Source organism: Indicator indicator, chromosome 1 (assembly GCF_027791375.1).
Source record: "Indicator indicator isolate 239-I01 chromosome 1, UM_Iind_1.1, whole genome shotgun sequence".
NCBI lineage: Eukaryota > Metazoa > Chordata > Aves > Piciformes > Indicatoridae > Indicator > Indicator indicator.
In genome coordinates, this window is record NC_072010.1 from 50,549,189 (window position 1) to 50,693,367 (window position 144,179).

A 144,179-nucleotide genomic window follows, 5' to 3' on the forward strand; every position below is an offset into this window, starting at 1 on the left:
CTGGGTTGAGGCAATTCTCAGTATAGGTTAGGGAATATATGAGTTGACATAAACCCTGCAGAGAAGTACGTGGAGGTATGGGTGTATGAAAACCAATGTGTGCTCACAGCCTATAAAGTAAATCCCATCCTGGATTGCATCAAATGAAGTGTGACTAGCAAGTCAAAGGAGGTGATATTCCCTCTCTACTCTGCTCTGGAGATCAGACCCTGCCTGCAGTTCTGCAGTTCAAGGCTGCCAGTGCAAGAAAATCATGGACTTGCTAAAGTATATCCAGAGGGCTTTTTAAAGTATATCTACATGTAGGTATGGTCAGAGGGCTGAAAATCCTCTCCTGTGAAGACAGGCTGAGAAAGTTGGAGTTGTTAAGCCTGGAGAAGTATCCTAGGAGAATTGGCAGTGGCCTTTCTTAAAGGGGACATATAAGAAAGAGAAAGACTTCTCATCACTGTCTGTGGTAACAGGACAAGGGGTGATGGTTTGAAACTGAAAGAGGATAAATTCAGATTGGACATAAGGAAGATTTTTTCTTTTTTTACAGTGGAGGAGAGAGAACAGAATCAGCTTTCCTAGTGAAGCTGTAGGTGTCCCATCCCTGGAAGTGTTTAAGGACAGATTGTAATGGGGCTTTGAGTAATGTGGCCTAGTAGTATATATCCCTGCTCATGGTAGGGAGCTAAACAATCTTTAAAGATCCCTTCCAACCCAAAATATTCTTTGATTACATAGCCATACATAGATATTCAGACATTTAGATAATTTATTTATTTGGAGAGGTTTAAAATTTATTTTTAATATGCATCTCTCTCCAACCTCCACAAATCACTTAATGTTTGCTTTCAAGTATTCTGAGGGATAGTATTTTGTGAAATAATGCCACTTTTTTTCTAAAATTGGCTCCTTGAAATGTTACTAAAAGTGAACTCCATTTACTACAAGTTTGTAAATTACACATTACATTTTTATGCCTACCTTACCTGCAGAAGAGTTTTGCATTGAATGAAAAGCATGTCTTTATATTTAGAAAACTAAGAAATCTTGTTAGATGTCTTTGATGTGAATCAGATCATCTAGAATATGCATCTTTCATGACTTTTGTGGGTGTGAATGAAATTTCTACTATGTGAGATTAATATCAATCATAATCCATAAATGGATTTGATTTTCATGTCTTTTCAGTGGTGCTATTGACAGACTTCTCTTTTATGGTTTATCACAAGTGAAATATCTTAAGAGTGATCTCACGTCTCTCATAACTTTACTAGAATCTCAAGTATCATTGCATTACTTTGTATTCCTTTAGACGTGAATCTAACAGTAGGAATATGCTGTATGGGTTGATGAATTAGTTTGGAAGGAAGAAGTCACACATTTCCTTACATCAACTTCATCTTTAGCCTTAGCGAATCTTTTTAACAAGTGTCTAGATATCTCCAGCCACCTCTTATCTGCCACTCTAACCCAAATAACCAAAGAAGAAACAAAACTAAATCAAATAAAATCAAACTGGATCAAATCAAACAAAACCAATATTTAATTCTGTAGAGTAGAATATCCCAAATTTAATCCAACCTCTTTGTTATTTTTCATGTTTAGGTTTTAGTACCTGTATCCTGAGTTTTGTTGCTATCTGAGTTTGAAAAATTAAGTGATTACAACGCAAATGACATGCAAATGTGACAGAATTTATTTCAGTCTGTGATTTCCATAGTAGTTTTTATCTACTTTGCAATGCAGAAATACCAGAGCTAGACTTAAATGACTTAACTCAGATTCTGGAAGATATTTAATCCTATTAATGTATAGGTCCATATAGATTCTCATACCTTACTGAGAAGTGGATCCATTTCAAGCTTCATTTATGACTTAGAAAAGTCACAGACGTATCGGATTAGTATATATATTTTCATTATGTTATACAAGTTACATAATATTATAGAGGAAACACAAGCACCGAGATTTGAAGCAAATAATTTGTCAAAAGAACATTTCTTCATGAGTTTTAGGAAAATCAAGGATCAATAAAACCAATCACTGATGTTTATCAGTTTACATCTTTTACATGTTTATCAGGACATCTTTCCTGAACTAGGAGAAAAACTACTATGAACCTAATATTATAAAGGAGTAAGTAATGCACATTGATTACTCATTGTCTGTGATTTCATTTGGATTCTGAGGTATTTAAACTGATACACATACTGTGAAACAGTGCACATTATACTGTGAAGTAACAGTAAGATATCTTGCAAAAACTAGTCTTTAACTAGCATAAAGCATACTTCTCTACAGAAAACTTAAGTTCTTAATTTAGTAACAAGTAGCAGGTAACAGCACATGTAAAGTTATACTAGGATAAATAACCCCAGTGAAACTGAAGTATAATAATAGTACAGTCCTATTGGTACTGGAAAGCTACATGCTGCCCATAGAGGTAGTGGATGCCCAATTCCTGGAGACGTTTAAAGTCAGGTTTGATGGGCCTCTAAGCAACCTGAACTGGTTGGGGGTGTCCCTGCTTACTGCAGAGAGAATGGATTGGATGAACTCTAGAGATCACTTCCAATCCGGTGCATTCTATGATTCTATGATTCTGTGATTCTATGATTCTATGATTCTGTGTTCTAGGATGAATGTTGAAAAACCACAATAAGCAACCGTGAGTAGAAGCTGTGTTAATGGAGAACTCTCCCAAGCTCATAACCATGGGACATAAAAACCTTTCTAAATACAGTGTACAGAATTTAAACTTTATTCCCGTCTATTTCTGACAGTGAAAAAATTTGCCTATTTTTTACTTAAATTATAACTCTGAGATATGCACTACTCTTCAGCAGTTCTTACAATGTATTAAAAATCACAAAATGCTATGTTTCCATTTGAAATTATTTACCTTCCAAAATTATAGCTTTACAATTAAAAAAAAAAATTGAAGTCCCACAACAATACACAGAGATAAATATATGTTCCAAAAGCTGAGCATTTAAAAATAAGTATCGTATTACAAAACTAAAAACAGTCAGTGTAAATTTTAGACATCTAGTACAGTATCCAGGGGAAAAATTATCTCTTACAAAATGTAGCAAGCTTACGGGTAATAGGATATTCTTTTTTTATTTTTTATACATATATATATATATATTTCATAATTATGGATATATTATATAATTATGGATACAAAGACCATTTATGATAAAGTAGCTTGATCTAAAGCTAGCTATCCAAGATGATTTAGTGTATTGAATAAGAATTACAGATAGACAGCAGTGAGAATTCTATGAATTTCTCACCGGTTTACAGCACAGGCTATTGGTTGAACTTAAATTCAAGTTCTAAATATTTTTGATTTTTACATTAAGCAACCTAGTATATTTGAACAAGCACATACATAGTATCAAATGCTCTGCTTTTTTAGATCAAAGAAGCTTTTGAATTTCAATGGAAGTATCTCAGTGTATCATAAATTGACTGATTCTTTCTTTATTATTTGATAGCACATTAATAGGCCTTAGGAGACATCCTACTACTGACATAGGGAAAGAGTTAAATTATTTGATTAATCTGTATGATGAATTGTAATTATCTAAAAAGGTAACACCTTCCCTGAAAAGAAAAAATGTATGACAGTTTAAATTCAGAGTGCCATCTAGTGCTGAATAAAAATGAAAATATGTCACTACATCTAACTGGAACATATCCATCTTTTTACCCAATGTACGTCATCAAGATCATAAAGCCTACAAAAATAAAAACTTAGTGTGTGGACTCCTAACATAGTATGTTATAGGAAATCATCTTTAAACCCAAGATGCACTGGCTTTTCAAATGCTGATTCTTTTTTTCTTGAAAACCTCCAATATACCACTGCTTACACTTCAAAATATCTGACAGCACAACATATGGAATTCAAATATTTCTTTGCCAGTATGCAGAAACCACTTCATATGAAACCATTATAGTCTCATATTCTGTTTTCCTCCAGTGATTGCTTATACCAAAGAATAATTACATGTTTATTTGTTTTACAATTGCTGTTAAACAGCTTTAAGTTGTTTTGTTTATCTGACTGTTTTTTTTCCCCGTATTAGTAAAAAATATTGAATTTATCCATTTGTGTCGGTGTGAGGTGAAATTCCCCCCCACCAACAATAACCAGGCTAGCTCAGTCTGGAAGCAAATGAAAAGCTGTATTTACAAGCAGAGTCTAAAATCTACAATGAAATGCAATGAATATGTACAAATATACAAAATTCACAACATTCACAAATATATACAATCAACAGAAAAACACAACCGATCTCCCTTTGCTTCCCCCCCAAGGGGACCCTCCCAAAGGGGCCTCCCTCCCAGGAGCTTCCCCCGACCCCCTGGACAGGAAGCAGAGTGTTAGCAGTCCCTTTGCTTCCCCCCAAGGGACCCTCCCAAAGGGCCTCCCTCTCCCAGGAGCTTCCCCCCAGACCCCCCTGGACAGAGAAGCAGAGTTAGTTAAGCAGAAAATTGTTAACTTAGCTGCCAAGGTCAGTGTGTTATCTTCAGCCAGAAGAGAAGAAGAAACAGCAGCCAGACAGCCCAGCAACTGCCCCCACTGCAGAACGCAGAATGTGCAGAATGCCTACTTTGTTTTGGGTAATAGTTCTTAAACATTTCTATCTATCCAATGGAAGTGTTTAGAACAATTGTTATTTTGCTTTCTTACACCCAATAGTGACTTATTTACATTCTTTCACTTTCTCTATTTTGAACTTTGCAAGGAAAAATTAAAAAGACAGTTTCAAACCATCACACCATTTCTCTTACTTTTGTATGTTTCATAGTATTCCTTGGTCAATAAAGTCTATTTCTCAGGAAATCCTTATCCAATGTTTATTAAAAAAATAAGAAATCCTCAGGTCATTGGCTTAAATATATGTAAATATAAGATTGTTAACCTTTTTTTTTCTTTTTTTGTCAAAAATTGTAGCAGAACCTGGATTCAGAGGGTTAGTCATAAGATCCAAAAAATATGTAGGCCAAATAAGCAGTCTTTCTCTTGTATCAGAAAAGACCCAAACTAAAGGAATAAAGTGATTGGAAAATATGCTCTAAATATATCAGTAATTTTTCGATTGTCGTTCATGTCCTCTGAAAACACCAAATATTTTCCAAGCAAAACAACCATCATTCTTGTAACTCCACCACACAAAAAAGGACAAACAAACAAAGAAACCCACCAAAAAAACCCCTAACCAAACAAAAAAAAAAAACACACCAAAAAAAAAAAAACCAAACTAAAACCTAAATGAAGAGTTAGACCTTATATATGCAACTTCCTGCTTTACACAGCTGCAGTTAAATGCTATGATGAAGGGATCATGTCCAGGCAGGTTTTGAAAGTCACGAGAGAATAAGGCTCCATAAACTCTCAGGGCAGCCTATTTCAGTGCTGTGTCACTCTCACAGTAAAGAAGTTTTTCATTATGTTCAAATAGAATTTCCTGTGTTCAGATTTGTGCCCATTGACCCTTGTCCTGTTGGAAGGCACTGCTGGAAAGAGACTAGCCCCATACTCTCTTCTAGCCCCCTGAGCTGGAAGATACAGATGGGGAGCAGGACAAAGCCCCCTTAATCCACAAGGAGATGGTTAGTGGCCTGCTGCATCACTTAAATATACACAGATTCAAGGGGCTGGATGGCATAGAGCCAAGGATACTGAGGGAGCTGGCAAAAGCCATTTCTGATGATTTTTCAGCAGTCTGGGCTTACTGAGAAGGACCCAGTTGACTGGAAATTGGTAAACGTGATGCCCATTTACAAGAAGCATCCTGGTCTGTGTCAGTAACAGTGGGACAAGCAGGCCCAGGGAAGTGATTGCTCATCTATACTCAGTACTGGTGAGAGCACACCTTATTCAGTTTTGGGTCCCTCAATAAAAGAAGGATGTTAAAGTGCCGGAGTGTGTCCAGAGAATGGAAGTGAAGCTGGTGAAGGATCAGGAGAACAGTCATAAAAGGACCAGCTGAGGAAACTGGGGTTATTTGGTCTGGAGAAAAGGATGCTCAGGGAATATCTTCTCACTCTCTACAACTACCTGAAAGGAGGTTGTAGCAATGTGGTTGTAGGTCTCTTCTCCCTAGTACCAAGTGATAAGAGATGAGAAAATGTCCTCAAGTTGTACCAGGGGAGGTTTGGATTGGATATGAGAAGAAACATCTTCACTGAAATGTTTCTCAAGCACTGGAATAGCCTTCCCAGGGAGGTAGTTGAATCACGATCCCTGGAGGTGTTTAAAAGAGACATAAATGTGGTACTAAGGTACAGAGTTTAGCACCAGACTACATAGAGTTAGCTAACGGTCGGACTCAAAGATCTTAAAGGTCTTTTCCAACCAAAGCAGTTCAAAGGAACCTGAAGATATACAAGTCCAAAGGGTCTGATGAAATGCATCCCGGAGTCTTGAGAGAATTGGCTGATGTGGTTGCCAGTCACAGAGAAGTCCTGGCAGTCAGGTGAGGTCCCTGGGGACTGGAAGAAAGGAAACATCACACTCATTTTTAGAAAGGGTAGAAAGGAGGATCCTGGGAACTACCAACCTCTCAGCCTCATCTCCGTGCCTGGGAAGATCATGGAACAGATCCTCCTAGATGCCATGCTGAGGCACATGGAGGACCGGGAGGTGATTCAGGACAGGCGGTATGGCTTTACTAGGGGCATGTCCTGCCTGACTAAACTTGTGGCTTTCTATGGCAAAGGGACTATGCCGTAGATAAGGGACGACCTATGGATGTGATCTATCTGGACTTAAAAAGGCCTTTGACACAGTCCCCCACAACATCCTGCTCAACAATTTGGAGAGATATGGATTTGATGGGTGAACTGCTCAGTGGATAAGGAATTGGCTGGATGGTCACATCCACAGGATGATGCTCAGTGGCTGAAAGTCCAGAAGGAGAGCACTGACAAGTGTTGCCCCTCGGGGTCTGTGTTGGGACCTGTACTGTTTAATATTTTTATCAATGACTAGACAATGAGATTGAATGCACCCTCAGCAAGTTTGCAGATGACACCAAGCTGTATGGTGTTGTTGATACACTAGAGGGACAGGATGTCATCCAGAGGGACCTGGAGAAGCTGCAGATATGGGCCCAGGTGAACGTCACGAAGTTCAATAAGAGCAAGTGCAAGGAACCTGAGCTGGAACGATCCTCACTATCAATACAGACTGGGGGATGAGTTGGTAGAAAGCAGCCCTGTGACAAAGGATTTGGGGTTGCTGATGGATGAGAAGATGGATATAAGCAGGCTTCAAGCAGTGTGAGCTTGCAGCCCAGGGGGCCAATCACATCCTGGGATGCATCAAAAGATGCATTGCCAGCAGATCCAGAGAGGTGATTCTGCCACTTTGCTCCGGTGAGACCTCACCTGGAGTACTGTGTGCAGGTCTGGAGCTCTTAACTTAGGAAGGATATGGACCTGATGGAGAGGGTCCAGAGGAGGGCCACAAAAATGATCAGGGGGTTGGAGCACCTCTGCTACAAGGACAGGCTGAGGGAGCTGAGGGTGTTCAGCCTGGAGAAGAAAAGGCTCTGGGAAGACCTAATAGCAGCCTTCCAGTACCTGAAGGGGGCCTACAGGAAGGAGACTGTTTACAAAGTAATGGTGACAGGACAAGGGACAACGGCTTCACACTAGAGAAGGGCAGATTCAGGCTGGATGTTAGGAAGAAGTTCTTCACTATGAGGGTGATGGAACACTGGAACAGGTTGCCCAGGAAGGTGGTTGAGGCCCCTTCCCTGGAGATAATCAAGGTGAGGCTCGGTGAGGCCCTGGGCAGCCTGATCTAGTTGGGGATGTCCCAACTAGATGATGACTGTGGGGAGGTTGGACTAGATGACCTTTGGAGGTCCTTTCTGGCCTGAACCCTTCTATGATACTGTGATTCTATGATTCTATGGTTCTATGACATCTGCCCTTTAAATATTTATAAGTGTGAAGGTCCCTCTTTAGTCTTATGTTCTTCTAGACCAAAAAGTCCCAGCCTTTCCTCATAAGAGAGATGCTCCAGTGCTCTAATCATCTTCATAGCCTTTCACTGAACTCTCTTCAGTAGCTGCCTGTCCATCTTGATCTGGGGAGACTTAAACTAGACACAATGGTGCAGATGTGGCCTCAATAGGACAGAACAGAGGGGAAGGACAACCTCTTTAAGCCTACTGGCCATACTCTACTTCATACACCCCAAGATACCATTGGCTTTCTTGGCCATGAGGGCACATTCCTGGCTCATGATTAATTTATCTACCAGGATTTTCAGGTCCTTTTCTGCAAAGCTGCTTCCCAGCACATCAGCCTCTGCTCTATATTAGTTCATGGGATTATTCCCTCCCAGGTGCAGGACCCTACTCTTGCCCTTACTGAACTTCATTAGGTTCTCCTCCAAACTCTCCATCATGTCCAGCCTTAAATTAAAATGAAATACAAAATAATTATGAGTACGTTCTTAATATTTTCTAAATTTAACCCAATCATTTACTGTACTAAAATAAATCATGTATATTTTTCAAGGAAGATTAAGGGTTTTTTTACTCAAAGGATACCTGAGGTGACCAAATGTGTAAATGTTCTGACAGAATTCCTCTTTATTTTACAGTAATGAACAATATGCTAAGTTTAGAACAGCATATATTTTTCTGGAATTTCCTATGGAAGAAATGCACTTAACCAGTTCTGCCTTGCTCGTATGTATCTCAGACTTAATCACATGGCACATTTTACATCCCATAAGAAGTGTATGGTTAAGGAAGGCTGCAAACTAAGTGCTGTAGATCAGATGACAAAATTCAAAGAAAGACAATTACAACGCATCACTGAATCTGTTTCATAACATTTTTTCTACAGTTTTCCTTCCCATACTTGTGAACAGTTTATCCCAGTGGAAAATCCTGTCTCCAGGCAGAGTGCCTGTTAAGGCTCAATAGGTAGTTAAGTATTTTTTATCTCCAGTATGACAACAAGTGATCCTTAGGTTAAGTAAATAAAGAAAAAACATCTCCAATGAAGACTTTCTTCCATATGTTTGAAACTGATTGTAAGGGAATTGAAACACTCCCATATGATTATCTTCAGCATCAGGAGCAAATTGTGCAGATGGGCTCTACAGATAAAGCAGCTGATCATTTCAACTCTTTGGCTTCTATTTCTCCTGTTACTTGAGAAAGATAAATTGCTTCCAAACTGAATCCAATTAAGTTTCAATGATAAAAATGGTACTTAGTTTCATCATTTCTAAATGGAAAACACCCTCTCAAAAATAGCAAGGGGATTCATTCCTACAAATCACCTTTTTGTTCATGACTTGTCATTGCTTATCTAAACAAAAAAACAGCGACCTATTTATCAACAGTGGTGTAGAAAATACTCATTTACTGAAAATAAAAAAAAGTTTAAATGTAACAGAAAAATTGATACATAGTGGTATTTCCAGAAGTGTGGAGGAGTAAAAGCTTCTAGCATAAATTAAACATTATCTAGTCTGATATTCTAACTTCCTTTTATTGCCAACAGAGAATTATACAATTCCAGGGTGCAATTCAATACTGAATCTACCATAGACATTGACTTTAGAAGACTAAAGCTAGTGAATTTAATTTTCCTTTAGATATCTTGGTGCTTACTCCTAATAGTGTAAATACCTCATTTTAGAAGACTTCAAAAGTTTCTGTCAGGCACTCCAAAGCAGAAATCTGAGTGGTTGTGGAGTCTCCATCTCTGGAGATGTTGAGAAGCCACCTGGACCAGATCCTGAGGAATCAGCTCTAGGTGATCCTGCCTGAGCAGAGGAGTTGGATGAAATGACTTTCAGAGATCCATTCCAACCTCAATCATTCTCTTTGATTCTGTGAAGTCACTACTCTATGTTGGACAATCATTTTGTGATAGGATGATTCAACCTGTGAAAATTCTTCTCTCTCCCTTCTGATAGAGAAGAATGTTAGACGACCAGTAAAGCACAGAAATCCAGTTTTATCTAGGCTAAAATTAAGTAAAATGATTCACACGATGTGTGTATATTACTATAATCAATATTGAAAAAGCCATCATTATATAATTATCTGCATACAATGAATCTAACATAGATAATAAATAATTATCTGTTTAACTAACAGTGCATTCTGAAACCATAGACATTGAGACTACTTTAACAAAGACTGAAAAACATGAAGTACATGTTGCATTCCTGATTCTCCAAACCATATCTATTAGAGTGCACAGTGGGCACTTCCTCTAAGGAAGAATATGGTATGTGTGAAAGCCAGAGATGTACGTCATCATACATATAGGCAGCTTGAAAGCACTTAAGGTTTGAAAAGTCCACATGCAGCCAAAGTTTATCTACAAACATCATACACATCCCCTAAATTCTGTACTTGTTTTGGGTAAGGTACTTCATAGAGGCTTATGTGTACAATGTTTAAGATCTGTGACCAACCCAGCCTTGACAACACAGTAATTTTTCAGCTGTTTCTGAGCAGTGGTTATACAGTCTTAGCCTTTTGTCTTTTCTGCTTTTTAGTCTGACCCACTGTCACCCTTTTGATTCTTTTCCCTGTTCCACTGCAGGAGAGGGGGTGTATGGGGCTGAGTTACTGATTGAGATTTAACCACAACTTGCAGATATGTATTGTTAATACTGAGTACATACAAATGTATACAGGGAATCTGACACAGCAACAAAATCTGTTCTGCTCACTGCCCATTATTTTACTTCTGAACTAATCATGCTTTTTGGTCTTGGAACAAGAATACAGTTGGTTTGTTTGCTTTAAAAAGGGAGATAAAACAGAAATAAGAAAGAATTAAAAAAACCCCTGTTTTTCCTACAGAACTGATTCCAAAATATGAGACCTGAGAATATGCACAGTGTGAGTTAACTGAGCTATCCTAAACTCAGAAACTTGAAAATGCAAAGTTTGTCTCAAAAATGCACCTATCTTATTCTTGGTGCAAAGAAAATATGGCAAAAGTCAATGACATATCTGGAGTTGGTTTGCAAGGTTGCTGCCTTATTGTACAAATACATTGAGGCTTCAGAATTTTTTGAATACAACTTTTTTTTATAAATCTGAAAGCTGAGTGTTTAGATTTTTTTTCCAGTCTTTGACATATATTGCATCTTTGCTATTCCTATCTGTATAAGATATTAGAGCAAATGTATTTATTTACTTTAATAAGAGAATAAAACAGGGGGCAAAAACATCAGTCCAATCACACTGACATTACTAGGAAGAGGAAATATCTCAATTTCCCTGCTTTTGATGTTAATATTGCTTGGCAGTTCGTTTCTATTCCTCACTGTTATCTTGAAATGCAGACATAAGAAATACAAGATTTTTTTTTAATTTCTGCATGTGTACATATACATTCACACATATATGCTGATGTATTAGCATACATATAAATATATGAACTTATATTACAAATTACTGAAATAATTGCATTTTGAATAGAAGGATTCCTCTTTATTAACTTAAAAGTTGCTTGGTGGTACTAATATGAGCCCAAGAGAAATAATATGTTCCAATTAATTCTTCTTAGGGCATCGTTATTTTTTCCAACCTTTTAAGCAATAACACTACTCAGGTTAAGTAATAACTAATAAACTACTGTTTCTTTCCCTGTCTACTTAATAGCTGACATCTGCCTCAAGGTAGTAACTAACAAGCTGGTAATTAAAAGTCCAAATTCAACGAAAACATCAGTTTCAAAGTCTGAACAGAATTGTATTTCAGGACTGCCAAAAGGCTCCAGTCTATATGGTTACTTTTTTAATACATTTTAAAAAAATTTTTAAAAAGTCAATTTATTACTTTCTCAACAGGAATTAATGAGCTCTGCAATTACTGCAAACTTAGACATCTTGTGAAAGAAAATCATGTAATAATCTAGGGACTTTATTTTTTTAAGTCACATAGGATAATTCATTTAACAATTTTTTTCCTGGCATCTATGATTTTTCCATTAAAATGATTCATATATTATAAAATTAATATTGCATGATATTTTCAAAACACAAAAATGACTTAATAGTTTACATTGTATTATCAAAAGAAATTAAAGTCTTCTGTAACTTTCACCTACTTAGACATATATTTAGATAATTTTAATGTCTCAAAGTTACTAATCTAAGACAGGGTCTAACTCACCTGTGGTGATTATGTTTCATAAGATTAATCTGTTGGAAGTGTCTGACTTCTCTCTTTCTTTTTCTCCTAAGGACAGATTTCAATTTAGAATACCTAGGCTGTTGGGAGATAAACATCCTTCTGAGCTATCTGCTTAACATCACTAGCAGATTTTTTCACTATTGATTCCCTTCGGTGTTGATAAAGAATAATAAATTGTATTGAATGTATTAGCTGCTTTTAATCTGAGTTTGATTTTTAAAAAATTAAAAAGTGGTTTTTTAGCATTCAAATAGTCCTTCAGAGAGGCACTAATTTTTATTTTTACCTCTCATTGTTAATTGATGGAGAGAGTTGACCTATTATTTTGTTTGTTTGCTTGTTTGCTTTTAATTTCAGCTTCCTAGTTTATGGTCCTCTTAATCAGTTTTAAATATTAGAATTAAAATGGTTGATCTTGCCATTTGCATTAGACATCCAGTTCTAGTAGAAGGACAATTTTGACCTAACATTAGCCTAATAAAAGCCTAGATTTTAGACTTCGAGATTTCCTGTACAGTTGATTAAATCCTTCTTGAGAACAAAGAATCTACCTAACAGAAGGAGTGGATTGTTCCTTATAAATGACTGTATTTGAAAACTTGCTTCCTGGTAAATACATTCTGTGGCACATCCTAGAGAAATGATGACATAAGTGAAATCCTACTGGAATCTAGTGCAGCTACCATCAGGCTGAGGGAGCCTGCTTTTCTTTCCATGGAAATGAAAGATGAAGGAATGATACATAGGCAAGGCCATTCTGCTGTTAATCTGGAATACAGACATTATATACATATGCAGGTGTTTCAGGAGGCACACAGCTCTCCAAAGTCCCAATATATAGGCATTGTCTATACAGCATATACCTGCATACTGCATCTGAGCTACTCGTCTCATTCTCCCTTTAGAGCTGATGAAGTAAAATAAAATTTTTCATTACTCAATTAATTTTAAAAGCTAAATGGCCTAACAATAACTATCTGTACACATTGAAGTATAAATGAAGCTTGGATGTAGATATCTGCATTTAGTCAAATCTTGCTTATAATATGTAGACTTAAGAGTTTTCATGTTATGAGTCCCACCTTTACATTTCCTGAGTAATCAATAGGGAATGAACCTCTTACATAAGTTACCGTTTTCAAAATCTTTCAAATTTTTATGGCTTATTGGTTTTCAGGTCTATCAAGATTTTCTAATAACTACTAATTGACAATGGCCTAGAATTTGTTATTCACAAATTGAATCATCCTGCTATTGAGTAATGGCAAAAAAATTTTTAATTTAAAAAATTAAGTCATCTTACTATAGCCTCTGGCATTCTACAGCATGAATCACTCTACTTAGCATTACAAACCTACACACTGTGGCACATCCCCATACTTGAAAATGTAATTTTTACATCAATAAAAATGGAGGTTTTCTGTAACTTTTCTGTAATTTCTTCTAAGATTCCTGCATCCAACATCTCAATAAATCTCTAATCAATTGAACATGCTTAATTTTTGTACACATTTAAAGCCTTTTCATTTCTTGCAGTAGTTTTCTGTCTTATTTGAAAAATATTAAAATTGATATTCCATCCTGTATTCCAAACATGATGTGATATGTTTTAAAACATCTATTTAATTAATTTTCTATTTTTCATTGAATATCAAAAAATCCCTATACCACTTAGACACTATCCTCGCCATAGAATGATGTTGGATTGATACTGATTTTTCTGTGTTCATAAATTCCTAGCATTTAAAATTTAATGGAATTTTTATATAACTTGAGCATTTTTTTTAATTTAATGCAGACTGAGATATTTTTAATTTTTTAACATCTCTTCATAGTCACCTACATTCCTAAACTCAGAACACAAATGCATGCCTTTCTAAAAATCTTTTCTGAGTTTGTTCCTTTTTATTGCTAACTAAAATAGCTCTTTCTCCACTATAGGAAGAGACTATTTTTTTGTGTTTTTAAGTTAGGACATGGGGGCAAGGAATAGAGGAAGAGATGTTATTACTATCTTTGAATAGAAGATCTGTGGAATCATTCTTTTTAGTGGAATATCTTTAACTATTTCCATATTTTATTACTGCTTTTTATCTTATATAACAACCTGGGCCTGTTTTATTGAGATGTGGTAGTTAGGAACGTCTTTATAATGGTGTCCTGTTGTTGGACAGAACTTAATTCCATGAACATTTTACATTTTAGAAAATAAAACAAACTTTTTTTTGTTGGCTTTGTTTATTTATTTGTTTGGGGAGTTGGTTGGTTTGGGTTGGTTTTTTTTTCCATTTTTCACAAAGGTCAACATAGCTACACATTACTAGAAGTGCAAGTTTTGGCTTATTTTGGTTTTGCATTTTCTAATTTTATTGGAAAACTCTCAATTCTTGTAACAGAAAACTTAATAAACTATCATTCACCAAAGCATGGCCCCCAGCACAGAAAATGGTTTCACTGGCCAGAGTGAATCCCTAAGCACCTGAATAAATAGATGACCCAGGGACCAAGTCATGTTAGGTGTGGACTGTCAGGAATGACATAGAGTTAGGGCCAGAGACAGGTCATGTGTATGTCCAAAGGGCCAATATAGGAGAAAAATTCACCATGACACTGGGCCTAGTCCTGGTCAGAGATGAGACTAGGGAATGGCACCCTTGCAGCATGGTTGTGGCCAGTCTGGAGATAATTGATCCTGACACCTTTCTTTGAGCAGAGAAAAACAGTCTGAAAACAAAATGCAAATATAATAAATTTTCTATTTTAGTAGAAAATATAGTAGATTAAAAGCTGCTCTGCAATTTAAGATAGCAATTATGTTTAAATAGAGCAATCTTCATGAAAAATATAACTATACTGCTTTAAACTATCATCATCATTATTATTATCATTATTATTATTGTTGTTATTATTATTATCTTAAAAAATGCCAGCATTGTTCTTCATCAATGCTGTTTTTTTTATCCTGTTTTAACAAGAGGGGTTTGCATTAACTCACAGCATTAAGTGGAATTCAGATATTAATCTCATTTTGCATATATATATAATTTCTAAAACTTGGAGGAAAATATTCACCATTTTCTTCCAGTCCTGAATAAAATCTGAATTCTTACAGAGGGAGTACCTATTTTACGTTATTTTGGTTTTTTATCCAATAACAAAGAAGTTATTAGAGAATGCTTGATATGTCATATGTTAAAAAAGATGGAGGAATATATATTTGATTTCACATATCAGTCCATATAACCATAAGTTATATTTGAATTTTATCTCATGTAAAACAAATTTGCTATGGGCAAAATATAAAAAGGCAAAGGATCATATTCTGTGAGGGCTTGACCTTTCCTGTTTCTCAGGTGTTCACTGAGCCTCTCTATTGCTCCCTCTCCTCAACAAGACAGGGTGAAAAACTATCTTGAAAAGCTTGGGGGTCAAGACAAACACAGAGGGATCACTTACCAAATACTGTGACGAAGGTGAAGCTGACTGATCTGTAATTTCCTGAGTTCTCATGGCCCTTTTTCAAAAATGGAGTGCCATTGGCTTTACTCCAGTCCTCATGCAGCTCTCCTGTTTTCCATGACCTTTCAAATATGATGGAGAGAGGCTTAGCGAAAACATCAGCCAGCTCCCTCATGGCTCACAGATCTATGAGTGCTCAGCTTGCCTAGATGATCTCTTACCTTGTCCTCCTCAAGCAAGGGAGAGTCTTCCTTCCTCCAGACATTCTTACCTCCAGGGACTGGGATTCCTGAGGGTCAGTCTTAGCAGTAAAGATTGAAGGAAAAAAAATGCACTCTGCCTTCTCTGTATGTTCCATTACCAGGGTATTCTCCTCATTCAACAGCGGGCCCACATTTTCCCTGGTGTTCCTTTTACCAGACTTAAAGAAGCCTTTCTTGTTATCTTTCAATTCCTTTGCTAGATTTCATTCCAGGTGGGTCTTATCCTTCCTCATTTTATCTCTATACACTCTTGACAACTTTCTTATATTTCTTTTTCTCCACATACTAAAAATTTCCTTCTTCCATTTTAGTTTTTTTCAGAAGCTCCTTGTTCATCACTGCAAGTATCCTGTCTCTTTTGATTGATTTCTTACTCATGCACTGTTCTTGACCTCAGATGAAGTGGTGTTTGAATGTTAATCAGCTTTCTTGAGTGCCCCTACCTTCTAGAATAGGGATTCGTCCAAACAGGTCTTTGAGGAGGTCAGATTTAGATCTCCTGAAGCCTAGTGTTGCAGTCATACTTATTGCCCTGCTTTTGCCTCAAAATCTCCAACATCTCATGCACTCCAACATCTCATGGTCATAGCACCCAAGGGTGCCTCCAGCCATCTCATCACCAACTGGACCTTCTTTGTTTATTAGTACAAGGTCCAGAAGCACAACTCACCTCATTGTTTCCTTCTCTGTGTCAGAAAGCTATCTTCAATGCTCTGCAGGAATCTCCTGGAATGTGCATGCCTAGCTGTGTTTCCTTTCCAGCAAATACCAGGGGACCTGAAGACCCACCATGACATTTTGATTGTGAGGCTACTTTCAGCTGTTTGTAGGTCTCATCGATTTCCTCTTCTTGATCAAGTGGCCTGTAGTAAACATCCACACCAATGTCACCCAATATTAGCCTGCCATTTAACTGTTACTCATAAGCATTAGACACATTCTTCTTCACCCTCTAGCAGACCTCAGTGTACTCTAGGTGCTCTCTCACGTAAAGGGCAACTCCACCACCTTGGCTTGCTGGTATGTCTTCCCTAAAAGGTATCTAGCCTTCCATGATAGCATTCCAGTCACGCAAGCCATTTCATCGTGTCTCTGTAACTGCAATGAAATCTTGGCCTTGTGTTGGCACCCAGATCTCTAATTGCTTCTATTTATTCCCATTGTTGTGAGTGTTGGTGAATAGATATTAGTGAGAGGTAATCAAACCAGAATGTCAGTTTGTCTCCTGGGTGAACAGATATTAGTGAGAGGTAATCAAACAAGAATGTCAGTTTGTCTCCAGTGTGAGTCCTTCCCACAGGATTCTTCAAAAAATGACCCAGCATGGGTCTGCTTTCCAAGGGATGCAAGTATGGACTGATCCAGAGTGAGTCCCTCAAGGGTGTTCCGACCCTGCTGGAAATCCTGTTCCTCCTCTTCCATGGCCATAGCTTTTGCCAAAAGTTTGCTCTGAAATTCTCTCTCCATGGACTGCAGCTTCTTTCAGGTCATGTCCAGTATGAGATCCTCCATGGGTTGCCAGTGGACATCTGCTCCACTGTGGTTTTCATGGGCTGCAGGGGAACATCCTATGGCTTCATAGTCTTCACCATGGGCTGCAGGGGAATCTCTGCTCTGGTACCTGGAGTACCTCCTCCTCCTGCTTCTTCAATGACCTTTGCGTCCACAAAGCTGTTTCGCTCACATTGTGCTCACTCATCATTCTCACAGCTGCTGCACAGTGGTTTTTTTTACACTTAATATTCTATCTCAGATGCATCCCCAGTGTTGCAGCAACACCTGACTGTCTCATTATTGGCCATTAGCCATTTATTTTGGAGACAGATGAAAGTGTCTGTGTAGAATATGGGGACAGCTCCTGATGAATTCTCACAAAGCCACCACTGAAGCCCATCAAAGATGTATTTTTAAAATATACCTATCTTGTCTATATATATTTTTCCTGTCTGTAATATGTTTTAAGTGTAATGTGATGTTCTACATAAAATAGCTATAATGTATAATACTATAGAGACTATGGAAATAAGTTTTATATATATGCATATTTAGAAATGCATCTATAGGTAGAAATCTTTAATACTAGATCCAAATTAGATCCTGAGTGTAAACCAGACACCATAGTGATCTGTTTAGAAGGCATTCAGCTTCTTACATGTAAGTGCCTAACATGTTCTGTGATGCTCTAGACTACACAATACACCTTCATGGGAATAAGCAGTAGCACATAAATGAAATCTGCACCCTTTGAAGTTTGGAGGTCAATATATTCCACAGTACCTCAAATGACAGTAGAAACATATTTTTTTCATTTCAGTTGCACTTTGTCTTGCTGTCAACAATAATGAAGATCTGATAGGCTATCTCAGATAACATATGCAACTCTCAGAACTTCAGAACTCGTCTATACTAAGATAGACTTAAGTACAGTGTGCAGTTCTGGGCTTCAGAATACAACAAGGGTATGAAAATATTAGATTCTGTGGAAGGTATAGAGGGCATGATTTATAAGGAACAGCTGAAGATACTACATTTGTTCAGCTTAGAGAAGAGGAAACTCAGAGGAGTCATTGCTATCTACCATTTCCACATGAGGGAAAGTGCAGAGGGAAATGTTAATTGCTTCTCTCTGATGTCCAGTGTGAGCATGTTAGGGAATGGTTTAAGGCTGAGTCAAGGCCCACCATTGAGGGGTGATCAAGCTCTGGAACAAGCTTCTAACAGAAGTATTTATGGTGTCAAGCTCTTTGGTGGTCTTTAGGTTTTGAGTCATTGACCTAAATATATGTGCTTAGTACGATTTAAGATGCCCTGGGTTATTTAAGATATTTTCACAGATCACTGTCAGATATGACACAGAATTTACAGAAGACATTGCAGGGGAAAATAAAATTGAATTTTTTTTGAGAATCTTAACTGTCACTGTCTTTAAATAGCTGAATTTATCTGTTAAATTCTCAAAGAGCATGTGTTTGCAGCAACCTTTTTGAAAAAGGGAGATAAGAGTACTTTATTCCCTATAAGACTTTTAAGAATGAAAACATTAAAGATAATGATTTGTTCCAATACTATGTAAATGAAGCACTTAAGAGTGCCTAAACTACTACATTGTGTAGGTATCTGTTGCAGTATTCAATGCTGACTAGAAAGACTGGCATAAAAATTAACACAAAGTGCCAACATAGCAATAGAAGCCTATGATTAACAAAGTCAAATGTAAAGCCTACAAGGACTGAATTTGTTCATTCTCTCAAGGACTAAATGTGTTCTAAATAAGTAGATGGCCTAGCCAATTTTACTGATACTATTATAAAGGGTAAGTTTCTTTAAAAAAAAAAAGTATTAAAAGATCATTAATCCATACTAGATGTATAAAATAATAAAATGCAACTTTAAATATCTGAGAAAATCCATGACATACTTTTCCATAAACTAAGCAAACAGGGAAAGTCCTACTTGGCAGTGTGCTCTAGGAAAGATTTTATAATTAAAAGACTATAGAATGGACAGTTATGTTATTGGCTGTCAAAGAATTAAGTATTTTAGATAACCACAGGACTTACTTCTCATTATTTACTTGTTTGCTTCATTTATATCACAAAATTTCTAGTGAATCTTTCTAGTCAATAAAAGATACTAGCCATTGTTAACATACATGTATAATAACTATGCAATGAGAAAGGAAACATAGTAATAAAAAGGACAAAATATGAAATGAAGAAAAAAGAACGAAGCATAAATAATTCAGTTAACAGAACATCATTAATTATTGTGGTTCAGATTAATCTTTCCTAGCATTAGACAAGCCTCAAAACTCTTTGAATACATACAAATTGAACTACTTGTTTTCTTGAAAAGTTAAATACACATATATATTTATTAATATACGTATACATATTTATTTATTTATTTAATAGACACTTTAGTGATTTTTTTTAAATTAAAACCACATCGCGTTTGTATTTCTAAAGCATTTCTATTCTGGCAAAGGGAGAACTTAGATCAAGATAAAGACTTAATTCCATATTTGTTGAGGAAATATATCAGCTTTATTTAAGGAATGTAACTGCCTTTATCATAGAATAGAAGTCACCTACACCCCCTACACCCCTACACCAAAAGGGTCTAGCTTGGTCTCTTCAGCTTTTCTCCCCTGCACTGCCCATAGGAGAGTCAAGCAGCATAGGATGGCCCAGGACAGCTCAGCACAGTGTTCTGTGGAACAAGGAGTTCAGTCTTGGAAACAGCACATTCCAGGTTGTCCAGCTCTACCCAAGGGAGAGTGTTTTGCCTTCTGGGTTGTGTTGCTACAAAAGGACAGGGAGGGATTCTGCTGCTCAAGTTTTGGAAAGGACCACATCACAATCCTCCAGGGGGTCCCTGCAAAGTCCTACTTTATTGCAAAGCTATACTACTCATTTCTGTCAACCTGCTGTGCTGAGAAAGGGCCAAAGCAGTACCATAGTTGCTATAACTAAGAGTTCACTTTTATGTGTTCTGGGAACAACTCTTTTTGTGTTGTGCTTTCCAAAGAAAAGTGGACAAAGTCATTGTTGCTCCTGCCTCTATAGTTTCATCAGTGCTTTCTGACTGTAGCTGTAGATTACATCTTCAAGATCTTTTCTACTTTCCAGTCACAAGAGCAAAAATAAACAAACAAGTCTCACCTACAGGTGTACCAAATGACTGCCTCATGAATTGTTCTAGTTCACACCTTCATTCTCACAGAACACTGAAATAAAAGATAATGAGATCTGGTGAAAATCATCTGAGGAATGGTTTAATTGTTTATATAACAATACAGTTAATCAGTCTTTTTTATTATTGTTGGTGTTGGTCAGAAATGGATGCTAGTTGTTCAGTGATGATAGTGTCTCTGTGACAACGTATTTAAGAAACTGTAAAAAACCTCTGCTCATCAGGAGTTAAAAATCAGTATGTCAGGGCACTACTCAGTCTTTTCTCTCTTCTGCTTGCTATACTTCTGAAAATAAGAGGATGTTACAAGTGAAGCATCTAACAAGCCATGAGCCCACGATGCAAAAATTCCCCTAAAATGGATTACTTCCAAGAGACAGGACTTTCTCCTAAGAAAAGCAGTATAGGCATAGTCTCAGAAATTCTATCCTTCTGTTAAATTTTGCAGCCACCAATGACTGAATAAATTGCTAGAGGAAAACAGTAAGCCAGACATGCAACACAGACAGGCAGTTCCATTAGTTTCATGAAGAGAAATAATTTTCTAAATACATTTCAATCTACAAAATAATGGCTGTGATGTTAACCATTGTAAGAAAAAATTGAGAAAAATTGAATTAGAGAGAATTCTTGGTTTCTTTTTTTATTTTGTTTGTTTGATTTGTTTGTTGTCTTTGTTTTCTTTAATTGAATTTAATTGAATTGAATTTCTTTAATTGAATTGAATTTCAATTTAAAATTGTTATAAACCTTAACACTGCCACTTCCTCCACTAAACCATGTCTCCAGGTGCCACCTCTATATATCTTTTAAATACCTCCACGGATAGTAGCTCTGCTACTTCCCTGAGCAGCCTGTTCCAATATTTGTTAAACCTTTCTGTGGTTAAACCTTTTCTAATCTCCAAAGTAAACCTGCCCTGCCACACCTTGAAGCCATTCTTTTTTGTCCTACCACTTGTTATTTGGGAGAACAGACTAACATCCACCTTACTACAAATTCCTTTCAGGTAGTTGTAGGGAGAGATAAGGTCTCACCCTCATTTTCTCCAGGCTAAGCAATCCCAGTTCCCTCAGCTGCTCCTTGTAAGACCTGATCTGTCACTGGATTCAATGAATACAAGACCAAATATATGAACACGATTCAATATTGTGGTTCTACATTAAATTTTTGAGAAATCATTCATGATTTCTGCATTTATTGCATCAATGGGTTTTGTGGTTTGTTTTTTTTTTTTTTGGTGGCATGTTTTGGGATTTTTTTGTTTGTATGTTTGTTTTGTTTGTTTGTTTGGTTTTGTTTATTTTATTTTCATTTGTGGATGAGGGTCAAAGTTGTCAGCATTCGGCCTGCAGTTTGTTCTGGATAATTTGTCATCTTCTGGGGTAGTGGGTGATAAATTGCAGCATATACAGGCATTTCTTCTCTTAAGCAGGTATTTGAAGACTGAAGCAAATGCATTTCTACAGAGGAACTTTAATGTCAACAGAAAACTATGGAGTAAACACAATAAAACCATAATTTTATGACTTTAATCAGACATCCTGTGTTTCCAACTCTGTGTTTGCAGGCCTTCATGTTAAACAAAGTTTTAAAAGTCTTTATTAGATTTAAATTTGTCATTATAAATTGTATAACTGTTCGATAGTTATTTGTAAGGGAATGCTTTCTCCCTTCATTTTTGTATTTTTTTTCCACTACAGTGGTTGGGAGCATAGTGGGCTGGCATATAAAGTATTTGTTATTCTGGGCTACTTACCCACCTAGGAACTTGCAAATAGACACCTTAAAATTATAAATATGTTTCACGCCTCAGATGTGCACCTGCCAATGACTGAGCCAAATTGCGGTACATGGGCCGCATTCTTTCTTCACGTTCGTTATGAATTAAAAGTAAAATCAGTGTACAATTAAGACTAGACAGCAGATGGCATTCAATGGTACAAGCATACTGCACCATATGTCTGCAAAACACTTTTGCAAAGTACTTGGCACATTTCAACATTATAAAATAGAATTAAATATATATATATATAAACACACACACACACACATACATATATACATATAATTCAGATTTCATTTAATTAAAAATATTTTCATTAGTCCATTGAAATTTAGTCCAATTCATATTTGGTGTGCTAAGAATTAAAATAACAAAAGATGTTTAAAAACATAAATCTCTTTCACATTGAAAAAGTCATATTTTCATTTCTTCAGTTTCTAAACTCGTGTTGAAAGCTCATGAAGAAAATGAACTACTATTAGTACTAGCAAAATTTTTGTAATTTTGTTTAGCTGTCAGATTTCTGTACTAATTCTGCTTACGTTTAGTGCTAGTTCTGCTTACATTTATATTTTCTTGTCCATATGCTACAAAATTTACAGTAATATTTCATAGTGTCATGACACGTGTAAGGATTACAATTTTTTTTTCCCTAGGTAAGTAGCAATTTAAATTCTTAAAAGCAGGTGAGGCTGAAATATTTTTCTGGGTTTATATTAAATCCAATCTATCATAAAGTCTAGATGATTTTTTCATGCTATAAAAGAAGCATGTAATAACAAAAATATACAAATCATGTTAAAGGATATAAATCCATGGGTAAATTTCAGAGTTAGAGTGCAGAGAACTAGTGAGGAAGGCTGGTTATCAGAGGATCAAGTGTAATCTGCAAAACTCAAGTTAAAAAAGATGCTTTTGGAAGATGGAGTGAAATACAAAAAGAAAGAATTTTTCGTCTGGATTGTGTAAGTAGTATGGAAGACATCCTCAGAGAAAATAAAACATTGCTTCATTGGTACAGACATTTAAAAATATCTATTAGTTACTGCATCCTTAATAATTCATAGGTGGAATTGGCATACAGTCATACAGACACTAGATGGATAAAATAGGACAAAAATTCTAAACAGCTTAAAGTTTAGGGTATTATTGTGGGAACTGTAGTGAATTAATACCCCATAAAATCAAAGAGTATCTTACAAAATTTCTCAGCAAAATAAACATAGACCTTTAATATGCATAAACCAATGTCTTCTCGTGTTAACGATAATAAAACTGTATGCACAGAAAAGTTTATTTATAGATAGTACTTTGCTCAAAGACAAATCTCATATCAAAACACTTTTTGTTACGTGCTTTGTACACAAAGGTCTGGTCTAAAGAAACATGAGTGTTTTTATGAATAAATATGGGTAGATAAAGGTATGTGCATATTCTTACACTTTTAAATAAACAATGTATTTAGAAAAATGTAGTTTGGAATGCTTTTTGAAGTATAAAGCCAAATGTAAATTGATAAAGTCAACTTTATATCACTGCTGAAGCAGAAATGAGCAAAATGCATGGGTTAGAAAGTGAAATTGAAAAGGCAAATTCCATGCAATTTTGACTTAGAAAGACATACATTTGTAAGAAATTTCTGTGATTTAATTAAGCAACTTCAAAAATTTCAAATGTCTCCTTTAAGGTGAATGGAAATTTTTAGACATTGTGCATTCTATATTTTCTCAATGGTCCAGAGGAGTTCCTTAGTATTAGTAATGTACATTTATTAATGAATTTATATAGCTTTTCAAGCAATTCAAGCACATGAAGGAATGCATTCCATCTGACATGTTTGAGCTGCTGCAGAGACAGATTGATTTACATCTTCAGTTCTCACAAGATATGACAGGCTGTGAATGCTTAAACTGACAGCAAGCTGTGAGTAATAGCTAAGCTCTATATAACTTACCTCTTACAGTCCTATTGTCTGTCTAGGAAATCATAGACTGTCAAAGTCAAAGAGTAAACAAATGATGACATTTGCACAAACTGTCCTGTAAGGCATATACCAAATTTTTCTTATCACAAATAATGAGTACCTGGGACAGACACAAATAGTCGACATGGTCCTCAATCTTGTCATTGTCACACTTCCAATGGAGAAAAAGAGTTCTAAGTGTTGCACAAAGTCTTTTGGTTGTCTGCTGTCAGTACTACACTGTATAAAATAGAAATTCCCTTTTCCTGAAGTATTTCAGAAAATATATTGCATCTCAAAGAAACTCACTCTAACAGTAGAGAATCAAGTTTGGGTTTTTTTTTTGCACAATATTCCAATGTTATTTCTTGCCACTCATGCCAGGAAATGGGAAAATCACTTTAGCCTAACTTTGTCTTCCTGGAATTGGCTTCCAAAAAGGGGTCCTTCAGTTCTTAAAAAAAACAAAAAAAAACCAAAAAAAACCCCACAACCAAACAAAACAAAGAAACAAAACCCCAAAACCCCACACAACACATAACAACAACAACAACAACCAAAAAAACCTAACCAAGCTTGATTTTTCATAGAACCATAGAATCATAGAATCAATCAGGTTGGAAGAGACCTCCGAGATCATCCAGTCCAACTGATCACCCAGCCCTAACCAATCAACTAGACCATGGCACTAAGTGCCTTATCCAGTCTTCTCTTGAACATCTCCAGTGATGGTGACTCCACCACTTCCCTGGACAGCCCATTCTAATGGGCAATCACTCTCTCACTGAAGAACTTCCTCCTAATATCCAGCCTATACCTCCCCTGGCACAACTTGAGACTGTGTCCTCTCATTCTGCTGCTGGCTGCCTGGGAGAAGAGACTAACCCTCACCTGGCTACAACCTCCCTTCAGGTAGTTGTGGACCACAATGAAATCATCCCTGAGCCTCCTCTTCTCCAGGCTAAACAACCCCAGCTCCCTCAGCCAAGTTGTTTTGACCAATAAAACCTGCTTTCTTGATGATAGACATTTTAGGCTTGACATCGTTACATGGGAAATTCTTGGTTAGCTGACATATTATCTTGTGACTGGTGCATAAAATGGATAACTCTGTATTATTCTGGATCAGCAAACAGAATAGCACTCAATAACTGTAATTGTCTATTTCTAGATGACTAAATTATATTCCATGAAGTCAGGAGAGCTGTTCAAATTGCATTCAAGTAGTATGAAATACTAAATTTGTTCTGCTAAATAGCTCTCTAGATTTTTCGCTGACTGTCTTGAGAACATGTAGGATTCAGTTGCCTAACCATAGGTATCTAATACCATTTGACACACTGTGGACTATGTATTTTACCTTCCATGTCTCTCTTGGACATAAAATGTCATACATGCCAAAGCTGTACAGATACCTTGGTAAAACTCAGAGCATCTCAGGTAACACTGCATACCTATATTTTGGCAACCAAATCCCCCATATTTCCACTGTCTTGCAGTTTAGACACTGAGGTCAGCTGGGGACACCTATGCTATATACCAGTGTATAAATGTTTGAAAGTCCAGTCTCATTCCAAATAATATAAACTGTTCCTATACAAAAGTTTCTCTCTAAAAATATTTTCTACTGATAACTTGAAGTAGAATTCTTTAAAGTTGCATGAAATTGTTCAAGTAATTTCAAGACCTGCATCAATTTCTTTAATCTCAAAATTTCATTCAATATATCAAAGACATTGTCACATAAGGAATATAGTTACTCAGCTAAGAGTACCCACAGAAATATGAAAAATGTGTCAGGCAGTATTTCATAAAAAGTGCTCTGTGTCATTTCTTAAAGGTAACAAAATGTTAGTGGATTTTCTAGAAAACATAGATTTTTCTGTCTCAAATCTGAAGTTTATTGTCAATCATAAAAATGTCTAAAAGAATGATACTAGCCTTGTCTTAACTGACAATGTGAAGATAGTTTTCACTCTACAATCATTTACAATTTTCTGTTTTGTTATTCTACCCACTACCTCCTCTTCAAACAAGTCAGTGCTACCTATGCGTTTGGGTCAGTATTAAACTTTCAGAAATTTTTGATGCTATGTGTAATCATTTAAAAAAAATTTGTACCATTCCTGCCATAATCTTCCCTTCTTGACTTCTGCAAATCCTATCAAACTGGAAATTTTAACGTTGATAAATGTAAAGCTGTCACTGTACTTCCTTACTTTTGAGTTTCTAAAACCTGCCTTGATTCATTAAATAATAGCATCTGTTTAATATCTTTAGCAATGATCTGGACAAAGGGATTGAGTGCACCCTCAGTAACTTTGCAGAAAACACAGGGCAGGAATGTTGATCTACTTCAGGGTAGGAGGGCTGGGACCTGGCCAGGGGGACCTGTATGGGCTGAATCAGTGGACTAAGGCCAGTTGTATAAGGTTTAACAAGGACAAGTGCCAGGTCCTGTGCCTGAGTCACAAGAACCCCATGAAACTCTACAGGGATGGAACAAGAGTGCCTGGAAAGCTGTCTAGTACAGAAAGACCTGGCAGCTGGCTGAATGAGAGCCAGTGGTGTTCTCAGGTGGTCAAGGCAGCCAAAAACATCCCGGCCTATATCAGGAATAGTATAATAAGCCAGAAAAGGGAAGAGATTTTTCCCCTATACCATGCACTGGTGTGAGTCCAGAGACAGCAATGAAACTGGTGAGGGGTCTGGAGCACAAGTTGTATGAGGAGCAGATGAGGGAACTGAGTTTATTTAATCTGGAGAAGAGGAAGCTGAGGGGAGATCTTGCTGTCTACAGCTACGAGAAAGGAGGTTGAGAGAGATGGGTATCAGTCTGTTCTCTCAAGTAACAAACAAAAATGAAAGAGGAAATAGCCCCAAGATGCACCAGAGAAGATTTAGATTGGATATCATTAAAATTTTCATCAAAATGGTTGTCAAAAATTGGAACAGGCTGACCAGAGAGGTAGAGGAATCACTGTTCCTGGAAGTGTTTAAAAGATGTGTAGATGTGGCATCTGGGGACATGTATTTTTGGTGAACTCAGCAATGCTAGGTTTGTGGTTGGACATGATGATTTTAAGTGTCTTTTCCAATGTAAATGATTCTATAATTTAAAGTATTCATAGTGGTGCTGTTAATCAATCTGGATTGCCACAGCATAGAGGACGCATTATGTTATATTTTGTGCCTGATGAACATGGTAGTCTTTTATGATGGAATTACAGCATTGATGGATAAAGGAAGGATAAAGGACCATTGATGGTCCTGCATAACATCCTGGTAACCAAATTGGAAGAGAATGGACTTGAGGGCTGAACCACCCACTGGACAAAGAATTGGATGGATGGTCACACTCAGAGAGTTGCAGTCAGTGTCTCAATGTCCAAATGGAGGCCAGTGACAAGTGGCATCCCTCAGGGATCAGTATTGGGACCAGTGCTGTTTAACATCTTTGACAGCAATATAGACAGGGGGGTCGAATGCACCCTCAGCAGGTTTGCAGATGGCACCAAGTAGTGTGTATGGGACAAGGACAGGCTTGAGAGGTTGGCACAAACCAGCCTCATGAAGTTCAACAAGGCCAAGTGCAAGGTCCTACACCTGGGTGGGGGCAATCCCAAGCACAAATGTAGTCTGTGAGAGGGGTGGCTTGTGCACAGTCTTGAGGAAAAGGACTTGGGGGTAGCCATTGATAAAAAACTCAACATGAATCAGCAGTGTCTGCTTGCAGCCCAGAAGGCCAACTGTATCCTGCTCTGCATCAGAAATATGACCAACAGGACAAGTAAGATGATTCTCCTCCTCTACTCTGCTCTTGTGAAACACCACCTGGAGTACTGTGTCTAGTTGTGGTTCTTCCAACACAAGAAGGACATCAAACTGTTGGAGTGGGTCCAGAGGAGGGCAATGAAGATGATCAGAGGGCTGGATCATATACCCTGTGGAGACAGACTATGAGAGTTGGGGCTGTTCAGCATGGAGAAGGCTTTGGAGAGACCTTATAGTGGCCTTTCAGTACCTGAAGGGGGCCTACAAGGCAGATGGAAGGGATGTTTTACAAGGGCCTGTATTGATAGGATGAGAGGCAATGGATCAAAGGTCGAGGAAGGTAGATTTAGACTGGATATTAAAAAGATATTATTAGAAAGTAAGGATGGTGAGACACTGGAACAGGGGAACATGTTGCCCAGGGAGATTGTGGATGCCCCCTCCCTGGAGGTGAGCAAGACCAGGTTAACAAGGCCTTGATCAACCTGGTCTAGTTGAAGGTATTCCTGCCTGTGGTAGGGGCATTGGAACTAGATGATCTTAGAGGTCCCTTCCAACCCACATCATTCAATGATTCTATGATTTGATTACAACAAAATATCCTCTAAGTCAAGCGTGTTAGAGAAAGAAAAAAAAAAAACAATAACTTTATAATATCTATTGCTGGGCAAGTCCTTAACAATCTGTTTACAGCAGAGTTACTATCTGTACATCACCATAACACAAGAAAGGAGGAATAGACTCAGTGGCTGGTTTGCAATGGGATTATTACTCTGTATTTGGAAATGTATTTTAAAATACAGAATACATTTTAAAAATACATATCCATGACAACTGTCTCCAGCATAGTCATCACCAACTGCATTTGCAGTAGTGCAAGCAATCTTTAGTTGTCTTCTTTCAGCATTGTTACCTGCTTGATATTCTCTCAGATACTTATCTGCTTCAGCCCCCAAACTTCTGTTGAATTTTGTTCCTATGGCTGTTCTGGGCAACTGCTTCTCTCTGGGTTCCTAGGATTATAATTTTTTTGACATCCAACTATACTAGATGCTCAATCACATTTCTCTTGATATTTTGGTTTTAAGGGCTAGCATTTACACTGTTCTGGATCTCTGAGCCCTAAGTTTTTCTGTGTTCAGTTCTCTAGATCTTTTCTGAAACACTTCTGCCACCTACTAGTTTGCCTTCACTGCTCTGGTCTGCTACGTGAGTTCCTTCACTCTGTCACTGGTACTATGATTTAACATACTTGATCTGTTTAAAATAATATTATGCAGGAAGTGTAAGTGAAAACTGGTTCCCTGATGAGATTATTTGAATCTTCTCTTTTTTGTTGCTTTGGAGTTTTTTTTTTTTTGTTTGTTTTTTGATTGTTTGTTTGTTTTGTTTCTATTTTTTCCTTTTCCCTAAAACTTTGAGAGCCAATGAGAAACATATATGTATTAGAAAGGTAGTAAAGTGGAACATGTGAAAAAAAAAAAAAGCTCTGAAATAGAGCTTTCTATAGAGAGTTTGTATGAATTAACATTAGGAAATACCTTAGCTAGCACAATATTAAACTCAGTTTTGCCCTTAGGTGGAATGAGGACAAAGCTATTAAGAAAATGCTGTTCTATTTTTAAACATTACTGACCTTTCCAAGAATCATGTTTTGCATTGAGTTTATTTCTGTGTTTTCTTACACAGTGCCTTGCTATAATGAATGCAAGGAGAGAAAGGATCAGATTAATGTAGGCATAACTTACTCATTATTCATTACCTATACATTTTTGGTTCCTGGGTAATCTCCAATTTGATTTCTTACCGAAAAATACCCTCAATTTTAATTTCTTAACATATAAGACTCAATAGAGTCTTCACTGTAAAAATAAAAAGCAAAATAATAAAGTAAGAATAAAAATAAATTTTAAAAAATAATACATTGGATTAAAATGTTTTCCAACCAGTAGAAGACCTACCAGACATTGCAATTTCACACAGCAATTATTGCTGGCTACATTGCCAGTATACAGCCTTAAAATACAATATTTACAACTTTGTTTTACATTTTTTAATTAACAGGTTACAGCATAGTAGCATAAATACATCTGGTTTCAATTAGCCTGGGAGAAGAAAGGAGATTGCAAGTCTTTAAAGTTCATTAAATAGGTGACTTCATCTTTTTAATTATTTCATTTATGAGATGCTGCAATCTGTAATTGGTAATGTGATCCAAATGGGATTTATTATCAGTCTTTCCTGTACCTAGGCATTTTTTTGCAGTTGTGAGCACTGTTTAAATTCATACTTGAAGTTGAAGTGCACTGAAAAAGTCCTTTCCTCTTTCATTCTTAAATTTCTGCTTTGGTTACTTTTTGTGAGATAAACATGGTATCTAGTATCTGAAGTGAGAGATTTTCATTTCTCTGATTATTGAGAACTACAAATGGAAAGACGAATATTACTGCTTTGCCTGATACAGTTGGCATTAGGCAGCAAGTTTTCTCAAGTGATACTAATGTATATTTGGGCAACCAAAACCTTTCCCAGGGAAGTGGACACATAAGAATTCCTATGTTTTCAGTGGAAGAGAGACTAACAATTTAAAATCCAGTTTGGGGCTCAGGAGTTAGGTACATCATAGAATGAAATACAAAGTCTTAGGCCATAGATAATGCTGTGATTTATTGTTTTTTGTTTGTTTGGGATTTGGTGGTGGTGGTGGTTAGGGGTTTATTTTTGTTTGTTTAAATTTGCTTTGCACTTCTAAAGCACTGTAGCTCTGGTGGGTTGACTTTGGCTGACCATTAAGTGCTCAGCATGCCACTCTATATCTCTTCTTTCTCAGAAGGACAGCAGAAGAAAATATGATGAAAATGGAGATCACTTACCCATTAGCATCACATGCAAAACATACTTGACTTTGAGATAATACTTTATTATCAATTAATTTTATCAGAGTAGACTACTGATAAATAAAATCTAAAATTACCTTCTTTTCTACCCTCCCTTCTTCCAGGGTTCAACTTCATGCCTAACTCTTCTATCACCTCCCTTCAGGCACCACTGGGATGAGGCTTGTGAACAGTTCGTAACATATTCTCTCTGTCACTCCTTCCTCCTCACTTTCTTCTTCTCATGAATGGAGTTTCTCATGAGCTGTGGTTCTTCAAGAACTGCTCTAACATGGGTCCTTTCTATTAGGTGCAGTCTAAAATTCAATGGATAGCCTTTGCACAAATCTCTAGACCTATTTCTACCTCAAATCAACAGGAATTTTATTTTACTACATCAGTTTCCCACCAAGTAAACAGACCACTTCTGTCTGAAACATCTGTGTGCAAATGTGATGATGAATGGTTGGAGGACACTTAGCAACATAATCAGTTTTACAATATGAGGTTATTGTAGAATTGGTGGTACTGTGGGTTTAGATCTTCTACATTTTGCTAAACAGATTCAACAGAAACTTCAGTGTTATTTCACCATATTTGTGAAAACAAACAGAAAAGGCTGTTTTGTTCTCTCAATTATTTTGTACACTTTTTTGAGAATACAATTTGACAAAGTCAACTGATATGTCCAGCAATGAGTATTTGTATTAGCCAATTAATGTTTTATATCAAGTATGGATCCAGAACATTATATTAAAATATGGCAACCTCACAGAAATCTTGTTCTTGCTCTTGGATATGCACTTTAATAGTAGTTGCACATTTTTATTACTGTAAGTTTATCACCAGGAGCAAAAAAGTTGTAGTACTACCTTCCATGTGTGCCATATGATCAATATAAACTCTTGGTTGGCTGCTAAGCATAGTAGTCCTATAACAGCTTTCACCTTGCCACTGATGTTACCCTTCCAGATTAAGTGAGCCCTTCAGGTGATCCTGCATTCACAGTGATTTTACTGAGAGAGAAAGATGCAAAATAGCTTTCAATACTTTTATCCTCAATGTTGTGATAAAAAAAAAAAAATCCACAACTGTTGTTGGCATCTGTCTCTTTTCTCAGTCAGATTGCTAAATCCCATTAACTTCACTGAATGTTACTGACACCAGTCTATTTGGTTTGAAGTATTTAACAAAACAGACGTTTATCACGTCTTGTTATGCACAGATGCATATACCAGACCCAGGAATATTGGTTTGTTCAACTCAGCTCTAGTGATTTCTCAAGACATAGTGTCAGTATGGCAGAAAAAAACAATGATAGTTTGTGTGATGGTTTTAAGGCTGTCTTTCTAATTTTTCTTCACAAAGTTCAAGCAGAGAAAGTGAAAGAATGCAAATAAATCACTATTGGGTGTAAGAAAGCAAAATAATGATTATTCTAAACACTTCCATTGGAGAGACAGAAATGTTTAAGAACTACTACTCAAAACAAGGTTGGGGAATTGGGCAGTCTGGGACTCAGCTTGGTTAGCTTCTGTCTGCCTGCTTCTTCTTTTCTGGCTGAAGATAACACACTGACCTTGACAAGCTAAGTCTAACAGCCTCTCTGCTTCTTGACTCTTTGCCTTCTGCCGGGGGGCCTGGGGGGATTCCTTCTGGCTGGGGGGGGAGGCCCCTTGGGGAAAGGCCCCTTGGGGGAAGCAAAGGGGGCTTGGTTGTGCTTTTCTGTTGATTGTACATATTTGTAAATGTTGTGAATAGTGTATATTTGTACATATTCATTGCATTTCATCATAGATTGTAGATTTGCTTGTAAATACAGCTTTCATTTGCTCCCAGACTGAGCTAGCCTGGTTATTGTCAGTGTGGGATGGGGATTTCAGCTCTCACACTGTTACAGTTTGAAATAAAATGAATAGGTGTTTAGGGCTTGGATTTTTTGTTTGTTTGCTTATTGTTTGTTTTGTTTGGGTTTTATTTTTTGTTTGTTTTGAGGTGTTTTCCTTTCAATGATAAATTGATTTTCACTTTGCCAGAACTGTTAAAAAATTTCCACTGTAGACAAAACTCAAAACTGACTAAATAAATATGTAGCTTTATCTGGGATGTTTTAATGTTTTTGGTATAAGTGGTTATCACAACTATTTTACATGAATACTAGAGGACTGTGAGTTACATTTCTAGCACAATTTTCTACTTCAACAGTTTCTCAGGAACTGAGTGTTCTTTTTTTGCTATTCAGTCCCCCATAAATATTGCTGTTTTCTGGAAATATCTTTTAAAAAGCCAAACACCTAAAAAATGCAACAAACAAGTAAATGAACAACCCCCCATGCACACCTTTTACCCCAGTTAATGAAATGTAGTGTTTGGGTACTGCTCACAAAGAATGACTGTAATAATACTGCCAAGAACACAATGTGCAAAGCAGGTGGCTGATGTTACATAAAATATCATCCATCAACTCCACAGTAATGCTGAAGTCAACTAATATTTACATCAGTCTGTCACACCTGTGATTGATTAATGCTCAGCTAAGCCCAATACAAATATTTATGAACAGGAAAAAAAAAATACAGCTAAAAGGGACAGCACACACAACACCAGACTCCCTAAACCCAACACAACTGCCCTAAGATATAATATATAAACCTGGGATGATTGTAAGCAGAAAATGCAATTATTTTTGTTCAGAAATTAAAAACCTAGGATCACTGTCAGTGAACAAAACACACTGCATGTCTTTATCTGGGTTGTAACAACCAAAAATTTTGACAAAGCTATACATTCAATTCCTTTTCCTTCAATTCTTCCACCGAGCACTACTATACTTGATATATTTTAACAACTTAAACACTTCAACACTGGCTCCAAACTGTAGTTCAGATTAGTTGGTTTTTCATCCCATGGTCCAGAAAAATGAATATCAAGTAATCATTTGTGCAATCTGACAATTAAAAAATAAATAAAGCTATATATAAAGCTATATGTGACCTATTTTTATGAGTCACCACATGTAGGAAACATTTATGAGTAAAAATGTTATGGAATCGTAGAATGGTTTGGGTTGGAAGGGACCTCCAAAGGTCATCCAGTCCAACCCCACTGCAGTTATGGAGCTATGCTTCCGGAACCATCACTCTGAATGAGTGTTGGAACATGTCTTGATCTGCTACATAACCAGGATCTAGTTCTCCCTCAAGCCTTTGTCTGATTTCTCACATATGTAAATTATAACTATAATATTGAAAGATAGTACATCAATCAGACAGCTTGAAACTGAGGAAACATAAGCTACTGAAAATGAAGGAAATATGTAGAATTCACTGATAAGAGAGCTGCTATGCTGACATTGAATTTTGCTCACTTGAAGGTTTTTCTGCTGATTTAGCTTTCAGGTAAAATCCTAATAATTTTAGTCTAGTACTGACATAAATGCAACTCTGCCTCTAACTCCATGTTGACTTTAATGTGTAATTTATAATAAAAGTTTATCAATTTGAAGGGGAATGTGTAATTTATAATAAAAGTTTATCAATTTGAAGGGGCTTGCCTTGAAAAAAAGATGTCTTGTCTTTTGTTTTCTGTTTTGTTACAAGGAGGTCAATTAACCATTATTTTCATGTTTCCCTGAAAGTTTCATTTCAGGATCAGATTTCAGATGCTTATGATTTATTCAGAAGATTTATGCTAACCACTTAGATTAACAGTTACATGAAGATGAAATTTTTAAAATACTTGAGGGTATTTCTAACTTTTAGCAAAAAATACTTCAGCTATTTCATGAACCTAAGGGGAAAAAAAAGTGTTTGTTGTTGTGTTGTTTTTGTGTTTTTTTTTTTTTTTTTTTGTTTTTTTTTTTAATGCTAACAGGAATTCTGGCAATCTGTTCTTTGGAATGTTGTTATAGCACCAAATTGTTGGATAAGGAAATGAAAATTGGCAGAAAACTGACTTTTGCATAATGGATTTCTTTTTTGCCATTCCTGTGAAAATCTGTCCTTGTTTGACCTACTTATAAGCTTAAGAAACCCTGTAGTTTGCATATTCTTAGTAGAAACTTGCTAGAGGTTAAGTGATAAAACCTTCATAAGTACTCTAAAGCCTCCTACAGCTATAAGAAGTGTCTAAGTTGCCACTTGACATTTAGCCAAGCATTACAGGTTCAAATTCATTACTTTTCCTCTGGTGGCCATTCTAGATACAAAAATACAGCAGAGGAGAAATCAGGAGAAAAATCAAAGACTCATCTTCTGTGTCAGTTCTGGTTTCAGCTAGAGTAGAACTAATTCTGGTCAGAGATTTTAATTTTTAGCTAAGTCTCTTCTAAGTAACTGCACTTTTCTGAAATTAATGGCAAATTTTTCCAGACAATGTCTGCTTCTAGAAGTGATAGTGCTTGATGTTTATAGTTACTACTGAGGATTAGTATGCAGAAAGGCTCTTGCTTATACTTGCTCTTACAGAGACCAAAGTCACTGCTAAATCTCATGTAGCATGCTTTGTTTGTTCATTCCAGAATCCCATTCTTTAAACCAGCTCTGGAATCTGGTTCACGTCTGCCTCTGAGACCAGTCTGGGACATCAGCAGTGCCTGCTCACAGCATCAGTGCTGATGGTGAATGTAACTGGCATCTGGGTTCAATATTATTTTTGTGTATGTTTATGCATATTTAATTTTATTGTTATTTTTTGTTAAAGCTGTTTTCAGTTTGTAAGTTTCTCTCCCTTATTTCTTTTCTCTCTCCCTTTAGGAAGAGGGAGGGGTTAATAGACAGTGTCTATAATTGGTCTAGGACCAGCCCTTGACTATGTAACACTTGAACTGTCAGAGAAGAACAATGTTAACTTAGAACATACAAATGCCCAAATAAAAATATTAAATTCTGCAACTCTGCCACCAGCTGCTACTCAGATTTGGAGAGTTTTAACTGAGGTTCAGACTCTTGCAGTTTATTCAGTTGCTTTAACTTTACTTTTCACTACCATTTGAGGCACCTTGAAGAATCTGAGACATCTGCATAAGGGGATAAGATATGTCTGAAGACAGCCAAGAAAATTGCGCCTTTCTGGGCAGGCAGCTAAAAACCAGATGGACACCTTATGAATTTTAAAAGGCTAGACACATGTTTAGGGATTTAAAACAACCCGTTAGAGATGAGAATGTTCAAGAGACTCCCAGAATGAATAACTTGTTCTTTGTTCATAACTTACTAAGACCAGAATCCCTCTATTTAAATTTATAGATGGAACTAATCCAACAAACATCATCACAGAACATTTAAGACAGTGATGAGTGAACTCTTTATAGATTGTCTTTCCTTGAAGAGGCATGTTATGAAAGAAACTATTGCATCTAAGGAATTTGCAAGAACAGAATACCTAAAATTTAAACTTTTAAGGACAGGCCTTGATACATGCACTTTCTTGGAACAGCTATATTATCTCATATTGTGGATTTTGTATATATTAAACAAAGTGTATTTACCCACAAAAACCTATGCAGAAATTGTGAGGCTATATTCCCTGGCTGAGGATTTTTCCTATTGGTACGAAATACTGCTTTTAAGTTTCTTAAATGCAATCAAATGTTTTGCAACAAAATAATATATCTCACAGAACTTCAAAAAAAGTGACAGTGCTAACAACCAGTGTCTGCCTTATTGCACTATTTTAGCAGCACAAGTTGAAGGATTTGACTTCTTTCAAATCATAGTCATGTGACTGAAATGGACTAAGCTATCAACTGGCAGGAGATTTTAAATCATGAATAATGAGAATGATATCAACATATAAATACTTAATTAGAATAACAATAATAGAAAGAAACCAAATTAAGAAAAGCCTCTTGCATTTAATTCCCCTAAAATAAAGAACATTGAATATGAGCACAAAAAATCTAAAAGTGGAACTCCTCATCTTGTTTGCATTTGTTTAACAAAAATGCTGTTAAAGCAAGAAAAAAATTATATCAGCCTTGAACTTTGAACTATACCTGTTACTTATCATCAGTATTTCAATCAGAATTTAACACATTTTATCTGTGGCACAACAAGTTTCATGGTGTAATGGTAGTTTTTGCACGTACAATAATTTCCCTTCAATATATTATGACCATTGTCTTTACATTTCTCAATGATTTATGTTAAAGACTTCCAAACACACCCAAAACTGTAAAGCAATGACTGCATATATTTAGGGAATTTAGTAACATTAGAAGTGAGCTAGAAAATCGTAGAGTCATAGAATGGTTTGGGTTGGAAAGGATGTTCCAAGACCATCTAGTCCACTGCCTTGGCCATGGGCAGGGACACCTTGCACTATATCAGGTTGCTCAAAGCCCCATCCAACATGACATCGAACATTTTCAATAATAAGGTGTTGTTCTTCTGCCTGATTCAGAGGCCACTGGGTGATAAATGAAGGCACGAACCCTGATGCCATATAGCATTGCGATTCCAAAAATGCAGAGAGCAGAGAATCTCAGTCTTTTTAGAGAAACACTTTTAGTCATGCTCTCCTTGAAATTACATTGCCTGGAGAGCATGCATCTCCAGGACATATGCAAGTTTATTTTTCTTTTTATTACCACACAAAGCGTAAGAAAAATCGCATCTATTGGACTCATATTTTGGAGCAGATCTTAAACAAATTTTACATTTATCATTATATTAGTCATTCGAAAGCCAAAGTCTGTGTAAGACTAGATCTAACAGACCACAGTGTATCTTGCAATACCAGTAAGTACAGAGTGGGAGTATGATTTAAAAAAAAAAACATTTTTATATTAAAAACTTAGAACCTTTAAACCCATAAGTTAATCTTGTATAGAATTTACTAACAATGAGAAATCTAATCAGTAGAAGCAAGATATAGGTGCACTTAACCTAAAATTTAATTACTATTGGAAATACACTTTGATAGTTTATGAAATCAGTATGAAATGTCATGTAAAGCTTCTGGCTACGTTCAGCTGAAGAGAACCTTCAGTTCTGAAGAGAAAATAAAAGGCATTACATTATCACTGATCTGCAATTCAGAACCACCTTGTGGCAAATTCTGAGATGTAAAAATTGCGCTTTAGTCTTAAGGTCTGTCAAGAAGTTTAAGTCTTAATTATTTATTTAAAATGTGTGTGCAACTCCAAGTGTTTCGTTGTGTGAGCAACAAGCTCACTCCTAAAAATTGTGTTGAGGGACAAAGTCTGTTAAAGAAAGTTTATTTACAGCGCTGGGTACATGCCTTCCTGCATGTACACCTTTCCTCCCCCCAATGGGGGCTTTTATAACCTCCCCGTGTTACAGGACCCCTTCCTGCAGAACATCCTGATTGGATCCAAGAATAAGGAACTCCTGCCCCCGCAACACAAATTCCTACCACTGCAGCCTTAGTTCCTGCCACTGCATGTCAGGTGATCTTTCCAGTGGTCAGTGGATGAAGCTTCAGGGTTGAACTTGAACCTCAAGTCCTGCTATGCAGTTGTCCCTTACTCAATGGCAAAATGCCCTCGGCTTCCACCCCGGGGGTGGAGCCTCACGTTCTTCCCACTCACCTACTCCCTAATTAGCTAAAGCAAAATTACTTCCCATATGTCTGTTTATCACAGTTGGCTCAAACGGTGCCACTAAGGGGTGAGGGTGCACACGACCTGGGGCCTGCCGTGTGGGGGATGAAGAAAAAAAATGGGTAAATTCCAGGTAAGCAGGGGGCTGGATGAAGCCACGGGGCTCCATTCCGCTCCTCATAACACAACCTTGCTTCCCTGTCACTCCACTCAGCCCCACACCTTGGTAAGTGACAGCAGCCATGTGGCACGGCCCTGCGTCCCTGCTGCTCTGCTTGGCCCCGCACCATACGGCTCCCCCCTTGCTGCCTGCGTACCAGACATAAGCCACATGGAACTGCCCTGCTCTGCTGCCACCAAGAAACTTGGAACTGATCCTGCAACAATGCTAATGATTTTCAAGCCAGGGAAATGGTGATATCCCTTCTTTTTCATATGTACTTTCTCCACTGCTTTCCCTCATAAAGGAGGTGCTCCAGCCCTCTGATCATCCTGGTGGCCCTTCTCTGGACACGTTCCAGCATCTCCAGGTCCTTTTTTGTTTTGCCACCACTTACAGTTAAAATATATTTTTATATAAATTCACAAAAAATAACAATATTGCATTCATAGTATTTTAGTAATGAAAGAAGTTATGAACTGATGATAGTGATGTTTTCACTGATCATTTAAATATAAATTTAAAATTAAAAAGAAAAAGAAACACCATTTTATGAATGAAAAGTGGTTTATATATAAAAAAAATCTTGAGAATGTTTGCTTTTTATTCTTAATTTATTCTTACTATGGTGCCAATCATTTTTGTTCTGTGGTACTTCGAATTTTGTGTTGTTATAATTTCACTAGGGCATATAACAAGATTGGTTTGACGAAAATCCTTGTCAACACACCTGACTGAAGTAGAAGGCATCAGATTTTTTCTCATCCATCTTGCAGTGAGGAATAAGGTACTATTTAGAATTCCTGTAGGTTTCAGTTAGACTTCCTTAAGTTGAGATCCTGAATCTGCAAAAAGTTCCAGATTTTTCTTATTTCTACAAATATTGTATACAGTAATTTGTTTGCAGATTATTCCACTTGCCTGAGGTTACATTTTTTTTTCAGAGATCCTCCTGAAATAGTCGTCACAGTAGTGGACTTCTCCCATTCTCTGGCCTTTGTATTTTCTCGTGATGGTAGTTGTTGTATAGATTTAGTGGATAACAGGGGTAACAGAGGGAGATAATAGATTTAGTATATTAGGTAGTGAAAAAAGTAAAGGGGAAAATTGAGCTATAGTAATAATAATAACAACAATAATTAATATTCTATATAGTAAGAATGTATTCCTAAATATAAGTGTATTTAATAATAAATAACCTGATATGTATTAGTAATTATATACTTAATAGTAAGGACTTTCATAGAGGTTTACAAAAGTTTGTCAAATAAAAGTTGCCTCTGATAAAAGTATCAAGTAAAAGCAATTAGGCAAGCTGTATAACTGTAGGACATACTCTAAATGGTTAGGTCACTTGGCAAAAAGATGAAAGGGTTTGAGTCCTGTTCACAGCCATGTTTACCTGTGTAACAAAACAAAAATTTGGATAAAACAAGGAAAAGAATCTTACTCCGTATTCTTCCAGCTGATGGAATTATTAGACAGCAAAGTCATGCTGATTTTCACTTGTTCTACTTCTGATCCTCCTACTCTGGGATTCTTAGCTGCAACCTTCCATCTGGATATTCAGAGGTAAAAGTGAAGAAAAAAGGCTCCACACAGAGCCTTTTAAGGCCAGATATGGTACTAAAGGTTGTTTTGGCTAAAAAAGTTACTGAACCTGACCTTTCAAAGTAAAAGGTCCGATCAATAGGAAATCAATAATTTTCAACATCTGAGCTTTTAATCAAAATGGCTGTGACACAAGGCAACCTGAACATGTGCTGAGGGTCTGTTCCTTCAAGTCTACTGGCTAAAGCTCCTGAAAAGAGGACAGATGAAGGCAAGCCTGTGAATCAGAAATGGTTTTACACAGAAAATTCCTTCCCAGATTGTGCGTTCTGTGTGAATACACTCCTCACGTAGGTAACCAGAGACATGGCAAGGAAGAAGACAGAAATATGTGTGAATTTTGTGGTGATGAGGGCAAACAGGCCCAATACAAACCCAGAACAAGTCCTGGGATGTCCAGTCATGATCCCCCTCTCCTCCTCTGTCCTGCGGGAGTCCAGGGAAACACAGGAAAAAGACAAAAGAACCCAGGCAAGAGAAAGTCTGGTAAATAAGGGATATGTTCTCCCTTCATGGTAGAAGAGCACGTGCACTAGCCATGCTTCTCCTAGACTAGGCCTATGTCTTTACCTTTCATAGTCATGGCCTGGCAGAATCACGTTTTTATTGGTTGACTGTTCTGTTTGCTTCAGTTGCACTATTGGCCAAATTGAATCTCAGGCAAGTGATAAATACAGGCCAAACTCTTATTCGATTTGCCTTGCCTTGTCTAAGATCTGGGAAAGAAGTCACAAGCCTTACTTTGCAAGCCTGAGAAGCCAAGCCTTGCTTTGCCTTTCAACTCAGAATCTGTGCTGTGCCTTAGTTTACCCAGAAAGACACAAGTGCCCTTCACAATAACGCATCATAAAAGCCCAGGAGCAGACAGAAGTGTCTTGCCAGGCAGAAGGGACAAAGCCGGGGTGAGCCAAGACCCTGAGCATTGTGCCCTGCAGCAATAAGTCACTTCCAGCCTAAGCGCCTGCTTTGTAAAGCCAGACCTCTTCATGAAGACGTCAAAATAGGCTATTTGTCTAAGAGCCTGAAACCCCAGGACAGCCTGTGAGATCCTGGGAAGAAGCTTCAAGAGCTGCTCTCCACTGTGCTGAGGCCAGCCTGGCCATTGAGACAGCATGGCATCCCTGCCAGCAACCAACACCAGTCTCTTGCCATGCAAGGCACCCGAGAGCGTCTCAAAAGCCTTACCAGCTAGCATACAGCAGCAGCACCCCTCTAATTAGGTGGAACTCCTGTTGCTCTGTGTAATCTGGACTATATTGCAGCCCTGGAGAGAATTCTGGAGAAATTATATTGTGAGTAATTAGTTTATCTTGCCTCTCTGTTAACAGTTCTGTCTAACTCCCCATTTTGGCAAGGTTCTTGTTGTGTCTCCCCTAGTGGTCAAGCACCATATTGTGTCAGGGATTCTCTTTCCCAGTTATTTTTCCAGTTTGCTTAAAATTGTTTAAATTGTTAAATGTTGCCTAAATATTGTACATTGCCAGTGTAAATATATATTCCAGCTGTACATCGAATCTATTAGTAAGTTTTTGGCAATTTTTCATACTAATAAAATAATAATTAACTGTTGTATTATTATCATATTTGCCTTATTTTTTCATAAATCATAATGATAAATTTATATGCAGTATCTTTGCATCTTACTCAAAATAACCAGGTAAACTAAGTCAATTTATGTAGAACTAAGTCAATTGTAGTTTTGCTTGTAAATACAGCTTTCATTTGCTTCCAGACTGAGCTAACCTGATCATTGTCATTGTGGGAGGGGGATTTCAGCTCTCACACTGTTACATATGTAGAACTCAGCTATTTGGTTTCTGCTGTTAGCTCTAGCTCTTTGATACACTGATAGTTGGCATTAAGGAACTGTAATCATATCTTATGAATCTGCTGATTTTAGTTTGAGAAGGGTATAGTTTAAGAAAGGAGACATATTCTTTCCTTCTGACTTCCCTAATAAGACAGCAAGTCTTTGGAAGCTAAATACAATCTCAGAAATCACGCACAATTATATTTTAATCTTCAACATACTCGCCAAAAGCAAAAATAGGAGTCAGCTCCAGATTGTAAATACCTAAATTTAGTTCTCTACAATCTGGAGCTATATTCCATCACTGAATATAGGTTTATGCAATCTGGAATCCCACCTCATGTTACAGAAAATTAAAATTCAAACTTCCAACTAACAAAAATTGTTAAGATAGTAGAAGAAAACATTGATGAGTTAAGGTTAGAGCACCCACATTACAAGATGTTGAAAACTGAGGGGATGACACAAAAGAAAATGACAACATATTTAGAGGGTTTAAATAAATGACAGAGAAAATTACTTATATTGATATATATAAATAGAAATTATAGAACCAACACCAAATTAAGGACACTTGAGGATGAGGAAAAAATCTTGGGAAAAAAATTAGTATTGGAAAAAATCAGCCTAGGAATATACTCACTTCAAGCAGCTTTTTATTTGCTTCTGCTACATGCTCTACCACAATATAATTGATAGGTTTATTTTAAATTCCTGTATGCATAGTAATCTCCAAGTGAAAAATAAATATTCCTTTCATCTTTTTTGAAAGACAGAAAATGGTAGAAAACATATCTTCTAAAAAGTTTTAATGGGGTTATGTACCCATGTGGATTTAAGCATATCATAGAAATCTCTTTGCTCTGTCTGACACTAATATATCCCTGTGCACATTCTTGACTCTAGAAGTATTTTGTAGTGTAAGAACTGAGCATAAAACATATCTGTATGACTTTGGTAAATAGATTTGAGTTTTGTCATTACTAATAAAAGGCCACATACTTTTCCTTAACTTACTGAAAAAGGTATTAGGACTTGTCTGGTCCTACCTTGGCCAGCTTGGTTTAGCAATGATAGTAATTGTCTAACAGTCCCCAAGGTCGATCAGGCCAGGGGCATTTGACCACTCTCAGAAAGCCCTGAGATGTCTCCAGGTTGATGGAGAAGGGGGCTTGAGCATCTCATGGGAGGCATGGCCAACCTGTGGGAGGAGGAAACAGGTCATGCTCACATGCTCAGGGAATAGCCAATTGCCAGTGCTGGGGTCAGGAAGGAATTTTTTCCCCTGGGGTGGTTTGGCTCTGGTTCCTGGGGTTTTTTTGCCTGCCTTTTCAGTATTTGAGCATGAGCACTTGTCAAGGCTGCTCTTTTGGCTTGGTTGCTGCATGCTGCTCATGCACTACAAAGATGGCCTCTCGTGCTTGCAGCCAGGGGGAGGAAGGCTTTTTTTCCCCCAAGTGGGCTACTAAATGCCTACGGGTTTTTTTTGCCTTCCTCTGCAACACTGAGCATGGCCCCTTGCCAGGCCTTCTTTGGGCTATTCTGGCCTGGTGCCATCTTTGTGCTTCCACCAAGCTGGCCCTCGTGCCCCACATCCGGAGGGAGGAAAATTTCTATACTCCCAGGATAGGAAAGCTTCTTGGGTTCCCCAGGAGCTGCTTCTTTTCCTCTGTATCACTGAGCACAGCCCCTTGTCAGGCTTCCTCTGGTCCTTTTTGTCTCAGTTGTTCCTGTTGCTCCATGCACCACAGAGATGACTTTTCAGTCCCCACATCTGGGGAGAGGAAACTTTCTAGACTCCTAGGATGGGGAAGCTTCTTGGGTTCCTCTGGAGTTGCTTCTTTTTCTCTGTATCATTGAACACAGCCAATGCTGTGTCAGCACTCCTTTGGGCCCTTTTGGCTCAGTTCTTCCTGCTGCTGCTGCTCATGCACCATGGAGATGGCCTCTCGTGCCCAGCATCCAGGGAGAGGAAACTTTCTAGACTCCTAGAATGGGGAAGCTTCTTGCATTCACCTGGAGTTGCTTCTTTTCCTCTGTATCATTGAGCACAGCCCCTTGTCAGCACTCCTTTGGGCCCTTTTGGCTTGGTTCTTGCTGCTCTTGCACTTCCAAGGCAGCACTTGAGCCCAAGCTCCCTCAGGCTCTGAAGTTTTGGAAGACAAAAATCTGCTGCTTGTTGTCCTTGTGTGTCTTACTTTGGAAAATACCCCATGGTACCATACACCTGCTCTTCTTTTGTGTGACTGCAAAGGATGATTTTCCCAACTAAACTGAGAGCACATCAGCCTGCTCCTGGCTACAGGCTGGAGAGCAGGCAGGCAGAAAGGGATCTGGGGATACTGATTGACAGCCAGCTGAATATAAGCCAGCAATGTGCCCAGGTGGCCAAGAAGACCAATGGCATCCTGGCCTATATCAGAAATAGTGTGGCCAGCAGGAGCAGGGAAGTCATTCTGCCCCTGTACTCAGCACTGGTTAGGCCACACCTTAAGTACTGTGTCCAGTTCTGGGCTCTTCAATTTAAGAAGGATATTGAGATACGTAAACGTGTCCAGAGAAGGGCAACGAGGCTGGTGAGAAGTCCCAAGCACAAGCCCTATGAGGAGTGGTTGAATGAGCTGGGGTTGTTTAGCCTGGAGAAGAGGAGGTTCAGAGGAGACCTTATTGCTGTCTACAACTACCTGAAAGGATGTTGTAGCCAGGTAGGGATTGGTCTCTTCTCCCAGGCAACCAGTGACAGAACGCCAGGTGAAGTTCAGGCTCGAGGTGAGGAGAAAGTTTGTCACAGAAAGAGTAACTGGCCATTGGAATGAGCTGCCCAGGGAGGTGATGGAGTCACTGTCCCTGGAGGTGTTAACAAAAAAAAATTGGATGTGGCACTTGGAGCCATGGTTTAGTTGTCAGGTGGTGTTAGGTATTAGGTTAGGTTGGACTTGATGATCTCTGAGGCCTTTTCCAACCTGGTTGATTCTGTGATTCTGTAGTGGGCTTTGTGTTGTCAGCATCAGCTCTGAAACAGGTTCAGGGAAAAAAAAAATCCTCTTTCCACTTGTAATTTTTGTGTTGTGTGTCCTTGAAAGAGTTTTTGGAGCGGAACACCTCCTGACATTTCAGACAAATGGCAGTCCTGCTGTTGCCTGATTCATGATAAGTGCAGGGAGTGGAATGGAGTGAGGAACTCTGACACAGGTCCAAGGACTCCATCCAGGAGAGCAGCTCTCTGCACTGCAGGTCCCAGCCCCATCCAGGAGACAGAAGCAGGGACATGCACACCTATAACATCACTCAGGCAGGGACTGAAGGCCACAGGCTGATCTGAGACATATCCCTTGGGCACTTAGCAGGAGATGGTGGGGGTGGGCATGCCAGGGGAGGCTGTTCTCAGCCACTAAGACCTATGAGCATGTCAGGACCCTGGCAAAAGTAGACATTCTTTGTTTATATGCTCTCCTTAAAACATCTATCGTTGTCCACTGTGGAGTGTATTGGGTCAGATGGACCTTTTCTCTGACGGACTATTGTTGTTCTCAGACTCTTTTGGTTTAGTATGTTTGTCCAAAGGAACAGCTCAGGAAATTCTAAAAATGAGTGCAAGGAGAAAAAATCCTCCATGTGGAAATGAGCAGGTACTTACAAAAAGATTTGCAAGCATTTGATGACAGAGCACTGGAACAAGCTGCCCAGAGGGGTTATGGAGTCTCTGGAGATATTCAAAACCCACCTGGATGTGTTCCTCTGTGATGTGGTATAGGTGATCCTGCTCTGGCAGGGAGGTTGGTCTTGATCTTTGAATGTCCCTTCCAATCCCTAATGTTCTGTGATTCTGTGAAATGTGGTAGGGAAGGGTACAGACAGAGAATGATAACAGAAACCGAACTTGAAAAGACAGTTTGCATCTGTCCTTTTTTCACAAGTGCCAAGATCCTGAATGTAAAATAATATCCAGATCTGTGAATTAGATGTTGAACCAAAATATATAAAAGAGAATTTAATTACAAACGTGATCAGTTGTAGATACAACTGTTACAACTGGGTGTATGTATGTCAGAAAATTACGGATCATTGTGAGGATAATTTTAAGAAGTGATAAACCAATTTTGGAGTTCAAAACATAACTTTACTAACCTATGATTTATTAACAGCAGTCATTGTCAAAAGGTACTTTTTATTCTGTATTCAAGTCATCAATTGTTTAAAATCATAACCTACACTATCCTTGAACATAAAATATTCATTGCTGTTGTGTTTGACCATCTTAATAAGTGACAGGGGAAGACAGAAGAGCTCTTCAAAGAGAGAAGCCAGAGCAAAAGGGTGTGTCTTTTTTTCCTTATGCCTTAATTAGAGATCTTGTCCTTTTAATGGACAACTAAGTCAAATTCCAGCTTTTGCACCATGCTTGGTTGGATGAGGTTGCTTTGTCAGTCCCAGCAAGTGCCCTGTTCTGTTCCTTTACTTGTTAGTTTGGTTTTGGTTTTGGTGTGGTTTTGTTGCTGTTCTGTTTGTTTCTTTGTTTTGGGTTTAGATTTTTTTTTTTTTTACTTAAAGCAAAAGCTATCTTTCCCCATCTCTGTATGTTGAGCCTGACCAGCACTTGACTGTCACTGAGCTGTTTACGGTTCTAGAACCTCTGCATTTTGATCAGTGTCATGTTTTTAAAATCTTTTGCCATGCTCTGACTCTTAAACTGCATACTACAGCAAGAGATACCCCCTATTGAGCTCACATACCCAGTTCCTGTAAAGAAGTGGTAACAGTTAGCCAGGACTGAGGCTTTGCATAGTAAGCCTTAGGCACTTGTCATTATCAGGCCTGTGTTCTTTCATTACCAATGACAATCCTACTTTTTATGGAGCCACTGGGTGTAAAACACTTCTTGAGTTATACTATATCAGCAGGCTTATCTTGGGGATCATGAGAAGCTTCTGTTAGATTTTACTGCTAATTTAGCATTGCAGGAGGCTTCTGCTTTACCTACAAATCATAGAATATCTGGACTAAATTTCCCTCAGCTATGAAAAGAATTAAGTTAAATATTAACATTGTGCTTCAATTTTGAAATCTTTCCCAGCACTTTGACATGAAAAGAAGTGGGAAGAAGATTGTTCTGAACGTGTGAGTTTGACACAAAGATAATGACATCAGGTCAAAAACATGAGATTGACTTAATTAAATAGAGCAAGATTTCATGTCTGAATTTGTGTACAGTTCATTTTTTTTCAACAAAAGATATCTAAGAAAATTTATTTTTATTTTGACTGGCAAAGATAATCAATATTCTCATTAATATGTATGCCATATAGCCTGTACCTCCTTAATCCATTAAACCATCTAATTTTTAACTTTTATGCTTTTAAGTCAAATTTCAATGAGATACTAAATCAGTTCTTAGGACATAACCAAAAATTCTGTGTCTGTGTTACACAAGTACCTATTCACCTATATCATTGACATTTGTTACCCCATGTTTAAGGGGGTATTACAGGCTGGTAGATGCCAGATAAGTTAACATCAATCTGCATAAACATAGACCCAGATTATTCATTTGGCCAGATCAGGAATGGTATTTCCACACAACAATGATATAATTTTCTTTAGTTTCTTCAGAAAAAAAATTGATCTCTAAATATGATTCATGTTAATTTTATAGTGATGGATAGTCTGATACCACACATATCCAACATAAACTATCATGAAACTCCATCGACCAGTTTTTGCCTAGTAACACATTAATCTGTGAGTCTTACTCCATCTCTGCTTTAGTCTTAAAACCTTTCTTGATTTGACTAAAAGTTTAATCTCATACCCAAGAAGACTGCTTATTAGTTGAAACAAAGTATTCAATAACAAACTTTTTTGACTTTCTGCAGATAGCTTGTATGCTTTTGCACAGTATTGTGTTATTTGCTCACTGAACTGAGATGAAGAATTTGAAGGTATCATACTGAATATTCTATTTAGCAAAGGCGTTTCCATTTCAGTAGTTATGTTGTTGTTGATTATCAGAATAAGTGAACTAATGAATCATCCAAGTTGGAAGGGATGTCAGGAGATCTCTAACCCAAATACCACTCAGAGGAAGGTCAACACTTAATTCAGACCAAGTTGATTAGTGCTTTATCCAGCTGAGTCTTGAAAACCTTCAAGGCCTTTACTGTTCTTCATCCACACATAGAACTTAAGTATCTTCTGTTAGCTTCCCCAGGCTGTGTGGATTTGTGCACTTTTACTTCAGAGGAGCCACCTTCTAACCTGCTTCACAAGACCTCATTTATACCAATCACTCTGACATGTACCCTTGTCTTGCCTTCTCTCACTGAACTGTAAGTTCTTACCACTATCTGCTCATATGAATAGTTTAAGGCCTTCATTGCAGTCTGGAAAGTCCAGTTGGCAAGAATGCTCATACCACATTTTGTTAAATAAATCTTATGTCTTGCTAGCACTGATTTCTTCGAAATCCCTGTGGTAAAAGTACTGCTTGTAAAAACAAAACATACACTTGTTATATCACAGAATGAATCCACTCCTACTTATGCCTTTCCTATCATCCATAGGACAAAGGAGAAAACTGCCTTTGGCCTCATCATTCTGTTCTCACTTATGCTTGCTTGGAAGTATTCATGATGCACACATGTATGAGCAAAAAGTCTGAAGCCCACATGAGCCTTGTCAGCCTCTATCCAACATTCTGGATTTCACCCCCAGCAAAGAACAAACCTCCCATGGCATCAGTTCTGGTTGGCAGGTGGGTCCTTTTATCTCCTGAGGAACAGAGTCTCAAAATATTGTTGCCTGCTACTTCTCTTGGCACTAATGCTTGATTCAGGACCATCTGGCTCTGAAGTCTATTTCAATGGAGTCTGTTCCCTTTCCTTGACTATTAGTGCAATGCACCAGTTCTGTAAATTTAGATATGAAGGCCAAGGTGTCTTTCTGTTGTAACCAGAGTTCTCCTCTATCCCTGTCTTGTGAGTGTCCATCCAGATTCATTTAACTGACCCTCCATCTTTGCATTCTCTGGCTCAGCCCATTTACAGTCTCCATGAAGATTACACAAACTTCCTGCTCATGCTTCTTGAGGCTACACAGTCAGATTGCTTCCCTTCACAGGTGAGGCCACCACCACTCTCACTCTACTATGCCCTAGGTAAAGCAACAGACAACAGACATGAGCCCTGGGAAGCATAGTCCTCCTCTGACACTCTGTCTGACCCATTGCCTCCAATGTGCCAGGATGGTTCCTCCAGCCAAGGCCAAGTACTGACTCTTTGAAGGACTCTAACGTCACTGTGCAGTCACAAACTGTCTGAGCAAGAGTTTCTGTATCCCCTTTTCACCCTCTACCAAGTAAAGTGCCCCATAAACAGTGAAATCCCTGTTAAATACTTCTGTTTGCTAGACACTGCAGTCCAATTCACCAGCTGAAGTGGTGTCCTCACTGCAGGGGAAAAACAGATCACTCACTTATCAGAAAGCAGAAAATATGAACACAGAGAAATCAGTCTCCTGGGCTTTGTTTTGTAATGCAATTAACTAGATAATTTTCTTGATTTTTTTTAATAGGTGCTTTAAATTAAAAAATAGTTGAGAATATTTTTATGTATAACTATCATTCTGTGATCATAAACATGTTAATAACGAGTAATTGCATGAGAACATCAGGGAATAAATGTATTCTTCAGAAAACCAGAAGTACTGAATATTTTAAAGGACATAGGAAAGATGATGTGGGGGCAAAAGGGGAGCTTTACTCCATCAATTATATAAGATTAGTTTGGCTCAGTTTCAAGTGATGACTAAAGTAAACCTTCCTACCAGCATGCAATTTCCTGGAAAAATAATTATTGTTCTTATTGATCATAGGTAAAATAGGTAAGAATTTCTATTTTTAATTTTCCTGGAATCTCACTTTTTATGACCCTCTTTTCCAGTGCTTAGAATTACACTGAGTTTCAAGCATTTGGGATTAAATCGTCCATTTGTGCTGTCTCTTGCAAAATGCTTGAGTATGTTTCAATTAAATTCCTCAAATCATTTTTCAGAATGTGGTAGAATGGGATAAATAGTAGACTGTCATCATAAAAAAAACCCCAAACAACAAACAAACAGAACCCACAAAAACAAACAAACAAATGAAAAAAAACCAAAACCTTGAAGCTCCAGTACTTTTTGATGTCTTTCAATTTTATTTCCCAAGGTGTCCTTGATGTCCTTAACACACTTTTTATTGCTCAGTAAATACCATCAAAGAACTAGCAATATCTCTGTACATATAGTCAGATAGGTTTTTTGAATTATACTGCTAAGTTCTGAAATTGTCAACTACCTTGGACACCTGCTACTTTTTGATTGAGCAGTGCATATGCTTTTTTCTGAGAGTGACTGAGCACTTGCTAGCCTAGTAATTCAAACAGTGAAGAAAAAAATTCTTTAAATTATTAATTCTGATTGTATCACTTAAATCAGGAAATTTGGAGGGTTTTTTGTTTGTTTGTTTACTCGTGGGTTTGGGTTTTTTTTGTTGTTGTTGTTGTTTTGTTTTGGTTTTTAATGCTCTTTCTGCTTTCTCTACTAACATCCAGAGGTAAAAAGGAAGAACTATGACAAAAATTCTTAAATTAATGCAAAGAGTAAGGTGGAAGTGAAATAGGTGTTATGTCATTCATATACTTGACTGGAGGACTAAATTTTACGTTCTTTGAATTCTGTTTGCTATGCATAGCTGGACTCTTTCATTTTTTAATTGTGATACAGAAAAATGCCCAAAGGTGTTTTAAACCCTATGTTTCCAGAAACTTTGTTAAAAATAATTTGTTGCTTTACACAAAAAAAAAAAAAAAAAAAAAAAATTAAAATCATTCTTCAATGTGTTTTAGACTTAAGTCTCCTATTTCTCTGAGAAAACCTAATATGGAATTATTTATTTTCTTCTATTTTCATTATTTAAATTAAAAGAACACATGCTACATGTATTTGACTTTGCATAAGCATAGGATTTATGCACACACAAATATGTGTAACTTCTTCACAAAAGAATGTGTAAAGCAGAATATATAAGATGCCCTTTATTTAGTGTTTCCTGCAATGTTAAAATTATTACAGGTAAGTCAGGTAATGTAATGCGCAGTTTCTACAACCTTCAGCACAATCTGATCAGTATAATATTGGAACATTATTCGAGAAGGAATCCTACATGAAAAATAAATCCTTTCTTCTTCTATAGTAAATGATATATGGACTTCCCTCTCCAGATAGTATCAAGCAAAGCACTTTAGGCCATCTTATAAATTACATAATTCAAAACTACTATTTTGTGCAGAGTAGACATTCTGTCCTTAACAGAATATAACTCATGAATTCTTTGCTATGAAGGAAAACAGAATACTGATAAGGAAACCAATATTTGGTTTCCTTAGGTTATCTTGAAGGGAAAATATGGTTTAATGAAGTTTGGTTACCATGGAACTCCAAGATTTATAAGGTTAAGCAATATTCTCAGCATTACAGTTTAAAAGGGTTAAACTGCATGAGTTTTCCTTTATGACATTATCTATTAGAAATGGTACAATTAAAGAACATAAAAATTTATATGCTAGTGTAGTGCCTTCAATTTCTGTCAGTCAAATCAGAATGATTTTTTTTTCTGTTACACGTCAGGAAAATGCAGTGTGTCAGCTATATGTTCTTAAGTGTAGAAATGTACAAATGATCAACAGCTATTGAAAAGAACAAGACCTCTGAATATGGGCAGCTGAAACTGTCTTTTCCAGAGCTCTGAGAACACTCCTCATTCATATAGTGAAATTTAACAAGGGACAATAAATATTAAACCTTTGCTCCACAGACTTAAATAAGGTTTGTACTTAACCTGATGAGTTCTGACTTTGCACAATAAAAGCTCATCTCTTGCAGGTGAGATGTGACAGCAAAGTTTACCATGTTCAATAAAGATCAAATTGGTATACTTCCAAGAGGCAAAGTTCTAGACTAGGGGGTGTCAAAGTTTTATGTGAGTCGGTAATATAGATTAGGGTTAATGTCCTTTTGGCATCTTTGAGACCTGATTGACATGATTCAGCCTTAAGCTCTCAGGATTTTGCTCCAGTTTGTAAAGTAGGCATTACAGAAAAGGTCAATCATATACATTTTATTCATGCAGCCAGTGGCTTCAAAAGTGAATGCAATTATTTCAATAGCAAGCATTTTTCAGATGAGTAATGCTTTGAAGATCAGATCCTGCATAGAAAAATATTTAATGATTTCTAAGCATAAAAAGATTAAAAAAACACATACCAATGCTTTCGTTTTAAAAAATGAATACATTTATAATTACTAAATTTAAAAGATGCCTTTACAACAGCAAAAAAAATAATTGATATTGTCATTAATTACAAGTGATACTTATTTACAGTTTTGATAGGGCAAACATGACAAATTTACTGTCTTTGATTCAGTTCTTGATTATTATTTCTAAAAGTAATTCTTTTTTGTTTAATGTTCATTCATTTGATGTGAGTTGCATGGTTATAGAGATACTTAAATACTGCAACATTTTATTTTGTACTGTAAATAAACTTATGCGATCAGGCAAAGGGACTGCACATCTGTTTTTTTCAACATTTTCTTTCCTAGTGCTGAGAAAAGGCATTTTTATAGAGTGAGGTCTCAGATTCATGACTCTGAACACCATTGAGCTCCCAGTTCATAATATGTTTTAATTTTACTGTTATAACCATGACACTGGAATATGACTATAAAGAAAAAGGATTTCATTAGTGTCCTACTTTTGCCAGAAACTCAGAACAAGACAAAAATTTGTAACTGTAATAAAGTGTATGTGAAAATAAGCAGCAGCTAATGCTTATTTCTAAAGTACAAAAGGATGAGAATGTACAAAACATGAAGAGAAACAGATAGAAGTTCTCATTCAAATTCAGTTTCTTAAATATTTTAAAAAATATCCTAAAATTCTTAAAATAATCAATAAAGCAAATTGTCCTAGTTAAACTGGGACAGATGCTCTATTGCCCCAAGAGGGGCAAACGAATGACGCTCACACAAATGGATTGGATAGTGATGGAAAATTGAAATGGAAAAGTAATTAATATTCTACAAAAACTACAAAGCATAGCGGTGAGCATATCCCACAGCACACAGAGTTCCCTTACACCACACCAAAGGCCCAACGCTTCCCTTCTCCCCACCTGGGGTGCACCCAAAACCCCCAGGGCTCTTTCTTCCCCTGCCACTGCTAGGCTGATCTCAGGCTGGCCAGGTCTGAGACCGCCCCCCCTGCTTCTTATCCTGGCATGAGGCCTGAACAGGCCAAAGAGGCCTGAGATACTCCCTCACCATTGCCTGATAGGGGACCATCTCCCATGGGAGCAGAGAGGGAAGAGAAAGACAGTGACTTTGCAATCAGATTTATAGGGTGCAGGATTTATGGGTAGAAATATGTTATTTCCTGTGTCCACCTACTGGGCTGGACATTCTGGACAGTGGAGGTGTAACTGTGAGGCAACCAGCCTAACCTGCCACACAAATGACATAGTGAAAATAGAGATGGCATCATCTTCTTGGAGACATTTTGGAGCCTTTCTGGACTATGTCTATGACATTTTCCTGATTTCTCCTGTGCAACCTAATATAACTCCCTATGAAATCCATATGCTGAACTTCATAATAAGAAGCATGGCCAGCAGGTTGAGGGAGGTGATTGTGCCCCTCCATTCAGCTCTTGTGAGACCCCACCTGGAATACTGTGTTCAGCCCTGGAACTCCCAACATAAAGACAGGGACCCATTGATGCTGAGTTCAGAGGAGGTTCATGAAGATGGCTGGAGCACCTCCTCTATGAGGACAGGGTGACACAGTCGGGGTTGTTTGTGTTTTGATTGGGATTAAATTAACAAGGCGGGAATTATAAAAATATAGTTATCTTTATTTAAAAAAAAAAACAACACCCCAAAATGAGGTACAAAACTGATTAAACTTATTTACAGGATTTATTCAGTTGTGAATTCTACCAGGATGCTTATGGGCAACTTTAGTACAATTTATAGAATTCGGAAAATAGAAAATACTAAGCCACAAAATAGCTTTACCCCACTTATAAATCAGAGGCAAGCCAGGATCTTAGGGAAAAGCATGGCAATGCCAGTTTTACTCACGAAGGTGAAGCAGGAATTTGGACATGGTCCCTAGGTCTCTCTTCAGTGGCAGGCTCCAGAACTGCAAGTTTTATAATCAGATTTGTGGATAACGTGGCACAAATCCAAAGGAAAAGGGATCTGCCAAAATCAAAGTGTCCGTAGACATGGCTGTCATGAGGGAAAACTCGTGCAGTAGCACTGTCTGAACAGTGCAAGGAAAGCCACAGTTTTATGGCAGGCAGGGTCACCCCAGGGCAGGCAGTTCTGGGGAGAAACCAGGTCCGAGTGCTGGTTTCTCCAATTTCGCCACGAATCCAGAGCGAGAGCAGAGCGAGTCCAAAATGAGCGACCCTAAAATGAGCTCAGACCCCTTCCTGGTCACTCTATTTAAGAACTTCTTAGCCAATGTGTCCAGTGCCAATGTATACTGGGTGCGAAGAACCCAGCCAATCACAGTTCCAAATCCCAGCAGGCTCCCTCCACAGGTAAATACCTGTGAGGGACCTCTGCTCCAGAGGGGAGAATGGGCGCCTTTCACCTGTCTCCAAGGGGAGGGGAAGGCAATTTTGCACCTTGGAAGGCAATTCTCTGCCTTTATCTTCCCCCATTCAAACCTGATGGAGGTGGGGAAAGGAGCATTTGGGGAACCCCGTAACAGTTTGTTCAGACTGGAGAAGTGAGGCTCTTTCTTTATAGCAGACTTCCTACATGCCCTGGCAACTACTCTACAGTTCTCCCAAGTGACAAGTCCCTTCCATGAACTGTAAGTATCTTTCTTCCATAAGATTTCCCTCAGAAACTACGTGCTCATCCCTGTAGGTCTCCTGGCATGTCTCTGCCATTTTTTACTCAAGAGAACACACCTATCTTGGACTTGGAGGAAGTGGCATTTAAAAATTGACTAACTTTATTGGGCTCCTTTACCCTCCAGAGTCTTAGCCCATGGAATTCCTGCAAGTAGATCTCTGAAGAGTACAAAGTTAGCCCTGCGTAAGTCCAGGGTTGTAATCCTACTTACTGCCCTGCTTCTACCCTGTATAATACTAAACTCCACCATGTCATGGTCACTGTCACCAAGGCTGTTCCTAACCTTAATGTCTCCAATCAGTCCTTCTTTATTAGTTAATACAAGGTTCTGCAGTGTGCCTCTCCTTGTTGGCTCCTCCACTACCTGCATCAAGAAGTTACCATTGACACACTGCAAGAGCCTTTTGGACTGAGTGTGCCTGGCTGTGTGGGCTTTCCAGCAAATATCAGGGTGACTGAAGTCACCCATGGGTACCAAGGAGCGTGTTCCAGAGGCTACCTCTAACTGACTATAGAAGGCCTTGTCAACATCTTCTACTTGATTTGGTGGCAATGGAGTAAACCTTCACAGCCTTTCAGGGATACCATTCTACCTAAAAATACATTATCTACTTCTACAAAGGCCCTCTCAAGGTAGCCTGAAGAGAAAATACACAGCTCTGTCTCTTAAACTAGGTGGTCAGTGAAGTGTTTATTGATTGGCTAATGAATGCCATTAGAGCTTTGTGAGTTAGGTAGCCATTATTAATCATATTTTTTCGATGCTGAAATTGAAATATGAAATAGTGAACTTGCTGAGGGCTACACAGCAAGTCATTGGCAAAGACAGGTAAGAACACAGTTGTTTCTGGCCTCCTGACACTCACAAAATTTATAAAGCTGAATTTTCTTTATGGGTGGATGGTGTTACCGCAGTCTCTGAACACAGAACTCCTAGAACTAGTAAGAAAAAAAAGAAAAATGTTTGTCATTCTGACATGAAGATTCTGTAACACTTCCTTTATATGTAGAAATGCAGTGTTTTACAATGCCTAACAGAAAATATACTAATTTTAATCTTTTTTTTCTTTCCCTTCTTCCTTTTCTTCTTTTTATTTGGAGGGCTTTTCAGCCCAGTTGCTAGAAGTTTACAAAGCTGCTAAATTAGAGCAAAATAAGTCAAGTATTTTTTTTTCAGCCTAGTGAGTAAACAGCACAGCATTCTAATAGCTCCTTAGGGCTCTATCCTGCAGTGAAGTGTGTCAATGACATATTTATCAATATTTTAAAACAGCTGCCATAATTGTGTGTATGTACAACAAAAATATTATCCAAATCTGCAGGCAATGAAACCAATTACATACAAATTAATCTATGAACTTGATACTTTTTTCTTGTAAATGCTTCTATATTGTATTACCAGTCACATACATTTGTCATATTTTAGTTCCATATAGAACCAAAGTTTTAAAAACACTTTTTATTTTTTTCTTTCTTTTTTTTTTCTCTTGGATGCAGAGAAGTCTATATATATGCTAGGATACCACACTCTAAACTTATTTTTTACCTCCATACTTCTGTAAACTTCCTAGGCCCAAAGTTAAATGAATACTATAATAAATAAATGCAAGAGATAAAAATTCCTTATCATAAAATACAGAAAAGAGTTTAAAAGTTAAAATTCTTAATAGAGTTCCACAGGTTTCAGAGTAATTTCATTAAAACTCTATAGTCAAATGTTCCTTAATATTTATATGTCTATGAAATGAAATAATAATTAAAAAAAACAGTGAAGGAACATGCATAAGATCAACTGACATATATTTAACATTGACAATTTTTTAGACTCTCTCGTGAAGAACTAGTACATATTGTCTGAGACCTGCTATTCCACCTTAACTACAGCTTAGTAAATTGTATTTGAGTCATAATATGAAACATTGGACTGGCATAATTCTAAGAATGAACATCAATTCTATATCCAAAACCCAGTTCATATCAGAAAACTGATAATTTAAACACAATTATTCCTCATTTTGATTAGTTTGATTAGTTACTTTTTTTGAAACATATATGTACCTCACCAAGCAATGCAATACCTGTCTGATCAGTGTTTTTCTTTGTCTTTAAAAACCCTAGCACTAAAAAAGTTTGATCCAGAGATTTGTAAGGCAAAATAAGCCTTCGCTTAGATTTTTCGGTGACTGTCTGTACCTACACAGGAAAAATCCTCCTTTTAAATAAATAGCCTTTAGCAGAGAAAAGTATATGACTGCTCCATCTTTGGACACATAAAATAATCTTTTTAACAACGAAAAAAAGTTGGTTCCTAGTTTCTTAGCAACCCCTATTGTGTGTCTAATGTATCACTGAGGCTTTTTGCAAAATAACTAGGAACACAGTGGCTATTATGTGCACATTCAGATTGATACTTTTATCTGGGCTAAAAATCTGTGCTTTTTCATATCCCTTTTATGCTGGAGATGAGGGTTGTTTTATATTTTTGGTATAAAACTAAATGTTGCATGTATGCCTTCTGTCTTATGAGAGCTTTACTGAAATTTCGGATGAAATCCTGTCGTCTTTACTGATATTGCAATATTTTTAGCCAAACTTTTTACATAGTAATACAATTATGGTAAATGGCAGTGGAGAGAACAGACATTTTTATATTTAAATTCATAAGATTATAATAATATTTTTCCTTATCATAAGCGTTTCCCTTTCATAACTTATGTGAATTAAACTGAGTTTTTGCAGGGGATATTTCAGAAAGGTTCTAAGACCATTTTATTTACTTATGCTGAAATTGTCCTTAGGGGATATTCAGACTCAATTACATTGACTAAAACATGATGCTGTTTATAGCTTTTTCATATTTTTCTCTAAGAATTAAATATACCTAGAGGATACGTATTTAGTTATCTTGGAGATTTTTAGCTTATTTTCCAAAATATTGTAAGTCACTGTAATGAGTGGGAAACTGCTGTACATTGAGGTATTAGTGATCCATGATTGAGCTAACCTGAGTAGCTGCAAGACTCTGCTGTGCTGTGCTGCATGTGTAGCATTGCCCTCAGGATGTGTTGGGCTGCACAGATTTCTTGGCCACAGGATAAACTCAGAACCTCCAGGCAGCTCCCACCGGGTCCTGGCAATTTTGTCACCTGCATGGCCTTGCCTTTACCTGAAGTGCAGCAAGTTCTCATGTGGCCATTCTTTATGAATAGAGTTGCTTTCTTGTCACAAAATAATGAAGTAGCTCAAATGACCAAATAGGTGGAATTTCTCTTCATTAAAGGATATGCAGACACATGCAGCGTGTAACAGAAAAATCCAACCAGTGTTCATCTGATTCTGCATGAATGCTGCACAAATTCCCAGGATTCCCAGGATCTGAAGGTATTGTGTTTTATAACCAGACTGTAACTAAACACACATAGGGCCTAGCTCAGCCCTCCCCATTAGTGGGATGGAGAGGAGAAAATATAACAAAAACCTGAGGGTCAAAACAAGGATAGGGAGGGCTCACTTACCAATCGTTACAATCGTTACCAAGTGTTATGTCGACATGAGGAAACATTAAGTGTTCAATTTCCTTGCCTATATTAACCTCTACTGCCATTTGAGATCTTTTAAGGCACATGAAATATCCATATATTATAGCAGAGTTACACAAGAACCTTGGCATTTTGGAGGACAATCTAGATGTTCATCAGTTTGCCCGCAAACATCTTCATCCTACAGTTACATGTATGCAAGTGAATCAAGCCCTAAATAAAACTAGCAAGAAACAAGATAGACTGTAAATAACAGAATTTAAGGGGACATATACTGTGATAAGACGTCAGGAGAACCTACCCTCTATGTAAAGTCAGATGGAATATACATGGGACAGTCTCAGGTAAAGAAGACAGCACTGGACATTTATGTTTTAGGAAACTGATCTGAATGCACACATACAGATTTATGTTAGAGTTAAACAACCTAATCTTAAATCACATCCAACATATATTTCTAAGTTATTCACAAATGTAAAAAGAAACAAACAAACAAGCAAATAAATAAATAAATAAATAAATAAATAAATTAGTTGACATATGTTTTGTACAATTCTCTTCCTCAGAATGCAGGTAACTAAAAACCTTATGCAAAATTAAAGATAGGAGTGTTTTTTAACCTTATCTTTACTAGAGAATATGGCTTCCACCAGTCACTTTTCCTTTGAATATTTTACTTTCCTGACTTTAAACTTGTGATATTTTCAAGATATATTTTCAATTGACTTAATAAAGAAAGTTTATGCAACTCTTTTCAACTGATTTACATTTTAATCTGTTGTGGATGCATATTATTCTATTACTGGGCACAGAGATGCTTACAGCTTTTCGGGTCCAGAGGTGTCTCATGATGTTCCCATACCACACCACTCTTCCTACCCTGTAGTTAGGTTTCTACATAAAGCAAACCTGTCAAAGCAAACTGAGTAAGAGGTGTGCCACGTACACATAGATTGCTGACTTGATGAATAGGAACTGCACTGAGATATTACTACAGCACTTGCCAGCAGGTGAGTTTATTTTAAATTTCATTTTATAATGAATAATTATATTTGATCTCAGTATTGTTATAGTACAAATCCTCCAGTCATACTTCTGGGAAAACAAACAAAACAAAACAAACACAATCACAATATTTCTGTGTTTATGCAAAACTGAAACTCTATGCAAAAATAAAAAAGTATACTAGTGTGATAGCTGTACAGTAATATTAATCGATAAAGTCTGCCACAATGGAAAGGATCAGACACAGTCTGCTCTCAGATGTGAAGACAGAGTCCCTAGATAAATAATATGGAATTTTTTCCCAAGAGTTCAAGAAAATGTCAAGACTTTTTATTTGTTCTCAGAGAAACACACAAAAAGTTGAAGAGAATAATTTTTCACTTTTTGCATCGATTTGGAAAGAGAAACAGATTTTTAAGAGTATATTTCAGCCTGAGATATGGAGAGAGAAAGCAAGTTGTAATATTGAGAGAGATTTTCTAACCTTAACCTCAAGCTAAAGCCATCAGGACTTGCTTAATAATGGTGACAGCACATGATTCATTTCATTTATTTCATCTTCCCAAGGATAATTGTACAAACACAGAGTAAAAAAAATAGTCTGTGCCTTTCTTGTCTATTACATTTCATAAGTATCTTCAAAGTTAAATCTTTTTTGCCAAATTCTGCAGCTGAAAATGCTCAGGGAACAATCTTTTTTTTTTTACTATAGACATAGTAAGAATTGGAAAATTGTCCCACAGTTACTTATATGCATCAGGCCTGGTCCCATGGTTAGATACACATGTTGGTCCCTGTCTCATGGTAAGTTGCATGCTCTTTGGGCTCCAAAGTGCTGTGTCAGTCATCTCCGAGCGTCCTCTCCATCAAAAGACTCATAAAAACTTGTCACAGTGAGCCCCATCTTGCATCCTAACACTCTTGAAAGAGGTACCTGTGGCTTTGTCTGGTTATCAGCTGCTACAATCACAAAGCTTGTGGTCTTGTAGATAAGAATCTATCTTCCTGGACCAATGGTGTGAAAACACCTCTGGACGAACAATGTTGAGGCAAACAAGAGGAAAACAAACTTAGCTCCTTACACGAGGAAACTGCATTAAAGAAATGTAAAAGACTTAAGCCTACAATGACTTAGATATCATAGAACAGAATATTGGAGGTCCCTTAATACCTAAGACTCTGGCCCAAGATTAAGTTTTTTCTTAAATTTGGTACTTACAGAGAATGAGTGAAATTAGATTACTCAACTTTCAGAAAATTAGGCCCTTTAAATAGTTTTTAATTTGAAAGGGAAGGATGAAAAAACAAAGCAAAACCAACCAAAATAAAACAACTAACCAAAACCAACCAAAACCAACCAAACCAAACCAAACAAAATGAGCTCTTACCAAAACGCACAACACACACTAAGTTTTTATTAATGCTATTTTACAGCTGTATTAACTTTAAAAAAAGACAAAACAGAGATTCAGTCATATTATTCAGTCAGGTTGTACTCATCTTTGATGTTAACAAAAACAATTTCATTATTAGTAGGCCTTCTTCAAACCCATCATGTATATCAGTGCCATAGAATGTAAGAAAAAGGATATAAGTAATAGAACTCTTTTGGTTCCTAATAGCTAATAGAGATACCTAATAGCTACTGATCATATCTTTAGCTTAACCTTCTTGGTTCTTTGCAGAATCCACATGCATAGATAAAAAGAAACGTACTAGAAAATCACAGATACTGTTAAAATAGCTTTGTTTGACTGATTCATAGTTTTGCTTTCTCAAATAGAAGTTCTTCTAATAAACATGGTTTTGGCAATGCATAACTGTACAGTATGACCTTGTATCAAAACATGATTTGCCCTCAAGGATTAAGATGATTTCTCTAATGATATCTGTTTCTTCTAAATTTGTTTAGTTATTTATCTGTGGTAGCCTTTTAAGAAGTCAATCGTTTGCATGTAAGCAGAGTTATAAGCAAATCAGAGGTTTAACAATCCCCTGATGTGCGTTCCGAATGCATATGGGAGTACAGAGATTCAAGAGCAGCCCATTTTTCTGCATATATTTTTAAATGCTCCTTAAAAAATGATCATTCCAGGGCAAGCACAACTATGTGAAGATAAGAAACAAGCTTTCCCACATTATGCAAATATCCACCAAAGTCAGAGAATGTGACTTCACTTCTGGGGCTGAGAGGGTTTGCACATTTGAACTTCACAGAGTTCAGCTCAGCTCTCTGTCCTTTTCTTTCCTCCCAGTAATTACTCTTAACTATGACATTGTAACTGTAAGATACATGTGAGTAAGTGCATACAAAATCAATCTTCACTTAGGCTTTCTAGGGGTATTTTTTCCCCTTTCTATTCCTCCTGCTGATGAATAGGTTATGACATTTAAATGTGCTTATGAGTGGCATTCAACTCAATCATTTCTAGAGGTTAAGGAATCATTTAAAATAAAAGATACGGCAAACAAATTCTGTGGCTGAGACAAACTCTTCTGAGTAAAGTTTCTACTCAGTGTCATTCCAATTGTGGCAAAAAAGGAAACACATCTGTAAAGTTAGAAAACTTTCCTTTTACCGACAGTAGGACTAATATTTACAATGCCTGATGCATAGGCATTATACATAAATAAACACAAAATTATACTATATTATTTTAAATTTTTTAAAATCTAAGGAAATAGAGGACAGCCAAAGTCATAACTCTTGCAAAAAATTGGAAATACACTTCAAGACAGCATTCTCACAAAACATACATCGAAAAGGCTGGCAGTGGTAGAACAGCTTGTCTCTATGCACTTTGGTGGGAAAAAAATGAGATTGAAATCCACTGAAAGTTTACAGCTGTGATGTTTTAAGGCTGTCTTTTTAATTTTTCTTCACAAAGTTCAAGCAGAGAAAATGAAAGAATGTAAATAAATCACTATTGGGTGTAAGAAAGCAAAATAATGATTATTCTAAACACTTCCATTGGAGAGATAGAAATGTTTAAGAACTACTACTCAAAACAAGGTAGGGGAGTTGGGCAGTCTGGGACTCGGCTTGCTTGCTCCGTTTCTGTCTGCCTGCTTCTTCTTTTCTGGCTGAAGATAACACACTGACCTTGACAAGCTAAGTCTAACAGCCTCTCTGCTTCTTGACTCTCTACCTTCTGCCAGGGACATCTGGGGGGATTCCTTCTGGCTGGGGGGAGGCCCCTTGGGGGAAGAAAAGAGGGCTTGGTTGTGCTTTTCTGTTGATTGTACATATTTGTAAACATTGTAAATAGTGTATATTTGTACATATTCGTTGCATTTCATCGTAGATTATAGTTTTGCTTGTAAATACAGCTTTCATTTGCTTCCAGACTGAGCTAGCCTGGTTATTGTTGGTGTGGGACCGGGATTTCAGCTCTCACACTGTTACAACAGCAAAACCAGATTTTGTTTTTCTGTTGTTGTTTGGTTTTGGTTTTGGTTGGTTGGGATCTTTTTATTTTGTTTTTATTTTCATTTTTGTTTTGAAATTTGGATGAGATGATTTGTTTTGCTTGATCTCCAGAAAGATCTGTGCCCCTAAATGTTAATTTAGGTCAAATATAGGGTGTTTTTCACTGGAATGATGAGACCTGAGTCAGAGGTCAGATTCTTCTCCCACAGAAAATAAACATGAAAGAAGCAGAAGGGATGAGCTCCACAGAGAAAACTGCAGTGTTCATGTTGTGGCTAAGAGATGGGATTGTCCACTGTTAATACTGAGAAGAGTGTAGAGATTTTTCTTTCTCCACCTATGCCAGCCAGACTGATTTTCTGGGGTACTAACATAAGCAAAGGAGATGTTTAGGACTGTAGTCTACTATAGGTCTTCTGGGAAGTGCTAATCTACTAACTTCAATGAAATCAGTAGGAGATTTTTTACTGACTTGCTGGGAGATAGAACTTTGTGTATACTCTGAAGATTTTGGCTTTGATATGAAAAGCAAACACTATCAAAACCAGGCAAGTATAAAGTCACTCTTTGTCTTACAGTGACTCCTTTGTGTGGAACTGTCTCTATAGTAGAATGGGATGGAATAAAATAAAATGGAAGGAAACCAAATTATTCTGCTCTTCTCCTGCACCAGCTAAACACACTGAACATATAGAGCTGGAGGAAACTGCACTATCATAGAAACTACAGAGTCCTGCTTTTTGGATTATTTGACCTCTATCAGGAAAATTTTGGGGAGCATGATATTAAAATTCAAAAAGAACTGGATGAGACAACAGTGGGCTTGGAGGCCTTGTCAAATCATGTAATAATCTACTCAGTGTAGAAAGGCTGTTATTAAAAAATGGAGAAAGTAAAACATAACGTGAGTATGGCAGAAGTGAAGAACTGCCTGTATTTTTTCTTAGTTTAGCAAAATACCTGATTTTATTAAAGTAAATACTCTATTTTTTTTTTCTTTCCTGAGTGAGAAGTGTTTCCTCCTTTCAGATTTTTAACAATTACAATTTCTTCCATATTTTCTTGAGTGAGAATCTACTGCAGTGAAGATTTATACACACGAATTTAGTAACCTTGGAAAATCCCAGGGTTACCCAGTAATGTAAAAGGCCCCACTGATAATTTATTTAAAACAAGCAGAAGTCTTCAGTTTCTTCTGTGGCAGATCTGCAGGGTGAGGCAGTCAAATAGATAAAATTGCAGAAACATAAAATCATTTATACTCATAAGACATTAAAGCAAAATAATTTGCTTTAATTTTAATATTTGCTACTATTTTTAATCTTCAATCCTACTGTCACCATGTTATGCCGTGAAAATAGAAGCAATGAATTTAGCACATTAACTCTTATTGAACTTTTGTGAAAGGTTGAGGTTGGTGGTTTTTTTTTTTGTTTGTTTGTTTGTTTGGAATATTTTTATTTTTAACACTGAATATTAGAATATAATTATAGTATTTTAATGTAATAACTCAAAACATTTCAGTGTGCCATTGAAGAGATTAGATGAATGGAAATAATATCAGTTTACTTCAGATTTCAGGACTGAGACTTTACAGGTCACTTATCAAGTGAAATGTGAAGTCATGTTATAGTAGTTTTGACAGTAGCTTTTGGTTATAATGACCAGTGGGCTTCTGAAATAATAGTTCTGGATCCTTGAATATATCAAGGAAAATGTTGTTGTAATGAATGACAGGGCGGCTTTTCTGTATTATTATTTTATAGCATGGAAGAACAGACCTCAAACTTGCCATTTGTGGCCGATTAGGCTGGGTGCCTCCCAAAAAGAAGCCACAGAGTTGAGACCTCCAGTGTCTAGAGTGTTCAGCCCAGTGAGCGGACACAGGAAATAGTGTCCTGCACCCTTATAAATCTGGTTGCAAAGTTATTGTCTTTCTCTTTCTTCTCTCTGCTCCCATGGGAGAGAGAGACTCTCTTATCTGGTAACATGGGGGAGTATCACAAGCCTCTTTGGCCTGAGTGATTTTTTCCCTGAGCAATCTTGGCCTGTTTAGGCCTAATGCCAGGGTAAAAAGAGGGGGCAGTTCAAGCGTGGCCAGCCTGAAACCAGCCTAGCAATGGGGGTTGGGGGTGTGGGGTGTGGAAGAAAGAGCCCTGGGGGTTTTGGTGAACCCCATGTAGGGAGAAGGGGAGTGTTGGGTTTTTGGTCTTGTGTAAAAGAACTTGTGTGTTAAGTTTAGACTGGGGATTTCTTTGAACTTTATATGCTTTGCTATGCTCACCACTATGTTTTGTAGTTTTTGTAGTATATGAATTGCTTTTCCACTTAAACTTTCCATTACTATCCAATCCATTTGTGTAAGTGTTATTCTTTTGCCACTTTTGGAGCAATAGAGCAATCTGTCTCACTCTAAACTAGGACATCACTGTCAATTAAATGCATATGATAGAAGTTCCATTGTTATGTTTTTGGTGGTAAGGGCAGACGTGATTTTAAAAGAAAGCAATATTTGAATCTCTTCAAACAAAATCAAAGCCTTTAAAATTTTAGATGTAACCGCAGTCTGAATAGAAGCATGGATAAAACTAATTCCATGAAGACACAGGAAATCTCAAAGAATCCATGACAATCTTTCAGACTGCTACTCTTGTAAAGTGACAGCACTGAAGGGAACAGCTATATTGTGAATGAAGGAAAAGGTGGCAAAAATGTGGAATGAGAAGAGAGATTTTGAAGTGTTCTAATTGCTCATGAAATACAGCTGTAATTTGCAGAATGGTCCCATTAGCTTTGCATTGGTTTAATGAAAAAAATAGTTAAAAAGTGAAAATCATTGACATCCTAACCATAGCACTCAAGGTTGTATATATTAAAAAGAAATGTATGATCAAATTACACGATTTTCATATTCAGTGCATGTTTGGATCCACTTTATCCAACTTAGACTAATGTCAATAAACTGTTACTAAAATCACTACTGCTTCATTTCCCAAAGAATGCACAATACCAAGAGAAATACAGTTTCAGTTACTATTCCAGATTGTATAAATGCACTGAATTAATACTACAGACACAGATGTCAAGTAGGTGAGAAAATTCACATATTTCAGAGGAACTGTTAAAATAATATCTCAAGAAATAATTAAAGAACAAAATATCAGAAAAAAAAGGAAAACAAGTCAAAATAGAAGTCATGAGAACAGTAGCTTCAATATTGTTATGTAAACCTGTACTGATGATAACATTGGTGTATCACTGAAAGCAAATACTGGAATTACCAAACTAAGTAGTTCAGGTTTGAAGGACTACACAATAATAAGGAATGAAATATTATTAGTTTCTGTCCTGCCTAAAGTGGATAAAACTACAATCAGGAGTAGGGAAGTGATTCAAGACAGTCATCATGGCTTTACTAGGGGCAGGTCCTGCCTGACCAACCTAGTGGATTTCTATGATAAAGTGACTATGTCATTGGATGTGATCTATCTGGACTTCTGCAAGGTCTTTGACACAGTCCCCCACAACCTCCTGCTTGCCAAGTTGGAGAGCTATGGATTTGATGGGTGGAATATTCAGTGGATAAGGAATTGACTGAATGGTCACATCCAGTGAGTGGTGCTCAATGGCTTGAAATCCAGATGGAGAGCAGTGACAAGTGGTGTCCCTCAAGGGCCTGTACTGGGATCTGTACTGTTTAATATTTTTATCAATGACATAGTGGGATTGAGTGCACCATCAGCAAGTTTGCAGATGGTGCCTAGCTCTGTGGTGTTGTCGATATACCAGAGGGATGGGATGTCATCCAGAAGAACCTGGACAAGCTGGAGAGGTGGGCCCAGGTGAAACCTCATGAAGTTCCCAGCAAGTGCAGGGTTCTGAACCTGGGCTGGAACAAGCCTCACTATCAATACAGACTGGGGGAATGAGGTGTTAGAAAGCAACCCTGTGGAAAAGGATTTGGGGGTGCTGAGAGATGAGAAGCTGAACATGAGCAGACGGTGTGTGCTTAAAGACCAGAAGGTCAATCACATCCTGGGCTGCATCAAGAGATGTGTTGCCAGCAGATCCAGAGAGGTGATTCAGGAAGTTCTTTACTATGAAGGTAGTGGAACACTGGAACAGGTTGCCCAGGGAGGTGGTTGAGGCCAGTTCCTTGGAGATACTTAAGGTGAGGCTCAACAAGGCCCTGAGCAACCTGGTCTAGTTGAGGATGTCCTTGCTGACTGCGGGAAGGTTGGACTAGATGACCTTTGGATGTCACTTCTGGCGTGGATCATTCTATGATTCTATGATTTCAAGAGAGTTGGAATTTCCTTTTTCAACACGTTTCAACATGGTGACTAACAAATGCAGGTGATAAGAAGAATATTTTTTAATATCCAAATAAACCCAAACAATTGCTGGTTTTTCTCCTTTACTCCCTTCATTATCTCAACAGTGCATATTAATAATTTAAGAAACAGGCTGTCCCAGCAGAATTCCATTATGTCAAGCCCCATTTATGCTATGCATTGCACAAGCCAAAAGGGAAAATTTGACCATCACAGTGTAATTTGTTGTGCATAAAGTACAAAGAAAAGAAATTATGTGATTTTGGTTAGTTCTCCTCTAGACAGTTTTCTCACGTATTTCTGTAACTCACATATCGTAGCAAGTAAATATGCCTTAAATAGAGATCCACTCCAATTATTCTTGTGGTTTGAAACAAGTCATAAGACCAAATAAGGAAAAAACTAAACACAAAATCTGTATAATATGCTTTTATGACAGCAACAGTTTTAACCAAGAAAAGCTAATCTTTAAAATCCCCAACAATTTCCTTGATTTTTCTTTACTTACTTCTGTCCTTTTCAAAGTATCCAATCAAGATCTGGAACCTTACTCAAGAATATTATAATTTCTTTCTTCATCTCTTTGATATGATTATTTAATAATGGAATACTGGAGTTATAAAAAAGTCTTAGTGAAATATATTCATTACAGAAAGTGTGGGCTACAGAAACAGAAAGAGAACACCTTTGTAGAAAATTAGTAAGGCATGAAGTGGGTTAAGATTTTTTGACTGATTAAAGCAAAAATGAAGTTGGACTGAAAAATTTTAAGATACTGAAATTTGTGTTCCACTGAGAAATGTCTCTCACACACAAAATCTTCAGATTGCCTTTGAATATGGAGGACTGTTTTGATTTCTATTGGTTTTGTTTTCTACATTTTTTTTAATGTCATGAAATGATGATTTTCTTTTTGAAATCCTCAACATTTCCTCCTGTCTACAAGAAGAAAGTGAGAAAAGTCTGTTTTTAAAGGCAAAATAATTAATGTCTGAAGTTACTCCCCTTGTATTAATTCTCCAAAAGTATGTGATCTTATGCATATCTAATACAATTATACAATGACTGTGAAGCAGAAAGCAGAAAATTCTTTATTGTAAAAATCCTGAAAATAAAAAGGTAAATGATAAATGATCTGCAAGTTAGGAAGAGATTCCTTTTTTATGAAGAGTTTGAGATAATTTAATTTGTCCAGATGATTAAATTGAAGACTATTTGCTGAGGTATCAAACTGATGAACTGGAAACTTGACGTTTATTTCTCCAGCAGAAACACAGGTGTAGTGGAAGAAAATAAGTTATGAAAAATGAACACAATTCCTAGAAATCTTTTATAAACCACATATCAATATGGAAGGAAATGGAAAAAAAATAGAATACAGAAGGTAAATAAAATCATACACAAGTCTATAAAATGGAAGTGGAATTATGAATATAGAAGAGCTGAGATATTAAGCAAGGTATTTTAGCACTAGCTCCCATGCTATTTTATGAAAAAAAAATGTCAACAATCAAGAGAAGTGTTAATCTAGTTGTGTTGACATCTGGCCTGTCTAAGGTACTTTTCACATCTCAGTGACTGATTCTATGATGCTATGAATTAATCTGCAGTGTCAGTTGTCTATTCTTATTTTTCTCTGTTATGATGACATTCCTTTACCCTCAGTGCTCACTTCCTGCTCATTCTTTTTCCAGCAGAGGCTCAACATTTTGCAATGTGTACTGGTTCAAAGAAACATTTTTTGAGACTGTGTGCTCAGGAGTAGTGATCAAAGAAAGATAAATAATACATCACTGCCACAAATACAGAATTACATGGAAGGAAAAAGGAAAAAAAGCTAAAAACGGCCTGTTAGAGAACTACCTAGCTTATATTACAGAAATGAATATGCTATATATGTGACAGGGTTCTGAGGCCTGGCTGTCTCTATTCAGCCCTCCAGGGTTCCCTACCCACAATCCCACTACTTCATTTCAGCCCACCCAGGTCAGTTCCTGTCCCAGCCATCATGGCCCATCTCCAGCTCCACAAAGTCCTGTCCTGCCCAAACATGAGCCTCACTGAGCCAATGTCCGAGCCCTGCATCAGCCTGTCCCTGTCTTCAGAGCAATGTCTGATGCCTGGGACTTTCTAAATGTCCCATGCTTTTCCTGCTGCTTTCTGGGACAGTGGGATAGCCCCTGGCTGCCACGTTCTGCCCCTCCTGTTCCACCAGATCCCCCACTGCTCCTCCCTCCCTTTTACACTATAGCACCTTCAGAAGACAATACACCCCAAGAGTCATGTCCTGCCACATCCAGCCCTGAGCATGCACAACCATTGAACCTGATCCACAGATATTTAGAGTCTCTTGTGTAGGAAGATAGCAAACCTTTAAACAACTTTTGAGAAGGCTATGTTTTGTCTTTGAGTTGGAAAGAATGTAAACACCTTGTAACTGAAGAGAAAGACTAGGCAGAAGTTGACTGGATATGTTGAGAAGCTTGTTTGTCAGTATTAACCTATTGTATGCTTCACTTGGACCCATGTCAGTGAAAGGATAGCTAATTGGGATGTGGCAGCTCTGTATTAGAAAAGTATGCAAGTTGACTATGTAACAGAGTAGGAGGCTTTAGGCTTTGGCTTTTGGCTTTGCTTATGCTTTGCTTGTGCTTAGTGCTTTGCTTCATTGCTTAGGCAATAAATGCTTTTGCCTTTCACAATAAGAGTCTTCTCATTTTGGCATCATCTGGAAACACCATAACATGCAGCCTAGGAGAAGAACGCTACTGATACAGTTATAACTGGTGACTCCGACTGCTACAGTTATCTTCTTGTCTATAATACCTCCTAGTATTGTCCTTTGAGTGCTTCCTCTGTGCAGTGCTGACTTCTTTCTCAACTGCAGTGAGCCCATCTGGCCTCCTAAACTCATCATGGGCAATCTGATACCACCACCTTCAATTCCCACAGTAAGTGTCCCCTCCCATGCACCTTTCCCAGTTCATTCTGCCTGCACTGACTTTGTGTCCCCTGAGGTAGCCCTGGGACAATCCACAGCAATTAAATCTCCCTTCTGAGCTAAATCTCTGTGCCCTGTCAACATGCTCAGACTTTAGCATGTCTCAGCTTTCAACTAGTGTAGGATGTTTCCCTCTTGGTTGCTGCTACCTCAGGATCCTGCTCATGAAACTTTGGGTGTGCTGCTGTGTCCCCAGCACGCTTCAGGGCAACAGACTGAGGGCCGTTATTAGCCCCAAATCCTACTAACCCTGGTGAAGTGTACCACACTTTGTCACTAGACAACGTCTTAAGATCTTGTCAAATTCTATATTTAACAATTATATCACAGATGGGAGGATATTGTTTGAAGTTTTGGGTTTTGTTTGGTTGGTTTTTTTTTTTTTTATACAAAGTGTTTGATGTGCTTATGTGTGTGACCATCCTTTTCAGGATTGCTAAGACCTCCCTCCAGAGACAAAAGCATCCCCACTGCAGTTCGGCAAGATGGAAAAACCTGGTAGAATTTGTTTCTTTCTTTTTCGCCCCCCCCAAGAAGAGATTCACATGGTAAGCAGGGCAAACCCCCTTGCTGAGCCAGCGTTTCTTGTGGGAGAGGCTGGCAAAGCATGGGTAGAGACACAACCTCCAGAGGCTATTGAAATGGCCCCAGGGTGTGCCAGTGACCCAGAGCACTGGGGAACAGGGCAGGCAAACAGGGTATGGTGCATCAGGAAGGGTGTGGCGTAAGAGTTTGCTCAGGGAGAATGAGCTGGCAAGGGAAGTCTGTCTTACTGAGGAGCCCAGCCCCAGTGCAGAAGCAATGGTCTCTACCCAACAGAAGGCAATGGCCTTCTACCCCCCCCACCACTGATGCAGATACCCAGACAGAGCTTCAGGGGAATCATGCTACCATTCAAGCATCAAGCTGCAGAGTGTGCTCAGCTATGACTCTGGTGCATGAGGACAGAACAGAGCTTGCCTGCATTAGGTGTGCCCAGGTAGTGGAGCTCCTCCCCTTGGTAAAAGCGAGAAGATAAGTGGGATAAAAAACATCAGGAAGTATGAGTGAAGATAGACCAGTGGAATTACACCCTGCTTTCCCAAAAACAGACTCAAACATCAGTTAGAGCTCACAATGAGGGTGAATGGAAACAGGTTCCTGATCAATGCAGCAGGTGACTCCCCCATATCCTCCCACACATTCCCTGCTCTGGATTCTGAGGGACAGGCAAACAATGGCAAAGATGAAAACACTCCCAAGGAGCTACCAAAGGCAAGGCTGTCAGCAGCATGTATCAAGACTGCCTCTATAAAGAAAAAGATGGTTGTTGTTGATTCCCTCCTGAGAGGGACAGAGGGTCCAATTTGCTGACTGACCCACCTCACAGGGAAGTCTGCTGCCTCCCGGGTGCCTGAGATTTTAAAAAGAAACTCCCAGGTCTGCTAAAGCCTTCTGATTATTACCTGCTAGTGATCATGCAGATTTGAAACAATGACGTCAAGGAAGAAAGACCAGAAGCAATCAAAAGGTACATTAGGGAGCTGGGGCAGATGCTCTGAGAGTCAGGTGAACAGGTAGTGTTTGAGTCAATCCCTTCAGTAACAAGAAGAAATACTGAAATGTTCAGGAAAAAAAAACAGGTTAATGCACAAGTTAACTTGACTGCTTCCCCATCCCCCCCCCCCCCCCCCGCCCCCCCCCCCCCCCCCCCCCCCCCGCCCCGTTCTCCCTCCCCCAACCTGGCGGGAGATAACAAGAAGGAAAGTGGAAAATTTTAGATGGGTTACACACAATGATTTACTACTCTATTGCAGAAATATCAGATTATACAAAAAAAAAAAAGGGGGGGGGGGTGTGGAAATACCAGACCAAAATTTGTACAGGAACCTGTGCTGCATGAGAAATGAAACCAGAAAGAGAGAGCCCAGCCCCCACACCATGAACGCTAACTACATATCATCTCATGAGTGTGTGGCAGTTTAGGCTGGGTGGTCCCTGGATTGTCACAGATGTTACACCTCTGGTGTCCTGAGTGTCCAACCCAGAAGGGGGACACAGGAAACAGCGTTATTTCTACCATAAATCCTGCACTCTATAAATTTGTTTGCAAAGTTTCTTCCCTCTCTGCTCCCATGGGAGATGCTCCCTCTTGGGTAATGGTGGGGGAGTGTTTCAGGCCTCTTAGGCCTGTCTAGGCCTAATGCTAGGAGGAGAAGTGGGGGGCAGTCTCACAGTATCACAGTATATCAGAGGTTGGAAGGGACCTCAAGAGATCATCAGGTCCAAACCCCTGCCAGAGCAGGATCACTTAGGATAGTCTGAACAGGAATACATCCAGGCGGGTCTTGAAAGTCTCCAGAGAAGGAGACTCCACAACTCCCCCAAGCAGCCTGTTCCAGTGCTCTGTCACCATCACTATAAAGTTTCTCATGTTGAGGTGAAATCTTCTATGTTCGAGTTTGAACCCATTGTTCCTTGTCTTATCACTGTGAACCACTGAAAAGAGCCTGGCCCCCTCCACTTGACACCCACCCCTCGGAAATTTATAGACATTGATCAGATCCCCTCTCAGTCTTCTCTTCTCAAGACTAAACAGCCCCAGGGATCTCAGTCTCTCTTCATAGGGGGGAGGTTCAAGTCCCCTAATCATCCTTGTGGCTTTCTGTTGGATTCTCTCCAGCAGTTCTCTGTCTCTCTTGAACTGGGGAGCCCAAAACTGGATGCAGTATTCCAGGTGTGGTCTCACCAGGGCAGAGCAGAGAGGTCAGAGGACCACAGGATCATAGGATGTTAGGTGTTGGAAGGGACCCAAAGAGATCATCAAGTCCAACCCCTCTGCCAGAGCAGGACCATACAATCTAGGTCAGGTCACAGAGGAATGCATCCAGACAGGCCTTGAAAGTCTCTAGAGAAGGAGAGTCCACAACCTCTCTGGGGAGCCTGTTCCAGTGGTCTGTGAACTTTAGAATAAAGAACTTCCCCCTTGTGTTGAGGTGAAACCTCCTGTGGTGCAGCTTACATCCATTGCTCCTTGTCCTATCGCAGGGAGCAAGTGAGCAGAGCCTGTCCCCTCCCTCCTGACACTCAGCCCTCAGATATTTATAAACATTTATTAATTCACCTCTCACTCTTCTCTTTTCCAGACTGAAAAGCCCCTGGTCCCTCAGCTGCTCCTCATAAGGCACATGCTCCATTCCCCTAATCATCCTCATAGCCCTCCGCTGGACCCTCTCCTGAAGGTTCCTGTCCCTCCTAAACTGGAGAGCCCAAAACTGAATGCAGTACTCGAGATGAGGTATCACCAGGGCAGAGTAAAGGGGGAGAAGAACCTCCCTCGATCTGCTGGACATACTCTTCTTAATACACCCCAGAATCCCATTGGCCTTCTTGGCCACAAGGGCACATTGCTGACCAATGGATAACTTGTTATCCACCAGGACTCCCAGGACATTCTCCACAGAGCTGCTCTCTAGCAGAACACCTCCTAACCTGTACTGGTGCAGTTTATTATTCATCCCAGATGCAGGACTCTGCACTTGTCCTTGTTGAAACTCATTGGGTTCCTCTTTGCCCTGCTCTCCAGTCTGTCCAAGTCTCACTGGATGGCCACACAGACTTCAGGCATAGCAGCCAAGCCTCCCAGCTTGATGTTATCAGCAAACTTGCTGAGCAGACACTCTGTTCCCTCATCAATATCATTGCTGAAGATGTTGAACATTACCGGACCCAGCACTGATCCTTGGGAGATCCCACTAGTTACAGCTCTCCAGCTGGACCTGACACCATTAACCACCACTCTTTGAACTCCTTCTTGTAACCAGTTCCTAATCCACCTCACTGTCTGCTCTTCCATCCCACACTTCCTGAGCTTACTCACTAGGATGTCATGGGAGATGGTGTCAAAGACCTTGCTGAGGTCCAGGTAGACTACATCCACTGGTCTTCCTGATTCTACCCGGTCAGTTATAGCATTATAGAATGCTATCAAATTAGTCAAGCATGATTTCCCCTTGCTAAATCCATGCTGACTACTCCTGATAACCTTTTTCTTTTCCAAGTGCCTTGAGATGCCCTCTAGAAGGAGCTGCTCCATCATTTTTCCAGGGATGGAGGTGAGACTGACTGGTCGATAGTTCCCTGGAACCTCTTTCTTGCCCTTTTTGAAGACTGGAGTGACATTGGCTCTCCTCCAGTCCTCAGGCACCTCTCCTGCCTGCCAGGATTTGGCAAAGATGGTGGAGAGCGGCCAATTCTTTCAGAACTCTTGGGTGCATCGCATCAGGTTCCATGGACTTGTGAATATTCAGTTGGTGCAACTGATCCTTAACCCAGTCTTCACTGACCAGTGGGGAGCATTCCCTCCTTCAGGCTTCCTCTCCTTCATCCAGGGACTGGAGGTAGAAGAACTTCCCTTGACCTACTGGACACACCTTTCTTGACACATTGGCTCTCTTGGCCACAAGAGCACATTGTTGTTCCATGGAGAACTTGCTGTCTACCAGCACTCCAAGGTCTTTCTCTGTGGAGCTGCTTTCCAGCAGGGCAGCCCCTAACCTGTACTGGTGCCTGTTGTTATTTCTCCCCAGATGTAGGACTTTGCACTTGTCCTTATTAAACCTCATGAGGTTTGCCTGCACCCAGCTCTCCAGCCTGTCCAAGTGTCATTGGATGGCTACACAGCCTGTCGGGGTGTCAGCCAACACCCCCAGTTTTGTATCATCAGTGAACTTGCTGAGGGTACTCTCAATGCCCTCATCCAGGTTGTTGATAAAGATATTGAACAAAACTGGACCCAGTACCGATCCCTGGGGGACACCACTTGCCACAGGCCTCCAAGTTGACTCTGTGCCACTGATGATGACGCTCTGAACTCTGTTGTGGTGCCAGTTTGCAATCCACCTCACAGACCAGCCATCTATGCCACATCTCCTGAGATTTTCTATGAGGATGTTATGGGAGAGAGTATCAAAAGCTTTACTGAAGTCAAGATATATGACATCCACTGCTCTTCCCTCACCTACCCACTTGGTCATAACTTTATAGAAGGCTACCAGATTAGTTAGACAAGATTTCCCCTTGGTAAATCCATGTTGGCTACTCCTGATAACCTTCTTGTCTTCCATGTGGTTAGAGATGACCTCCACGATGAGATGCTCCATCATCTTTCCAGGGACAGAGATGAGGCTGACTGGTCTGTAGTTGCCTGGGTCCTCTTTCTTGCCTTTCTTGAAGACTGGAGTGACATTTGCTTTCTTCCATTCATCAGGCACCTCTCCTGTTCTCCATGACTTTTCAAAGATGATGGAGAGAGGTTCAACAACAGTCTCAGACCTGGCCTGAGACTAGTCTAGCAGTGGGAGGAGGGAAGAAAGAGCCCTGGGGGTTTTGGGTATACCCTCAGGCAGGGAGAAGGGAAGTGTTGGGGGGCCTTTGGGTGTGGTGTAAGGGACTCTGTGTGCTTTGGGATATCTTTGCCACTATGCTTTGTAGTTTCTGTAAAACACCAATTGCTTTTCCATTTAAACTTTCCATCACTGTCCAGTCCATTTGTGTGGACACAATCTCTCTCGGGGCAACAGAGGATCTGTCCTGCCTTAAACCAGGACAGAGTTTCATGCCATGCAGCCCTCATTGTTCAGAATAGCATGGGATATTGTTGTGGGGGTACATAAGCATCCAGGCAGGTTCAGGTATAAGCCCCCTTCACCCCACCTTTGCTGCCAGAGATAGGGTTTTGGTGGGAAGGCAGACAAAGGAACCAGACACCAGCCCATCTGGAGAACTGGACATAGCCAGGTCCTCTGGACACCTCTGGCCAAATAAACAAAAGTACATGTGTCCACGTGCACCTAATCATCTGCCCATGTGTATAACTCCACGTGAACACTACCATATTAGGGAAAATTCATAGCCATAGGTTAAAATCACCAAGCTGGTTCTGCCAATTGGCTCATTAATGGGTCTAGAAATTATACATAGTGGCTATTCTGGTGGGCCATGCATTCTCCAGCCCTTGCATGCTCCACACCCTGCCTCACTTGGAAGCTCATTACAATCACGGTCACTCCAGCCCAATCTGCCGCTGACTACAAAGGCAAGCCTGAGCAGCTCTCCCCTGTTTCCTTGGGGCTGTCAAGCCTCAGCAGACACCTGACCAAGTGAAAAGCTCTTCTCAGTGATCAAAGTGATCCAGCAATGCTTCCCTCGAGTGCCTCTGAACAGAGCAAATTTCTCCTTACTTTGATTCACTTTTGTGAGTAATTTGATTCTAAAGTCTGTTAAGCCTGTCTGAATTCTGACCAAAATCACTCCATTTGTGAGCCTGAATGTTTCTGTGATTTCTGTGATTCTGAGTTCAGACGACTGAGCATGAAGAGGATCCTGAGTCATGAACTGACAGGGCTCATTAAACTAGATATGAAGTGGGAAGGGGACAAAACCATACTGACTAAAGATGACTTTAGGAATGGAATAACCAATGCAGAAGAAAAAATCATTACAGAAGGGGTCTGCTACAGACCATCTAACCAAGAGAAGTGGGTCAGTGCCAGCTGTGTGAGATTCAACAAGTCACCTTGAAAGGTCCTGCATCTGAGTCACACCAAAAACAGGTACAAATACAAGCTCGGTGTAGAGCAGGTTAGGAGTCGCTTTGAAGAGTCTTGGGTGTATTGATTGAGGAGAAGCACAACACGAGCCAGCAGTGCCTTCATGCAGCCCAGAAGGCAAATTGTATCCTAAGCTGCATCAAGAGGAGTGTGGACAGCAGATAGAGAGAGGTGATTCCTCCCATTTACTTTGCTCATGTGAGACCCCCACCTTGAATATAGTGTCTGGTTCTGGTGTCCCCATCATAAGAAGAACACAAAGTTGTTGGAGTCCAGAGGAGGGCTGTAAACATGATCCAAGGGCTGGAACATCCCTGCTATGAGGATAGACTAAGAGTGCTGGGTTGTTCAATCTAAAGAAGCAGAAACTCCAGGGGGACCTTATAGCTGCCTTCTAATACCTGATGGGATCCTATAGGAAGGCTGGAGAGGGACTTGTCACAAGTGTGTCTAACAATAGGACAAGGGGGAATGATTTTAAGATGAGGAAGAGTAGCTTTAAAATGGATCTTAGGAAGAATTTTTCAATGTGAAGGTGATAAGGCTCTGGAATAGGTTGTCCAGGGAGATTGTGGATATCTCCTCCCTGGGGGTGTTCAGTCACAGAATCACAGAGTCACAGAATCACAGAGTCACAGAATCACAGAATGTTAGGGGATGGAAGGGACTTTGAAAGATCATGCAGTCCAACCCCGCTGTCAGAGCAGGATCACCTATACCAGATCACAGAGGTGCACATCCAGGAGGGTTTTTAGTATCTCCAGAGAGGGAGACACCACAACCCCCTGGGCAGCCTGTTTCAGTCTTTTGTCACCCTCACAGTGGAAAAAAAAAAATCCTCATGTTTCTTCATGGAACTTCCCATGTCTCAACTTCCACCCATTGCCCCTTTTCTGTCACTGGGCATCACCGAGAAGAGTCTGGCTCCATCCTCTTGGCACTCACCCTTTACATATTTATAAACATTAATGAGATTGCCTGTTAGTCTCCTCTTCTCCAGACTAAAGAGACCCAAATCCCTCACTCTCTCCTCGTAAGATGATCCTTCAAGGAAGATGGCCTTCAAGGCCATATTGGATGAGGCCTTGAGCTGCCAAGTCTAGCTAAGAAGTGTCCCTCCCCATGGCAGGGAGGTTAGAGTAGATAATCTTTAAGGTCTTTTCCAACCTAGGCCATTCTATGATTCTACGTTTCTGTGATAAAGTCAGTGTTCATAGTTTTCATTACATAGAATGATTTTCTGTCTATAAAGTACTTTTAAGGTAGTATCTGCATTACTGTCCTGTCACTGTCCTTACATGTTTAAGTAGAAAAATAAATGGGAAAACAAATTTTATTGTGTATGACATTAAATAAAGACTCATCTAAAGATAAAGGGTTTCTTGTTTTTCCTGTAAGTCTGAGTGGGAAGAGTTTCTGCTCCTTATATTGTTCATGCATTTTTACATTGAATAGTGCTTGGAAAAAAAAAAAAAAAACACCACCAAAACCAACAACAAAACAAAACAAAACCACAAATAAACAGAAATCCTAATGTTGTAGTTGAAAGCAGAAACATTGTACTTTTTCTGCCTATGTAAATAAACCAACTTTTATCTCCATAGCTGATTTACTTCATTACAAGGAAAGACTCTTCACAGAGCTGCTATTCAGTACTGTCAAAGAATACCATATCCATCTAAAGTAGCAATCTGCTATATACTTGAAATTATTTCCTGAGAGAGGGCACCATTCCCACGGGTGATGCTCAAATGCAGCATTCTAACACTATCAATAATTTTTGCACACTAACAAATTTCTGTAGTTATATTGAGTGTAAATATCCATCCAATGTTTTAACCTCACAGAAAAGCTAATGCCAGAAATACGTATTTCTCTTTCTTCTTTACCACAAATATTTTAATTTTCCTTAAAATGTAGAGCACAGGCCACTACTGGGGGCTTTGTATCATCTAAGGGTAGTTATAACTCTATTCTAGCAGGTCAACACTTCTATTGTTACGTCATCAATGTTAAAAAAATGTGTGTGTCTATATGTGTGTGTATATTTCACCTCAACTGAAATAAAAATCCCTGTTCCATGCTAAGGGCACCATTATAAAGTTAAATTAGTAGGAAAAGACAGTTCTAAAAGTAGAATGTGAATTTTTCCTTTCTTTCTGACTCCATAAGTGATGTATCAGAATGTGACAGTACAATTTTGCTGAAAAATAGACGATAAAGAGTTGTAGTCTAAGTTCCTATGAGAGTGACACCAGGATAGTCACAGAAAATACAACCCTGGCACTGGCAAAAGCTTTTCATTTACTTTAGAAAAGCATAGACTAGAACAGTTATTGCATTAAGTTTAACCTCTAATCTCTCTGCATTAATTTAAAATCCTACAGGAAAACAGGTAGTTTGCAGAACTAATAAAGGTGCATTTTAACTGAAATCTATGATTAAAAGTAGTTTTAGGTGTTTTTTTCTGGTAACACAAGCAGAGGTGATCCACTTCAGTGAAATAATTCAATATACACCCAACAACAGAAATAATATTTCCTAAAATAAATAAACCTTCCCAACGCAAATCAACACAATCTTATAAATTTTTAAATTGTATTCTGAAAAGCTATGCAAGATAAACAATGTTGTTCAAATAAGTCTTGTTCTACACCATATTTCTTTATTAAAGCAAATATGTCTAACTTTCTGAAAATGAGAGTTTTCTTACATGATGCACTTGTTCCTTTTCAGATGGAGGCAGTTCACTTCATAACTTACCTAGAATTCCTAAAAAATTCAACAGCAACTACATTGAAATAAAGCATTGCACCAAATGTCTTGGTTTTCCTTGTTATGCTACTGTTATTGGTCTACATGGAACTGGCTGAAAGGGTGACAATATTATCAAGCCCTTATAAAAAACAGTCTCAAAGTTGATGCGGTAAGGACTATGTATATGATCAGACAGACATATCGCAGTCTGTAAAAAGTTTTGATAGAAATCACTAGAGAGCACTTGGCAGAAGGCACAAACATCCTTAGTATCGAACAGATAAGACTATCCAAACCTTTTAATGCAACCTCCAGAGACAAGTCTGCGAAAGCATCATTGAATTCAGAATATTTTAGCTTTTATGTTAACAAACTGATGCTACCAAAACTGTAAAAATGAGGCTTAGTTGACAAATCTGGCAACAACAACATTTTTCACAGCAAAGGAAGCATTACCTGCTTGCTATAACTAAAAGAATAAGGAAAAAATGGAATATAAAGTAAATATCAAGCTGCTAGAAATTTAAAAGAACATTAAATCACACAGTCTGTTCATTCTCACTTGTTTTTAGAAAGACTTCCTATACTAGTTGCAGCTGACTTTCTGAGGTTTTTACTTTGTTTTCATTAACTTTAATTGAAAACATGACAATACCAATAGTGGAATAGAAAACAACATATGGAAATTGGCTCTCAAGACTCTTGAGCATCAGTTTTTATTTTATATCACCATAAGATCTGCTAGGATGTCTAAAATTGTTTTTTATTTCTTTTCTGTCTGAGTTAACAGCTAATTTTTCTCCCAAAGAGCACTCATCAGTGGCATAAAAACAAAACATTATTTTTGGCATACTGTAAAGTTCTCTCCCTTCCGTTGCTGCCATTTCTGTATCAAAATCATTGATTCCATGAAGTGAAAGGGAAAAAAACTAACACAGAGGCTCATTCTAAGTCAGATATTTGATGTATTTTATCATATATATAGTCTTTCTTGGATAGAAAAACAATTTGCTTTTTTCCAGTAGTGCCCTGCGTCATGAAAAGAAAATTTGGTAACTTTTACAAAACTGGAGAAAACACGTTTTTCAATATTTTTTCTATTAGCATATTTCTATATATGTGTGCACAATATGCCTCAGGAACTGATTCTATGACTAGGCTGTGAAGACATTTGGGAATCCAGTAAACACGTGAAAGAACATCTGCCTTCATATCTTCCTTTTTATCTTAAGTTTAAAGTTTCCAAAATTTTTTAATTTGTGATGAATTTCAAGAACAATTATAATGAAGTGACAGAGCATTTCTAGTTTATTCCTAAGAGAAAAATTGCAAATAACACCTTGTAGCTCTGTAGCTATTTATAGAAATTATATGTCAAGTACCATTATTTTAAATACATCTCTGCCATCTGCTTCAGTCCTAGAATTCAAACTAGAAAGATTCTGTAGTTATGATACCCTAGCCTAAGATAAAATGTGTCTATAGACAAAATGTTCCAGTCCAGCCTAGCCTAAAAAAATTATGTTCTTCGCAGTCATATGCCTTACAGTTGCATTCCAGATAGGAAGGTGGTTGTACCTTTCAAATGCCAATAGTAGCTTTATTAAAATGAAAATTTAATGTACAACTCTATTAGTGAGTGTGCAAATAACTTTTATGGAAGGTTAATGCAAGGTTCTTAGCAAGACTGGATCTCTAGTGTTATGGAGTCTGGAAAGTAACCAATCAGGCATATTATTTCCTGCAAGAGGTTATATTCTAATTTGAGAATATTTTCATCAATGCAGCTCATATTATAAAAACAAGTACCCAGTTTAGAAAAGAAATTCTTTAACTTAAACATTATGTTTTATCTTTGAACCAGTCACCTAAAAAAGATAATCACTTGTGAAGTCTGAGCTAGAGATGCAATGCCCACTCCTACAGTGGCATCATGAGCCACAGAAAATTTCCTGCTTTTTATGAACTCTCAGTACTTAACATCCACACAGAATACGTAAGATTCATTTTTAATTACAAAAGAAACATGTTTTTTGTTCCCTCATTTGCAGAGAAACACTTTAGAAAGTGACTCATCTGGATCCATGAACTCCTTCCTAAAACAGGAACAGCATATGAAAAGCACTCAAATTTTGTCCTGCAAGTGTCTTATTGTTGAACTGTGAATAGGTTCATGTTTATAACACAGAAATACTAACATAACACTTTAAATGAGCTACTGTCAAAACAGTATAAATGCTAAAAGCAAACCACAAAAATAGGGTATCCTGATCCTTTTGATAAAACCTGAGATTTGGTGATTTGGTGATGTTATTTGGTGATGACATTTACAGTGATATTTGTAAAGGTCTGGCTGCAGACCATTAGCAGTTCTGAATCAGCCATGAGAGATGACTGGAGTTAGCTTACAGGTGTATCCTGTATCATGAGCATCACACTCACTATAAAGGAGGAAGCTTGCTGAGGTTAAGATGGGTTTCTTGTTTGGGGTTTTTTGCCTTCTGTTCTGATCCTTTTCCTGCTCTAAAGAATTGTGTTGTTTGATATTGTGACTGCTATTCTCTTGCTGGGCTGAGTGTACTGTTATGTATCTTTTACTGACGTTGTGTAATGATTTAGCACAAAGGCTAACCTGCCTGCTCCCCCAACACAAACGTGAGGGGAAAAGTAACGCACAGAACTCAGGGTTGAGATAAAGACATAAGAGTTTCACAGAATCACAGAATGTTAGGGGCTGGAAGGGACCTTGAAAGATCATCTTAGTCCATCCCCCCGGCCAGAGGAGGATCACCTATACCAGATCACGCTGGAATGTATTCAGGCATGTCTTGAATATTTCCAGAGAGGGAGACTCCATAACCCCCCTGGGCAGCCTGTTCAGCGTTTTGTCACCCTCACAGTGAAAAAAAATTTCTTCATGTTTACATGGAACTTCCTATGTCTTGACTTCCACCCATTGCCCCTTGTTCTGTCATTGGGCATCACCAACAAGAGCCTGACTCTCAGCACTCACCTTTCACATATTTATAAACATTAATGAGATCACCCTTTACTCTTCTCTCCTCCAAACTAACGAGGCCCAGTTCCCTCAGTCTCTTCTTATAAGCGAGATGTTCCATTCCCCTAATCATTTTTATGGCTCTGCCCTGGACTCTTTCAAGCAGTTCTGTGTCCTTCCTGAACTGAGGAGCCCAGAACTGGACACAATACTCCAGATGTGGCCTCACCAGGTAGAGTAGAGGGGGAGGAGAACCTCTGTCGACCTTCTGCACCCCTTCTAATACACCCCAGAATGTCATTGGACTTCTTGGCCACAAGAGCACATTGCAGAGTTTAATATAACATAAGATATCATAATCACGATGCATAATTACCTTAGCTAACAATCTAATTAATCCAATAGTACAATGCATGATTACCTTAGCCTAGTCTATTTGAAGAAGTAACACAGTGAATTACAGGGGAAAAACCAGCATGAAACAGGACACCAAAAGCAAGAGCTACCCAACTCCCACTCATTCCACCACCATGCCTGCAGAAAACAGGCAATACCCAAGAACACAGAACTCAGAAGCAGCAACCAGAACAGGAAGCCTCCCATGTTGCAATCCGAATTTCAAGCCCCATAATACTTTGCTCCCATTAGCACTTTCATTTTTTGAAACTGGCATGACTGCAGCATGATATAAATAACAGCAGCAGATTGAACTCAGTCCATGACACATTGATGTTAATTCGGCTATTTCATTAGATCTTTTTTTTTTTTATTTCAGATTGTAGGTCTTCTTTTCCTGATTCCTGTTCTTTGTTGTGGAAGGGTCATCGGGTGATGGCACCTGCTGTAGCTTAGCCTCAGATATGAGCTAGATGTAGACATTCCCATACTGCTTTACCATAAAAAGATGGGTCTCCACAACAGAAAAACAGCTATGAAATACTTCACACAGATAAAAATGTGAATATGTGTATGTTGTTAAAATATAACTTCACTGTAATTCCCTACTAACATAGTTATGATTCAGAAAACTTATTTATAAGTCACTTATTCTGCTAACTCCTAAAGTTCACTTCACTTTCTACAAGCATATGTATAACTGACAAACATCCTCAGATCTTATGATTGCATCACCTTTTTTACCCCCAAATTTCTTTATTTGTAGTGTTAAAAAGCATTTAATTTGCATCTTAGTTTGTTTATAGCATCTGAAAAATGTAATTCTGAGAGTATGCCTCATAGTACAGGGGCGTGCTGGGGTTTCTTGGTTGTGGGCTTATTCCTTTTATACTGTAATAACTTATGAATAGTGGCTTACTTCTGTGTCAAAAAGAAGGTTTTATGCAAGAATGATATTTATTATTTTATGTACTATACCTACTGTGTTCCCTTCTGCTTTCTTTATCCATTGGGTGAGATTTCAAACTCTTATTTTAATGCTCCTCTCAGTGTGAATATGCCTCCATTATTTCCATGAGAGATCTCCAGCTGTGTTTTCAGAGAAAATGGCTGCGATTGCATTTCACTGTGAAGTCAGTCTTTTTGTGGTTTAAATATTTCATCGGTAAGAACATTTACAAGTCCTCTAGTTATATTGTCAGAAAAAATAATGGTCACTCATAACTGAGAAAGTAATCCTTCTAGCACTTGTATTTAGACAGTTCTAAATATGTAAGTACATAGAAACTTTGAAGCCGAACATAAAAGCAGCTGCCAAGTTACTGACAGGGTTAAGTGACAGTACAGCAGATTTTTTTTCTTTCCTTATGATTTTGACTCTGCACACAAAAAAACCAAGGAAGTTAATTTCAAGTGCTTAAATGACTTGGTGCATCTAATACATGAAACTGCAGAACAGAGCAAACCTAATGCTGTATCAGCACCTTTACCACTGTTATTGCTGTAATCTTTCACTTGGCTAGGAAAGAGTCTGGTGTTTTCCATATCGCATTCTTTTCATATGTAAGGAATCTGTAGCAAACAAATTCTTTCCTTTATCGACTGAGCTATTTTAGAGAGCTTTGCAGGGGTAATGAACTGCATATGAACACGGCTCCCTCTAGTGACTACCTTTAGAGACTCCAAGAGCTTATTTTTTCAGTCTCACTGGGAAAACCCCAAGTATGTTTTGTGCCTCTGAGATTCATCACGTTTGTGTGCAGGAGATATTTATGTTTCATGCAATAAGTATAAAATGCAAAGAGAAAGTAGCCTTACTGAAATGGCTTCTATTCTGTAAACCAAGGTTTTCCTTTTTATTTAAATAAATAATTGGCTAAATTAGAAAAAAAAAATAGTATATTACTTGCCACTTGGATGTCAAGCCTTTATTTATCTGAGTCCAAAATTTCTCTCTTCTGTTAGAGCACCTCTGCTAGTTCATAAGCTTTAAAGACACTCAAAAAGTTATCTAACAAGCTCACTGACAGGAGAATTACATTTGCTACATAGTGTCTGTAGTCATATTTTAAAAGGTGGAAATACAAAATAATAACAGGCAAAGAGATGGCTGAAGAAAGTCAGTAACTAGCAATTCTTCTGGAGTAGATCATTAGTTAATACAAGCTCACCTCCACACATCCCCCTCCCCCAAACAAACAAAAAACCCACAAAACCAAAAAACAAACCAAAAAGAGACTGAAGGAAAAGGTTGTGAGGCAAAGGACAATAAGGGAATGTGAAGAGGAGATAGACTTGTGGAGTCAGGCTCTGCCATCCCTGGGGGAGGAGCAGCAGGTGTGAGCAGCACAAGAAGCAAGGGATCCCATGTTGTCTTGTCACTTGGAAAAAGAAAGAGACCTAGTAGATGGGGGAATGGAGGCAGGTCCCTCTCTGGTGAGGCAGGAGAGGCAGGCGAACCCCCTCCCAATCCCCCCAGTCTTCCCAATTGCCCACACACAACAGGTATGGGGCTCTTGAAACGGAGAACGAGACGAACAAGGATGGTGATGAATGCCCATGCATGAAGCTACCCAGAACTTGTCAGTCAGTCTTGCGACATAGGACTAGTGCAAACAAGAAAAAAAGAAAGGTGGTAGTAGTAGGGGATTCCCTTCTCAGGGGAACTGAGGGCCAAATTTGCAGTCCTGATCCATCCCACAGAGAGCTCTGCTGCCTGCCTGGGGCATGGGTAAGGGACATTTCTAAGAGACTCCTCAATCTGGTACAGTCATCAGACTATCACCTGATGATGGTTACGCAGATCAGAAGTGATGAGGCTATGCACAGGAGTACAAAAGCAATTAAAAAAGACTTCAGGGCTTTGGAGAGATTACTTGAGGGCTTGGGAGCACAAGAGGTGTTCTTCTCAATCTCTCTAATGACAGGAAGAGATATCAAAGGAAAGAAAAAAATACATGTGATTAACACATGGCTTTGAGTTTGGTGCCACCAATGGAACTTTGTTTTTTTTGATGATGGGGAAGTTTTCTTGGAACCAGGTCTACCAGCGACAGACAGAGTTCATCTGTCCCATAAAGGGAAAAGAGGATCCAGGAAACTATAGACCTGTCAGTCTGATCTCAGTACCAAGGAAGATCATGGAGCAGATCATCTCAAGCACCATTACCTGCCATACAGAGAACAACCAGGGGATTAGGCCCAGTCAGCATGGGTTTATGAAGGGCAGGTCCTGCCTGACCAGCCTGGTCTCCTTCTATGACAGGATGACCTGACTCTTGGATGAGGGAAAGGCTGTGGATATTGTCTACCTAGACTTTCGAAAAGCCTTTGACACCGTTTCCCACAGAATTCTCATGGACAAACTGGCTGATCATGGCTTGGATGAGCACACACTCTGTTGGATAAAGCACTGGCTGGGTGAACAGGCCCAAAGAGTGGTGGTCAATGGAGTTAAATCCAGCTGGTGGCCGGTCACAAGTGGTGTTCCTCAGGGCTCAGTGGTGGGACCACTGCTGTTTAACATCTTTATGATGACCTTGATGAAGCCATAGAGTGTGTCATCAGTAAGTTTGCAGTGAACACCAAGTTAGGTGGGAGAGTGGATCTGCATGAGGACAGGAAGGCTCTACAGAGGGACTTGGATAGATTGAATTGATGGGCCAATGTTAACGGGATGAGCCTCAATAAAGCCTCATGTTAGGTCCTGCACAACAGTCCCAAGCAACACTAAGGCTTGGGGAGGAGTAGCTGGAAAGCTGTCTAGCAGAAAGGGACCTGGGGGTTCTAATCGACAAGCAACTGAATATGAGCAAGCAGTGGGGAGTGGAATAATACTGAAAACAATATTTTTCAGAATTATATTTTCCAGAAAGCAAATAAAAACTATATTAATCTTTAATTTGGAGAATAAGAGAAGCCCTAAAAAATGGGTTAATAAAAGGGCTACCCTGCCTGCTGCCCCAACACAGAAGTAAGGGAAAAGTAACACACAAAACCTTGTGGCTGAGATAAAAGAGTGAGAGAAGAATAAAGTTTACTGAGCAAAATCAGATAATCATAGTACAAAATGCATAATTACCTTAGCCCATTTACAGAAAAAAAGCATGGTGCAAAGCAGAAGCAAGCAAGCCAAAAGCCCAAGCCTGAAAACTACTCCCACACGCCTCCTTTTCCTGCCAACATCACAGAGGAAGAGTCAACACCCAAAAACCCCAGAACTCAAAAGCAGCAAGTGGAACAGGAAGCCTCCCATGGTGCGATCTGAGCTTCAGTCCCCCAAATACTTTGCTTGAGGCAGTACTTTCACTGGCATAACTACAGCATAGTATGAACAACAGCAGCAGATTCAACTCAACCCATGACTGCCTTTTAGATAATTAGCTTCATTTAATTTAAATTTGTATATAAAGTTGCAAACTATATTTTTAAGCTGTTAAGAAATGAACTGTTCTCATGCCTCCTAGAAGAAGATGGTTTCCAAAACTCAGTCAGCTTTCTTTTTCCAGTTTCTGTTTGTGTGTCTGTATGAAAATGTAATTTTAGAACACAAATGTAATAATTTGAAAATTAGAATGTATTCACAGTATAAACAGTTCATAATTAAATTTATTAATCTAGATGTAAATATGGTACTTTGGGCTTAACTCTGAGATGCTGAAAATAGAGAGAAGAAGAGAGAAAGACGTATGAAAGAAAATGTTGTGTGGCTTTTCGTTTTGTTTTGCTTTTTGTTTTATTTTAATATTGCATTAATAAAATTTTTATATCAGCATGATAAGTTTCATCAACTTCACACCAGTATGGCAGTTCCATTTTCTTTCAAGCTTGGCATTACACTAAGATGAAAGGCTGTGTTTTCCATTGTGTCCCTTGTTTAAGAATGATGTTGATACATGCCATGGATGTTTAAAATGCTACTATACATTATCTTTTTTTAACACTCATAGACTGCCTTGTGTGTCCCACAAAATGATAAAATAATTCTCTGGGACAAAATTTTCACAGATACTTTCCAATCTTTGTGTTCAGCTGTGTAAGCCCTAAACTATATATATCTTTCCATCTTATTTTTTACCTTATCATTCAAATTATCCATAAACTTGTATGAAACTTGTCTATGCTTTTTTTTTTTTTATTATTATTTGCAAGTGCATTGCAGGTAGTTATGGAACCTGATACTGGGTTTTAAATTTTAATCAATATTATCCATTAATTTCTGAATTTTCAAAATGGTTCCAAATGTTTCCAAAATCTTTTATGTAGAAGTAATAATTCAGCAACTGTAAACTTTAAATTGCATGATGAAGCTACATGCTGTCTCCAGGCTGAACACAGAATTTGCTGTGGCCACTGTATATAGCATCATTACTCATATACTGTTCATTTTGCTTGTCTTCTTCAATGTCTCTAAATCTGATTCTCTAATACTGTTTTTAAGGTGTCTGTTGCCATAGCAACACCCAATGCGTACCTAACTGTCTCTTTTCCTATCAGTGCTCATTTAGTAATACAGATATTCTCTACTTAAATTGCTTCCAAATTGTCTCTGCGTTAGGTAAAAGCTGTGGTTCAGGTGATAGCTTAAAATTGCTGATCTTTGGTTTCTCCATTCCTTGGAGAATTTGATTTTTCTATCAGCAGCTGGGTTACTTGAAGCATTAGTCACTTACCAAAGATGCTGCTAAGTCCTTCTTGCAGTGCTGTCAATTCCAGGCATTCTTTATACCTGCAGTTCTTCGTGCATCCATGGCAGACACAAACAGAAAAACTCAGCTGTTAGTGTTAATACATAGCAATATTCAACAGGCCAAATTCAGATCTACCAGAATACACACACTATCCAAGACTACAGAATTTCATGAGGGTTTCATTCTTATCTGGAGTTAGTTATAGATAAAGCCTTACATGATGATTATTACCCTTCCAAGAGAATGGGATTTTCCATAAGTCTAAGTGATGAAAAACTTAGCTCATTTTAGATTATTAGAGAACAGTTTTGAAAAGTTAAAATAGTATGTGTTAAGGGTAAGAAATATCTAAAAAGTAAAACTCTAGTACATGGGATTTTTTTAACCCAATACTTGGCAAAATAATAGACATCCAAACCTCCTTAACTTGCTATGTATGTCAGTATGATGATAGAATCTGATTTATTTTATTTTATTTTATTTTATTTTATTTTATTTTATTTTATTTTATTTTATTTTATTTGTGGCATTAAATTGTTTTATAGATTTAGAAGTTATTGATAACTATTAGCAGACTAAATTTGAGTTAATAACTAGGAAAATAGAATGGTAACTAAAAGAATGCAATATAAACTCAGCCCACAACTGATACAGGATAATCACATTTTCTTTATGGAAAACTACCTCTCAACAAACAAAAGTATTGCAAATTGTGAAATATTTGGTCTGACAAAGGTGTTACTATACAAAATTATATGCCATGTGCAGAGGATATATAGCACTTCATTTGGCAAGCTGGATCTGTATTTTTAGCAGATGCTAAGTCTTAGAGAAAAGAATTGAAAGTTAATGTTTTTCTTACAACTGGGATTGTAACTATACATGCAGGCTTAGCTAAAACAGCACAAATGTATATACCTTGATTAGATGCAACAGTGAAAATGTAGGAACATCTTTGACAGAGAGAAGTCTGTGAGAATGAGCTGGAATATGTAATTATAAAAACAATATGAAAAGTATCAAATTAAACTTCTCAGTCTCGGGAATGACAACTGAACTGAGGTTAAAACAGTCTGCTCTAGTAAGCAGCCTGTGTTGAGATAAGGAGTTTATTGAGATATACAGCTACTTTAACAAAAACAAAAGCAGCAGTGGAAGCTTGTCCAAGCACCCAGCAGCCAGCACAGCAGAAAAGACCAACACTCCAAAACCAGAAACTGAAAGTAGCAACCAGAACAGGAAGCCTCTCATTTTATGATCCAAACTTCAAGCCCTATGATAGTTTGCCCCAGCCAGTATTTCCATTTTGAAGCTGGCACAACAGCAGTATGGTATGGAATATATGTCAGCAGATTCCACTTAACCCATGATATCATTCACCTCTTATTCTATATCATTTATGTCATGCCCAGCAGCAATTAACATCACACAACATACATCATACATCACTGTCCTTTCTCACTCAAATTGGTATCACCTTGCAATACACAACAGGCATGTGCTCTGGACATGCTCATGCATTCTGTTCCACTACAGTCTGTGCCAGGGGAGATTTAGTCTAGATATTAGGAAACACTTCTGCACTGAAAGGGTTATCAAACATTGAAATGGTCTGTCTAGGGCAGTGCAGCTGCCATGTCTGCTGTTGGGGTCTGAGTAGATATCTACACTGCCTACCATCCCACCTGTAAGTCCAGAGACCTTCTCTTGCCCCTGAGTGCTCTGAACAGTGATGAGAAGAGCTCGATAGGAATGGGCCAGACCCAAAACACATCACAGTGATTTCTGACTCTCGTGAACTTCTGGGATGACAGCATGTTTTTTCCAAAGATTTCAGCAGCTTGTCAGGATTTTGCACTTGTTCAGATGTGAAATTACAAGAAATCGGAGGTTATCATAGGTACTTGCCTATACTATCCTTCATAACCTGCCACTCAATTATCCATCCTCAGGGCAGATCTCCAGGTGGTATTCTTAGGAAAGATTTGTATTAGTCTGGGCCAGACCAGGCACACACTTAGGAGACATGACAACAGAAGCAGTCTGGTGTTGGTGTTCCAAGAATAAAGTTGACAGCCCAAAACCCCAAAACCAGAAGCAGCAACCAGAATGGGAAGCCTCTCATTACAATCCAAACCTCAAGCCCCATGATACTTAGCTCCAGCCAGCACTTTCATTTTGAAGCTGGCATGATGGCAGCATGGTATTAAATATACATCATCAGATCCAACTCAACCCATTAGCCCAAGAAACTCTTGTTTCTTGTCAAGTCATGAAGAACATGCTACAAGATCAAGTATATTAATTAAGAATAGAATGATGTAAGCACATTTCTAAAATACACCTCTGAAATGATCTTTCAAAGAAATGATCATTTTTACAGAGCTAAGTTAGGTAACTGCGTAACTGAAAACAACTCATTCAGGTAATATAAAAGTGATGAAAGAGGAGATTTTCATAGGAGATCTTTGAAAGGATGGAAGAGTTAGGATGCATAAATAGTAACATTCACTTAATGACATCTACTCTGAACATCAAACATTTATTTTGCACAGATTCACAAGTTAAATCTCAACTTAACCATATGATTTGGAACTAAAAGTGGACATTACTAAAACTCGAAAATGTATCTGAAATTTTTCATTTTATCCTGTATTCACATGAACTTGTAGTCTGGTAGCAATGTTTTTAAAGCTATCATAACAAGTAAAGTTTTTAACATGTAGACAAATTGATGAACTTCAGACTAAATATCTGAATATTGAGATGAACTGAAAACTGACTGACGTCAGTCACCAACAATATTTCGGAGGTTGATGCTAGGAACAATGCTATTAAATATTTCTGTTAGGGATCTGATTATGTAAAACTGCACATAAATATGGGGACATGCAGAGGAACCTGTATGAGCTGGAAACTGATCACAGATTCACAGATTTCATTGGCTTGGAAGGGACTCTCTAAGGTTATTTTAGCCAACACCCCTGCAGTGAACAGGGACACCTCCAACTAGATCAGGATGCCAATGGATCACATCAAGTCTGATCCTGAATGTCTCCAGGGACAGGTCTTCAACCACATCCCTGAGTAACATTTTCCAGTATTTTACCACTCTTATTTTAAATAACTTTCTCCTTATGTCCAACCTAAATCTATCCTATTCCAGTTTAAAACCATTGTCCCTTGTCCTGTCACTACAAACCGTTCTAAACAGTCCTTTCCGAGCCTTCCTGTAAGTCCCCTTCAGGTACTGAAATGTAGTTAGAAGGTCTCCCTTGAGCCCTGTCTTCTCCAGGCTGAACAGCCCCAATTCTTTCAGTCTGCCTTCATAGGAGAGGTGTTCTATCTCTCTGACCATCTTTGTGGCCTTCCTCCGGACCCACTTCAGCAGGTCTGTGTCTCTCTCTTGTGTTGCGAGCTCCATAGCTGGACACAGTACTATAGGTGAGGTCTCACCAGAGCAGAGTAGACTGGCAGGATCACTTCTCTTGACATGCTGGCCATGATTTTTTTTTTTTTATGTAGCCCAGGATGCAATTTGCCTTCTGGAGTGTGAGTGTGCACAGTTGGCTCATGTCCAGCTTCTTTTCCACCAGTACCCCCTCATCTTTTTCTGTAGGGCTGCTGTCAGTTTCATCATCCCCTACCCTTTATTGATATTGAGGAATGGTGCAAAAAGAATCTCGTGGAGGAGTAACTCCATGCATCATTACGCATTGTGAGAAAACCGACTGGAAAGTAACCTGGCAGAAGAGGGCTTCAGGGTTTTGGTGGACACCTAGCTGCCCATGAGTCAGCACTGCAAATATGAAAGGACAACAGGTACCTGGGCTGTATTAGAAAGAATATAGCCAGGCAGTCAAGGGATACAATCCTTCCTCTCTACTCATCTCTAGTGAGGCCACTTTTGGAATGTTGTATCCAGATCTGAGTTCCCAGTAAAAGAGATATGGAAATACTGGAGTGAGTATTTGGAGTAAGGAAGACAGATTAAGCCTCTTTTCAGTGTCATTCAGTGAAAGGACAGGAGGCAGTTAGTTCAAATTAAAATACAGAAAACATAATCATCAAAAACAACAAAAAATTACTCTGAGGTCAGTAAAGTATTGTATTGGGTTTGGCTGAACTGGAGTTAATTCTCCTCACAGAATCTTTCTGGCACTGTGTTTTGCAGCAGTAGTTGATAACACAGCAGTGTTTTGGCTACTGTTGAATAAGTATCCAGGCTGTGTTTCCCTGCCCCAAGAGTACACTGAGGAGTGGGCAAGAGGGGACACTGATGAGCCAGCTGACCCAGACTGGCCGAAGAGGTATTCCATGCCATATGATATCAGCTCAGATATAAGAATGAAGTAAAAGAAGGGAGTGGGGGGATTTGTCCATGGCGTCTATCCTCCTAAGCAACCACCAAGCTTAGAGAGCCCTGCTTCCCGAGACTGACCATTGTCCTGCTGAGAGGAAGTAGAGACTAATATCTGTCTCTCTGCTTTTGCTTCCGTGTGGTCTATTGTTTTTTTTTTTTTTTTTGCTCATTATTGTTATTAAAATTGCTTCTGTCTTATTATTGGCATTTGTTATATTTTTTCCCCTCTCCCCCTGTCCATTTAAGAGGGGGAGTGATAGAGCAGCTTTGGTGGGCATCTGGCCCCCACAAGTATTTGGACAGGTTGTTCAGAGAGATTTTGTGGTCTCTGTACTTGGGAGAGATTTGAAACTTGACTGGACATGACCCTGAGTAACCTGCTTGTTGGCCCTGCTGTGAGAAAGGGTGCTGGACTAGATGATATCAAGAGATAATTACTCCATCGATGAACCTTAGATTCTGTGACATATATTCATAGAATCAGAAAATTGTTCAAACTGGAAGTGACAGTTTGAAAAATCTGATGTCTCTGGCCAGTGTGTCCAAATACTGCAAACATACTTACAATAAAAAGTATTTTCTTCGGTGCAGATATATTTTTACCATCAGTATCCACTAGTTATTTCTTCATAAGTGCACAGAAAAGACTACTCGTAGTCTGCTTTATGGACTATTTTCAAGATGGATGATGTGTTTTTCAAACAACTTTGAAGCTGAGTGTATTGCATCCTCATCAAGTGCTCTAATTGTCAGGCTTAATATTGCACACCCATGGAAGTATTACTTGGTTTGCATTGTGGTTTAAAAGAAGGGGATATTATAGTCCATGTTGCAGAGAGATAATAGGACTGACTGTGGAGGCTTGCTCTTGTCTATGATTTGTGACTGTGCGTAAGTATCTCTTTGAGATAATTCCCCTACCCCAGAAAAACCTTTTATGCCCACATTCATAAGAGAATTGTCTGAAGTAGAACTTAGAAAAAATTCCAGTGTCTAATTCCAAGGGTGTTATTCACAGTTAAGAGCAACCAAAACTCCAAATTGCTCTTACTTCAAGAGGTTACTCTATTTTCAGGGAATTGAACTATTTTGAAACAGCTTTGTGATAGCTTTTACCATACCTTGTAGATGATGGTTAAATATGTAGGTTCTTCTCTAAGGATAGAGGATGAGATTAATTATGTCTAATTTTGTATAATTATAGCATTAAATATCCACAAGATTACAAGATGTCTAGATATTCGTTTTCATTTTATTCCACATAATGGAAAATTGTAATTGTTTCTCATTTTAAAACATATAGATGAATGTTCAATATACAGATAAGCACGCCTAACAGAAAGACACATTACTATTTACAGTGGCGATTTTTCATGCTAGATGTAATCTATTTAAAGCGGAAAACCAAAACTCATTTCTCAGTATTTCAGAAGTCATCACTCTATCCCAGTTTGCATTCAAAATTCACAAAGAACAGCAGAGAGAGAATATTTGTAACTAAATTGTCACTAAGAATAATATTTTGTCAGGCTGTTATCCAGCTCTCTTCTCACCATCCCTGAATTGTCCCAGAAAACTTATTAAAAAAAAAAAGGGGGTTGGGGGAGGGAGTCACCTTGCTTTCTGAAGTGTCATGTCTGGTGCTATCAGTCATTGTATTGTGTTAAGCAAGTTGATTTTATGAGCTGGAGAAAACCCATGGCTCATAAAATCAGCAGAGGTGAGTGAGTTATGACAGTCTTTCAAATACCTTAATGAAATTCCAAAAAAAAAAAAAAAAGTCAGTACGGTACATTAGTCTTTCTAACATTTAGCTTTATTAAGCATACAGATCGATGAGAAGCTGTCTTCTATGCCAATTGTTTAGCTTCTTTAAAAGCTTTTTTAAACTGCCTTTTCCCTCTGTAACTGAGAAGTAATCTTAATGGTCACATTTTGGATAATCTGAGAATTTTTTATAACTGAAGCTAAGACTAATATCTTGATTTGAAGAAGATGCAACTGTGGAAACATTTTTTCACCAATGTTAGTCCAAACATTACCTCTACGTATTATTTATCTGCAGGTCTTCACTTTCATTAAATTTGGAAATGCTTGTGTGTTCCATAGTAAATTTTGGAACTGTCTACATGCACTATTAATTTTTACCCTTGTGAAAATGGAACATGATGTTAAGATGCATATTTCCAAAGTACTGGTAGTTCTGTGAACAAACATAACAAAGTCTTCAGACATAGAAGAATGGTGTAGATTTTTTTATATGTTTGATTTTTTGTGTGAGATTTGAAGTGAAACTGCAATAAAACACTCATAAAAAACCCACCAACTTTTAAATAGGCTGCATTTCTAGTCTGGAATTTTCAAATGAGACTTTGAAATATGAATAACCTTTGTAATGGAAATGTATTTATGTGGAATACCTATTTACCATATCAATAAAGAATCATTAGGAAACAGTCTAATGCTTTACATTCGAAAACAGAGAAACTGATTAAAATAGTAATTAAATCATTTTGCCCATCAGGTAGCAAAACAATTTCACAACAATAAAGAAAATGCTTTCCTAGCGCTAAACAGCTGACCAGACTCTTCTGCACCTTGCAATGCAAAAAAATACTTCTCAGGTTGATTTTTATGTGCTTTCCTTGTCTTCTTTGCTTCATTCTTTTTAATTGCTTATTGTGAGAAGAATAAACCCCACAAAAGTAAAAACAATAACATAGATGAAGTAGGACAAAAACTCTCGATAAAAATGAAGAACATGTAAACCTTCTCAGCTTCATATATCTAGATCACCTGATATAAGTTCATATCAACTGATTTTAAATTATGTGCATGCAACGCTTCATTAAAATTTGGGAATGATGCAAAATCAGTAGATGAAGAAAAAAGAAAAGTGAGAAACATAGAACAGTAGCCATCAGCTGGAAATCATTGTTTGATAATGCTTTTTGTAATGATATTGTGAAACAACCAGTATTGGACATTTCATGGTAATGAATAGAAACAACCAATTCAAACATTTTTGGAAGGCTAATATCATAAATAGCATGCATAGTAGTAATAGCAAAAATAAACAGAAATAGTTGAGTCAGACAAAATAGTCTGAATCACTTGGTAATCTCAAAGTAAGGGATCAAAATCAAATTGTTCAAATTCAAAGAAATACATTCAATAGGAACAGACAAATGTGGAAAGCAATGATTCTGAAAGTTTTGAAGATTACTACAATTGGCTATGGGTACCTGTTGCAAAAAATACTGAAAGGTATAAAGAAGAGAGTAGCAAGAGAAAAAGGGGAAATACTACCTCTACTCAGTACAGTGAGACTAATATGCAGCATTAATGACCATGGCTGTTGGTTTTTGGTTGGTTTGTTTTTAAAGAACAAAAAAGAAAAACGTAGAAGATACAGAAAATAAACATATCCAAGAGCTGAATCAAATGACACATGGTGGAAGATACAGAGCACAGTCTGTTTGGCTGATCAAAAGGACTATGTGATTTGTTTGCACTCATAATTGCCTACATGGGGACAAAATGCCCATTGCTAAAGGATTTGAATCTGGCAGAAAAAGGCCTATCAAGAACCTATGCCTATTAGCTGAAGCCAGATAAATTCCAGTTAGAATTTAGGCACATCTTTTAAAAGCAAGGGCAATTAATCACTGAAACAAGCTCCCAAGGGATGAAGTAGATTTCTCTGTGGAAACCTTTAAATAAAGAATGATTGCTTTTCTGAGAGATACGCTTCAGCCAAACACAAGTTATTGTCTACTCAAAGTTATTGAGCTCTGAAGAGGAAAAACTGGGCAAAGTTCAGAGATTTGTAATTGAAAAAAGGCCAGGATGGATGATTTTATGATTCTGTTTGACCTTAATCTCTAAGATTTTGTGGTGGATCTTTTTAGCCATTTTTATGCATTTCATAGTTTATTTATGCCTAAAAGTATGAGACCAGCAAACTCAACCTAGTAGCTGAAAAAATAAAAACACTCTTTTCTTCTTTTGCTTTTGCAGAACAGATGTGTAATTTACTGCTATACATCTTTGTTGGGTTTAGAGGATTCATGAAGAGGAGGTAGAGTATGGTTTTGCAATTTTTTTCTATTATATACATTTCAAATACATAATTTAAAGGTACAGTGTTGAGGGGTTTCTTGTGTTTTGTTTGGTTGGTTTGGGTTTTTGTTTGTTTGGTGGTAGTTTTTCTTGTGTGTGTGTGTAGATTTAATAATGATTCAAGTACTAAAATCATAAAATAGAAGAGGACTGTAGAGTACAAGGCATCTTGGAGGCACACATAGTTAAATGTACCAAAAGTGGATTGCTCCACTTTGACGTCATCCAGTGACATCAATGGAATTAATCACAGTTAAGTGTATGTGTAAAGCATTGAAGGATCAACATTTCAGTTTTATTGTCGTAATGATTCAACATGACTGAATACACAGGGGAAATGGACATATATAGAATAGAACAATGGAACATTTAAACCACCACTAACAAATGAGAGAGAAATTTAAAGGTGAGAAGATTAGATAGAATATAAATCTGGGCATTAGGCACCCCCTGGGGGACACCGACAGCAGAGGCCATGCTGCTATAGGGGTGAAAGGTATGGGGGAGTTGGGAAGGGAGATGGAGATTTGCCCTGCTACAGTATTGCCAGGTTAGGGACTCATGGTGCAAGGAGTGCTGAAATAGGTTCCTGGGCCATTGGTGGGGTGGGAAGAGACTCAGAGGGGCTGGACAGCAACAATCAGGGGTGATGGTGCCTGCAGGGTCCTAATACTCATCACTTTCATATGTATCTCCTCTGGCCTCATGGACCCCACTGAAAAAGGGACAAGATAAGCTCTAAGTATGCCATCTTTCTCCACAATGTTTACTTTTTTGGTTTGTTGGGTTTTGATTTTGATTTTTTTTCCCCTCACTGGCAACATTTAGAGAAACCTTAGTTGTTGACCTTTTCATTTCTTGCTGATTTCAGCTCTGTCCAACTTTTGAGATTCCTAACTCGCATACTCAGGCAATGCCTCTTAATTACTACAATCCCTGCTTCCACCTTCTGTGTGCTTCATTTTTGCTTTTGAGTTAGTCAGGCATCACTGTTGAGATGTTGCTGGAATCATGCCATACTTGACTAACCATCTGCAAGGAATGGATGGGTTTTGCTCTCTAAGGAATGAATGGGTTGTACCTGAAGATCAATCAGTTCTTTTGGGCTTCTTTGCCCTTTGTAAAGGAATTTATTAAATTATAATTCTAGTTGCAAGGGAAAATGAGACTTGGCTCTGGCTCTAGCTTGCAGTGAATAGGCTCATGGCTTTTATCCCAGTCTCTGGACCACGCAAGTCGAGGCAAGGCAACTCGAGACAGCTTCAAGCAAGGCAAGTCCAAGCAGGCAAGCAAAGGCAAGGCAAAGGCAATTAGAAATCGGCATATATATATATATATATATATATATATATATATATATGGGCTAATAGGGCAACTGAAGCCAGCAAACAGTTACCCAATGAAAAGTGATTCTGCCAGGCTGTGGCCATAAAAGGTAGAGACATAGGCCATAAGAAAGGTAGAGACATAGGACATAAGCAGTGGCCAGTACACATGCTCTTACCCTAGAAGGAAACTTTTTTACCCAGACATGTTGGGGCCTTTCTTTTGTCTCTTGTCCCATGTTACCCCAACTCCTGCAGAGGGATGGGAGAGGGCAACCATGTCTAGACACATCAGGGTCTGTTTGGCCCTATGACAACATCCTTCAGCACAGTTTTCCAAGAAGTCTCATCAAGTAAATCCGTTAATAAGACAAAATCTTCTCTCTTGGTGCATGCTGTTGTAATGTCGCCACTGTGCTTTTGCTCACTCCTCCCAGGACCCTAAACTCCACTATCTCAAATCCTACAGCATCCATCACAACCAAGTCTTCCATTAAATTGCCTAACTCTGAGCAGCTTCCAGAGCAGTAAATCTATCAGCACACATTGTCCTGGTGGTTTGTTGATCATGTAAGTTAAAAAATTGTCTTCTATGTTCTTCAGAGATCATGTGAGTTGCTTATATCCAGATGTTACCTCTGCAGGATGTATTGAAGTGGTTACTTGTCCCCACAAATATCACCAGGGCCTGCAGCTGTGACACTTCCTTTGCTGTCTAAACAAGGCTTTATAAACAGACAATATCCCACTGTTAAATACGAAACCCTGAATTTTAATTCATGCCAGCCAAAACATTCAATTAAATGTTGAGTAAACACTAGACTTTTTTTTTTGTGGAGGTTATGTATCTGACCAAATAGTAAAAGTTGCTGAAAATTGTAGGCTAATGAGATGATATACATTGGAGAATGCTTTCTTTTCAAAAATGTGTTGCAGTATAATTGATAATTAACAAGCAGTTTAAAAATGCTCTTTAAAGAACACAGAAATTACGAAGATAATTCTGAGTGGAAAATAATGAGGAACTGTGTGAAGACTTGCCTCTACAAGAAAATGTATCTGACAGTCCTGCTTTGATATATATTTTTCTCTTTTTTAATAAAAGTAAACAAACAGTAAAGTCCCTTTACACACATCATCCCATAACAAATTAAAGAAAAGCAGAAAACAAACAAAAAAACCCACAATAAACTCAGCAGTTTGAAACAGCTACTTACTTCAGTCTTCTGAAAATTACGACATTGTTTTTTATTTCTATTGTGAACGTTGCACAGTGATGATAGTGTTTACATTTATGTTCACTTCTTCTGGACTTCCTTTGTGACATATATTTATTTTATTAATTTACTAAGCTTATTTATGGCAAAGTGAGAGTCACATTCAAAAAGAAAACCCCTGATATTTGGAAGCCTTTCACATAGAAGGGCAAATATTGCAGTAAAAATTCTTTATGAATAATATATGGAGATTTCACTTGTGATGCACATTGCCGGGATTACCTTTCCAGTACTACAGACAAAATTACCCTTGAAGGGGGTGTCTGTATAAAGAATAGAGGTAGCATCCACTGCAGTAGTCTCAGGGCTGTTTTAAAGAGAGAGAACTTATTCTTTATCCTTCAAATGTCATTTGGTAGATGTCACTGAAGTGATTTAAGAAATAAAATATTTCATCATCATATTAATAAAGAAATATATCAAACTTCTTTGATATTCAAATTGTCATAAGACATTTCTAAAGGCAGAAAGATAACACGAAGTGTGTTAACTGTATTCTGAAGTAACTTGTGGTATTTAATTTTTTTTTTTTAATACTGGAAAATGCATAATGAAGTCTTCTGGGATTTCTAAACTAGTTTGTGCAGCTTCAAATTTAAAGACAGAAACACTGAATACACATCAATAATCCTTTAAGTAAAATTGTAGCTTAAGTAATGAATATGTTGATAATTCTCTCCATTGGAAAATGGATACAAAGAGCTAATCTTCTTAAACAGATATTTTGTAGAAACATCTTTGTAATAAAAAAAAAACCTTTTCAAAACTGATAAGACTGTTCTGAAGAATGTATTCCACCTCTAGTACTAAAAGCAATATGACATCAGAACGCACACATCCCCAATCCTCACATCTGGTTTCAAACCATCTATTTGTTTTGCAGATAAAGTAGTCATGAATTAGAAGATGACACACATGCATACACATACAGCTGGAATGAAGGCTTTGTAATAATTTTTTACACAGCTTATAAAACCATGCATACCTTTTTTCCTAGAATAATTCTGCATATACTTTTTAGATCAAGATAATTTTTTTTTGCATAGCAAATTATGACAGTTATGTAGATGCAATGAATTACTTCCATTATTACTAAATTCAGTTGAACATTGGAGTTATTAGAGGTAAAATGTTCAAACACAGAAATAGCTTAATATCTATAGAGCCTAGATGAGCATTCAGTTGATATTATTTGTGCTACAGGATTACTACTTCACCATTACAGTAGTTTATTACAATATTATTACTATGGCAAATGTTTGCAAGTTCATGAGAGAAAACATTTAGTATAACTGTCAGAAGAAGGCATAGAAAGAATAAAAGACTGACATATTCACAATATATTTGGAGAATGCAGATTTTATGTGCCTGGCTCGAATTTGACTATTTTTTGCTGAATTCGACTAATATATAAATAATTAATAGATTGATTCTTATACTTAATTCAGAAAATATGACCTAAAAAAAAAAAAAAAGAAATAGGGCAGAAGGCAAGTGATTAGTTGTGAATATGTAGACACAGCAATCCTGAATATATTTGCAATGGATTATCCAGATTCTCTGAATTTATTCATTATTTCTTAACTGGAGATCTTGGTTTTACAGTGATACTATTCAGAGACAACTAAGAATAAATTTATTGCATTTCTGATGTAATAAAGCTCTTAGACAGTATAGCGCCATGACTGAAATAAAGTAAGTATCTGGTAATTGTTGGCTTGTAGCTGCAAATGACTTAAAACTTTTGAGGAATACTCGTACATATATTGTCAGGAGCTGTGTGGGATATCTGGTTGTAAAAAGTTCAGTTCTTCTGAAAGTGATTGGTCAGTTAAATGTTTAGTGTTTTCTGCATGAGAAAGGTTGGTTTGTAAGTCTGTGGCCAGAGGTATAAATTGAATTTTCTCAATGGACCTAGATATAAATAATATAACCTACATATAGGTTCAGAAAACCGGGAATTAAAATAAGCACATAAAACATTCAATCATCCAGTGATTAAAAAAAAAAATGCTAAAGAAAATATTTTATATGGACCAAAAATGAAACTGTTTGAATACCAAAAGGATTCAAAACCAAAATGAATTCAGCATTTTCATTGCAATATAATTAAGTCTGCATATATCTTTAAAACACATACCAACACTTTCTTTCAGTAAATTGTCTTCTGACAAAGTAGAAAAGCAAAGATTTTATGTTAATTCTGTTTGTCTAATGAATGCTATGTTACTTCAGAAGGTCTGAAGTGTCTTTTGCAGCTGATAAACATTGAAAATATTTTTTTCATGTTTTGTCTGGCTGATGAGTGAAATTATTCATTTGCTTTGTGTTCATAGTTCTAAATGCTTTAAAAGCAAACATCTCGCTTGAGTATGTCTGCACATGTAATATTTGAATAACTATTTTTATCTAATACATCCTATTTATTTTAAAATATTACAAAAGCTTTTACCGTAATTCTGTGAAGAATTACATCATGTAATTGGGTTGTGCTATCCTAAAGGCTGGTAACTCTTTTAGCTGTAGAAGGAAGGAAGGGCAACAAAGGTCAGTGAGGCCAATTTTCCTATTGCCCTGGAATCCAATTTCATGCACAGATCAGCACACAGCACAGCATGATTGCCAAAGGGTAGACTTTATGTAGCCCAAGAAATATGATGTTTTGTAATTACTTGTAAAAAGCCTCAGGCTTTGAGTTGGCCTGGTAATGTTGTCTCTCAGGACTCCCTTGAACTTGTCCTCAACTGATGTTAGCTTGGTTTCCTTGTGATAGCAAGAATCAGGTAGCTATTGTCTACACTTGGTTCAAATCTTATAGCAGCAATAAGAGCTGTTGTGCATCAGGGGGACTGGTGGTGACACCAATGTTAAATGTTGTGTGGAAAAGTATAGATACAGGATGACACCAGAGGCACCAGTTTGTAAAAACAGATCACAGTGGTCAAAAGATGATCAGTACAGGAGTGTACATACTTGTGTGAACCAGGTAAAACTAACTTCAGAGATAAAGTGGAGAACAGAGAAACTGAAGATAAAGGGAGAAGAACACTCCACCATTAACAACATAATGCTGGCAAAAGCCTCAGGACATTGAGTTGTAGTCATCTGCTTCTTACTAAGATTGATACTCTTGAACTTAGTACCCAGTGGGACAATAACATCAGAAGATACATAGTAAACATAATATGAAAAAAAAGGGAGACATATTACAAAGTGAATATATGTTAACTGTTTTTATTGGACCAATGTTTTCTCTCTTAAATTTAACTTTTGCTGACTGAATTTTACTGCAATTAGATTTTTAATTACAGGTTGTTAGGGGTTGGAAGGGACCTCTGGAGATCTTTGAGTCCACCCCCCCTGCCAGAGAAGGACCATATAATGAAGCATACATGGCACAAGTGAGAAGAAGCTGTCCCTTCCTTCTTGACACCTAGCCCTCAGATATTTATATACATTTGTTAGATCCCCTCTCAGTCTTCTCCTCTCCAGATTAAAAAGCCCCAGCCTTTCCTCATAAGGCACGTGCTCCAATCCCTTAATCATTTTTGTAGCCCTCCATTAGACTCTCTCAAATAGATCCCTGCTCCTCTTGAGCTGGGGAGCACAGAACTTGATGCAATATTCCAGGTAGGGTCTCACCAAGGCAGAGGCAGAGGGGGAGAAGAACCTCCCTCGATCTGGACACACTCTTCTTAATGCATCCCAGGATCCCATTGGCCTTCTTTGCCACAAGGACACATTGCTGTCCCATGGATAACTTGTTTTCCACCAGGACTCCCAGGTCCTTCTTCAGGGCTGCTCTCTAACAGATCACCTCCCAGCCTGTACGGATGCAGTTTATTATTCCTTCCCAGGTGCAAGACTCTGCACTTATCCTTGTTGAATCTCATTAGGTTCCTCTTTGCCCAGTCCTCCAGTCTGACCAAGTCTCACTGTTTCTAATTATTTCTTGCATTTTGATTGGATTCCTGAAAGACCAATTAGATGTAAATTATTAACTCCATATATAACATGCATTACCTTAATGTCCCATCTAAGATTTCCATGTGTGTTTCTCATCTCTATTCTCTAAATGTCTTTTGGCTGTGTTCTTTTGAGTACTATGCTGTGATAATTCTGTCTCAGAAATACCAATTTGTATATCCAGCTGAAACCTGACTGTGTTAATCTTATTGACTTAAATCATTGTGTAATTGCTGCTGTAAATAAAAATGTAGTAAGTCAAGCAATAGTGAAATAATCACAAGAAAGTTAGTAGTACATTTCACAGGGGGCCAGATTTCATTTTGTAATACTGAATACTTTCCAAGTTGTGCATTAATTAGCATATATATTAAAATCAAGATGTAGTTCTTCTATGAAAAACATTGGGCAAGTCTGCAGTTTATTTTTTTCTGTGTGTACAGTTTTCTGTGTCAAACCTGTGTGAAATGGTTATGTTTGTGAAAAGATGCCAAGAGCATTGTTTGTACTTGCTGAGGTTTCTGGCAGCTTTTTACTCACTACAGGAGCTTTTACCATTGTCATCTGCACAGAGAAGAATTACCCTCCTGGATAAAGGTTCTGTTGATTCAAGGAGTAATGCTAACTGCTCTGAATGTCTCTTGGGGGGCTTAGGTTGCTATTTTAGGTAGTGTTTGATCTCTTAATTGGACACAGAATATTACACTTGATGTATGCTCATGACCCTTCACTGCAGATAAGTACATTACAAGAGTTTTCAAAGATCTGATTACTTCATTCTCAAAGGCACTTAATGTGTTTTATTCATATTACAGGAAACAAATACACATGCAACCAAACTAATACATATACAGCCAAAACAAGGATGATAACCCCTCAAATCTTCCTAGTGAGAATAGAGAATGCATATTGAGGTGCTCTGTGAGAAAGAGAAGGTGATGCTTTCTGAGGTACATACCAGATCTTTTCTATGCCTCAGCTACGGAACATTATAGAGCAAATGAGTAAAGAAAGTAGTAGGAGGTATAATAATAAGTGGACTGAAGTATATAATTGCTCAGTTATGTTGGTTATAAAGGCTTTAATGCTAATCTTATTATTTCTCTTTTCCAGTTGTTAATTTTTTCAGATTTATTTAGCTCATTATATGAGTTTAGAGTTGCTTTTGATATAATTGAAGACATGAAAGTTTTACCAGCATGAATACTGAGTTTTCTCAGGGTTTCTGTCTATTTGCTGGGCAGGAAATTTCAGGTGATAATTAGGTAACCTCTGCTGAATTTTCATCTTAATTGCTGAACTCATTTTAGCTTGCTTTAAAAGTAGACATTTAGACACAGATTGTCTTGAAATCTAAGGAGTTTTATTTATGAACATTTGTATCTTTATCTGGCTATTGCTGGAGAAGAGTAAAACATAAAGGAATTTATATCATCTCTTCTTAAACTGCAAAATATTCTCAGCCTTCCATGGAAGTCCACTTTTTCAACTTGGATTTAGAATGAAACACCAGCTGATATAAGAGTATGTACAGTCTCCATCTTTAAAGGTTTTACCTAAGGGCACATGGATTTGCATAGTTCTAAACTGGTCTACATTAATGCATAGAAGAACCACAAAGAGACCTTTGTAATTGGAGAAACCAAATAAGATCATAGATACTTACCAAGACTACATTAATGTTTACATGTATTTAAAAAATAAAATTTAATGTTAAATTGTTAAATTGTAATTATAGCATCAGTTTCACAACTGTAACTGTTAATTAACATCTTTAGATGTTAAATTCCACTACATGATGATGATGATGATGATGATGATGATGATGATGATGATGATGATGATGATTTCTGGTTTATGTTTCCTAATAACATTCATATTTCTCTTTCTAAAGAGTCAAAGACTTCATAGTTTTTATTCATGCCCCTCCATGACATCCTGAGTTTGAAGCCTTTCTGAATTTGTTGGGTTGTTCTTTAGAGGACAGATTCTAAGCAGGTTCACCTCAAACCTCAGGGAGACACAGGATACTGTCATAAATATGTGTATATTATCAGATATGATTCAGCTGTACTTTTATACAAATGTACACAGGAACAAAAAATGCACAGTAGAGATCAATTTTATGAATTGGATTTACAGTCAATTGTCCATGCTAATTTACACTAATAATAATATTATTGAGTATCACATGGTGTTACGTTTTAGTAAAAAAATATGTAGGACAGTTTCTTGACATATATATTTAATATAATTATTAAGAGAAGAAGATGCAGCCTTAAAACAATGAAGTAATGACATTTTCTTTGAGGAGATATACTTTTTTTGTTGTTGTTCTTTAAAACTTTTGGGGACTTGACAGCAAGCAGTAAAAAAGGAATAATATTATTTTCTTATTGCTATTATCTCTAAATTGGTTAAATTGCTGCTGAATAGATACAAGCTCTGAAGCTGAATGTTTTGTAGCAGCCTATGCAGTGCTGAATCTAGGACACTAAAATTAACAAGACAACTGTTTCTATCCATAAACTTTATGTGAAGATTTGGTACTTTGTTTATATGCAGTTGATAAAAGTTGATAAACCTTTGAATAGCTTTCTTCAAGAGAATTATTAACAGAGGAAAACATTGTATGTGGGGGATGACAGAGAGAGAGTTTTCTTTCAGTCAATATTTAAGTTTCCTGTTGTTTTGTTTTGAATATCTAAAAATGTTGTGGTGGGTTGACCATAGCCAGCAATTAAGCACCCACAGCCTGATTAGTCAGTCGCAGCCCCTACCACTTCTCCCCTTCCATGGAGGATAGTGGAAAGAATTAGAAGAAAAAGGTTAGAAAAATCCCATAGGCCAAGATAAATTCAGTTCACCAAGTGAAGTGGGGATGTAGAAAAGGATAATAAAAAGGCAGTTAATACGAAAGCAGTCACTCACTACCTCCCATGATCAGACCAATGCCTGGACAGTCACTGAGCAGAGCCTAACTTGGAAAGGCTCCTGCACATCTCCCTCAAGTTTTCACTGATAAGCATTATGTTTAAAGGCATGGGATATCCCTTTGGTCAGTTAAGATCAGCTGTCCTTGCTGTGTCCCCCCGTAGCAACTTGCCCAACCCCAGACAACTTGCTGCAGGGTAGAGTAAGAAACAGAGAGAAGTCCTTGATATTGTGTGGTGTTCAGCAGTAGCCAAACCACCAGACTGTTATCAATGCTGTTTTAGCTAGAAATCCTAAAGACAGATCCATATGGCCTACTTATTAAGAAAATTGACTGTCTCTCAGCTGAACCCAGTGCAAATCACAGAATCATAGAACTGCTGAGGCTGGAAGAGACCTTTGAGATCATCGCACCACATTCACATGTCTTTTAAATGCCTCCAAGGATAGTGACTCCACTTCCCTGAGCATCCTGTTCCAGCGCTTTCCTAATATCCAACCTTAACCTCCTTTGGCACAACTTGAGCCCATTTCTTCTTGTCCTGTCACTTGTTGCATGTGAGAAGAGACTGAACCCCACCTCTCGTTGGCCTCCTTTGAGGTAACTGTAGGGGGCAAAGAGGTTTCTCCTTAATCTCCTCTTCTGAAGACTAAGCAAGCCCAGATCCCCCAGGTGTTCCTCATAAAACTGGTGTTCAAGGCCCTTCACCATCTTAGTTCCTCTTGTTTGGACATGCTTTAGAACCTCAATGCCTTTCTTGTACTGAGGGGCCCAAAACTGAACACAGTATTCAGGCTGTAACTTCACCAGTGCCAAGTAGAGGCAGACAAATACATCCCTAGACCTGTCTGCCACACCATTCCTCATGCAAGCCAGGCTTTCTTGGTCATCTGAGCACAATGCTGGCTCATACTCAGCTGGCTGTCAGTCAGCACCCCCAGGTCCTTCTCCACAAGGCAGTTCTCCAACCACTCTTCCCCAAGCCTGTAATGTTTCATGGATTTGTTGTGGCCCAAGTACAGCACTTAACACTTGGCCTTGTTGAATCTCATACTGTTGGTCCCAGCCCATCTATCCAATTTGTACAGATACCCCTTAAGAGCCTTCCTGCTCTCCAGCAGAGCAACACAGCCACCCAATTTGATGTCATCTGCAAACTTACTGAGGATGCATTCCATCCTCTCATCCAAATCACTGATAAAGATGTTAAACAGAACTGGCCCCAGCACTGAGCCCTGGGGAACGCTTCTTGTTACTGGCCACCAACTGGGTATAACTCCATTCACCACAACTCTTTAGGCCCAGTCATTCAGTCAGTTTTTCACCCAATAAAGCATGTGCCTGTCCAAGCCATGGGCAGAAAATTTCCCCAGGAGAAAGCTGTGGGAAACTGTGTAGAAGACCTATCTAAAGTCCAGGTCGGTAACATCAACAGCCTTTCCCTTATCCATCAGGTGGATGTCAAAGAAGGAGCTATCATTGGTTAAGCAAGACTGATCCTTCATAAACCCAAGCTGACTGGGCCAAATCATCTTTTTGTCCTGTGCACGATGCATGATGTCATTCAAGATGATCTACTCCATGCCTTTCCCTGTCACGGAAGTTGACAGGCTTGTAATATTCTGGATCGTCCTTCTGGCCCTTCTTGTAGATGGGCATCACATTTGTTAACCTCCAGTACAGCAGGATCTCTCACCAGTTATCCAGGACTGATGAAAAGATGGAGAGTGGCTCAGTGAGCATTTCTGCCAGCTCCTTTAATGTCCTTGGATGGGTTCCATCTGGTCCCATACCCTTGTGTGTGTGTCTCAACATGTAGCATGTCACAAATCATTTCTCCCTGGGGCATAGGAGCCTCATTCCATTCCCCTCCACAGCTACTGTTGTTACTGATGACCAAGGCAAAGAAGGCATTGAGTAACTCAACCTTTTCCTCATCCTTTGTCACTATGTTTTCTCCCGTGTCCATTAAAGGATGGAGATTTTCCTTAGCTCTTCTTCTGCTGTTGATGTATTTATAGAATCTTTTATCATTATCTTTCACAGGTGTAGACAGATTAAGTTCAAGCTGGGCTTTGACCCTTCTAATTTTCTCCCTACATTGTCTCACCACATCTTTATTGTTTTCCTGAATGGCTTGCCCCCTTTTTCAAAAGCCATCAACTCTCCTCTTGCTCCTGAGCTCCAGCCAAAGCTCTAACCATTACATATCCCAACAAGTCCTTCCCTGATAACAAACAGCATGTCCAGGAAGGCATCTTCCCTAGTTGGATCCTTTTCCATCTGTGTCAAGAAGTTATCTTTCACACACTCAAGGAACCTCTGAAAGAGTTCTCAGCAGACATCTGGGAAGTTGAACTGCCCCACAAGAGCAAGAGGTAGTGACTGTGAAACTTCTTGCAGCTGCTTATAGAATATTTCACAAGCCTCATCACCCTGATTGAATTTTGGGAGGAGGGCCCTAATTCCCACCATGCCCTTCACAGATATTTCCATAGTGACCAGCTATCAACTTCTGTGTTCAGTGGGAGCAGCTTGACATCACATAGGAATGAAATTAAATGGAGAAATACTGATGAGATTGGTTGATAAAGGCCAGTTACTAGAAGGTGAATTTAAAAAAAAATGAGGTAGGACACTATTCAGAGCATAGGAAGTATAAGCAAAGACTGTTGGACTCATCAGACAAAATGTAGAAAGAAAAACAGAAAAAAATCTGTCACAATGCTTACTCCGTGTGTACTACTCAGGAGGAAATGTTGTAGCCAACTTCCTGCATAGTTCATTTTAAATGAGATTTGAAGAGGGTGCTTCACTATGTCACTTTTTTCAAGCCATCTGTTTGCTCTCCTAAATAAATATGTGGCTAAGTATTACATGAGTTGTTGACAAAACTACATTTAGAGTGGTGTATAAGTCAACACTATCATTCCACCACTGCTTTCTCAAACAAGAAATCAGCAGATTATATGTATTTAACATAGCTTTGAAGTTAGATATCAAGATCCAACCTAATTACTAGTCCTTTTGCAGACAGAAATGGACCCTTCCTGAGGGCAACTCATCTCATCTTAGTTTCATACTTCAGGACACATCAAATGAATGTCTCCCTCAAGGCACAGACATTGTTCTTTGCTCTTCTGTGGGTAGAACAACTTAGACTGAGACTCCAAACTGTTATGTGTTTGGTGTTTACACAGGTTATGCTCCATTCTACTTCCTATAAAAATGAATATGTGTACTGGTTTGGGGCCAGACAGGTCCTCTCTTGCCCCAAGAAGGATAAAAGAATGAGACTCACACAAACTGATTGGAGAGTGATGGAAAGTTTAAATGGAAAAGCGATTAGTGAAGCTACAAAAAACTACAAAGGATAGTGCCAAAGAGTATCCCAAAGCGTACAGAACCCCTCACAGAATTCCCAAAGGCTTCCTTATCCTCCCTTCCTCCCATCTGAGGGTATACCCAAACCCCCAGGGCTCTTTCTTCCCCCTTCCCGCTCCTAGGCAAGTCTCAGGCTGGCCAGGTCTGAGACTGCCCCCCTTCTATTCTCCTCCTGGCATTAGGCCTAGACAGGCCTAAGAGGCCTTGAGGATACTCCCCTGCCATTACCCAATGAGAGAGAGCATCTCCCATGGGAGCAGAGAGGGAAGAAAGAGGAAGAGAATGGCTTTGCAGATGGACTTATAGGGCACAGGACTTATGGGTAGAAATACTCCATTTCCTGTGTCCACCCCTATTGGGTGGGCACCCGGGACACCAGAGGTGTAATTTATGTGGCAGTGGCAGGGGGCACCCAGCCTGAACTGCCACAATATGTCAATCTAATAGTTACTCTGAATATCAAAGATTATCAAATACAGTAAGATTATATACTTGCCATTTGCAAATAGTCATAGCTCTGTTTCCTCTAAAGGGAGCTACACTGACTAAAATACAAACATCTAAATCTTGGAGATGCAAAATTAGTTGAAATTATTCATATCCCACATTTTTAGTTCAGAAGAATTAATGTGGTGATTGTCATTTTGGGAGCTTCAATGAACAGATATTACAACTACCACAAACGTTCAGTAAACTGTGACGCATAAAAGAATGACTTGAAAAAATTGAACTCAAATGTATGTATGACTTGAAAAAATTGAACTCAAATGTATGTATTTGTATTGTAACTTGTTGCATATTGCATGTATTTTTTAGCTTATTCCTATAGAAGTTAATTTGCCATTGAAGACTGATAGCCACGCTAAATTGATTTAAATGATCACTTTCCCACTATGAAGTTCTCTGGTTTGGTCTCTGAGAGGCCAAACAAGTATCTTTCTTTAAGGTCCATGTGGGGAATCATGTTAACAGACAGAATTTGCCTGTTTCCTCAAGAACACAGAACAATTTTCCAAAGTCTAAGTCACCAGTTTTTATTAAAAACCATAATTTTTTTTTTTGTTTCTTCACTTTCGAGGTCTTTTTTTTTTGAAGAAAAAAAAAAAATCCAAGCCACGAAATATTTGTTTACCCTAAGAAAGTATGAAGTACTGTTGTAAAAGAATAGGTCATCCTTCAGCTTAGTACTCTGTGTACATTGTTTGTACCAAAACATTCACAAATATTTAGAGCCTTTTCATTTTTTTTCCAATTCAGAATCAAGACATGAATTTATGTTCCATGTGAATTTCTCATGCAGTACAATGTGCTTTACTTCAACAAAATCATAGAAAAAACTGCAATAATTCTAAAAGTGAAAATCATGCTGCATTTAACTCTTTTGACTCCACAAGGGATAGGCGCCCTCACAAAGGGTTGTTGGTTTTACAAGTTCTCAACTGACTTACCATTTAAATTGGAAATCTAGTAATATATACATAAATTGAAATATTGAGCACTTTATCTTTTGGGGTTTTTTTCAGGCTTAAAAATCAAAGCTGTACAAGGAAAGAATTAATTCAAATTATAAAAAAGTCCATAGGCTAGAAAATTGCTTCAGTGTGCAATATTTTGTTATTGTGTATTTTATTTCATTGTAGTACAAAATGCATACATAGAATCTTTATTGTATTATGCAGTGAAATTATTATCTAAATATAAATACTTTCTGTAGGTGGTACAAAAATTTGTAAATATATGTTAGCTTATATTATTTTTAATTTTTTAAATGGAAAAGTGTTATTGTCGGTTGTACCAATAATGTTCATTAAGTAATCAACTCTACCAAAAATATTTATCTATAAAGGAAAATAATTTTGAAGATTTGATCACAGATACTAAAATACAAACAATGACATTTATAAGTCACTAGTGAAGGTGAAAGTTTCATTTTTTATTTTTCTTTCTCCTTCTCTCTCCCCCTGTCTTGTCTCACTCCCAGAAGAACTGAGAAATTATTTCTTTTTTCACAGTGACTTACTTGGAAAGCATTATTACTCACTAGTGTACACATACAGTACATGACTGTCTAAGTGAAGGCCTCTCCATCACAGTGTTCTTTCCTTGAACAGTGACTACCATAGAATGTTATGATTTGCTTGGTATGTAATGATTCAAAGGTTAGACAGATCAGAATAAGATTTAGAACATATATGTCAAATAAACTCAAATGTGATTCTGTAGATGACAAACCTAAAGTATTTTCTGCCCTCTAGTGAAATTATACTTTTTAGGTTTTGTGTTTTGTTTGTGACATAGATTATTTATTTTTCACCCCAAATCAAAGTGACATGAACTGAGAAAAAAGAAGAAATTTCACAATTGTTGCATGTAATGTAAAAGCCTCTTTCCAAAAATGTATTTGTCAAAAATAATGTTAATACAAGTACAGTCTTCTTGTTTTCCAGGCTTTATACAAATTCTAAAATATACTATTAAATAAAATATATCCTTAAACTTTTAATTTTTTATATAACTCAGTGTTCAGTAACAAGCCAAATGTTTACACAGTTTCAGTGTGAATTGTCATTTGCTTTTGCTTTTTCATAGAAGCGTGCCAGATAGAATTAGTACTTAAAACGAGAAAGTGATTTATTCTTCAACTCACCTAACGTCAATCCAAAAATCAATGTAAACCTTACTGATTCAGAGGTGAGGCTTGTTTCACAATAGTAAGGTAAAGTTTGTCAGGCTGTCACCCTGACTTTGCAGGAGTGGCACTGAAACAGGTACAGTTGCAGGGAGTATGATTATACTCCTCCTATTTGTGTTATATCACACAACACAGGAGTTTGCACCTGAAGCTAAGCATAGACGCTGAAGCTACTGTGTGCTGTGTCTTGCTTTAGGTGGCTATCTACCAGATTTACTTTCTTGGCAGGCTGGATAGAAGTGTCTGTGATTGAAGTGCCTTGAGAAAATAGAGAAGCTGCAAAACTGGGATTAAGAGAGTTGCATACATTCTATCGATAAATGGAAAAGGTTTAAGGGTAAAGAAGTCCAAAAGTTCTTTAAGTTCTTGCTAAGCTCTCATTTGGTCTCAAATCCCTTTTTCAAAATGATGTAAAAGAGAGACACAGGTCAGTGTCTTACATAAACCAGCTGAATACTCTAACCCTTGTGTTATTAACTGTTCATGATAATGTTTGGCAAAGTGCCTTTTTAGTGTAGTGCAAACCCAAAACTTTTAATGTAATAATTTTCCTTTTGAAAATTGAATTCTTGTTTTCAAGCCAATCCATACTGAAATGGCAACGTGGATGTTAAAATTAGATGAAAGCAAAATATTCAGGACTCTAGGTTTGGAATACTCATTCCTGTCTTTCAAAAACTTCTTGACATCAAGATTAATAAAGCCTTTGCTTTTGCAATAGAGTTTGCTATGGCTGGGTCACACAACTATAAGTATCCCAAAGGAGAGAGGGAAATACAGAAAGCTGATAAATCTTTATAAGATTTTAGATGATGAACAGCTGAAGTCCATAAAACTTCAATTCAAAAATGTCAGAGAAACAGAGGAATTCAGAACCACACAAATCACCAATTTTTCCCAATATGCTTCGTGTCCTAGGAGCAAGTGATTAATATAAAACTGAGTCTTTCTTTTACAGGGATAAATAGTAAACTGTTCACTTACTTTCATTAATATTGTAGGGGGAATTTTGATCCCAGGGGAAGCTAATAAAAGTGTGGTGATGACAGATGTGAGGTTTGTCCCTGTGCCATTGCAGGAGCACTCATAACAGATAGACAGATGCCTGGTGACTCCAAGAGGGAGAAGGAGAGAAAGAAGGTGTAACAAGAGATCACAGGCAGGAGGTGCAGGCTTCAGAAAAGAAAGATAAACTTCAGCTGACAGCAGAGGGAAAGTATATTGCACAATTCAGAAAGTTAAAGAGTAGCATATTTTCCCTACCTCATCAGTAACCCCCAGTCATCACAGATATCAAACACAAATAAAACCAAGCAAAAATATCAGTACCACATAAAACTCAATACACCTTCCCCAATCTAATAAATACTGTCTCAGAAATTGCCAGTCATGATGGTGTTACTAAAGGGCCATTGGATCATAACAATCTCCTATATGGGGTTTCAGAAATCTCAGTCAGGTTTCAATAAAATGCCTGGACTTTCATGCTGTCCTCATTGAAGAACATGAATATTCTTTCTGTATTTTAAACTAATTATTGCAGTATTAAACTGTTAAAGGTATTTATTACAATTCTCATCAACATATGCAAATTTGCAGATGAGGCTAGGTTGAATGGTGCGGTTGATAAGACTGAAGAATGAGATGCCATCCAGAAGGACCTGGACAGGCTGGAGAAGTGGGCTGAGGAGAAACTCATGAGGTTAAATAAGGCAAAGTTTAAGGGCCTGCACCTAGGTCAGGGCAATCCTTGATATCAATTCGGGCTAGGGGATAATGAAATTGAGAGCAGCCCTGAAGAAAAGGACTTGGGAGTACTGATGGAAAAGAATACGGACATGAGCCAACAATGCGTACTTGCAGCCTAGAAGGCCAATTGCGTCAAGGGATGCATCAAAAGAAACATGGCCAGCAGGTCAACAGAGGTGATTCTACAAGACCACTCTGCTTTGGTGAGACCTCACCTGCAGTACTGTGTCCATCTCTGGAGCCCCCAACACAAGAGAGACATAGACCTGTGGGGAAGGTACAGAGCGGGCCACAAAGATGGTGTGAGAGCTAGAGCACCTCTCCTATGAAGACGGACTGAAAGAATTGGGACTGCTCATCCTGGAGAAGAGAAGGCTCCAGGGAGACTTTATAACTGCTTTTCAATATCTGATGGGGACTTACAGAAAGTCTGGGGAAGAACTGTTTAGAAGCACTTGCAGAGATAGGATGAGGGGCAGTGGTTTTAAACTGGAGCAGGATATTCTTTACAATGAGAATGGTAAAATACTAGAACTGGTTGCACAGGGGTGTGGTGGAGGCCCCATCCCTGGAGACATTCAAGATCAGACTTGATGTGGTGCTGGGCAGCCTGATCTAGTTGGAGATGTAGGGTGGACTGGAAAAGATTACCTTTGAGGGTTCCTTCCAAGCCAGTGCAATCTGTGAATACATCTCAGTGAAAAACAGTAAAGGCCTCAAAATTGTATAGTGTGTTTACAGATTGTGGGGCTGACTTCAGGTTAGTAGAAACCAGTAACAGCTAGGGAATTTTTACTATCTGTGTTCTTAAATTTCTTTGCAAAATGTACTAAGGTTTTGTTTTGGTTTGGTTTTTTCCTTCTGCTTCATTTTGAAGAAGGCTTTATTTTGTTAAGAGAGAAGGAAAAGAAACTCGTTTGTGAAGCAGCAGATAATTCTTGTCAGTGCTTTAAAATTATATCAGCATTTTCAGTATATAGTAAATAGTTCTCTTTTGCAGTTGTATTTGCCTTGAGTGTATATGTTCTCAGAAGAGAAGGCTCCCTCATTGCTAACTCTCTGACTGTGAGTCTTCTAAAGAAATACGTCTTTCCCTAAGTAATGTCTGAACAATGAGTATTTATGTGTGCCATAGAAGCCTTGATAACTTTTATGTACTTAGGTCAACAACACTTTGAAACTCTATGTTTTGTTCACTCTACATTTTATTTACCAAAAAAGAAAAAAACCCACAAAAAGTCTAAACAGAATAAAAAGCTCAAGGGGGGAGGAAAGGAAGAGAAAAGATAAGGAAACAGAATAATAAGTAATTCAAGTATTTTATTTTTTATCTTTAACTTAGAGTGGACCTCATTCCATTTTGTATTCTCTCTTGCCAGAGATTACAGCAGGGGCTCTCTTACTTACTGTGTAGTACTACTAATGAAATACAGTTTTCCCTTACCTTTTGATAACATACAGACTGCTATCTAAATACAAATAAAATGATGCTGGAAGAAAGAACATAACATGGACCTAAGAGTTATTCAAAGAACTTATTACTCCTAATATTACTTCTGGCTTCAAATGCATTATTTTACTTTACAGGTCCTGTTCTATTTTTGAAGCATTTATGTCAGCCTCCAGTCTTTTAATAGAATATTTTAATTTCTTTCTCAGCAAGACTAAATTCTTCTCATGTGCACCATCATCTTAAATGCAGAGTGAATGCCACTAACCAGTGGGAATGTATCAATTTTGTATTTAATCTGTAACTGAAGATTAATGGAACAGTGTCCATTCATTTCAAATAAACTAAAAATACTACATTCAGATAAAGAATTAGTTCTGCTTTCTTCTCTGTGGAACTGATTCTTTACTGCATAGCTAGGTGCATACATTTGAGGTGGGAGCAGGAGGGAGTGAAACAGAGCTTTAGTGTCTCCCCTCCAGAGATTCTACCTTTGTCTACTTTCCAGTTCTTTGCTTCCTAAACTAAAGATTTATCTTTACCTCCTCATCTCAGTCTTTTCCTTCATAGCTCATAAAAGTATGTGTTTCCTAGCATTTCATTATTGAAGAAATCGTTCAAAGACATTAGGATCCCTGTTATCACATTCAGTAGAATCAGAGTCCTGACTCTGACCTCTAAAATCCAATTGAGATTGGATTAACCCTTACTCACTCTCTCATCAAGACAATAGTAAGTAAACCACAAGAAAAATATTTTTTTTCCCAAGGGAATTAAAATTCTGAATTTTGAAAATTATATTGATAAGCTTTCATTTTATATTGAGGGCTTTTATAGGTTTAATATGTAGACATAAACTATCTGTTATTTCTAAGTTTGCGAAATACGTGGTATCAAAATGTAGAGCTAAAAACCACAGATATTTATTTCAGCTTTTAACCATTTACTTGAGTTGACTTGTGTAAATAGTCCTAGATTATGTATTGAATCATCAAATCCAGTTAGTCTACAACTACAATGCATTTTTCTTTTTATTCAATGAAGAATATATAGAAATAAGCAAAGACAGGTCTTTCTCATGTATACGAAGAGGGATATTTGAATTCAGGTTACCTTTTCCTTCAGTACCTGTTAATGTTTTTTAAACTATTAATACAGAATCATATTAAAAATTCTAATTAACTTATTCTATATAGTTGCAATGTCTACAGGACACTCCTTGGTGGATATTTTTTATGGGGCAGACTTCTATTGATGAAAAATGTAAAAGTGCCCAAGACAAAGCAAAAGGAATGTGATCATACTGACTCTGCTTGAACAAAATGAAGATACAATTATAGACCTGCAGATGCCTAGAGGATGGCTCATTGTGGCACTGTAGCCTCTTCCGAAGGAAGATAAAATGCTTTAGCAGGGCATGTTACAGAGACGTGCATCTTGCATATAGGGCACTGGCCAAGGTGAAAAGCAAGGGTTACAAAATGTGCTTTCAGCTCCTGCAGCAGTTCCAGCTGGATTACCAGCTTAGATGACACATTTAAAATGGCAGACTTCATATAGCAAAGTTTTATGTCACTTATGATACAAATTACTCAGATTTAAAGTGACAATACAGGATTCAGGAGATAATAAAAATGACAAAATGCATTACCGAAATACACCAAAAGTACCTACTTTAGTGACTTATTTCTCATCTATGAAATCAATAGGCAAACTCCAACTGAACTAAAAAAGCAGAAAGAGCCCTTAATACTTTAAGTCAAATGTTACTTAGAACGAGGAAATCAAGTGATAAACTGCCTTTCACACTTCTTCTTCCACAACCAAATTTCACTCCATTCATCATGCAAGAGAAACGTCTTAGATAAATAACTATTTTGATCAAAGCTGAAGAAAAGCTGTGTTTAAGTAGCCTGCTAAATGTCCACTTTTTAGGGAAGAAAAGATTTAGTTGTTATTCAGGACTCAAATGGTTCTCAAAATTGGAGAAAGGTTTCAAAATGTTTCTGGATCATTACTGTTAAAAGATTGCCTGGCTTTGTTAAATGTGCTCTTGCTCTTGGTTTTGAGTCCTATGGAACGAGTCAAATAATTAAATTCATAATTAAGGTTGTCTTTCCTTCAAAGAATAAACATTCCCAGTACTTCTGACTGACATTTCTTCTGGATGTTTCAAAGACAACAACTAAATAAACAAAGAAACAAACCAAAACCATGATTCTTCCCCCTTTCTGCTCTACATTTAACCTTTCTATTTCCCAGCTGAAGTATTATGCTAATGTACCACGGAAGAAAAGCATTTCATGTAAGTGATTGCAAGATTATGCGATATTTTCCCAGCTCTGATCATACAGAAACTTCAGCAATCTATCATCAATTTCTACTTCAATCAAAAAGAAATTAAAACAAACACAAAATAATTTAAATTCTATTTGGGTTTTATTTCTGATGGAAGATTTAAGGAGGAAAAATTGGTAAATACAATAATTTAAATTTTGAAGATTAGTATAAATATATTTTTTATAAAGAATTATTGTATATTAAATGTTTTCTCACTGCAGCCCTGAGAAAACATGAATGAGATCTGAAAGCTAGGTTTAAAAGTGTCAGGAAAGAAACAATTTCTAAGTAGAAAGGACAACATATTAAGGAAGTCACGGATGGACAAGATGAATTAGCAGCAGACATGTGCACTGGATTTTTTTTTTTAAATTATAACTTAAATATACAAAAGCATTTTATCTGACTGCTTATATATATAATTTTTTGAGGTGATTTATTGTAATAATTTTCAGCATTGTAGTGTAGGCATGAGAGAACACTTCACTAAACATCACATTTGCTACAAATAGGCTGATAAATGAACCAAAGCCTTAATCCTAATTTGCAAATTTATGCGATTTATGAGATTACCATATTACCTTTTAAAACCTACAATGACACAGGCTTAATATTAAAGGATGGTGGAGTGTCATCTTGAAGACCAGGCCTTAAGCTTCTTTTATTACCCTAAACTCACATTTCAAAGACCAGTCCTCAGGCTTGTCTGCCTTTGAAAGAGGAATTCTGAGCATGGCTTTATTTTTTTCAATCCTTTCCTTTGTCTGTTTTTGTTAGTTTATTTCATTGTTTGTTTTTGGAAGGCTGGAGAAAGTAGAAATGGTTACTCTTACATTCACTTGCTAGCAAATTCTTCCACTTTTAGCCCATTCAAAAGAAGCCCATATTCCTGGTAAGTGGTCATTTTCTACATTGAAAGCTAGGCCAAGAAACGTGGTCTCCACAGTAAGTGTCTTGAGTAGCATCCACAAGACTACAGAAGAGAAAATCAGATTTTCTTTTCCTGGTCCTTGGAAGATCACTCTTAGCTTTTTGTTCCCTGAAAAATATTTTTAACCTGTATAATGAAGACTTAGAGTTCTAATGTGAGTAAAATATGTAACATTTGATAACATACCTTGTTTCTTGAAAAAAGGCAAACCACCCTCTCCTTTCACCATAATCACTTTGGTCATTATAGGTCTGGCAAAAAAAACTAGCATTTAGCACCTGGGCCAAATAGGAGGCATACAGAGGAAGAAGGCTGTAGGACATAAACATTTCACTTCTGGAATCTGAGCAGGACAGCACATGCTCCTGCTCTATTCAGAAGCATTGCAGTTCACAGTAGATGGATTTTAGAGAAAAAAAATAATGTATTTACAACTCTGCTTCTATGTGCTCTAGAGGCACAGTCAAACCTTAGAGAAAAAGCAGGAAAAGGCTGGTATGTGAAAGGCCTGAATCTGAGCCCAGTCAATGACCTCGCATTTATCGTTTCCCTATGCTACCAATGTAGGTAGAGCATGCCAGTGAGAAATTATGTTTCAAGGTGAGCCCTACATCTTACAAAATGGTGGAGCAGGACTACAAAATGTAAATGCTACAGGACTACAGTAAATGCAAGGTGAGCATGAGACAGAAATGCAGGAATCTGTTTCCCAAGGCTTATGTCAAGAGATGTGGAGGAAGAAATAGAAAACCTGAGGCATTCCTCTGAAGCAGCTCAAAAAAAAAAAAAAAAAAGCCTATGATATCATTCATGCTCCATAAACTTGTATGATTCAAATAATCCCAACGGAAGGAAACATCTTTGCAAATAATTGTTTCTGCTGCATCTGTATTTCTTATGAACAAGTAACATTACTTGTACAAAAAAAAAAATCTTAAGGCATTTCTTCTCCTATGGCCATGTGGCAGTTGCAGGCCAAAACAGCCTTTTTATGAAGAAAGACAAAAATCACTAATTATTGCCACACAGAAGAACGGAAATTCAGATTCTTCAAAGGTACAGCCTGCCTCCCCAGAACGTGACAAGTACCATGAAAACAGTAGAAGTTGTTACAAGATGCATGTTACAACAGCAGTTGTTACTGCTGTTTAATGAGCTTGGAATTTGTTTTTACTTAAATACAGAGTTTTTATACCATAACATTTTCTTCGTCTTGTGCTTAGCTTTTTCTTTCTCTTTATTTCTGTCACTGCTCTATTTTGTTTTCTCTCCAGGGAAGATATACTCTCATCAGCATATCATTAATTAGAATTGTTTGTGGCATCAGCTGTCACTCATTATGAGAGTCTAAGCTTCTAATAAAAGCATTTGTCAGTACTCCCTTCACAGCCTTTCTTTTTAGTTCTTAATGTGTCATCCATTCTTTGTTTCCTTCTAATAAAATAAGGCAGCTGAAAAGAAGAGGTTATTCTTTTTCCTAGTGCTATGTGCTTTTTAAATGGTATGTTGTCACTCCTTCTCTTACATAATGATATCTGCTATTGCCTAGGTAATGTTTCATATAGAAGAAGATGCAGATAGTTGTGCTGAAGAACTGTATTTAGAGTTGAGAAGCCGGAGAGAGTATCAACAACACTAGTAACACAATAGTCAGTGTAAACCAACAGTAAAAGCAGGAGGTTGGCGTTTTTCCTTAGGTGATATGGTCTGAGGCAGTCCATAGGTAAGCTGAAAGTCCTTTTCTTATAGGTAAAATCTACATGTTCTTTTTTCTTTTCTTTTTTTTTTTTAATTAGTGCTTTTTTTCTGCTCTTAAAAATAATAATAATTAAAAAAAATGAATTACAGCTCTGTTTAAGACCACAAATTGCTACTGAGGAGATTCAGACCAAATGCCTGAAAAATTTCTTTTTACCATTTGAACTATTAGACATTGGAACAAACTCCCAAGGGAGGTGGTGGATTCCTCTATATTAGACAGTTTCAAGACCCAGCTTTGACAGGGTGCTGGGCCGTCTGATTTAAACTATACTCTCACCCTGAAAGTTTGGACTAGATGATACTTGAGGTCCCTTCCAACCCAGTATTCTGTGAATCTAATCTGGAAGCCAGAAATGAAATCAGTGAAAATGACACAATTCTTATCTGATGTGGTTAAATTTTACATTTTATGGCCTGAGTACTCCTCACCCTCTAACAAATTTTCAGCAGGCTGGGTGTCACATGAGAAGGAGCAGTTGGGAGTGTCACCTTAAGCCTGTATTTTTTTTTACCTGAAGCTCACATTTCAGAGGCCTTGGCCTCAGTATTTCAAAAGAGGCCAGTTGCCTCACATTTCAAAAATAAGTCTTTGTTTTTCTTAAAAATCACCTGGATTCTTATGAGTTTGCTACCTGTTTTGGAATACTTGGCAAAGGTTCTCACATGGTGTAGAATAGATTGCTTCACCATGTGCTGTTTTAGAACTTTTTCCTTTGCTTAGTATGTAAGCTGAAAATACATAGGAAAGAAAGTTATGGTCTTAGGAGTGAGAGAGTGGCTTTGGTGGCCATAAAAGGTTATTTGAAGAGGAGATTTGAAGGACCCTAGACTATTTGTGCAGGTGCAGATGTCCAAACACTTTGATGAGTTGTACCGCATGACCATTTAATAGAAAGGAATAACTGTATTACACAGGCACGACTTTGTAAAAGCTCTTGTATAAATAGCCCTGAGAACCTCACATTGGGGCCCATAGGTTTGCAGAATGATCCCCCCATGTGCCTTATTTAGCACTAAATAAAGGAAATGCTGCTTCTTGTCTAAGAAGTTTTGCAACCCTGGCATAAGGAGCATTAAGTTTATATTCTAAGAAAGTTATTATTTCTCTCTCTTTTTTTTAAATATAGACTTTTAAATGTCAATTCTTGGCTATAGTGAACTCAAGCTTTGAGCTTTGGCAACAACTGTGAGCTTAAATTCAAGACAGTGTTTGAAAAACAGCTTTTGCAAAATATCTAATGGGTATGCAACACGTTGCCAGAGAACGCTGAGGTCGGAAGCAGAAGGGTAGAGCACAGCTGTCAGCCTGGAGTATTTCCTGATGAGCTGAGACTGGCATGTATTTTAACACTTGATCTTTTGTCCACAATGTCATACCTTTTCTTTTGGAGTGTGTTTTGATCATAGATCACTCCTCTTTCAGAGTTTTGCTATGCTGTGGAATTACAGGATCAGCTACTGCACAAAATGTTATGATTACTTCGGAAGAAAACACATTTAATGGTGACATCTGTTCTCATATAATGTCTGAAATGATATATTCATTATTTCTCATCAAAGTGAATAGATTATTCTAAGAATAAAATACAATAGGTGAATGAAAGGTGAATGAATGTTTGTTTGGTTTGGTTTTTCAATCTGTATTACCTGTTAATTGACCATGTTTCTTGACTCTTTTGGGTCAACAATGTATGAAAATATTTCATGAAATGAATGGGGAAGATTTTATCAAAAGTTTTCAAAATTTTAGAGTTTGCAAACATCTGGTTACATTCAGGAATATGCTATTGTTAAAAGTGAAAGTCAGATTATTTTTATAAGGTTATTATAAAGCAACAGAGATAAGTGAAAAGATAATTGTATTTTTAATGTGAAGAATGATTATTATCTTGTGTCTTTTTTGATGTATTCATTGGACTGTTGGTTTAGAAAGTAGAGTAGCTAGACTGAAGGATTTGAATACTACAATAGTTTTCAGAAGCTAGAAATTAACATGATCTCATAAAATAATACACAGAAAGTTTCCAACTCAAAGAGGCATGATATAACAGCTAAAACTAATTTCTAGTAAGTGGGCCTCACTTGCCTTGCAGTTTGGAATCCATACCATACCTCAGTTTACCCAGAAAGACACAAGTGTCCTTCACAGAAGCAGACAGACGTGTCTTGCTGGGTCGAAGGATGAGCCCTGGAGGAGGCAAGACCCCGGGACAGTTTGTTTTATTGGAAGAAGCAACAAGAACTTCTGCAAAGATTGCAACTGAAGAACCTCTCCATAACCGGCTAAGCTGCAAAATTGACAAGAGCTGCAGGACTTGGCAGCAACCACTTTTCTACAAAGCTTTCAGCTGCAAAGCCCTCAGAGATAAAGGTTTCCCCATGTCTGTGCTACAGCAACAAGCTGCAAAAGCCAACAGAAAGTGAAACTGCACTTTCAGCGTTCATGTGTTTAACGATGTTTTGGTTTTGTTTAAATCCCCGCACGTGCCGTGCGGTACCATGATCTGTGGATTATAAACTCAGCAACAGAAGGTACTGGACTAAAGCAATTTGCAGCAAGTAACCTAGAAAATCTGATTTTTATAAGCAATTCTTAAAAGGTCTGTTGCCCTAGAGAATTCTGGAGCCTCCCCCTTGTGGGCAAAACTGGCATGTTGCTGATGTTTTTTCTTCTTTACAGTTTAAATTACTGTTTGTTGTTTCTGGGGTTTTTTGTGCTAATATTTTTTAAATTGTTACGTATTCCTGCTGGTGAGATATCTGATCCACAACCGAATATCTCAAACCAGTAAATAGGTTTTATTAATATTTTCCACATTATTTTTTATTGATAAATGCATTAATATTTTCATTAATCATTCCACCTATTGAATATTAATAATCATAACTATAACAGCCTCCCTGAATGACATGAACTAGAGAAGCTTTCATAGCTGCTGTTGGTTAGTTTCCCTTGCAGAACATTGCTTTTGGTGAAAACGGTTTCACCAAGAACAGCAAATCTATTCTTCAGGGGCACCTGGAGGGGTTCGGTGTCTATTGGGGTGCCATACCTGCCAGACTCAGGAAGAATTTGTCATCACTGATTTCCAGATTCTGAGTCTTCCTCTTTGGGAAACTGGCAAGAGGGTAGGGAGCCCTGAGTGTCCTGACTTCTACATGGCTGTTGGGACTATTTGAAGGATGGTAGAGTCTAATTCCACCAGTCCAGCTCCCTCTCACACACCCTGAGAGTCTACAGCCTTTCAACTTCCTCCTTCAGCTCAGCCACTAGTCTGAGAAGGTCATTCACCTGATGATAGCACACACAGATGTAGTCCCTGCAGTCTGCCATGAGAAGTGAGAGACTCCAGCACTCCCCACAGCCGGGACACTGGACACCTGCATGTTTATGTTGGACCTCTGTCTAGGTTGACACAGTTCTTTTGGAAATAGCTTTAGGCTGAGTTGCAGCCATTGCTGTTCTATGATGCCCATGCTCCTGGGGTGTTTAAATAGCTCACAGTGCCTGGGGTTTGTTCCATGCCTGTCCCTGCCTCCCTTTCCCGACAAACTGGAACCTGGCAGGGGGCTGTCTGCTTCTCTGAGCTTCCTACTTACAGAAAGTCCACATTGTTGCCGAATTAAGAAAAATGCTGACTGGTTACTATGGTGGTCTCTCAGCTCTTCTAAGCAATTGATGCTATCTCTGAGATAGACATGGGTAGTCTTTGATAATTTAGTTCACTGCTTTTAACATCAGCATTAATAGACAAATGTTATTTGCAATATTTTAAAATATTTCAATGAAAAAAAAGGGGGAGAGGGAGGGTGAAGATTTGGTTTTTAAAATTAATGAGATTGTGATAGTGATGCAGATGTTTGCTGACACGTCCAGAGAAGGGCCCCAAGGATGATCAGAAGGTTGAAGAACCTATCTTATGAAGACAGGCTGAGAGAGTTGGGGTTGTTCCATTTGGAGAAGAGGAAACCTTGTTGTGGCCTTCCAACATCTGAATGGGGCCTACAAGAAAACTGGTGAGGGACTTTTTAGGGTGTTGGATAGTGATAGGACTAGAGAGAATGGATCCAAGCTAGAGGAGGGTAGATTTAGATTAGATGTCAGGAAGAAGTTCTTCACCATAAGGGCAGTGAGACACTGGAACAGGTTGTCTAGGGAGGTGGTGGAAGCCCCACCTGTGGAAGTTTTTAAGGTTGGGCTGGATGCGGTTCTCGGCAACCTGATCTAGTGGAGGGTGTCCCTGCCCATTGCAGGGGGGTTGGAAGTAGATGATACTTGAGGTCCCTTCCAACCCTCAGTTCTGTGATTAAGTATTTTAGAAACACTTTATCTAATAGATTATGTATGTAATTACTGCACACAAGTTGATTTTATTAATAATCTTTACACTAAGGCTGTACAGCACTGATAATATATTCACATTGTAGCAAAAAATAAAATCTATCATAATTGTAGACTGTCAGTTTGTAATTCAAAACAAATCTTTTAGTCTTCATGATCTAATATGTGACCCAGCATCTCAACACCACTCCCATTCAGTCAGAATTCTCGTCAGGTTGATGCCTCCAAAGAAACAGATTAAATCAAATATTTTTTGTAGTTTAACTCCAGTAGGCAGCTAAGCATCACACAGCCTTTCACTTACTCCTCCACAGGAGGATGAGGAAGAGTTCTCAGGGTAAAAGTGAGAAGATTCATGTAGTTTAACAGGTAAAACAAAAGCTTCACAGGCAAGCAAATAAAAACAAGAAATTAATTCATCATCAGGCAGATGCTTAGCCGTCTCCAGAAGAGTGGGGCTCTGTCATATATAATGCTTACTTGGGAAGACAAATTACATTACTCAAAATGTCCTCCCTTACTCCTTCTTCCCCCCAGATTTATTGCTGAGCACATCATATGGTATGGGATATTCCTTTGGTCAGTTTGTCCTGATCCCGAATTCAGGAAAGAGCAGCAGTTCTTTTGAATATTCCTATGAGTGAAATTAAGACACAAACTAGGTCATATATCAAAATGAGACTATTTAGTACTTACAAACAAAACAGAGAAAGAAGGAAAAGGGAGAAAGAGAGAGAGAAAATGGAGAAAGAGAGAGAGAATGGAGAAAGAAAGAGTAGGAGAGAGAGTTACCAGCCTGAGTCCTTCTTCAGCAGCGAGGTGGGTAGACATTCCTAGGCTGCTGAAGATGGTGTTCTGCTATCCTCCAGCTGATGTTCCTCCAGCTTTTGATGCCCTGGGTAGTGTTCCTCCAGCTTCACAGAATCACAGAAATGTTCAGGTTGAAAAGGAACCTTGGGATCACCAAGTCCAACTGATAATCCTACTCTACAAGGTTCACCCCTAACCATATCCCCAAGCACCACATCCAAACGACCTTCAGACACATCCAGGGTTGGTGACTCAACCACCTCCCCAGGCAGCCCATTCCAATGCCTGACCACTCTTGCTGTGAAAAAAATTTTCCTAATGTCCAGTCTAAACCTACCTTGTCTCAGCTTGAGGCTGTTCCCCGTTGTTCTATCACTAATGACCTGGGAGAAGAGACCAGCACCAGCCTCTCTGCAACATCCTTTCAGGCAGGTGTAGAGAGCAATGAGGTCTCCCCTCAGACTCCTCTTTTTCAAAGTAAGAAGCCTCAGCTCCTTCAGTCTCTCTTCATAAGATTTATTCTCCAGGCCCTTCACAAGCTTTGTTGCCCTCCTCTCCACTCGCTCCAGCACCTCAACATATCTCATGTATTGAGGTGCCCAAAACTGAACACAATACTCAAGGTGTAGTCTCACCAGAGCTGAGTACAAGGGGACAACACCTCCCTACTCCTGCTAGACACAACGTTTCTAATAAAAGCCAGGATTCCATTGGCTTTCTTGGTCACCTGGGCACCTTGGGCACACTGCTTGCTCATATTCAGTTGCTTGTTGATTAGAACCCCCAGGTCAGGTCACTTTCTGTCAGACAGCTTTCCAGCCACACTTACCCAAGCCTGCAGCATTGCTTGGGGCTGTTGTGACCCATGTGCAGGACCTGGTATTTGGCCTTGTGATGTTCCCAGGGATGTTTATCTTACTTTAAGTTGGCATAACTCAGGATTTTTATACTGTTCCTGGTTTATTTATTGTATCCCCTCCTGGCCCATGCCCTTGTCATATTGCAGTGTATGTGTGACATCCAGGTGCCTCTCAGTGGCCTTACAGGGGTTGGTACAGAGTGACTTCCACTTCTCTTTTCCATCCACTCATCCCCTGGACAACTGCCATCTTAGCAGACAGACTTCACACATCAGGTGGGTCATTCACGATGATCTTATCTTTGTTGAGACAATTCTCACATTCTTAATGTAATCATCACATTCACAACATGATTTGCATGTTCAGGAGAGGATTCCCACACAGCTGGAGTCACTCTACTTGCTGTTGGGGTAACATAAGGATCAAAAAAATCTTGATGCTGCATAAGCACTGCTCAGCAATAGCTAAAACATGGATGTGTAATCAATACTGAATTAATCACAAATCCAAAACATAGCACCATACAAGCTGCTGTCAAGAAAATGAACCCAAATCCAGATAAAACAAGTACAGAACTTGAACCAGTTGTGCTTTTATTATTATTGTTGCATTTTAATTGGATCCTACTCTTTTTGCAGTGTATTGAAGCATATTCCTATCAATTTATTCCTGGTGGTTCTACACAATGATGTCTCAAGTGATCCAGAGCTGTTTCCCATCAACAGCATACTTTTCTTTACATGTACTCTTACTGGTGTCCTTCTCTCTCCCCAGCAGAGCAGCGTCTCTCTTCACTGCCCTGCTCTGTGTATCTGCTGGGAAAGTGTTATATAGCGCTGCCACCCAGGGGAAAGAAGGCAGAGCAGCATCAGTCAGTGTCTGCTTGTGCTCAACCACAGCAAAAGCCTGACATCAAAAAGCACATTTCTGTTGCTAGAGGTAACAGAGGAATGACTGAATGACAGTCCTTTTAAGGATTTAGCAGCTGACTAAAAACACAGCTGTACTAGTGAAGTCACCTTATGCCCAGAATTATGCCCCCAAATACTGGAAAACTTGTCCCAACATATTAGGGCATGTTCCCTCCTTCTACCCTTCTTTCTGGAGTGGAGGATAAAGGCCCAGGTGCCAACCTGCCTTCTAAGGGGTAAACAACTACATGCACCCATCGCATGAGATGCTCATGCGTCTTCCATTTAAAGGCATAATTCCAGCTTTACGCTTTCTATATGCTAAAGCAGGTTGTTGACAAGAATGCCCATTGGTCAAAATCCAGCCTCGAGATACTTATAAGTATTATCCCATTTGTAAACAAGTTGCTCTCTCCTTTTGTTCTCTCCTTTTGCTCTCTCCTTTTGTTATCCAGAGCTTTGCACGCTCTCGCTTTACTCGAGCTTTGTAAGCACAATGTGCTTAAGCCATTGCCTGTAAGTCTTCTTACTCCCACATGCAAACATAGTAGTGGCTTCTGCAACATGGAGAAGAAGCAAGCACCCCGGGAAGGCCGCCGTGCCTCAGTTTGCCTGAGGGACTTGCAAAGGAGATCCCTTTGCTGAAGCTACGAAAGCCAGTGTCGAAAGCTCAGTCCCAGGAGATCGGAAGAAGATTCCGCCATGTCTTAAAGAGGACTGGACTCCGCAGGGTAAGCTTTAGCCCAGAGGGGGAGGGACTAGCCCAAGCCTGGCAGTCCAACATCTGCTACAGCTATAAGCATCAGACTGAGCTGAGTACTGGCTCACATAAGCAGGAATCGCGCTTAGCCGCCCTGCGTGACCCCTCTGTTTTGGTGTTTGTTTGTTTGTTTGTTTTATAATGAAAATTCATACTTAGAGTATTATGCTTAAATGTTTTTTTCAAAAATATTTGAAAACCTTAAGGTGCACTTACTTTGCTACCTATTTGTTACCGCTAGGGTTCATAAGGATGAGATGCAATGGAAAATTAGCCCTATTATCCCTTTTAAAAGCAATTTATTAACTATACCAACTAAAATAATTTTATACACACATATATTTTATTACCTATTACATATACATATTTTATTACCTATCACAGCAAAACATAACATACTTAGACACATGCCATCAACCCCAACAGATATGGTAGCATGCAATGAAACATAATCCAGACTCCAAGATGGCAAGGCACCAACTCTTAGCAGGCGTCCCTGTGATGACAATGGAGATCAATTGGTTGCTGCACCCCATTGCAGCTCTGGATCTATTATAAACCAATATGCATCCTGTCATGTAGGGCCAGTACACTCCAGGAGGCAGGCAAAGCATGCCCCTTGGTTATGCAATTTATAAGCACCACTTTGTTTGCACTGTAACAGAAGGGTGGTCACTTTGTACCCCTGAGGGATGTGACTTCATCCTCCCTCCTCTTCATCACCTACCCAGTGACTCACCTCCCACCCTTCAATGTCTTTTGTGGTTGCAGTGGCACACATCCCAGTTTCACAACATGGGCAGAGGTCTGTTTCACCGCTTGCTTCCTGTAGTCTTTAACTTTCAGTTTTTCTTTAACCTTCAGTTGTTACACCACATATAGTTACACAATAATAGAGTCTTGGTTAGCAGTTATGTCCATGGAGTCACAAGATAATAGTCTTGTCCATCGGTCACTGTCTATGGATCAAAGATAGTTCTCCCATCACTAACACACTATTCTAATTTCATTTAAATATTTATGACATAACTAACCTCTGTTCAAGATAACCAAACCACAATTATATGTACAGATAAAAATCTTCAATAAGAATAGCTGACGAAAAAAACCCAAAAAACCAAACAAAAATCCCCAATAAAATAAAATAAAAATAAAGTTCAAGCATCAAACCTTCTTCAGCATTTTTCCTTTCCCTCAGAATTAATTAGTCAAACCTTTAATTGCTGTCAGTTCTTGATCATGTTTGATACACTTCTACAAGTCTTTCTGCAGAAAGGTGTGATGATAGTCTACTTCTTGCTTATAAACTTAGTGCCTATTTATGTTACTAAGGACCTGAATTTGCACAGGTGTACTGTGAAGAGAATTATGTTGCTGTCAGTATTGGATGCAAGCAGGCTAGCTTCTGTTCTTGAGCTGGTTCCCACTCTGCATAGCTTGCCTCTGCCCTACTCTCTGTTTGCCCCTTTCTCTAGTTTATTCAATGGAAATAGTTCCTGGACTGAACTTCTCATACCTCAGTGATGTCTAGGAGATTGCCAGTCTATATATTGTCAGCAAGACAGTCATGAGTTTAAACAGTTGTATCTGTGACTCCCTGTTAAGAAGAAATATGTCGTACAGCAGTATCTGACAGTCTGAGCAACAGGATAGGAAGTGATGGGTGCAAGCTACACTGGATAAGGTTTCTTCTTGATGTTATAGCAGACAAACAAACAAACAATCACAGTGGGAATATTGTGAAGTCTCTATCACTGGAGTTTTTCATGATGTGAGAGGACAGAGTGATAGATAATATCATCTATGTTTCTTATTTTCACAGACGTTCAGACCAGATGATTTTTAAAGGTCCCTTCCAGCCTGGGCTGTTCTATGGTTCAGTAATTCCCTGATGTGGGGGAATATTACTCCTTGCCCTAGAGAGCAAATGAGAATGCTCCAGAGAAGAAAATTATAAGAAGTCAGCATGCAAAAAGAGGGAAACTAGAGGAGTTACTGCGAGGGGATAAAGTCTACACCTCAAGAAAAGGCTGCAGGATCACTGGGAGACAGAAAAGAGACAGTAAATTTCAGGGCCTTGAGGACTGTAAGGAGGAACATCACAGATACTGAAGGCAACCAAGCTCAGATTGCTGCAACTACAAGGGAACAAAAAGCAAACCCAAAAAACCCGACAAGAAAAACCCAAAAGATGCTGTTGACTGAAACATGAGTTCATAGAGGACAGAGGAGGAGTTGACTGTTAGTTTATTGTTAAATTTGAATAAAACGTAGTTATATGGTTCTTCAGAACTCGTTACAGAATCACAGAATCACAAAATCACAGAATTAACCAGGTTGGAAAAGACCTTCAAGATCATCTAGTCCAACCTATCACCCAACACCATCTAATCAACTAAACCATGGCACTAAGTGCCTCATCCAGTCTTATTTTAAACACTTCAGGGATGGTGACTCCACCACCTCCCTGGGCAGCACATTCCAATGGGCAATCACTCTGTCTGTGAAGAATCTTTTCCTAACATCCAGCCTAAATTTCCCTTGACGCAGCTTGAGACTGTGTCCTCTTGTTCTGTTGCTGGTTGCCTGGGAGAAGAGACCAACCCCCACCTGGCTACAGCCTCCCGTCAGGCAGTTGTAGACGGCAATAAGGTCTCCCCTGAGCCTCTTCTTCTCCAGGCTAAACACCCCCAGCTCCTTCAGCCACTCCTCATGGGGTTTGTGCTTGAGACCCATCACCAGCCTTGTTGCCCTTCTCTGGACATATTCAAGCACCACGACATCTTTCTTGAACTGAGGGGCCCAGAACTGGACACAGTACTCAAGGTGTGGCCTAACCAGTGCTAAATCCAGGGGCAGAATGACTTCCCTGCTCCTGCTGGCCACACTATTCCTGATACGGGCCAGGATGCCATTGGCCTTCTTGGCCACCTGGGCACACTGCTGGCTCATGTTCAGCCTACTGTCAACCAGCACCCCGAGGTCCCTTTCTGTCTGGCTTCTCTCCAGCCACTCTGTCTCCAGCCTGTAGCACTGCATGGGGTTGTTACGGCCAATGTGTAGAACCTGGCACTTGGATGTGTTAAATCTCATTCCATTGGACTCTGCCCTTCTGATCATCCTGTCAAGGTCCCTCTGCAGAGACCTCCTGCCCTCTAACAGATCAGCACCTGCCTCCAGCGTGGAGTCATCTGCAAAACTTACTGATGATGGATTCAATCCCCTTATCCAGATAATCAATAAAGATATTAAACAGGATAGGGCCCAACACCGATCTCTGGGGGGGCACCACTAGTGAGTGGCTGCCAGCTGGAAGTGGCACCATTCACCACCACTCTCTGGGCACAGCCCTCCAGCCAGTTCTTAACCCAGTGCTGGGTGCTCCTGTCCAAGCCATGGGCTGACAGCTTGGCCAGTAGTTTACTATGGGGAACGGTGTCAAAAGCCTTGTTAAAGTCTAGGTAAGCTACATCCACAGCCTTCCCCACATCCACCAGGAGGATCCCTGATCATAGAAGGAGATCAGGTTGGTCAGGCAGGACCTGCCTCTCTCAAATCCATGCTGATCCCTTGGCCATCCTGTAGGTGCTGTGTGATTGCACTCAAGTTGACCTGCTCCATAGTCTTGCCTGGCACTGAGGTCAGGCTGACAGGCCTGTAATTCCCTGGCTTCTCCTTCCAGGCCTTCTTGTGGATGGGCATCATATTGGCCAGCTTCCAGTCATCTGGGACCTCAACAGTGAGCCAGGATTGCTGATAAATGACGGACAGCTGTTAGGTAGGTGAGCTCATCAGCCAGCTCTCTCATTACCCTAGGATGGATCCCATCTGGTCCCATAGACTTGTGGGGATCCAAGTGGCTCAGCAGGTCTCTGACTTCTTCCTCCTGGATTACAGGGGAATTATACTGCTCCCTGACTCCATCTGCCAGCTCAGGAGGCCAGTCATCTGGAAGCTGTCTGACAGCCCTTTCTGAGGCACATGCATGCTTTCACAGACTGAATAGCTGCAGGTGTTGGGCTTTTCAGATTGCTGGGTTTGTCCATTCTACTTCAAATCTGGCCCAAGGCAATGTCACAGTGCGAAGGATTATGAAGCAAACAGCAGGCACTGTGGATAGATTTGGTTTGTAGTGTTCTGTTTGGTCCCACCCAAAGAAAAAAAATGTACCATTTTGCAATATGCCAGATACCCTGCTCTTTACAAATAAAATACCAAATGGATTAGAACAGGTGTGTCTAAGAACATGTGAGATGCAGTAATCCAATTTCAAGGAGGAAAAATAAAAGAAAAAAAAAAGTTAAAAGTTATATGGGGAAATAGAAGAGTCTTAACTTGTGCCATCAAAGGCATTATCTTTTTGTGAGTATTAAAAGTGAGTTCAAAATCTCTCACATGGCATCTGAGATAAAATATGTGTCCGTATGTTTTATTTTCCTCTGGAAAAGAAAAGGTCATCTTGGTTTGGTCCTCAAATTAAAATGGTAAGTCCAGTTGCATTATCATGACTTAGAAACAGAAAAGCAGTAAATACACAGCTATGGAATATAGTTACTAGTTAATAATTCATCTTTCTGATGTTCCAGGATTTGTGAATACTCCTCTTAGAAGTTTTGAATTAATTTACTTTGTAATTTAATTAAATATTGCTTTATAATCTTTCTATACCATGAGATAAAACCGATATCTATATTTTCCATATAATTTATAATTCAACATATATATATATTTACTCTTATGTATTTTCACATATGGAAAATACAATATAATCTAAATATCTGGCAAAATTTATTTACATTCAAATTATTATCTTTCTCTTTGAACTCCCTGTAATTCTTGGTTTTCCCTTTTTCTGAAATGGAACAACTGGATTAACCAGAAACTAAGGGATGTTGGTGAACAACACATCTGAAAATGCTAATGAAAATGTATGATGGTTATTCCTCAACCATCTGTATGCTTGATTTCCTATTTAAACCACAGAATGGGCAGAAATATTTATGAAAATTACTATGGTAATAACAACTTTTTTTCCTTTTTAAATTGTTAATAAATCTAAGAATAATCACAATATTCTGCGGTGAAACAGTGACATTGTGGATTACCATTTTACTCAGCAGAAAATTGATTCATTTTTCCTCTTTCATATGTTTCTAAACTCTATTATGTGCCTTTCATTATGTGATTTAGTTTTAAGGGATCTTTTTCTTGAGGCACTCTATCAATATTCTTTTATCTTTTGCTTTATTGTGAACTAAATATAAAAGATGCGTTAAGAAACTCTAAAATATTTGCAAACTGCAATCTTCTCTTGAAACACTTGGTATATACATGAAGATAATACTGCTGTTTTATGAGTTTGCAGTTTTGACTATTTTTCTAATTCACACAAGAACCTTAGGTATCTCTTATTCCTCAACTGGTATCTCCTATGTAAATTTTTATTGGTTTTCTTTCTCATTCTCTAGTATAACTATGTTCAGAGAGATGGGCAAATCTTTGCTAGCAACTCACTTCAAAAGTTTTCAGAATTATTTTGAGCTCAGACAATAAACACCCTTTTAGATGGAGGCTGCTCTGTGAAATTCAAGTTCCATTTTAATTCTTGGCCTCCAAGTTCCATTAAAAATCTCAAGGAATTCCCAGTGTCATCAGATTTGTATTGACCTTTTGCATTTTTTTCATGCAGGTGACTTTGTCAGGCTGATTCATACAACCTCATTTATTGAAGGAAATTTGTCACTCAGAAATGCTATGTTATGGTGTCAGAAGTATCAGTTCTGGGTGTAAGTTAGTAGAGCTCTGTGAAAAGTATCTAAGTTAAAAGTAGGAAGTAATGACTACATCTATTTCAGTAAAATAAATCATGTCATAATACTTTCCTGGGAACAAACAATCATCTCTAATGTTCTTGGTATGGTTTCATTCTAAGGCAACTCGCCCTTTTCCAAGATAATCTGAACACAGTTCAGGAGTAAATATTGACAAACCATTGTACTCTAACGTCTTTTTGGAGGTGACTACTCCTTTTACTCAGCTTCAAGGCTAGAGGACAGTCATAGTCACACCAAATTGAGCAGTCTAGATGGAGACACAGGCTCTCATTCAAACGTAAATATGTGCCACCCCAAGACAACCTTTTTTCTTAGATATATATATATGGGACTGATTTCTCTAACCTATTTCAAAAGCAGTCTATTTTTCCCCATTAATGAATTATAAGAACACTAGGTCAGATACATCTATCTTTTAAGTCACTAAAGCTAGGTGTAAGGAATCTTGTCTGACCTATGATTATTCAGATCTGTATAAAATATGCACTTTCACAAATCTAAGTTTTAACTGTATCTGGAACCAGTTCACACTGTTCTCTTTTTTTTTAACTCAAAAAAGAAATTCAGGGTTAAGTATAATGAACTCCCTATTTTTGGAAATTACCTTTGTATTTAATGCAAAATATTCTAACTTTGTAAACCACTGCATGAGGAGTTTATTATTCAGCATTTTTGGCCTAGTTTTTAAGGTTTTGTTTTGTTTTGTGTTAAATCATCATAATCAAGTGTTGTGAAGATAACATTTAAAATGTGTTAAGTAAATGTTAGAGAAGTATAAGGTTTTGAATATTTTTCAGAACCGAATTAAGTATCTAACATGTGAATATTTTTCTAACACTTTTGTACAGGAGAAACTTGTGGTTTAGGCTTTTTTTGCACTTATGTTGATGCATTTCTTCTTCAGAGGCTGGGTTTAAGAGACATCTATATATGGAATGAATTCGTATACTTTACTAAGTGAAAGAATTATTTAAAAAACAAGCAAACAAACCAGCATTAGAAATATTCTTTATGCATGCATTGAATAATTCAGATACGATTTCTTGTTCTAAATAGCAGTGTATCCTATCACATATCTACAGTTTCACATGTAGTTCAATTAACCACCAAGTGGAGCTCTAACCTAGGAGAAGAATTTCATAACCAGTGCAGACGTTAACAGCAGTTTTTCCAAAAGCAAGTTAAAGTTTAAAAAAAAAAAATCAACTCTGGGATGATTACACCTGCTTTACGTCTTCAAAATCTGTTTTGTCTGTAACTCTCAGCTACAGTCAAGTGCTGTAAAAATAAAGCTCATTTCAGGCAAAGCAGAATAGTGACTCAAATTAACATGAAATTATACTGCAATAAACTGAAAATCTTACTTCAAAGCAATTATAGTTAATGAAAATGATGCTCAGTCCCTCAAGTGCTCTGTGTTCATGGATTCCAGTTACAGATAAAAGAAACTGACATATAAATTGTACAATGATTAAAATAATTAAGTAAATCCTTAATAATACATATTTAATTGCCCTGGTTAGATTGAGAGAGACTTCTACTTACATTTGAAAGTTGAATGACCTATATTTGTGGACCATCTAATGTTTATGTAAACTGTGCCAAATTCTAAAGATTGATGTGCATAAAAAATGTATTATGGATTAATTAGTTGGCTGTTTGTATTTATAATATATTCTTGTCACTATTTAAAATCATATTTGGAACTGAATTACTGAAAATTGAATTGATACAGTGAATTTAACTTGAATTGCAGTTGTATTTTTCCCTTTTGTTTTCTTACTTTGTCTGTCCTGACAAGTTCTGCTTATCTTCCTGATTTCTTTTACCTTCTTCCATGGACAAACCATATTCTGTCATACTTATTCTATACACATGTGAGGATATGACTTGGGAGAGCTTCTGACTTCCCAGATCAATTTGCACACCTCAGTTAACTTCTGACTACGTGTTTACGTTCACTACATTTCTTCCTTTTCCCTTCTGCTAATGTATTTACTTACTTTGAAGACAATCCTAAGGTCATGCCTTCCAAAAAAACCCGCAGTGCTACAGGCATCATAATGTGGGCAGATGGGAGACTGCAACTGAGGATGTTGGGCAGAACAAACCCACTCTTCAGAGTGTGTGTGATTATTAGTGATTATCAACCTGGATTAGTCTGCAAACAGGGTAAGCATCTTGGGAAGCAGGCATCAAAGAGGCTTTAAGTCTCTGCCAGACACTGGAGAGTGGAAGTTCACAAACTGGCTACTGAAGGGATCAGAAGGTCCAAGTCAAGTATGGTGGGGCTTGGGAGTTGACTGTGAGACCCATTTACATGGCTTATCTGCATGTGAGGCAGCTAGACTTGATGGGATCCAAGGGCTATCTTCTGGGTAGATTGAATGTCTGTTGGAGAGATCCAGAGAGAGAGTGTGTGTTTTTGTAGCTGTTCATGTGTGCAAGCAGGTATGAATATCTGCATCAGGAGTGAGGCAACAGGCCCAGAATATTCATGTACCAGGTGGCAGCAATGGAGGAAATGAAGAATCTAGGGCCAATTAATGGATATAAAAAAACATACTTATGATATTTTATACATTTTTTAATATTCTGAACCAATTATGTTGACAATAAATTGTAACAAAACTGTTAGTAGTTTAACTTCACTGATTTCAGTGGCTTTATACATTTGACCTATTAATAATAACTTTTATGCATAATTTAGAAAATTCTTTCCAATTAAACTCAAGTAATTAATATTCACCCTGACAACAGCAGCAGAACAAGAGGACACAGTCTAAAGTTGTGCCAGGGGAGGTACAGACTGGATGTTAGGAGGAAGTTCTTCACAGAGAGGGTGACTGCCCATTGGAATGGGCTGCCCAGGGAGGTGGTGGAGTCGCCATCACTGGAGACATTCAAGAGGAGACTGGATGAGGCACTTAGTGCCATGGTCTAGTTGATTGCTTAGGGCTGGGTGATAGGTTGGACTAGATGATCTTGGAGGTCTCTTCCAACCTGGTCGATTCTATGATTCTACGATTCAAATCACTTAAATAAATACAATAAGAACAAGCTGTTGCATTAAGAAGCATCTGGGAAGAAACAGAACTAAGACATTTCCCTTTCTACAGGCTGAATATCAGCCTCAGAAATGACTGCATATTTTAATAACAATCAAAGGGAGATACATTTACATTTTAAAATGAACTTTAAGAGTGATGTTAGGTGTGATTTCCTTTTAAATTTCAATCTAAATCAAATTTATAGAACTGGCAACTGAATACTAAACTCCCGCTTCCATTCACTCTGAGGTGAAAAGAACTCCAAATATCAAAATACAATTGCATGAGTTAGTCCACAGCATTGAAAACTAACAGTAAATAGTATGAGATACAGAGACAAAATTAATGGAATCAGTTTAATCCATTGATAATCTAATTGATGCAATTTCTAAATGGTACAGTATAAATAATGAAGTAATTGCATTCTATGACTGTATGAAATTGATGTTGCTTTGTGTTACCATTGACACTCGTGAAGTAATACTCCCTGAGCTATAAAAGAGTAGACAGAAGTTCTATGTGACACAGACTCTCACATAGTTGCATTCTTCCAATGATATTGAGATTCAAAGTGATTTTCCAGTGATTATCCTTCAGAGGTGGAGCAGCTTAATGGTTCTGTGGATGTTATTGCTCCTTTTGTAGAATATTACTCTCATGACCTCTCAAATATACTCCATCAGGACTCGTTTGTTACTGATTTAGAATAAAATGAGTACATATTACAAATTAACCTACAGTAAAAAAGACTGATTAAAAAACTTCACTTTTTCACATTAAAGTCTTATTAAAAAAATAACAAACAAGAAAAGAAAGTATAATTACACCTAAGCAAAAATAATGTTCAAATAATTGATGGTATTGGAACAAAGAAGAAATAATCTTGGAATTAACTTTCTTTTTTGTAGGTTGTGTCCCATTACAGATCTTTTTGTCATTACTTAGACTTAAAATCAGTGAGGGTTTTTTGCACCTTTTTCCTTGCAATTTTTTTACCTTTATGTCTTTTAGCTTGTTTTTGTCAATCTGTGATCTAATACCAGTGGTTTTCCTATTTATACTGTTCCACTTAAACCCAGGAGATTTGCCTAAGGCTTTCCAGAGCATGTTAAATGCTGCAACAGCTCCAATAACTGCATCCAGAGAATGGAAAGTGGAAAAATCTTCTTTTAAAGTTTCACTGAGAGGGAAAATGGTATGTTATTCAGATTTCAGAAGAAATAAAGTATTCACATCTAACCTTTTTATTTCATCTTTCAATCAAATCTTCAAGAATTTCTTTTGCTGGAAAAGTTTTAACCAGAATTTCAATTTACTTAAGTGTTGTCAAGATGTAGTAGGAAACTATGATAAAATACTCCAGAATTAAGTATTCTGAAATGTGTCTGTCATGTTCATCTTCTTCATTAGAGACCAGTCTAATTGCTTGAACTGTACTCTTAGGTACTATAAATTATTCCTAACTATTGTAGTAGATATGGCCCTGAGAAAAGACTCGCTCAGCTGCAGATATACTGTGACATTTTACCTGAATATACTGGCTTTGACTGCCCTTGGCTGCAGATTCAATTTTTGTCCAGTCAGCAAGACTGCAGGAACAGATCAAAGTATCTCTATTTCTAGAGGCAGAGTTATCCCATAGAAAAAAAGTAACTCTGTTTATTACGTATCCTATGCTTAGATCAAACTTAGATTATGTATTGGTGCTTACAGCTTGCCCAAGCTTTGTCAGTGGTGGTGGATGCAGCCTTGAACACAGGAAATGAACTTGCATTCATGTACAATCTTTGTGTTACACTGTGGGAGTTCTGGTTGATGGTGCAAGAAACAAGTTTAAAATCCTCTGTAGGCATATACTACTGTACTAATATAATGATTTTCAGACTTTAAGCTGCCGCATTCGTTCCATAAAAACTATCAGAGGGCTGGAACACCTCTCTTGTGAAGAAAGGCTGAGAGACTTGGGATCGTTCAGAGCAATTGCAGCAGAGCTGGACTAGATAACTTTTAAAGGACCCTTTCGACACAAGCAATTTTCTGATTCTATGATCTAAAGATTCATTTGATTAGTCTTCCTATGTATTTCATGCACATGTTTACAAGTATTTCATTGTTTTTTCCATATGTATGAAGAAATTCCAGTAGCCAGATCTCTGTGTTCATGAATTGTATCAAGGCACAAAACTAGTTTATCTATTTCCTGCTTTCACAGTATGTACATTTTTTAACATTGAGTTGCAATGAATAGTTGTTTTGCAGTAACTGTTACAGGTACAGAGATAAAAAAAACCAAAATGCATTGTCAAAATGTAATTCAGAATGTAAATACACTGATTTTTAAATCAGTACTTACTAGAAACAGAATCAATGCCTTGTTTAGCACAAATTCTTTAGGTTCTGGATGTAACAGAATGTATTGAATTTATAATTACCGCATGGCAAATATGAATATTAATTAAAATGTTAATAACTTTTATTAATATGAAAAAATGCCAAAACCGTATTAAATCGGTTTGATGCACAGTTAGAATATATATTTACAATGGGAATGTACAATATTTAGACAATATAACAATTTTAACAATTTAAGCAAACCAGGAGGAATAACAGAAAGACAGAATCCGTGGGAGCAAAATGGCTCTCAACCACAGTGGGGAAGACTCTATAAGAACCATTAAGCCAAAGAGGCAATGGATTAATTACTCACAGCTGATTCCACCCAAGTGGGGAGAGCTGCTGCTGTTATTAGCCATTGGGGCTTTTTGGGACAATCTCATGTGCCAGGCATGGCTGGTTTCCAGCAGGAATGCCATGCAGTCTTGGAGCTGATCTGGCTTCAGCAGGATGGCGGGCTGTTTACGACACTTCTCGTACAGGGCTCTTGCATCCTCCTGGGCAAACTGAGGCACAGCAAAATTCTAGTTTCAAGGGGAAGTGAGGCTTGGCTCCAGATCCTTTAGCCTCATGGCTTCTCTAGCTTGCAGTGAATAGACTCGTGGCTTCTATCCTAGGCTCTGGACCAGGCATCTCGATGCAGGGCAATTTGAGGCAAGACAGCTTGAAGCAAGACTGGTTGAAGCAGGCAAGACAGGTTCAAACAAGGCCAAGGCGACTAGAAATCAGCCTGTATATATATCTTGCCCAAGATTCAATTGGGCAAATAGGGCAACTGAATCCAGCAAACAGTTACCCAATGAAAAGGAATTCTTCCAGGCTGTGGCCATAAAAGGCAGAGACATAGGCCTGGTCAGGGAAAAGCAGTGGCCAGTACATGTGCTCTTACTCCAGAAGGAAACTTGTTGTTGGGGCTTTTCTTTTGTCCCTTTTCCCATATTACCCCGACTCCTGCAGAATACATGAATCCTTAACACCTAGTACATACACAGGATACATGAAAAAACTCCAAAACCTTCCCCCAATAAGGCTAAACCACAAGCCCCATTGTGTCTTTTCTTCCCTGCCTTCCTCCAGCCTCCCACCCCTCCATCCTTTGCCTCCCTTTCTTAGGCCTAAACAGGACAAAACCACACAGGACATATTAGTCAGACCTCTGCAGGCCATAAACAAGCCTACTCCCCCATTTTATCACATAAGGACTCTCTCCAGAGAGCCAAAAGTAGGGAGAAAGGTGAAGGAAACTAATTCTGCAGCCAATTTTATAGGGATTATAGGAACGAAACACAAAGATTACACTTTCCAGGCTGCGTCTTCCAGACTGTCTAGCCCTCCTGGGAGACTTCTCTGTGATTTAAGACCTCCCAGTGCCTTAAACCCAGGACAGGGGATATTAGCAGCAATTTTCCCTAAATCCTTGTCTGGTCCCTTCCACATCCTCATCAACAACTCCCAATTAGAGAGGGAGAGGCCATCCGTCACCTCTTCAGGTATCCCCTTACTAAGGCCCTCTCTCGATGTTCTCAGATTCCATTGAAGATGTTGTGATGAGTTAGCAGACTCCAGTGGCAGGTGCAGGATGTCCTGCCAGTTCACTGCAGGATGGATGTGGGAATTGTCTTATGAATATGAAAATCACTTTGTGAACATGATGATTTCATTAAGAATGTAAGAAGTGTCTCAACAAAGATAAGATCATCATCGTTGTGAACAATTAGCCTGATGTGTCACCTCTGCCCACCAAGATAATAATGGTTCAGGGGGTGTGGTGGATGACTGAGGCAGAGATCACTTGGCCCCTGTAAACCATTTGGTAAGACACCTTGAAGTTATGTCTGCACTGTAACATAACAAGGGCATGGGCCATGTGGAACTATGATGAATGAACTAGGGACAGTATAAAAATCCTGAGTTATGCCAATATAGGAGAGAACATGACTCAGGACATCACAAGCTGGGGAAACATCACTCAGAACTTCACAAGAAGGAGGAACATCAGCTGGAGTGAGAGCAGAACATCATCTTCAACAGCCCAGGAACCTCTCTGTCCCCCTCCTCCTGAAGAAGGATACGGACTGGTAACTATCTCTCAATCTCTCCCGCTCTCTCTTTCTCCATTTTCTCTGTCTTTGTCTCTCCCTTTTCTTTTCCTTCTTTCTCTGTTTTGTTTATAAGTACTAAATAGTCTCATTTTGATATATGACCTAGTTTGTGTCTTAATTTCACTCAAGGGAATGTTCAAAAGAACCATGTCTCCTCCCCTACTTCCAGATCACTGGATGTTAGGGGTTGGAAGGGACCTCTGGATATCTTTGAGTCCAACACATCTGCCAGAGCGGGAGCATAGAATCTAGCACAGGTTGCAGAGGAACACATCCAGATGGGTCTTGAAAGTCTTCAGAGAAGGAGACTCCACAACCTCTCTGGGGAGCCTGTTCCAGTGCTCTGTGACCCTCACAGTGAAGAAGTTCCTCCTCATGTTGAGGTGGAACCTCCTGTGCTGTAGCTTACATCCACTGCCCCTTGTCCTATCACAGGGTGCAATGGAGAAGAGTCTGTCCCCCCCTCTTGACCCCCAGCCCTCAAATATTTATAAACATTTATTAAATCCCCTCTCAGTCTTCTCCGGACTAAAAAGCCCCAGGGCTCTCAGCCTGTCCACATAGGACACATGCTCGGGTCCCTTATTCATCCTTGTAGCATTCTGTTGGACTCTCTTGAGTAGATCCCTGTCCCTCTTGAACTGGGGAGCCCAAAACTTGATGCAATATTCCAGGTGAGGTCTCACCAGGGCAGAGTAGAGGCGGAGGAGAACCGCCCTCAGTCTTGCTGGATACACTCCTCTTAATACACTCCAGGATCCCATTGGCATTCTTGGCCTGAGGAATTAAGTATTTGAGCAAAAAACTGTTTCTGTTCTGAATCCACGTCTCGTTCTGCTGGTAAATATTACAATTGCTACTCTGTAATCTTTGTAATGTTAAAAGCCTACATACTGCCTAATTTGTTATATTAAGACTCCTCAAATAATATTAAGTATGAAATGAATAACAGTTACACTAACTTTTCCAGAATAAAAAGCTATTCATCACTGCAATAAAGAAAAACATATCATAATCATATCAAACCTCATTATTCCTTCAAAATTCTGATCCTGTTCTTCAGTTTAAATTCATAAAATCCTGTGCACTGGAATAAGAGAGCACATCCTTACTTTGGAGACTTTACTGTTGCCTTTCTTTCATTTTCTAAAAAAAAAAATCTGTGGGTACACTATAGAGAATAATTTCTTCTTTAGAGTTTGGTACAACAGCTAATTGATGAATTTGAATTAAGATATGAACATATTAGCTGATATCAGTCCTTCCTCATGAGAACTAAAGAACAAGAAAACTGTGAGCAGAGTGTATCTGGAGTGTAAAAAGTTTAGTTCAGCAAATACGAAATTCACACTTCAGAGGGCTTTAATTTCTGTTACAGACACCTTTATCATTACAATGTTATTATGCTAAAAATAAATAAATTAAAGCCAGTTGTTAAAAACTATCAAATGCCTTAAGAATCCATGTAATACTTACTTTAAAAATTCCAAAAAGGAAACCAAAATATATATTGCATGCTTAACTGATTTCCCAGGACTTTACTATAGATGATAGTGGTAGCCACCTGAATCTTTTAGTTAAGAATTATTTAATCACAAACCTCAAGTTGTCTTGGAAAAAAACAACAAACCAACCAACCAACCAACCAACCCCCCCCCCTAAAAACCCTAAATGCTTGTCAACTTCTTTTTTCCCTAGAAAAGCATTTATTGCATTTTACCTCCAGATGGCAGCAAATATTCACAGGATTACAGGATCACAAGACGTTAGGGGTTGGAAAGGCCCTCCAGAGATCACAGAGTCCAACCCCGGTGTCAGAGCAGGGCAGTTTGCTGTATGGCAGAGTTTTTTCCAGGCGGATTCATTAAACAAAATGTACTACATAGTATTTCTGGGAAGGTAAAGTTAACTTTTGTACATTTTGTTAGGAAAATCTTAGAAATATTTAGATAATG